The following is a 144,179-nucleotide window of genomic DNA, read 5'->3' on the forward strand; positions in this document are numbered from 1 at the left end:
CCATCTCCCATAACCATGTGATGTAAGGAATGTTCCCCAATTGTCCCTGGTTGTAAAATTAAGTTACTGACAGCTGGGCTGGGCAGAAGAGATGGAGGCAGAGCTAGGGTTCCCAAGCTTAGTGTCTAAGAAGGACCACAAGGGGAGGGAGACACTGTAGCAGGGGAGAGGATGGAGACAGAGAGGAGACACGAGGTCTCCATGGAATAACCAGGAACATGTGGTCAAGAGCAGCTTGCTCTGAGGAACCGGCCTGATGGAGCAGTAACAGCTCAAATGGAGCATGTGCAGGTACTTGGGATTTTTGATTGGAAGGAGATAAGATGGCTGAGAGGATTGATATCTGCCCAGCCCCACTGTTTTAAGGCTTATTATAAATCTAACAAGTTTCTGTGTCTTTTATTTGGAAATTAACCAGTTTAGAAATAACTGCTGCCATAATAATTTCCTATATTTAATTATTATGTACAGAATAACTGACTTCATTTTACAGATTCTTCTGTATAGCTTCCAAAAAGAACACAACTCTTCAGACCCATTTTAGACATCTGATCTCTACACCTGTCTTACTTAGGGTTTCTATTACTGTGAAGAGAGACCACAACCACGGCAACTCTTCTAAAGGGCTGGCTTATAGTTTCAGAGGTTTAGTCCATTATCATCATGGAAGGAAGCATGCAGGCATGCATGGGGCTGGAGAAGCCGAGAGGTCTACATCTTGATCAGAAGGCAGCAGGAGACCGTATGCCGTCCTAGGCATAGCTTGATCATAGGAGACAGCTCACAGTGACACACTTCCTCCAACAAGACCACACCTATGCCAACAAGGCCGTACTTCCTAATACTGACACTCCCTATGGGACAGCCATTCAAACACATGAGACTATGGGGAACATATCTACTCAAACCACCACAATAACTATAAATAATAATTTTCTGCTGTTTTAAGCTGTTGAAATTTTGACACTATGCTTCAGAGAGAAGAGAAATCAAGGCACTAGAGATGTGCAGCTGTCAGATGATCTATGATGATCTAGTGGGAATGATGGTGGTGATTCAGCTCCCTTCTGCACTGTTCTTAATCGTGGGTATGTTCTTGAGATGATGGCTCACACACAAGTGCAAGCCAATGAGACCTGCATGCATTTAGACTAAAGACACTCCGCCCCTTTAAGGTTCATATAGTCACTGTGGCCAACCATAGATCCAGGAAGTATGCAAGTAGCTTCTGTCTTTGACTTTATCTCATCTGAAAGTAAAATTATAAGGTCTCATAACAAAGGGCACAGAAATAGAAATGGACAAAAAAAAAAATGTTTTAAAGGGTGCACTCTACTTCAACCCTCTTAATCTCTCATTAATTAACCCAGCCTCATTTTGGTGAATGATAAATTGCTTCTGTTTCAAATGTTGTCTGAACATTGTATCTCTTGCCTCTTAATGGCTCTCACACATGCTCTGCCTTTCTAGTCTGGGACAGGAGCACAGAGATGAGTTTGCATTCTTCCCTGTGTGATTTTTCTGCTGGTGCCCAATAACTTTAAGTTCAGATACCCCTCTCATCACCTGGTGAAAGCCCAAGCTTTCTACATCTACTGCTAAACATCTTGTGCAGTGCACAGTCTGTCCTTAATGAATTAATTGTCTTGGTCTGGATCTTAGTGGCAAAATTTCTCCTCTAGGACAAAGCAATGACTCCTATTCAACTTCAGCCTGAATAGCCTACCTTCCAGTCCTGTGCCACTAGAGTGCTACAGACTTCAAGCTGTGCGATCCTTGATGGACTCACAAGTCCGCATTCTCAGCTTTTTTGTACACATCCTCTTCAGGAGATCCTGAATTCTCTACAAAGCACACATACTAACAAAGGATTGGGATCTCTTGCTGCTCAGCTACACTGTGCCATATGTCTATTTACCTTCTTCTGTGGTCTCTCCTTATTGGCATAGGACCCTTCTGATGTCACCATTCTGGCAGGAGTGATAACATTCTAAAGAGAGACATGGATGTTTTTTCCTTTGGGTAACCGACCACAAAGTATTGAAATTTCTCCTGAAATCTCATGCTAAGAGAAGGGAAAGGCTGAAGTCTGATGCTAGCCAGAGGAGGACCTTGTCTCCTAGAAGAAATTTCATAAAGTTCCGACAGATCATCTTTCAGGAGAGATGAATCCTATACAATAATGGATAGATGGCGGGAGGGGTCACATCTTCACCAGGGTTTGTTACTCACACATATTTCTTGCCCCCTATTTAATCTAAACCTTGAGATCCTAAAGGCAAACCTGGCGCTCACTGCACCTCTCAGTTCATTCTTCCAACCAATATGGCAACATTGACTTGATGTACTTTCTCTGCTTTTCATTAGTGTTTGCTTCTCTAGCTGCTGGTGGCTCAGCCTCATGTGGTAGAGATACTAGAGCCCAAGTTTGACTCTAAGGCTGATAACACCAATAGCATTGACATTTTTCTAGTACCTACTGGTAAGAGTAAGGAAGTTTACGTTTTTGTTTTGTCATTCCTCCAAAATGGTATAACATTTTCCTCTACTGTATTATCTTCAACATTTTGGCCTGTGGGAGCATAAACCTTGGCTCAAGTGGACTAGGCAGGAAAGAATAATTCTAAATCACAAAATGCAGAGTCTGGCATTGGTCCTGGCTGACTCAAGGGCTTGGCAATGTCAAGTAGAGCGATTCCTTTCTGTTGCTTCACTCTGAAAACCACACTGCTGGCTTCATTCCAGAGCTGGCTTCCCTCATGGTCCATAGGAGGCTGTAAATAACTCTGAGAGCTTCTTCCTCTGTCACCAAGAAAGCAGATGAAGCTCTCCCCTTGACCTTGTAGCCAAAGGCTTTCTTTCTGTCTTTGTCGAGTCAATTGAGAACAAATAAATGTGGATAGAGGAATTGTGTATGTTGATTGCTACCAGTTGCCAAATAGAAGGTTAGAGTCATCTCAACTAGTTTAGAAGGAGCCCCTCCCTTTAATTAGAAGTATGTTCAGTTTCTCTGACTATGCTGGTAAGAGTTATGCCTGGGAGATATTCATCCTACCAGTAAAAACATAGACAACTAAAGAAGCTTTCTGAACATGTTCCCTAAGCTGTGTTTCCCAGGGTTTGCTATATTTACCAAAGAGAATCATATCTAGCCCAGTCACCTTCTGTGTCTCTTCTGTGTCTCTCTCTGTCTCTGCCTCTGTCTCTGTGTCTCTGCCGCTCTCTGTCTCTCTCTGTCTCTCTGTCTCTCTGTCTCTCTCTCTCTCTCTCTCTCTCTCTCTCTCTCTCTCTCTCTCTCTCTCTCTCTCTCTCTCTCTCTCTCTCTCTCTCTCTCTCTCTCTCTCTCTCTCTCTCTCTTTCTCTTTGATAGTAGACAACTTGCTGCTCCTTTGGTTCCTGAAACGTTTCTATAAACAGATGTTAAATTATTTTTTATCTGGTTGGTGAAATCCTAGATTTAGAATGTATACATTGCTCATACTATATAAAGGAAGGCTTAAACTTTAAAAATCTAGATTTCTTAATCAATAAAAACTAGTTTTCTCAAAGAAGCCAAATCCATTCAATGGAAAAAAGATAGCATCTTCAACAAATGGGTGCTCGTCTAACTGGAGGTCTATGTGTAAAAAAATGCAACTGGACCCATATTTGTCACCTTGCACAAAACTCAAATCCAAGTGGATTAAAGACCTCAACATAAAACCAGAGACACTAAGTCACTTAGAGGAAAAAGTGGGGAAGAGCCTGGAACATATTGGCACAGGAGACAACTTCCTGAACAGAACACCAACAGCCCAGGCCTTAATGTCAACCATTAATAAATGGGACCTCATGAGGCTGAGAAGCTTCTGTAAGGCAGGAGACACTGTCAAGAGAACAAAGCGACAGCCTACAGACTGGGAAAAGATCTTCACCAACCCTACATCTGACAAAGGTCTAATATCCAAAATATATAAAGAACTCAAGAAATTAAACACCACCAAACCAAATAACCCAATTGAGAAATGGGGCTTGGAACTAAACAGAGAATTCTCACATGGCTGAGAAACACTTAAAGAAATGCTCAACCTCCTTAGTCAGCAGGGAAATGCAAATCAAAACAACTCTGAGATTCCATCTTACACCCATCAGAATGGCTAAGATCAAAAATTCAAGTGACACCACATGCTGGCAAGGATGTGGGGAGAGAGGAACACTCCTTCATTGCTGGTGGGAATGCAAACTAATACAGCCACTTTGGAAATCTATCTGGTGCTATCTCAGAAAAATGGGAATAGGGCTTCCTCAAGACCCAGCTATTCCACTCCTTGAAATATACCCAGATGATGCTCCAGCACACAACAAGAAAATTTGCTCAACCATGTTCATAGCAGCCTTATTCATAATAGCCAGAACATGGAAACAGCCTAAGTGTCCATCAGTAGAAGAATGGATAAAGAAACTGTGGTACATATACACTATGGAATATTACTCAACTATTAAAAACAAGGAATTCCCAAAATTTGTGGATAAATGGATTGAGCTAGAAATGATCATAATGAGTGAGTTATCCCAGAAGCAGAAAGAATCAAATGGTATATACTCACTTATATCTGCATACTAGCCCAAGGGGCATGTCCCATGAAAGCCTTCACTTACCAGTAAATTGGGACAGAGGGGAGGACATCCTATTGGGACTCTAAATGAGAGAAGCATGGGAGAATAGCAAAGTAGAAGGACCCAGAGGGTACTAGAAACCTATAAGTAGAACATTATGATAGGCAGATTTGGGCCCAGGGGTCCTGTTCAAACTAAGGCACCAGCCAAGGACAATACAGGCGGTAAACTTTAAGCCCCTACCCAGATCTAGCCAACGGTCAGAACATTCTCCATAGTTGAGTGGAGAGTGGGATATGACTTTCTCACGTACTCTGGTGCCTCACATTTGACCATGTCCCTGGAGGGGGAGACCTGGTGGCACTCAGAGGAAGGACAGCAGGTTGCCAAGAAGAGACTTGATACCCTATGAGCATATACAGGGGGAGGTAATCCCCCTCAGGAACAGTCATAGGGGAGGGGAATAAGGGGAAAATAGGAGGGAGGGAAGAATGGGAGGATACACGGGATGGGATAACTATTGAGATGTAACAAGAATAAATTAATAAAAAAATTAAAAAGAAAACAAAAAACCTAGTTTTCTAAGTTTTTTCTTCCTTTGACTTAAATACCCTTTTAATTCATCAATACTCATTGTCTGTAGATGGAGTTCCCAGCATCCTTGTGAAGGCATGCACACTGGGATCCAGTGAGTAGAACCGTGAGGTAATAAGACACGCAGAGGTACAGGAAATTCAGAGTATACTGGAAGATACAGAAAAAAGAAAAAAAAACCAATAAAATGAAATTCTGCCTGCTAGATATCCCCCCAAGCATGAAGAATTAGAATCAATCTTTGATAATAACAACTCTATCCATAGGCCAATCTAGAGCCCCCCTACTCATTCTCCAACTCTTCACATTGGCTTCCTTCTTAGCAATTACCATAAATTAGAGATAGGTATTTACAACTATGTCCATGCATTTGTTTGCTACTTTCTTCACTATTTTCTGCACTCGAATGTAAACCCTATGTCAGTAAATTCTTCAAATATATTATTCATTGTTTAACCCTAACCTCTAACAAAGAATCTGGAACAAACAGACCTTAAATACCTATAGTTGGATGAATGAATTAATGAATGAATTTTCTCCTTTTAAACCGTTACCTAGGTAAACAAGATCAGATCACTTCTAGTAGATGATTCTCAGAACAGTGCTACTTACTGTATGAGATGATAATGACGGTCATACTCCAGCAGAGACATGATTTGCACAAGTACACACCGGAAGTGTTAAATATGCATTTCAAGCTCAGGTCACTGGTCTCCTGTTCATTCCAATAATTAGAGATTTGATAAAGCCTTCTCTAGTAAAAGAAAAGAGAGTAAGCAATGTTGGGGGGGGGGGGGAAGGGCAACAGGGAGCACACGAGAAACAATCCAATGCTATATTCTGGAAACATTCTTCCACAATACACTTTCAAGTACCTAGCCTTCAAAACTTCTTAGAGATGTCATATTTGCCATAGTGTCAGACTTCCTCAGTCTTTGTCTGATTGCAGAAAACACTACTAGTGCCTCTAGCAACAGCCAGACATTCTCTGCATAATAAGAAAGTCTGGCTGGAGGACACAGTGCTGGAAGCACGAAGTAAGGGTGATTGTATTCAGCCTCTGCATCCCTGGAATGTTCCCAAAGACTGAGTTACATGGGAGCTAGGCCAGCAACAGAGCTTGGGCATCTCCTGCAGTAAAAGGAAAAATCCCAGGCCCTGCTGGCCTCCTCGGCTCTGTGCTCAGGGATAGAAGGGCAGGTGTAGAAGCCTGGGTGTCTGACTAAAAGCTGGAGGAAGGCTGACAGGAAGAAAAGTGATGTTGGCATTTCCTTTCCTCTGAAAAATCCAAGCCCTCTAACCCCAGAGCCCAGAGGCGGCTGTGATGCTCCCACTGCTCTATGGTTCATCCCTGCTTGAAAATATCTCCCAGTTCTCTCTCATTCCTAACTAAAGCTTTATCAGACAAGCTGGGCTCTGAATGTGTTTCCTAGGGCTTCAGGAACAAGACACTACAAACTAAGTGGCTTAAAACCATGTTGCTCTATTGTTTCAGTTCTGGAGGTTAGGGGTTTGAAATAAAGAGATAGGAAGGCTATAATTCCTTCTGCCTCTGTGTAGTAATTTTCCTTGTCAGCCCCTAACTGCCGGTGATGGCTATTGATCCTTGGCATGCATGGGACTGTGCCTACTTCAGACTAACCTCTGCCTCAGATACCACTAAACCTTTTCCTCTTGGCCAGTATTAGCATAAGAGATTTTCTCTTTCTACGAGCACAGTGACAGATTAGGTCCCCCACACTATTGATGTCACCTTAACTTGGCTATATCGTCAAGGATCCTATTTCCAAATGAGGACATATTTATAAGTACCAGGAATTAGAGTTTCCACACATTTCCAGGGAAGCATAATTCAACACATAACAAGGTAGTATGTCTATTGTTTGAAAGGAGAGTGTGAGGTTGAAAGAAACCAAAGGGGTATTGTAACATCAGCACAATGGAGTAGTTGCCATCATACACTTCCCATTACTTAATGCCTGTCCATATCTACCTTTTCGATGTGCCTTCCACTTCCTGCCAGTCTTTTCTCCGCATGTGCATATTTCATTTGCGTGCGTTGCACATTACTAACCAGAATGTGTAATGGATAACGATGCCAGCAGTCCTAGTTATCTTTTGTTGACAGTTCATTCAGAGGGCTAGCTTTGTGGTCTTATTCAGTCAGCCCTGTGCCATCCTTTAAGCAGAAGAATACCCCACTGCTAATGACTCCCACCTGTTTCTGGTTTCAAATTATAAAATTGGAAAGCATAAAGAAGAAATGCTGAACAACAACAACAAAAAGATAAGCAAGATTAAAACACAAAGAAAGAGAAAAACCAAGAGACATCAGTGGTTAGGGAGTCAATAGATGGAAAGGAACTGGGAAGTGCTATGCAGACCATCTGCTCTCATGTCTAATCCATGGACGATGATCCCAGATATTAAATTCATTTAGATAAAATGGGATTCTATCTTATCCTATAATAAATACTAAGTAAAGTAGAGCAATCCTAAAATTAATTTCTTTCTTTTAACTTTTGGTACTGTGGCAGGAGAGTTTTAAGTGCATAAATAACTTGCATTGCATGTCTGTTGAACAGTTTTAGAGGACAGCAAAGGATCAACAGATTGAATTTTCTCCCCAGACTTACTGATGATTCTGACCTTATCCATACATTTCATTAACTAGTGGCGTATTCTAAGCTCAGGATAAGAAAAGGGGTGAATCAAAGATGAGTAAATAGCACAAATAAGGCAATTACAAATAGTTCTTCTGATAGAAAGAGGAAATAACAGAATAATTGTCAAGGGACAGGGATGGTGTCCTCAGGCAAGAAAGCAGAGAAGGCCTCTAAGATGTTGACCATTGAAGTTACTTCTAGGAGAGTAAAGGTGAATTGTAATTGCAAATGTATAGATGAGAGGAATATTGTTAGATTAAATGATTATAGTTGAAGCCACAAGTCTAGGTGCTAAATCGTGCTAGGACTATGATGTACTTGGTCTGTCCCCAGAGCCTTTGTTCTGACCCTTTGTATGAAAGGCCACTTTCTCTTCATAAGAAAATTGTTGACACTTGCTACCTTCCTCCTGACGGATGTATAGGACACATCTCAGTGCATTTCTGATGCGGCATTTTCTTGTTATAAAACTAAGGGCAGGAAAATAACCACAGATGTCACACATGGTATATTGGGCAGAGGATGGGAAGCATCTTTTTCCAGTCTTCTTACCCTCTTGATTGCCTATAACCACAACAACAACAACGACAAAATTATGAAGCCTGGAGACATGGCTCAATAGATACCTCATTGCTCTCGCATAAGACCCAAGTTTTGTTCCCAGAATCCATGCTGAATAACTCATAACCTCTTGTGACTCCAGATCCTGGAAGATCTGACACCTTTGGCTTCTGTGGACACCTGAACTCACATACACATATCCACACACAGAAATATAATTAAAAATAAATAAATAAATTATTAGAAATAAAAAGAACCAGTTGAAGAGATTATAGAGAGAAACAAAATAAATAAAACTAGCAACAACAGAAAACCAGTGGGAATACTTCTTAAGAAAAGAGTTTCATAATACATCTATCTAAAATGATGGCTTAGTAGGGCCAGGCTAGCAAGTTGGAGAAATAGAAATAGCCTTGTTGGAAAAGAATGGTAATTGTGAGAGAGGAAGAGTGAAGATCTTGGGGCAAGCACATGGGGTGGGGCACAGTATCCTTGGGATAACTATAGCCTGAAAAGGAGTTGAGATACATAGACTTGGGGGAAAGCCAACATAGCACTGTCAAGCAATCATTTATGTTTTTCTAAAACTCAAGCTTTTATTTGACAAGAAATGGAAGTATACAGTTTCAACTTATTGGTATCTAGGCTGGTAGATCTATTTGTCCAGTCAACAGCCAACTTAGTAGAAATCAGCTTATTTCAAACAAACAACAACAAAACCAAAAAAGAAAGAAAAAAAGAAAAAAGAAAAGAAAATAGTCATAAGGGAACTAACAGTATCTAGCTACTAAAGCCATACATTTCCACATGTATTTAGTATTTGAATTAAATTAACTACCTTAGAAATGTGTTCAAAGACCCATTGCTTCTATTGACCTTTGACTTTTCACCCAACCCACACTGCCATGATCTTGTACCAGGGGATCCTGGCTTCTGTGCTTGGCCCCTTTGTGCCAAGGTCTTTCTCAGGCATCACTTCCAAATGCCCTGGATTCCAAGGAGGATGTAATAATCTCACACAGTCTCCATGAATGGAGTGATGAAATGTCAGTGGATTGGCAGCCATTCTCTTTAACCTACCACAAACATACACAAGTTACAGCCCATCGTAAATCTCTTCCTTTAGATTCCCACTGCTTCTCAGCACTGCTCTTGACCAACATAAAAACAGAAGTCTACCTTAAGTTTATCCTTTATAAAGTCAGTGTTTGCATGTGGTCATTAGTCAGCCTAGTTCCATGTCTCTGGATTTACAGCTTTAGCTCTGTTTCACCTACTTTTTAGGCAGGTGACCTTCAGCAAGTTCTTCAGTGTCTCTTAGTCTCAGTTTTCTCATCCGAATTAACATTTTTGTTTTTAAATATCATCACTGAGTACTTTATAATCTGGCATCTCTTTAAAAGATCAGCCACTGAGCATGCTCAGAGGCCACAAATATACAATCAGTAAGTGATCATTTGGTTGCATTTCTTATTTGGGAGCTGCTTTCATCTCAGCCTTTTATGAAGCATAGCGCTGGGCCCCCGCGGATTTCAGCTGTCTTGTCATCCTTCCTCCCACACCTCCCTAGATTATCCCAACCAACTTTAGGTGTTGATTATGCCGTAGCCAATTTCTTTACTGCTTTTCTTCTCTTGACCCAGCCAATTTGTCCTCATTCCAGTTTTCTCAACAAGCCCCTGTCAGACCTAGCCTTTCTTCTATTCCTGACTGCAACGTCTTATCTTCTTTTTAACTGTTCCAGGTTTTTTCTTCAGTTGTCCCATTCCAGCGATGCCTCCATAATGTTTATTAGCATAAATGTGTAACAAAAAAGCAGTTTATCTTGTTCAAATTTTCTTTTCTTTGGGTTGAAGTTACAATTCATGCTATGAAAGATAATGACACCCTTTTGGGACATTGATGATTCATTTAAATTGGGGAAGAGGACAAAGGTAGTGCATTCTTCAGAACCATTAAAACCTTTCAATATTCATTATGATTGATTTGGTTTAGAGAGGAGAAATATACTTCATTTATTTCCAATTCTCTTTTTCTAAATTTTGAACGTCATAATATGTAGATGAATATAATAAAATTAACTTACTAAAATACATAGTATATTTTAATAAAAGTAAACCACCATTAGTTATCAGTAGCCTAGCAACTTAAAGAATGTTTTCCTTATTTTTATTTCAACACAGCATATACATGAAAGCCAAATGAAAATAAGATTTGATGAATTTCCACAAACTAAAACTGTATATGTGACCAGCTAAAGGGTTGAGGGTTTTTTTTTAAGATTTATTTTTATTTTATTTTATTTTTAATTTATGTTCATTCGTGTTTTGCCTGCATGTATGTCTGTGTGAGGGTGTCAGAAGCCCTGGAAATGTAGTTTCATACAGGTATAAGCTGCCATGTGGCTGCTGGGAATTGAACCCAGGACCTCTGGAAGAGCAGCCAGTGTCCTTAACTGCTGAGCCATCTCTCCAGCCCTTGAGATTTTATCTTATTGTTGTTCCAGGCTGGATTCTTGAGAAATACTTGCATAAATGTATTAATTATTATTAACTTTATGTTGACATGAGATTTTTCTCTGCAACTGAATTATATATTCTACATGGCCTGACAATAGAACCATAATTAACATATTTTCTACTACAGCCTAAGCATTCTGAAATCATACTTATATTAAATTTATTCAACATTAATATACATCAATCTCTGTTCTTTCTGCTTTAAAAAATCTTTTGATATCACTGACTTTTCCCCCTAAATATTCTCTCTGGCTTCATTAGCAAAGACTCGTTTCTCAAAACTCCTTTTTTTCTTAACCTATGCCTCCCTTATTCCCAAGGGTTTAAACAACACCTGTAAATTTATATCTTTAAAATTGTAATATATTCTATTATCAATATATCCCAATCAATATATCATTACTAATGACAAGGTTAACAGCCTACTTTTATCAACTTTTATCAACTTTGCAGTTGATTTTTGCAAAAACTCTGATCCAGAAGTGGAGTTTTTCATAATTGTCTACGTCCAACAGAGGATGGGAAAGTCATGTTATGTCATCTATGAATGTAAGTCTCTGTATTCCTCCTTCCATTATGTGAATAAGGCCAAGACAGTTCTCCAAGGAATAAAACTCAACACGGACCATTATACTAGCTGACCTGCAACAAGCCCTCTTGACTTGAGGTGAGGGAGCGCTGCAAAGGTGCATGAAAATTAAATGCCATGGATAGTACTAGGCGTCTCCCATCCCTCTTGCACTGCTGCTATTGCCCCAGAGATATATCCTCGTCCAACAGAATCCTGAGGCTGGAAAGAAGGGACAGAAGAGAAAGGCCTTTTCTCACAGTAACCACTTAGCAGAAAACAAAAACTTCCCTGGAAATTTCTGGCCCATATCTAGTTAAATTTTATTGTCCAATTTTTGTCCCAAACCTATTATTACACAAAATATTGTTTTTAACATTATTATTTGTGAGGCATGCATGCATGCGCATGCGTGTGTGTGTGTGTGTCTGTGTCTGTGTCTGTGTGCGTGTGCGCATGCGCGCATTGTGAGGGCGTGAGGGCGTGTGCTTGCTTTAGTTTCCCACGTGGTTTTGATTCCATTTGGATGTCACAATGCTGGCTGAGCCTCATTTTGAGTATTTATATTGTATCATTCCCTCTTCTGTGTTCCCAAAATATGTCACATTACTACTATGTTTTATCATGAATCAATTACTTATATATTTGTGCACAACTGTAGCCTGGGAGCTCCTGGAAAGAAGAAACTTACACAGCTCATCTTGGTACTTTGAGAACTCAGTACAGTAGCTTGCACAAACTAGACCCGAAGAGGACCAGAGATTCTGAAAACAAGAAGAGATGGCCTCAACTACTAGGTCATAGTGACAGTGGGGATCTTGGCCTACTCTGGATATTTATATTGAAGAAAGTTAGTCCATAGGCAGTGCTTTGGCTTTTGGAAGTGTATGCTTAATTCTACAGAAATGCTTAGGGAAATGGTAGTTGTCACTCCATGGATTGATCCTGATGGTTTGTTGGTGAACGAGGAATAAAATGGTCAATCTTGATCTCCATCCATGATGAGAGATGGTGGTAGTGGAAGTAAGTTATGGGTTGAGTGCACGCTTGTGACTCTGAGGTTCTACTACATGAGCCCACAGGGTCCTCTGGCTATCTCAGACCACTTCCTCGAGCCAGTGAATGGATCTTATAAGGTGAGGGTACCAGGACCATCATACCAAATGTCCTAGCAGTTTTCCTTTCAGCCTAGTCAGAGTTGCTACTGTTCAGAAACTAAACAACAAATTCTGGCAGGGTGGGGTGGAAAGAACTCATCTTCAGGGCTGGTGAGAATGTGAACAGGTACCGTTTACATGGAATCACCTGGGACACAGGACTCTGAGAATGCCCTTGGAAGATTATCTTAATTACAGACTCTGGGCTGGACCCTTATCTAGGTAGGGTATCCTGACTAGATAAAATAGTGAAAGCAAATTGACCAGTAGCATATATTTCTTCATTACTCTCTTCTTCTGACTGTAGATATAGTGTGACCATCTGCTTCAAGTTCCTGCCACCTTGATTTTCTCTTCATTATGGGCTGTATTTTAAACTGTGAGATGGACACTTTCTTATTTAATTGCTTTTGTTATGGTCATTTTATCACAAAATGAAGACATGCCCCAAGGAATCTAACTCAGCATACAACAGAGATACCAACACATACCTGTTTATCAAGGTCCTATTCTCAACAGCCAAAATTATGGCAATAGACTAGGTTTCCATCAACAAATTACTATACCAAAAAAAAAAGAAAAAAAAAAAAAGATACACACACATCATGTCTCACCACACACTGGAGTGTTATTCATACATAAAGAAGAACAATGCTTTTCATTTGCAAGAAAATGGATAGATTTGGAAATTATCATACTATAGAAAATATGCTAGACTCAGAAAGATAAATAGAACCTGTATTCTTTCTTATATACAGAATCTAGATTAAGGCAGGAGAATATATGAATTGTTTGGGGGAAGGGAGGGACAGTGGATGGAGGATTACAGAAAGAAATTGAAGTATGACAAATTACATTATATACATGTATGGAAATGTGGTGTTTTATACAACCAACATACATTGATTTTAAGAACCTAGGAAATGGATTAAAAGCTGACTCTGATAACAGCACATGTAATGTGAACCACTTGCCCACTCACTAGGTGACAGGATAAGAAAGAGATCTCAAGGCATCTCACCACAGCACTGGAATCTGTTGCTTTCGGAGTTGTGTTAAGATACTGTATCATTTCATTCCCCAGACAAACAGCCTTCTTCAGAGAAAGGTGAACTGGCTGGGTTCCTACTCTTCACAGGACTAGGAAAGGCAAATTTCTATCTGGCTCTCAGTGATGCCACCTGGACTAGTTTTTATAACTGCTTTTTTTTTTTTTTTTTAATCATTGACTCTCCTCCAACGATATGGGAGGACTTTATTTCCTGGCCTCCTAAAACAGCAAGCCACATTGCTAAGTCAGAACAGGATATGAACATTTTTTTTTTCTTGATCCCTTCCCAAACATTGGCAATCATGGAATCTCAAAGTGGAGTCTGGTGAAGCTTAAGTCACTAGAGCATATGCTGAAGAAAGGCTGTCTTGATCTGCATTTGGCCCAGAAAAGGATAAACTGTCATTAGGTCCAGCTGTTATGGGCAGGAATGTGAGGATCTTAGGAACCCTGAGCGAATGTGTGAGGATTGGCAGGAGTTGTGAGTGAATGTATATTGTTCACATTTGTACAGCCATGTCAGAGGTACCGCTGCCTCAAACACACAGGACCTGGCAAACCCTTTGGATGAGGCTCAGAGGCAGTGATAAAGTCTTCCTCTGGTCTATGAATGCTTCTAATTGATCAGTATATGCAAAAACTAGCAACTGTATCTGCCTTCTCTGGGTGACTGCATCCTATTGAGACCAGCTAACTCCTTGTTCTCCTGCTGTACAAACTACACACTGAAAACATAGATCCCATATTCAGATCTGCCCAATGGACAGTGCATTCTCCGCAGTTGTGTGGAGAGTGGACCCTGACTCTGATATGAGCTCTGGTACCCCCTATTTGACCATTTCCTGTTGGTGGGGAGGCCCGGTGGTACTCAGAGGAAGGGGAAGCCAACTACCCAGATGAGATCTGATAGGCTGTGATATTGTGGGGGGAGGTTCCCTTCTGTCACAGGCCTAGGGGGTGAGAATAAGGTGAAAGAGGGAGGAAAAAAGGGGGAATGGGAAGATACAAGTGAGGGAACAGCAATCTAGATGTAATCTGAATAAATTATTTAAATAAAATTATAAAACAAAAACCAAACTACACACTGAGTTTTTTGGTTGTCGCACAGTAGGAGCTGCTCCAACAAACTATCCTCTTCCCATCCAGTGTCCCATGAGTGTCTGTGTGTCTGTCCTTCCTCCATTCCCTTGTCACCCCAGTGAGAGTTCTGGGACGAAGCCATGAAGGGTACAGTTCATGAAGAAGCTGTTACCACAGAAAACTCTAACCCAGCCAGTTCTGATCCACACATCATCTCAATCTGTGTCATCTAACGTCACATGGAAACACTGGGCTCTGCAACTATCACTTCCACAAATATGTACAGAAACAAGCAGTAAAAGTGAAGAATCAGGCTGACCAAAGGCAAGCCTAGGCAAGATTTCCTACAGATAAGACAAAACAAAACAAAACACCAGAAAAAAAAAAATTGAGTCACATTCTAGCACAAAGAGCATGCAGACTACATCTGAAGCTTCAGGCAATTCTTCACCTTCACTGAACAATAAATAAATAAAAATGCAAGTATGTCGTCTATGTATAACTAAGATGTTTTTCCTACATTATCTTAAAATTGTCATGCCTCTTTCTAGCTAAACTACTAAAAGAACTGTTTTTTTTTTTTTAAACAACAAATAAACGTCTGAGATTAACCTCAGTTTGCTGAGCCACTTGTGCCCCACTTAAATTTTAACCACAGAGAGCTCAAGGCAGCATGTTCTGTGAAGAGACAGAGAGAAGAAAGAAAAGAAACAAAATGGTGAGGGAGGGAGGGAAGGAGGGAGGGAGGGAGGTGAGAGAGAGGAGGAAAGATGGGAGAGAGAGAGAGAGAGAGAGAGAGAGAGAGAGAGAGAGAGAGAGACTCTAAGACCAAGACAGGAAGATGGATTGGTTCTAGAAACAAAAGAAACACACAACTTTAGCCAAAAAGGAAAAGCAACAATGTCTGTTGAAAAGTTGAATAAAAATACTGAAAATTTTTAGGCAAAATATTCCTCACAAAACTATAATGTGGTTAAAAATTTAGCTTGGAAGTTACTAATAGGACGGGGAAGAAAATCAGAGTGAAAGGCATACATTTATGTTTTTATGTTTTCTTTTCATCCCAGTTTCAGATGACTTGACAAAGTCACATGCCTTGTCTTAGTCATAATTTCCTCATCTACAATGTGAGGATGGTAAAGTTGACTGCATAAGTTGGTAGAGAGGATGGGGTGGGCAGGATGCTATAAAACAAGGAACGCCCCTAGGAAAGGGATTGACAAAAGCAGAGATCCCTAAATGTTTCTTCCCTTTCCATCTTTCTCATCCTGTCTCTTCTCTGGTGGTTCCCGTGTTTTCCTCCCTAAGGCATCTTAAAATGAGTTGCATGCTGGCAAGTCTGAAGTCTGATTCTGCCAGTTCTTGAAGCTCTGAGCCAAGCTTCCCCCCCCCCCCCTTATCTTAGCTAACATCCATAGGGCCTCCCTGTGGCATTAGCCCCATTTTGCAAAAGAAACTGAGGCTTAGAATGGTTTTTAAATCACACACACACACACACACACACACACACACACACACACACACACACACATCTTCCCAAATCTACTTATATAGTACCTCTGTAATGCAGGACTGCCAATCAACTTGGAACTCAATGGATCACAAGTTACATGCGGCCTGACTCAGCAACCTATGTGTAGGACAAACAGCCTGTTCTCGTGCAACATGACTTGAGCGGAGCCCACTCAAACAAGGCAAGTTACCTGTGCTTTCACAAAGCTCTTTAATTTATGACCAAAGAGCAATGAGCGAACAGTAGGAAGTGGAGTCATCTCTGCCTGCTTTATTTAGTAGAATGCTGCTTGCGAGCCAAATACCTGACCTCCCAGGGCCTGATGCCAGGAAACGTCTTCTGTCCAACGCCTTAAGCACCTGCAGTGCTAAAGTAGCAAGATGGTTTTTGTAGGAATGCTGCCTCCCACTGCCATAGTGCCTGAGAAAGATGACTGATAGCCAGCCAGGGCCTATCAAAGGCATATCGAGGCTTCAAACCCTGTACTAGTTAAAAGGGAGGGCAATAAGGATGCAGAATTCACCAGAGCAGAGGATTTCACCAGATGCTTCATCCCAGCCCCCAAATGGATGGAAACATGCCCTTGGAAGCATTGCCAACATCTCCTGGAGTTCATTTCAGAGGTGTGGACTCTTGGATTCCACCACAAATCCACTAAGTAAGAATCTGCAAAGCATTCCTTCAGCAGAAAATGCAAGCAAACCAGACCACTGGGAAAGCATCTGTAGCCAGATTTACTACACTGAATGAGTCAACACGACAGGAGGTAATTCGTCTGAGCAAAGCAATCCAGTTCTGTGTGAAGTTAAGGCCAGGAGCCAAGCTTTCTAATTATATAAGCTGATGTCTCCATTTTATGCCTAAGATATTATGGTTTTAATTTCTATAACTTACTAGCAAAATAGCCCCTGTACCCACAGCATGTCACAAGCCTGCCGACATCCCATAGACCTTGGCTCGGCTGCCAGGCGCTTTTCTTCTCTTTGTCACCTAAGATATAGTCATTTTCCAACTTCTAAATTATATGTAACAGCATGGTGACAAATCTCATAGTCACTAAATGCATGAGAGAATACCTTATCGGCTGCTGCCCAATGGGTGGGAAAACATAATTTGTTATTGACATACTGTGGCTCTAGAGGTCTGGGTTCTTTCTCAAGCTCACTCTTCAGTTTGGACTTGAATATGAGCCTGTCCCAAATCCAGAGTCCCCTGCCCCACCATAGATAGCCCTGCTGAAGAAGAATCAGCAACCTATCAGGAGCCCCAGATAACTTCTGCACATCCATTTGAAATGCTTCTGAAATGTGTACCGTGAGTAGGAAAAGCTATTGCCTGGAGTCAGAAGGCTAAACAGTAGGGTTCCTCTGCCTTGGTTCCCTTGTTTTCACAATGAGCAGACCAGACTATTCCAGAGTTTTACTTGAACAAAGGGTTTCTAGGACACCCATATTTTTAGGTCCCTAGCCCAAACAGACTATGACCCAAGCATATATAGATTAAGGGGAAGAAAATAGAAGGGTAACTCTACCAGAAATAAATTGACTGAACACTGTGGATAGGAAGAAAGAGAGTCTAACTAGGACTTTCTCTCACAAACAAAAAATAAGGAGGTGTGTGTCCATGGCAAAGAGCTAGGACTGCAGAGACAGCAAGTGAGCTCTAGGTGCAGAGAAAAACTCTGTCTTGGAAATATTAGGTAGGGACATGACTAAGGAAGAGATCTAGCATTGATCTCTAGCCTCCACAAATGTGAGAAATGTCTCCTGTCTCAAGCTTTAAGAATTTGGCAAGTGTGAGAAGTCCAGCCTTCGTCTGATCTGTTTAGAAGTACCCTCATAGCACACTATGAAGCCACCAGATCTTGAATATAACTAATTTGATAATCTATTCTTAGTAAAAGAACAACTGCAGGCCAAATCACCAACACTTTAGAAGGAAACACAGATTGTGCGGATGGAAAGTCTCAGAAGGAAGGAAGCAAGGCGACTCTTGTCCATTCACTTATCTACAGTTCACCAAGCGTATCAAAGCCATAGCTACACCTGGAAATGAGGCTTTCATGATGAGTGTTCAAGGCCCACGTCACTGCAGTAAAATTGTGATTTCTAAAAATAGTCCATCAATCATGATGTGTCATTTAATTGTGCTGACATAATTTCTAAAGCCGTTTGTGTACCAAGTCAGTGGCGTTAAATCCACCCACATTCTCATGCACCAATCAGCAGTGTCCTTTATCTTACAAAGCAATAAATCCATGCTCATTGAAAGATAACTCTCTATTTCTCCTTCTCTATCCAGGCAGCATCATCCTACTTACTGTCCTCCAGATCCTTCCACTAGGTAGATCACAAAGTATTTGCACTCGTGTCACTGGCTTGATTCACCTGCTAAGATGTCATCAAGCTTCCTCCTTGTTGTCTGCATGTAATAACATTTTTTCCTTTTTAGGACTGAAAAACACCCACTGTATTTATAGACATTTTCCTATTGGTGGACAGTGGGTTGCTTCTTTCTATGCACAAAGACACACAATAATTTCGTTCTGAATTCAATTTTGGAGGTGTGTATGTTCTCAAAAGTGGAATCATCATATCTGACATTTAATTTCTTTTATAAATCCATCTTTAAAAATCACTGTTGCTTTCCGTGATGACTATACCATTTTCCACTCTCTCTTCAGCAGTATACAGGGGTTCTGGTATCAGCCAATCCTTGCCAACATGTGGTATTTTCATTTTTGCTTTGCTTTGTTTCTATTAACCATTCCAATAGAAGTCAGTTGATAACCCATAGTTTAGTATGAGGTGCCCTTTATCCCTTCTAGACAAAAGTGCCTAATAAGAAGCTAGAAAAATGACCCTGAAATTCATGAGGATAAATGAGCCCGAGAATATAAAAATAAATGTGTATATATAAAATGATGGTTAAACTCAAGGACATGAGTAGAATTTGAAAAAAAAATCTTCAATATGAAAATGGGATATTGAATTTCTTTATGCAGCGTGGTCAGTCCAGAGCTTTGGAAGACTCATCAATATTCGGTATTATCTGATACAGGCTTTACAATAGAAAGTCTTCTGTACTAGCTCTTGCTCTGCTGGAACCAGCAGTGGAGTGTAAGATCTCTATGTAGTAACATATTTATTACTGCTATATATACCTCATGGAATTTTCATTAGAATAAAATGAAGATTATGCGCATGGCAGTGCTTTATAGCTTAAAAAGAAGTGTACAAATGAAAGCTTTGAGGGTCTTTGGTTGGTTGGTTTGATTTGGGTGGGGTTTTCTGTTGTTGTTTACTTATATGTTTTACTCTTTGGCTTGGTCTACAAAGCTTTTATGGGGGAAACTTAAAACAGGTTCCATGGACATATGGAGCTCCCAGGGGTCATGTGTGGGACTCGGGGAAATGTCCAGATTAAACTGCAGGGAACCACTATTTTGCCATTTCAATCCATCTGCTGTGGAAAAGGAGAGGCCAACAAAGGAGGAAGAAAAAAGAGGCCCTCAATAAAGAGACTTCTGAAAATTGGTGGGAGGAGTCCAGTGTTGGATGAACCCAAAGTCAGCAAGACGGAAAGCACCGTGGGGACGACCATGAGGTTGTTGGTGCAAGCTACTGTAACTGAGAGTGACGGTTGCTTAGCCAGGGCCTGTTGGCAGACAAAGCTCAGCTGCAGTACCAGTGGAATGGTATTGGCTATGCTCATATCCTGTCCAGCTGTATCCCCGAATCATTCGCTTCCACCTGTACCAATCTGATCTCCACCCGATTCCTAGCACTCAACATCACTACTGATTTAGAACGCATCTATCCCTCTCCAAAGTACTACTTCTTATTGTTCTGCTAGGCTTCTGTGTGACTTTACTAAGTATACATCAAATATTTTTTTTCTTTCATTTTTATTCAGGTAACTTACTACGAATCAATCTTAGGATCCTCTCCTTGATTATATTTTTTGTGTCAACAGTAGCAGGGATGAAGACATGGCCCCACTTGTTGGACTCAGCAGCACTGTAATTTCCTTTAGTCTTTTAGAGACCCCCTACTCGGAGACAGCCAGATCCTTGGCTTCCATACAAAGAACTTCAGGATGAACCAATATGAAGCCCAGTTAGGCTTTATTAAAATAAAAAGATTTGGGTGTGGGGAGGGGCAGGGACAAAACACACCAGAAAACATGTGCATGAGGCTCTCAGGGGAAAGTCCCAATTTATTAAAAGATATTTTTAATGTAGACTTTAAACATAGTGGTTAAGAAAGAGATTTTTAGGGAAAGAATAATACATACAAAGGTGTAGATGTGAGCTTCTCAGGGGAGATTTGAAATTGTCTTAGTAGTAGAAATATATACCACTTTGGTGGCTCTCAAGTTATAGCTCAAAGGCTGGCTAAGAAATGTTTCTGTTCCTTTTAGCTCTCTTTTTAATGAGTAAGATTTTAAGATAAACCACACAAACTCTGGAGCCCCATATTTGACCACATCCCCTGGATGGGGAGGACTGGTGGCGCTCAGAGGAAGGATAGCAGGCTACCAAGAAGAGACTTGATACCCTATGATCATATACAGGGGGAGGAGGTCCCCCTCAGTCACAGTCATAAGGAAGGGGAGTAGTGGGAAAGCAGGAGGGAGGGAGGAATGGGAGGATACTAGGGATGGGATAACAATTTAGATGTAATATGAATAAATTAATAAATAAAAAACAAGTTAAAAATATCTAGAGGTGCCTTTGATAAAATTATAATCTAGTGAAATAAAACTAGAATCCACTAGAATTGGACAAGAGGTTTAGGACATGTCTTTTACTATACATTGGGCTTTTGGTGAGCCTAGAAAACTGTAGATCTTTAGCTAGGAAAGGAGACTGCCTTAAGCAAATGCTGTTAATTGTGTTAGAATTCTTGATTCTAGAATAACAAAAGGTTTCAGCCAGATTCTGAGCAAGGGGCTCTTTGCCTGATATTCCTACAGTTTCCTCCTTTCCATCCTTCCTTGTTTTGGGCCCTTCTCCTTTGAATATTTTTCTTCTATTTACTTGACATAAACAGCCCTTCCCTTGTAAGTGCCCCAACCAAACTCGTTATTCACACAACCAAACCAGTGCCTCATAGACTTGTGCCCTCTTATACCACTAATGAGAAAAGGCATGCACAAATATACTGATGTGGAGATATCCACTGCAGGGGCAGGGAATGCGTTTGGTGGAACAGGGAGAGTACGCGCCAGTACATGGTGATTGTGAACTTGGATCCTTGAGCTCAAATTCCAGCTGCATACTTACTAGATTATATTCAATCTATCCAATTCTCAACTGTCTCCTTTATTCTAACCCAGCCTCAGTGTATCCCAATACCAAGAACAGTGACTAGAATTAGATTTTGACTAATTGAATGGACTAATATAGATGGATAAACTTAGGCCTAAAGCGAATAAGTGATACATATCTAGCTGTTACCTAATGGAGAGTCAACCTCTGTGTTAAAGCAGAACTTCATGTCATTGCCTAGAGATATGATGTCCCATCAAAATAATATATTTCTGGAACTTAACCAATAATTCACAAAACCGGACAGGATTCTGCATGCCTAATCATACTTAGAGACTAGTGCATATGCGATAACTGAGGCATAGAGAGGGCACAGACATAGTATGATTTTTTGAAAGACTTCATAAAGGTTAATTATGTCTATTTTTTTTTCTTTTAGTCTGCTTAAATTGGGTACCATTTCTCCTTTCCTCTACCCATCCTCCATTGTCACAAAGCTTTTCTTCTCTTCCTGGTCACAAGCATGTTCAGCATTGGAGATGATTTAGAATATATTCATGTATAGAGTCTGAAAATTATGGAAAAAATTAACACTGTGTTTTTCTCATTTATGGAACATTTAGTGTGTGTAGGAGAGAGAGAGAGAGAGAGAGAGAGAGAGAGAGAGAGAGAGAGAGAGAGAGAGAATATCTAGGAAGGGAATCATGAGAGGAGAGGAAGAAGTGTAAGGAAGATGGGCAGGTAATAGAGAGAAGAATGGTACACATGTAATAGGAAACAGAAAGAGAAACTGAATAGGGGAAGAAAATGAAGCAGCTATGGTGGCAGGAGAGGATCATGGGAGAACATAGTGGAAAAGGGGGATGGTTGAAATATAATTACCCTTATAAATGAATGTGATATGGCGAAACTCATATTTTGTATGGTAATTTTTTGTAAAAGTTTATATTTTTGATGCATTAAAAAAGAGGAGTGTGGAAACATCCAGGCCCCAGTTGTGGGCAATCTTCTTCCACTACACAACACTTAGTAGAAAACAAAGTATTACTGAAAATTATAGGTGTATAACATTTTTTTTCTTGACATAGTAAATCAGAAACAACTAATGTTCCTGGATCTCTCATAAGACATGCCCTTGTTTCACAGGGTTTGTGGAATAAAAGTAGCTTTGGAATTTAGACCTAGAGAATTTGCTCTTGGAAATACTGTGTGTAAGGACTAGGATAGGGGTTGGGGGACAGTTATGAGAACACACAAAGAGAACAGGGCAAACAAGTCATGTGGAAAGCAAACCAAAGAAGCACAACAGCTCATCTATTAAATGTGTGCTCTTTTGTCCAAGACTTGGGTCCTTCAAGGATCTTCATGAACTATTAGAAGGTTCCAGGTATATCCAAAGGAGGGCATTGACAAGAGCATTTTCTTTTTTTAAAGATGTATTTATTTTATGAATATGAGTGCTCTGTTTTTTGTGTATACAAGAAGAGGGAATCAGATTCCATTACAGATGGGTATGATCCACCATGTGGTTGCTAGGAATTGAACTCAGGACCTCTGGAAGAGCAGTCAGTGCTCTTAACCACTGAGCCATCTCTTCAGCCCAACACAAGCATTTTCTAGCTGGGTACTTCAAAACTACTTCAGAGCCAGCTTTGGATAATTCATACAATATTTCATAAAACTGACATAGTATTATGCTACCTTCTAAACATGTTAAGACAAACACCATTGGCAGACTTAATCAGGAAAGCCTGTTCCAGTAAATGATGGAGAATGCAGAAACTCATTACTACTATGAGAATAAGTGGAAGATGAGTGGTCAGCCCTAAACAAGACATTTATACCATTCCTTCCTCAGGGAACACTGGGGAAGTAGGGATGGAAGGACTAGACAAGCCCAAAGATGGGGAGAAAGAAGGGTTGTAAAATACCATCTACTAGGCAAGGAACGGCCATTAGAATCATGAACTAGGTCTGCAAAAGAACCAGCCTGTCAACTGTCAGGTATGGGTGGGACTCCAGAGCCCTCCCACTCTGAATGGTTGGCTACTGCCAGCAGGAGGGAATGGAGATCATTGCCTTCAGCTGTGCACTCACTGATGACCTCATCAAGCTCCACTGATCCTTTCCAATCCAGTTGCACATAGAGCCTCCAGTGAAACTACTTGGGCCACAAAACAAAACCCATAGTTGTGAACCTAGTGGTACGGAAACGGGAGAAGACGGAAGTATAAAGATGATGGGAAAAAATATAAGAGAGAATATGGAAGAGAGAATAATTAGAAATAATATATACATGCATGAAGTTGTCAAACAAAAATAATTCATAAAAAAACATTTTTATTAAATAGTAATTATCAAGCCAACTATGGGTCTTTGGAGTTTTCTGTTCTCTGTATTTTTATTTATTCATTCATTTATTCATTTATATTTTGGAATTTTTCAGCAATGTCTTACTATAAAGCCCAGCCTAGCTTCAAAGTGATTGTATAGTCCAGGCTGACCTTGAACTCACAATGAAGCCCCTGCCTGAGCCTCCCACTTGGCTATAAATCTTGAACTTTACTTAGTATTCCAAGCTTAACCATTGCAAATTGGAATACTCTGGGGCATGGTGTACCAGAGAGCTTTCAGAGATTGCATTAGCATAGCATAAATATCCATCTAGCACAGCAGCAGGATCCTTAGTACTAGTTACTCTACATACTGGCTCTTTGTAGAGGGGACTCGGAAGTAGCTAGATAATTTCGGAGCAAAATTTTCTTCACCCTGCTTCTTTGGGAGGGTCAGATCATTGTAAACTCAGAGTAACATAAATCCGATGGCCCTCAACTGTCAAGAATCACCATAGGAGTTTCTGTTAGTTTTGCTTTATTTTAATGGAACACTGGAAACACCCTTGGGGGAAATCTCGTTATGATATTCAAAGTACATTAAGGATTACTTGTCATGCACAGATAGCTTTTATGTTTCCAGGGTCTCTCAGTTTAGACCTTTGTGCTACCCAAGTGTGAAGAAACTCTCATACAACATAATTTGCTGAAGAAACATTCAGATATGAACCATGCTTGTACCTCCTTCTGCAGGACCAGTGATATTTTCTGTGAAGCCATGACTAAGGCTTACTCTTTCTTCCTCTCTGTATTTTTTTTTTTTTTTTTTTTTTTTGAAGTTGTCAGTATGAGGAATCTTCAGTTGAAAATTCAGAACACCCGGGAGTTCTCTCGGGTATCTGCCACATCACTTTTGCCTGTAGAATGAGGCTCCATCAGTGACGTACTTTTTTTTTTTAAATTTGGAAAATCCCCCACCTCCATTCTTTCACAAACTTTCTGCCTGAATGATTTCTAGTCGGAGGGCCATATATATTTTTTCTTTCTCCTTTTTGCAGGTTAGTTGGTTTATCTCTGCCAACCTTGCATGCTGCCTTTTTTCAAGTCATATCCTAACTGAAAAGGATTATATTCTTAAACCTATCCCTGTTAGCTTTATAATAAAAATAAGAGCTGGAGTGGCAACTGAGTGAGGACTGCACATATTTTTTTCTCTATCATATAGACGCATCAAATGTTGAATGAATAAGCAAGCAAATTTCAGCAGCAATATTTCAGGAATCTGAAATAAAAATAAAAATCCAACATGCCTTTAATCAAAATCCAAACGTCATCATCATAGCAAATACTAAGATTTCAAAATATCTTTTGGATCCGGGTATCTTTAAGAAAAAATGAATTGTGTTCCTCTCCTCAGAGCAATCCATTTACAAGTCTTTTTCCTCATCCCTTGGCTCCCAGGCTTCTTAACCCGCAATTGCCTACAATTAAAAGCTTTATTACCTCAGCTTGTCTTTAAGGCAAGGCAGTGCGCCCTTCTCCCCCGCCCCGCCCCCTGTGTGTGTGTGTGTGTGTGTGTGTGTGTGTGTGTGTGAGAGAGAGAGAGAGAGAGAGAGAGAGAGAGAGAGAGAGAGAGAGAGAGAGAGAGAGAGAGAGAGAGAGATGTGTTGTTGAGACGGGGTTGTTTTTCAGATCCACCTTTAAACGTTTCCCCCTAAGAGAAAAGGATTTTCCATCGCCTAAGAGGCCATCAAGTTTTAAGATTGCAAGGCACGACTTCTGATCACATCCTCCGCGGAAAAGTACAAACAGTTCCTCAGACGAGGTCCCCCACCTCCCACGCGCTCCCCAGCTCTCCCTCCCTGCTTAGAACCCCGACAGCCTCCCCAACACCTGTGAATCATCCAGAGGCTGCACCACCGAACTATTTGCATACCGCCCGCAGCCCGCCCTCCCGGGCTCCTGACGCACAGCAAGTGAAGACAGGATTATGTTGTGTGGTTATTACTTCTAATCTTTCATCTGACCAGCAGAAGGAGATATTCTTGCTCATACCAAGACCTGAGCTTCGCCCTGAGGGTCGGCCTCTTCAAGTACCGGGGCTTGCGCAAGCAAGGAATGACCTTCCAGAATTCTGTCCGGTCCTAGCCACATTCCCTCCCGATGTCTAGACAAGCATGTACCGTTCTAAGAAACCCGAACACCACCCCAGGCTCCGACTGCAAATTCAACCGGAAACAGCGTCATCTATTAGCCCTGGGCAAACAACTCCCAACTCAAAGCCCTGCAACCAAGGTGGAAGGGCTAACTAGCTTCCCCTCTCCCCTTTCCTGACTCAGGTGCTATCTCGATGATAATTGTTCTGACGTACTTTAAAAGAAAGTGTGAGCCTTTCCCCAAGTGGCCATGATTAAATGAGAACTTCAACCCTGTAATGCTGCTTTGATACAGTAATCACTCATAAAAATAGCAACTCTAGTAACCTGGTCATGTAAGGAGCTGGTGACAGGGGAACGGAATGCCTCTTCCAACCGATCCTCCTCGCTGGAGAAAAATAGATCGCAGCAGAAATTTATCCTAACCCCTTATCACTCCTCTACTCTTTTGCCTTCCTCTCGTGTCTCAAACCAAAGAAAAGGCAGCAGGGGAACGTTTAACATATAAACATTTATGTATTTGCATTATAATTGTATATACATCACACACGTATATACATACGTATATTCACATATACGTATACACATAAGCAAAGGCATAGGCCATCAGAAAAACAAGAGATGCGTGTTTTCCCAAGAAGGTGCTAAAATGGAGTCAAAAGAATCGTTCCATTTGGATGTTTATAAAAGATTGAAATAAAAAGGACTGCTGCAAAGTGCTCGGGGAGCTGAGTCAAGCGCTCCGCACCTCCTGGCTCCTCCCCTACCGCCCCCAGCCACCTTCCTCCCTCCGCCCTCCCCCAGCACACTTCCTCCCCGCCCCTTGAGGAGCGGGCTATTAAAAGCTGCTGACGTCAAAGGAACGGCCATCTTTGATGAGGGCAGAGCTCACGTTGCATTGAAGACGAAACCTCGGGGAGGTCAGGAGCTGTCTTTCCTTCCCTCCCTGCCTGACGGCTCCTCCACTCTTGCGACCTGCAGGGATCAGCGGACAGCATCCTCTGGAGAAGCCAAGGTAAAGAGCCCCCACCTCAGACCGTGGTCCAGGCCGGGGAAGGCTGCATACACAGAAGGACTGCAGCTGGCAGCCCGAGCAAGTGAGCCTGGGCAAACACAAGTGTTGGTGCACTTAGGGTGCGGTATTCCCTGTGTGCACCTCTGCCTAGACTCTCGCCTGGGGCCACATAAAAAGTATTTTCGAGGTGAGCTGTTTGGAGAAGGAGTGAATGGGGACACTGCAGATGGAGCGGTGGGAAGAAGCAGCTAGGATGTGTGCAGAATACTAACTTACTCTTTTGAAGCAGCCATGGGACCCTCTTCCATCTTGCGATGCAGCTTTGGGATATGTTTAGATTATTAGGGTTTTGTTGTTCTTGTTGTTTTTCCTGTAGACTAAAATTCAAAAGCAAAACACGATCTTGTCATTCGTTCCAACCTTATGATTATGACTGTTGTCTTTAGGGCACTGCTACTCAAGGGAGATAAGAAGGCAGGGTGTGGGCGCTGAGGAGGCGAAAGTAGAAGGAGGGAGTTCCCGCCCTGGGTAAGCTGAGCTGCAGCAGCGACAGCAGTCTCCATGCCCCGCAGACTTGATTTATTCCGACTGCCCCACGTCAGCTGCAGGCGGGCGGGTGCTGCTGAGTGGGAGAGCTCTGCAGAGGGTTGGCGCGGTGGGCTAGGCTGGGGGGCTGTGGCGGCCGAAGCTCAGCACCCTGGACAGGAGAGCCCAAAGCCCTAGTCGGCGCCCTGACCTTTCAGCACCGCGGACAGCGATCCGGCTGCAGCGTCGCAGTACCTGCTGCAGAGATGCCTGGCCAGGGCTGGCCGCCAAATTTTCTCTCTTAGATCCCAGTCTTGCAGAAACTCTTAATAGAGCTGGTATAGAAGACTAAAATAAAGATAGAAGAATAAATCCTGTCAACAGGGATTTATTTACAGACAATTGCCTGTTCTCCTCCTCACCTCCCACGTAGCTTCAAGAAATAATACACTACTTGTAGAAGCCTCTGTATTTCTCCCTGGTCCTTGGTTTAGACAGAAAATAAACACACTTTTAAAAAATAGTCACTTATCCTCCATTACAGCATGAAAACTGCAATTTTTGCTTTTAGCAAAGTGTAGATATGTCTGTTGATATTAGGTGGGCTTGAATGGGCATGTATGAAGATGCTAGCACTATCTAGTTATACAACAGTTCCCTCCCTAGTGTGTTTTTTTAATTAAAAATATGGGTTATCTGAACTAAGTAGAATTGATTTAGAAATGAACCCCTCTTCTTTCTCCATCTATCTTTAAAACCAAGTAGAAACATGCATACACAGCCTAAAAGAAATGCCAATCTCTTTGGCCATGGCTTTGGAGTTAGTGTGTTTCCTATAAACGCTGGCTATGGCAGAACGATTTCTTTAGATTTTGACATTAAGAATGGTCATCCCTGGGAGAACACAAACATGTCCTTCAGGGTTATGCAAGTGGAAGAACCTTGGTGCTAGGCTGAAGCAGGAATCTGACCCCAAGATTCACTGCAATTTCTATTATGACCCTGCAGGATTTTGCTGAGGTCATGATAATTATTTTCTTCTCTGAGGCTAGGAGACTCTGCATGAACAAAACTCGTCACAAGGATAAATATCTGTTCCATTTAGATTTTCATAATTGCCATAAAAGTATTAATACTAAAAATGCTATGCTTCTGGCAGTTAGTAAGCAAGAGTAACAGCGTCATATGTAAAGATGTATGTAATGCATTAAGGAAATGGTAGCATGAGCCCTTTTAAAGACCCTCTCCAAAGATCTTGAATTGTGTTTATTTAGCCATAACTCCAATCATCTGTCTTCTAAAATCCCCTGCCTTTGAAAAGGGGTTATTTTATCCCCAGCTACTTATTTGTGGGTTGTTTATCCTTTTTATGAAAAAAAAATGTGTTTTCGTGTATGTATATGCTGGTATATCATTGTGTGTAAATGTAAATTGCCTCCGTGGAAATGTATTCAAAATTATGTAGCAGCGTGTGAGTTTATAACTCTGAAATCTTAAGATATAATAAACAACTATGTTTCATTGATGGTAAGTGGGAGAGAAAATATGAGCAGGATTCTATTTAAATCATTTAACATCATAGTGCACATCCAGACAGCTCTGCATAGTTGCGTCAACTGAAAAGCCTAATGCTGCCTGAGTTATGTGCTTGAGTGTTAGTAATTACTGCTGGGTGTATTCAATAGTAGAAGATGAAGGAAAGGGGTATAGGACTGCAATCAATTTGGCAAAGAGTGAAGAGCTGGGAGAAAGAGGCTGAATGGCCAGCTAGATAGCTAAATATAGATTAGTTAGCTGAGAAAATGTGAGCACGACATGGATTTAACATTTATTTCATTGAAAAGCTTCAGTAGGAAAAAGAATAAGGTTTGTTTTCTTAATTTTAAGTTAGAATTTTGAAAATCGAGGACAATGTAGTAAAAGAGGTGGGAGCAGTGAGGTGTAAGGACCATCTAGGGAACAGTCATGCAGACCCCGTGATGGGACCCGCTTGTTTGTTTATTGTTGATTTCCACACTTTGCCATTCCCAGCACAAGATAATTTGCAATTTCTGTAATCGCTTCATGGTAAAATCTCCCAATAGTTGACGACTTTACTTTTATTTTATAAAAGCATTCACAGCTCCAAGGCAAACTGCCCCTTAATTTGTCAGATGATATTCCTAAACTCTCAAGTTAACCCCATAGTAAAGGTTATCAGCTGAACAATTTGATTTCTCCTCCAGGGACACCTAGCAACTGCATAGCAGCTGGCCCTTAGGAGAATGTGTTGGCTTTGACCATTGTGGAAATAAAAACAATTTAATCAAGAGATTGAAGGAGGACAGAAAAGAAAATTGTGGTTTTAAAATGATACACTATCGATAAACAGTGCTTCTTATATCATGAGGTTGCTTTACAGTGCTAGAAAAGTGGAAAATGTATGCTTTGGGCCTCAGCACTGGATACATTCTGCAATGTCATCCCCTGCCAGCAGGCACCAACCTAATAGGAAAATATTGATCCATCAGAAAGCACCAGATACATAAATGGACCCCAAAGGGAATCTAAAATTCCATAGTTATCTGTTTCTGACCTCCCAGTAAGTTTAGCATCTAGAAATCTTAATAGAAATCATAAGTAATAAAGCTCATGACATAAATCCAAAATGAAAAAACAATAAAACGGTACGAAAAAATTACGAGAGTGTAAGCCACTCTTTTCTAAGTAAATGTGACTGATAGTAACGAATAGAGTTTCAAAGACAGGCAAAAGAAAAGCAAACATAGGACTTGAGCTGGCTTGGGGAGGCTGAAAAGAAATTAGAACGGCCTGCTAAGTAAACAGCTTCAAGTTATGTAAGCCAAGCTATCTTTGTTTGGGGAACCCTGCAAATGTCTGTCCATTTAGAGGTAGTTGAAAGCCTGTGTAGAAGAATTTTCTGAAATATAATTAGACCCTCCTACAGAAGGCTTTGAGTGACAAGCTCAGGACTAGATGTTATACTCTACAGTTGATTTCTGAGCAAAAGCTGATACACCTAACAAAGCAATCAGGTTCTGGCTAATGTCCAGAAATTGACAGAGTGGCTTAATACCCAGCAGTAGAGGGAAACACATTAGTACCATCAAGGGTGATTCATTAAGAAAATTCTACATTTAAATCTCATTCCTCATCATTCTTCAGGATATGTATGCCCATGGATATGCAGTCCCTGCCCATAAGCGAGATGTAGATTGGATTTTTCCATGTTTAAATAGAACAAATTATTTGAGATGAGCACATGCCAGGGACATTAAGGGACAGGTCAGGATATGGGTGATCAGAGGTCCTAAAATGAACATTTGAATAATAAACATGGTGTAGGTCTCTCTCTCTCTCTCTCTCTCTCTCTCTCTCTCTCTCTCTCTCTCTCTCTCTCTCTCTCTCTCTCTCTCTCTCTCTCTCTCTCTCTCTGTCTGTCTCTCTCTCTCTCTCTCTCTCTCTCTCTCTCTCTCTCTCTCTCTCTCTCTCTCTCAATACACTGCATTAGCAAACAGGGGCAGGATGGGGTGAATTCTTCACAATGTGTTTTGTGCTGCGTACCAAATGGAACCAGACCTAAAGATGGGGAGCCAGGAGAGATGGTAACATTTGATAAAGCTGGGATGAGCTGCGGTGGATAACAGGACACATTTCTTTTCCAGCTAAATTGGCTGATTCTTGCTTGTTCCCTATATCTCAGAGCTAGGTTGAACTCTGAACTACACACATTTCCTTTTTAACCCTGTAGTTACTATTCTCATGATAGAACTTCCAAATTTCAAATACTGACAGAAATACCAAACCAAAACAGCCAACAGCGTCATCACTGCAGAGGAAGAAATGGTAGTTACAAGCGTAGATTTTGTTACTTCCCTTCTGACTATGAAACACAACGTGATTTCCCTCTTTTGCTATTTACCAAGACATTGGCAGGAGAAATGCTATGTGGTAGTGACCTCCCAGCTCACTGCCCAGGGAAATTGGAGTGGTGGGGATGGGGGTGGGGGCTGGGGGCTTAGGGGGAGATTGTCAAGCTGGGTCCAGAGGACCTTTCTCTGGTAAAAGGAAAGGAAGAAATGAATCATAGTGTCAAGGAAGCAGGACACAGTGAGTGGAGAAACTGTTTCAAAGAAACTAGGCTTATCATAGGAAAGAGATTTCAGAATTGCCCTAACAACAGCATCTGTGTTTCCTACATACCATCCTCACCAAGATCACTGTACTTCTCCCGGTGAAAAAGATTCAAGTGGATTCTGATTTTAAATGAAATGTGCAAGCTAAGGTCAGATTTGTCAGATATAATCCTAAGCATTTAGTAAGTCGTGAATTTGATTTAAAAGGATAAAGATACCTTAACCTAGTGACTAATCTGAAGTACTTCGGCAAGGGTGTGGCCTGAGCCACCTCTGCTGCTAGTTCCCTGAGTGTTGGTAACTATTTTGTAGCTAAGTTACTCTTCTTGTCTCAGCTTTACTGGTGCAGTGGCAGAGGTAGAACCAAGACAAGGTAAATGATGTTTCAGAAAGCAGAACAGGAATATATGTACTTGAGTTGACTACAGAGACCAGGCTGTTAGCTAAATGTACAGCACCAATTTTCCTACTGGTCAAATGAATCACAGTGAACATACATTGATAGATAGATAGATAGACAGACAGACAGACAGACAGACAGACAGCTATGGATTGAACCCAGAGAATTGAGCATTATCAGCAAGCACCCAATCCCTAAGCTACACTGCAGGCCTCAGCACATGATTTTTTTTTTTTTCAATCCTTTCCTCCTCATTTGGACAGCAAGGCATGGCGGTGAGGATGCTGGTTGGCAGCCAGGAGCCCCACTGCTCTCCTGAAGCAACTGCTTATAATTTCCTGTTTCAGGATCATTTTTTTTAATAGCATACCCCAGAGCACTGTAAAACTCGGTCTCCTCATCCGCAGACTGTGTCGGTCACTACTGCTGCCATTCTGACGCAGTTGAAATCCCCAGTAAAGCGTGTGGGTCTCAGAAGAAAGGCTCCCAGCTCCCATTATCTCAACAATGCTTTGACTACCAGCCTGCCATCACAGACCATAGGATATATGTGTCCCCGGTATCCTATCCCTTTCTTACTCCCCCCACTCCCCAGCCCAAAAAAAAAAAAAAAAAAAAAAAAAAATTAGTTGTCATTGTCTTTCTAGTCAGACAATAAATCCTGCCTTTTGCCTCAGAGCTCTGTTCTCCATCATTACTGCTTTGAGTGTCTACCCTCCTTCTTAATCAGGTTTACAGTCATCTGGTACAAACTATATCCCACGGTCTTCTCAAACATTTTAAACTCCTTTTAAAAATACATTAGTTTTAAATTTTCACTTCAAAATTCTGTGTTTCTCACCTCCCATGTCTTACTTAAAGCAGCCTCTTGGCCGTTGTTTTCTAACTCCTGCCTTTTCATTTGGCGTGTAGGAGGGAGAAGGGATACCTCTGCCACGTCTCTGAACTGCTAAGTATTTAAATATTTCTGTATGATCGGAATCACATGATACTGACAATCAGCGCAAACCTTGATCACACAGGCCTGAGAGTATAGCTCAGTGGTTGAGCGCTTGCTTACCATTTGTGAAGGCTGGATTTTGTCCCCATCACACACAGAGAAATCCACACACTTCAGAAAGGACTGCTTTTGCCTTTATCCTTGACTGCAGATTTCCAGCCTCGTTTCATCCAGGTAAAGTGTTGCATGGCAAGAAGGCATCTTAACTCTATGTTTGCTTACCTGTTTATTGCTGATTCACAAACATTAACCTTAAAAACAGTTAACCTGTTGTCATAAACAAATCTGTATCCCCAAAAGAGATGGGGCAAGTCCTGCTTAAAGATTGGTGTCTCCTCTTCAGTGAATTTTTCTATGTCTGCTCAGGGCTGATGCTAAGTGAGCTCTCTGCTAAGTTTACAGCTTGTTGTTTGATCAAAGGAAGATATATCTGATCCCTTTGCTGTTGTCATTTTGGCCAGATAAACCCAAAATGGACGGACTGTACTACCGCTGACTCACTTCCTGTCTTCCAAGGTGGTGGGTCCATTTTGGGTGATTTTCTTCCAAATTGACAAGTTCTGCAACCAGACCGGCTGGTCTCGGCTTCCTGTTTACCTCTTTTATTCCTGTGACACTTAGTTCCAGATTTCTGAACTTGAAAGATGCCTTCCCATGGCCACAAGCTTGAATCCATGGTATCTCCCCTCTACTGGGCTGCACGCAAAGAAATGAGAGCCTCTCGGGTGCCCCCCTGAGGCCAGAGTTCGTCACTGCACTCCTGCCTCACTTCAGTTTTAGAGAATGCTCTCAGATGAACAGGCAAGCTGGACTGGATTCTTTTTCCACAAATGGCTCCTTTATTTACATTTCTCTGTTTTACAGATTCAGAGAATACTGAGTGGAAAATGCAAATCAGTTAATTCTTAAATTTCCTTGCAGTTAGCAGCCATTGATCTGATGGCTAGCCATAGAGAAATCACACTGTGACTTCTTTATTGATAAGTGGAGAGTAAAGGCATGTAACTGCCAGAAAGCCTACTGGGACGAACACCAGCAAACTGTTATCATATGAAGTACACCTATTGAATGATTTTTTTATTTTAATGAGAAAGTTCATTATGATTTCTTTATGAGAAGATTTTTACTAGAAATAATATTCCTTATTTATGTTTGAGAAATGGCTGAACATAATAGGCTTTTCTAACTTAGCTGTCCATGAATTCCTCAAACATCATAAGCAATTACTATGGCTCATTCATTCATTCACTCATTCATTCAGCAAATATTTTCAGAACAAGGTGCAATTTACCCAGAAAATACTGTACTGGTTCTGAAGACATAGCAGTAAATAAAATAAGTGTGTTTCTGTTCTCAGTATGATGTGCAGAGAAAACACCATCCACAGAGTAGTACTTTAGGAAACATGTTTCTGTTAGGATCTCTCTTAACTCAACCTAGAAAAGAATACAGAAACTATACATATGGTCCAGTTAATAAATTTGTCTTTTAAGCACAAAGACCTAAACTGAACCTCCTGAACCCACATGGTGGCACATGCCTGCAGTCTTAATGCTTGGAAGATAGAGAGAGGAAGCCTGAAGTCCAGTGAGCAGCTGCTCCAGGCCAATGAGAGACCCACTCTCAAAGGAAGCAGATGATAGTCTCGAATCCCTGGCATTCCTGAGGTTGCCCTTTGGCCTCCACACATATAAGCACCCAGAAGCATTAGCACCCATGCATACCCAGGCATATGCACACACATTTAAACCTTTTTACATATGTAATTGATTGAAGGTTTCTTGTACTGGTCAGTACCTCCCTACACCAAGATTGTTATATTGTGAATATATATATTCAGAAACTTACTTGGTCACCTAGATAAACAAATAGCTAAGATATGCCTGTAAATTTACCTTAATTCACATGACAACCATTAGATGGTATATATATCCCTTAGATACAGTATTGTATTCCAGCATCTATCCTCATAGGGATATCTCCCTATCTAAACCACTTCTTACCAAGGAGAAAGAGTGAAGCATAAAGAACCATGGCACCTCCTAGGTCAGAAAACCTACTCTCCAAACTGAAATTCATGGAGCACTGAAAAACCAAAGTGACCAGGAGAGGAAACACAGCTTTTTTTTTTTTTTTTTTTTTTTGGTAATTTGCTCCCCTGAAAGCTCCCAATATATGCCATCAGTCATATATTTAGAATAAAGTAGCATATAGGTTAGTTTCCCAACCCCTACTTTTAGAATTTTACTTCTGATTATCACTAAATGATAAATGATAAACCCACCTCCCTTGAAGTTCATGGCATGGGTTCATAATTACCTAGCTATGCATTTCTCTTCCTTGGTAGAATATGGAAGCCCTAGAGATCAGAGACAAATGCTCTTAGTACCCTGCAGGCACCAGGTACATAGGGATGAATGAGTGACTGGTGATATCAGCACCTCTTACCAGAGAAATGAACTCGACCCATGTAAGTTGTTACTGACCAAATATTTCAACCAGGAAAATGCAGTCACTGTTCTGTAGCCCTGCAAGTGGATTCGCACTAAATGTTGGAATAAAATCGTGTCTGAAAGAGGTGCCTTGGCTCACTCTAACTAGCCACCACACTATAGAAAATGATTTATTACTTTACTATGCTGTTTTATCAGCTATGCGCCAGAGGTTGAAACGCTAATGAAGAATAGAGATTCTCAAGAAAAAGTAATGCTAAAAGCAAAACTATATTCAGAGATTAACAGCCGTTACCTAAGAGTGATTTCAGTCATTTTCATATATGAAGCCAAGGTGTTTAGCATGCAGAATGCATATAACGTTCTCTGTCATTCATTATGGTCAAACGTATTTTTATTCATTGCCCATACATATACTGAGGCATTGATTTGTGCCTTTGGCCAGCCCTTGTCTTCAGAACCACACACTACTTTACTGGAATCTGTATGGTGTACGTGTGCTGTCCATGTTGATTTGGCTTTCTGTAAAATGTCCTTTAACTTCCAGCAGCCAGCATCCTCTTTCTTAGAAGAGAAAAAAATAGACTTTAATTGTTATAGCGTATCAGTCTCATTTGTCTTAGGAAAACCAACACATATCACCACCTGAACAATGAATTTTGATGTCTTTCCCTCCATACTTTCTCATGAAATAAGTCTTTAAAAGCCAGTAGATAGTAGCTGTGTACTCTCCTTTTTGTAGAATATACAACAATGTCACTGAATGTCCTCAAAGAGAATAACAAAGAATTGGCGAGATCCCTGCTAGATACTAAATTCAACCACTGGCTTAGGTTATTTCACATAACCTCCTTAAAAACATTTAAACTGTTTGGAGCTCTTGTCTCTCTGATTGTAAAGTTCACAATTTTCCTTTCTACCCATCAGTTTTCCACATTTACATATAATCCACTGGAACCCTCTAACACAGTAATTCTCTACTGTCTTAATGCTATGACCATTTAATACAGTTCTTCATGCGACCGGTGATCCCCTCCCCCAGCCATAACATTATTTCATAGCTACTTCATAACTGTAGTTTTGCTACTGTCATCATTTTAATGTAAATATCAGATATGTAATCCCTGTGAAAGGCTTGTTTGACCCCCAAAAGGGTTGCAACCCACAGGTTGAGAACCACTGTTCTAACATACTGAGTGCTGCCTGTGAGTCAGCAAAATTCAAAGAGCACAGTCTTCCAGACTAAGTCAGGTGCATATGATGATGTGTGTGACCAGAAAAAACTAAAAGCTCAGATGAGTTCATTGAGCACTGTTCTCTGCCTTTCCAGCCCAACCACTTCAGCTGTGCAACCTTGAACAAGCCGCGTGAACTGAACTGAGCTTTGGTGTGCACAGATGTGAAGAGAAAATGATGGCTGCTGTGAAAGCCAGGTGGCTGTCAATACTCGAGTTCCTTGAGGCCTTGAAGGAACTAATGCTGCCAGCACAGTTACCTCCAGCCCTCTGAAAGGGGGAGGGAGATGCCTGTATTCCATTAGCTAGTGTTTGCCACAACACATTTCTAGTGTTCTTGATTGTAGGTTATTTTAAGAGGACATGCTTCTTCTTTTCTTTATTGTGTTTTCTTTTCAGAGAACTAGCAGGTCATGGTATCACATTACTTTTTAGCTTTAAAAGCATATGTGATAAATTGGGAAGATGTGTCAGGAGTTTGATTTTTTTATTTAGGGGAGGATTTTAAAATGCCTTTGATAGCATCTCTGCTTTGGGAATGGCCTTGTGATTCTTAGAGTAATGTTTAGATACCCAAAGAGGCTCAATTTTCACTTAATTAAACACTAATCCCTTCTCTTGCCTTATGCATTGGATTTTAAGGACCCTTGAGAAAAAAAAAAGGAAATATGAAATTTTGATTTACTGTGGAAAAGAAGTGTGCTGCAAGCTCTTCAATGAACTGTTTACCAAAACTACATCTGTTGCTGCTTCTTTGTCTTCAGCTTGGTGCTGAGGGGTTTTGTTGTTGCTGCTGCAGCAATAACATGGTTGTGTGTTCAGTGTGGTTGTGTTCCTTATTAGCTATCAAATGCATGTGTGCTTTTTTTTTTATGTGCACACAATATGCAAAGATGTAGACTTGGTTGCCCTGTACTCACTTTGTAGACCAGGTTGGCCTTGAACTCACAGAGATCCACCGGCTTCTGCCTCCCTGGGTGCTGGGATTAAAGGAATGTACCACCTCACCTAGCCTTTCTTTTTTTCTTTTTCTTTATTTCTTCCTTCCTTCCTTTTTTCTTTATTTCTTCTCTACTTAATTTTAGTCTCAACTTTAGTTACCTGAATGAAGACTTTTATATATCATTAAATTGAAAATTAGCTTTTCACCTCAAGATTTGAGAGTCACATGAGTAGACATTTCATGTCCTAACAATCTACTAAAAACTTGGACACAGTTAATTAGATTTGGACTGTTGGTGAAATGGATAAGGTCCCCTTTTATCACTGCTCACATACTTCATTTGGATTTGATAGGCTGTGATGCAAATGAACTCCATCCTCTATAAGATACATAAATTTCTCAGTTTACTTACCAAACAATTGTACTATGGTACTAGTTCAACCTGCATTCCTTTAATGACGATTGCTTCTTTTTGCTAGCCTGTTTTCCCACTGTAGTCTAATTTTTTTAAACTTCATATAATCTCTGATTTAAAAAAAAAAAAAAGATGATAAGACACCATAGCTACCTTGCAAGTATGAAAACTGGGGCATAAGAAACTTGACTGCCCTGAAAAAGATTACCTATGTATTCAATACCAAAAGCTATTTCAGGATGTAGGTCGACCAGATGTTTAATTCCTCTATATTATTCCATTCCAGAAGTAGAAAGAGTTGATTCATCAGCTTGATTAATATACATCTTATTTTATTTGGCCAATGATAGATTTGCAGACTTTATTCTGAGTATTCAGAAGGAGTATATTTCCTTTCTAATTAACAGTATTTGTCTTCTATATGTATCTAATATACACAGCCTTAGTATCTTCTCAGTAGATACTGACTTGAACTTATGGCCATTGCTTACCAAAATTATGAAATTCTTTGTGTTTCTATAATGTTCCCAAATCAGAAATTACTAGGATTTTGGATTTCCTTTTATACACATGTCGTGTGTGTGTGTGTGTGTGTGTGTGTGTGTGTAACTTTTATTTATGGATATTTTCATATGTTATATCACTTTTGAGAAACAAGGTTGAGCAAGTAACTTGTACCAAACAGACCACCATGTTTTTATATGAAATGAATTGCAAAGGTCTTAGCTTTTTGGTTTTTCTACTGGCAGTATGGTGTGGTCTCTGGGTCCCTTTTCAGATTTATGTGTTTTATTGTGACACATAAGGCTACATATGAAATCAATTATATTGGAGTATAATTATCAAGATACTCTTTAAGACAAATTTGTGACATAGTGATATGTTATCTCTTTAAAATTATAACACCAAATAGTTAATGGTAAGTCTAATAACTAGCATAAGTTTAAAGTACTAATGAGAGTGTAAGACAATTAAAGATTCTGCACCAATGTAAAATAATATGAAGCCATCTGAGCTTACTGGTGACAAATCATATCAAGCCCTCCATGTGCCAAGGTGGGAGGAAGCTCACACTTGGAGACCCTGACTAAGAATTTTATTGCGGAACAAACCATCCCAATACATAATGACTTGAATCTTCAGCCATGTCTAATTGAGCATGTTCATTAAGTACTTGCTTTTTTCAGGCAGCTACTTGAGTAACTGGAGCATGTGTCTACTTCCATGTGGGTGGCTGTTGCTGGCTCTTGGCTAGGGAATCATTGGTACGAGAACCATTTGTCTCCCATGCAAAAGGCTAGCCCTAGTGTTGCATATGGACATAGTGGGTGTTGCAGAGTTCTTCAAAACAGTGAGAGAGGGTGGGTGGATGGGGTAGGAAGGTACCATCAACGTATAATTTTCTTTTTTACTGTCTGTTTAGGCCACATGGGCAAAGAAGTCACATAACTAAGCAGGTTGATCAAAGCTAGTTTTTACACAGCACACATATATGTATATAATCGTATGCAGCAATCTTGAAAACTAAGTCAGAATGTTTTGGATTGGCCACAGCCTAGGCATAGAGATTTTCCTGTCTATCCTGAAGCTATACTTCTTCTATTCAGTTACATAAACCAGGAAATTTAGCTAAGGATCATTCCTATGTACCATCAAAGGCTTTCCAGTGTCTTTCCCAGTCAAAATTGGAGCACTAAGAGAAAGAATTGGATGCCTTCGAGGCAAAAAGACATCTGGAACATGAACCCTATCTTTCCAAGGAAGCTGGGCCAACACAGTCCCAAATACCATGTAAATTCAGGAGACAAAAAAAGGAAGATGTTTTTCCTCAGAACATTAAGAATGAATATGTCTCTCTAGTTTTGAACTACGAAAATAAATGCAAACAAACATCTTACTGTTTTCCTCTGTCTCTCTTTCTGATGAAATTTGACTTAGACCTGTCTTGGTAAAGGCAATTGTGTTTGAAGCTTTTTCTCTATCTCTCCATACATGTCTCATATTCAAGCAAGAAAATCCTGCTTTCTTCACTAATTATAAAAACCAGAAATGATTCAGCCCTCTTCCCAGCAAGCCCCAGCAAAGGGAACCTGAGGGAGGAGGCGCTGGAAAAAACCCTGAAGGCTTTTCAATTGTGCTACTGCGTCATGGAAAACAAACCAGGCATTTGCCTGGAAGCCCTCAGAGACCTCACCTTAGTCAGTCCACAGAGTAGCAAGGAGCAACTGACTCACACAGCTGCCCGGCCAGGCATATTCCAAGAGTGCTCTGATTTAGGACTGCATGCTTTTAAAACTCAGTTCTGACATCAGATGGTAAACTGCTAAAGATCAACCCCTGGGTAGATGACCTGACTACTTTTTTCAGGTCCTATACGAGGCCAAAGTCCAAACATAAAGTCTTCTCGATTATTTAGTTCGACTGTTGTGTTACCCTGGATCCATCCAGAAACACAGCCTTCCTGAAGATTGAATATCTGCAATTTATCTGGGCAGTGGTATTAAGAAGTTCAGGCATGTGATCAAAGGATTATATGAGAATTTGAAGGAAGCCATGAAGGAGTCATTAATGAGCAGTTGACACGTGCCGAAGCCCGTTCTAGCTGTAGGCCCTGCTGGGAGAGAACATACAATATGTGCAAAGTGAAGGGCAAGAAAGTGATGGTACCATATCACAACCATGGTTAAGGGCTGCTCCCTGGGGTGTACCCTGCCCCCCAGTTTTGTGAGACAGGCAGGCTTCTTCAGAAACTGAGAAAATGCCAAGGCTATAAGCATACACCATTTTCAAGAAGCAAAAAGCAGCACAAGCGCTCAGAATGTACAAGGATGGTGAGTGATGAGGGACATGCATGACTCTCAACGAGCTGCTACAATTTTTGCAAAGGTAATGACCAGGTACCCCAAGTATCCCAGAAGCTACCTCTGGCTTTGAGATATTGGCATCTCAGCCATTCATTTATTTATCACACAATCATTTAGGCTTCTTGTGTGTGTCGCTTATCCAGCATGTATCTATGCACTGAAATACAGGGAGGCTAAGTAAGTTACCTTATGTCCCTCAGCTTAACCAGTAGAGCCGAGATTCCTTAGAGGAGCTGCCTTCAACCCCAGCACTATCCATTGTAAGCTCTGCCCCAAGTTTGATTAGGGATTCTCATCTACAGATTTAAGCCAAAACTCAATCTCTCCTGTCCCTGTCCCCACCACTATTTCTCCAGGATTTTTCCTCTTTCCCTTCTTTATCACTCCGGTTCCTTTCTCTCTTGTTGAGTTGGCTCCAAGAAGTTAACTCTTGTCCCTTGGGTATGCCAAGCTTTCTCCAGCACTGGCTGGTCTTGTTCTCCAGACTCTCTTAACCGTGGGCCCCGCATCCATTATCTCCCACCTGAGAACATCATTGAATTTCTAAGCTCTAACAACCTCTAGCATCCCTCTTCTCCCCTCCCTCACATCTGTATTCTCACCACTGGCAGGTTTCTGACTCTGAGGCAAGAACCTCACAAAGAGGAGTTGGAAACCCATTTCTTTGTGGCAACTTTCAGCTACAAGGCTGCCCAGTTTTTTTAACCTATGGCTCCAAAGCAAAGCAAGCCAAATTGTTTTTTTAAGTGTATGTAAGTGCAAGATCAGTGTTGTTGATACTCTAAGGTAGCATGGAGCACAGAGAAGGAATAATAATAATTAATTCTAGGCTACACTGAGAGAGAGAGAGAGAGAGAGAGAGAGAGACAGAGAGAGAGAGAGACAGAGAGAGAGAGACAGAGACAGACAGAGACAGAGAGAGAGACAGAGACAGACAGAGACAGACAGAGAGAGACAGAGACAGACAGAGAGAGATTGCCTTGAGGTCCAGAGGAGGACATTGCAGCCACCAGCCAAGACTGTACTGTCTAGGTGTCAGAACCCATAAGGGGACTAGGCAGGTGTGAGGTCCCTGCTATACATCCCACGGAGCCAATCTCATGAAGAACCTTAGAGCCAGCATCAGGGAGTGGTGGCTACTGTTCTCCATCCTTTACAGGCCCCAAACTGAAAATAAAGTTAGTGCTTAAAGAAATGGAATGTGGCTCAATGGTAGTGCACTTTCGTAGCATGCACAAAGTCCTGCTTTGATCCCTGGCACAAAAAAATAAAGAAAAGGAGAAAGAAATTATAAACAAGTAGGACAGATGTCTTTGATGGAAAGTACCCTGGTATAGGCTAAGGAGTGGCAAATCTATACCATAAATCCTAGTAAACCATTTAAATGACAAAATAAATAAATGAATAAATGAATGAATGAATGAATGAATCCAGAGTGTTTTAACAGAAAGTGGATATTCGGGATCCCTTCAGACCTACTTTAACATCCCACCTTGCATTCCTCTCCAGGAGACTTTTGAACCTCTTATGATGCCATGCCTCTTCGGGGGCCTTGACAAACAACTGAGTATAATTGGCTTAATGATGGGAACAGGTGATTTCTCCACTCTGTGAATATCATAGGCGGTGCTTGCTTATTTCAATGGAGGTCATTTTCTATCTAATGGAATATAACCAAGAGATTTCACATACATGAGGTGGATTAGACACTGTCCAGGGTAGCGGGGATTATCACTGTGACATGTTGGTTGCTTTTGTATAGTTTTAGGGATCAACCCACAAGGCCTCAAGAATGGTAGGTAAGCATTCTACCACTGGGTCATCTCATGCCCCAGAATGTTGTTTTAGTAAATATTTTTCATAAATGGTAACATACTCTAAAATAATGATATAAAGTGAATAATCTGGACAAACAGCATGTTCATTTATTGCCACTACCAATTAGTATGTACTATACAGAAATATACGCACTGGCTTTTTCTATGCTTTGCTTCTATCAGTGTTGTCCCCTACACCACCAGGTGGGTGTAACATTACAGTACTCAGTCTGTTACAGATCCATCCTCTGGTGGTCACTGTTCTTCAGAGAAGTGAAACCAGTGAAACATGTAGTCTGCCACCAGCCTAAACACCATGTGTGAAATTCACAAACATATACATGACATTTCAAGTAATGGAAATGTTCCGAAGAAAATCCAAACAAGAACAGACTGAACAAGGAAGATCCTGTTCCCAGATAAAAACACAATTTCACATAAGTGTTTTGGCCTTGGAGTGTAACTGAATTCTTCCTGGGACCAGACACACGCCTTTTAATTAATTTCTTTATTTTATCGTGTATTTATTTATTTATTTATAAATTTATTTATGTATAGATGGAGTCTTGCTATATTGCCCAAGCAGTTCTCCAATCTGCAGGCTCAGGCAACCCACCTCAGCCTCCTTGCTATACAAGTAAATGCTCCCATGCTTGACATTGCCCACTGTTTGCAAGCACTCACTGGACTTAACTTGGTGGCTGCAGATACCAGTCCAAACATTAGAGAATCACTTTAAAAGGAAATGGCAAATTTCAAATGTTGCAAAAAAAAAAAAAAAAAAAAAAACGTAAGCCAGGTATACTAAGTATATACAGCCACTCCCACACTCATCGTGACCACGTGCAGTGCAAACTCCAATTTTCACTTACAGGCAGGAAAGCTGTGGTTCCAAGGAGCCAGGAGGAATTCACCAGAAATCCAATCTCCCTCACTCAGTGGTCCTCTAGAGCTGGCTCCTGGACTATGCGTGCAGTCTCAGTGCACATGCAGAGTGAAAGACCTCCCAAAGCCTTTTTAGCTGCCAGCCTCCTCAACTGTGGGATTTTGATGTTTGCCGGCCAGCTCCACCTGACCGCCAGAGTTGGGGCCTGCGGCTATTTTTCTGACTTTGATTGTTCAATCTGCAATCATAATCCCAGGGCCTGAAGAGCAGGCAGGGGGCCCTCTGGAGCAGTCTTCTTTCTGTGTTTGCTATCAGCAACCCTGGGAGTGATATGAATGGCTCCAGTGCTCAGTGGAGCCAGCAGTCTCAGCGGGGGCTGGAGGGTCCCTGGCAGTGAACTAAAGAAACACCTCCGTGAAGCACTTGCTGGAAAATAGGAATGCCCAGGTACCTTGCTGAGCCTTCCGGAGGGCCAAGCCTGAGGCCTTGCCCCTGTGCTCTCGCTCTGCTCAAGAGAGAACAAGTGTGGACTGCCAAGTGTGGATCTTCTACCCAATGCTGCTGTTTCTCTTACTTCAAGGCAGCGCAACTATGCCCTCTGATAGGGACAGATATCACTGGGATAGGCTAGCAAAGCAGGTATAATTGGAACCAAGGTCGTATCATTTATGGGCAACCTGGCAGTGTCCCCCGAGCCTTGTAAGGTTCAAAACTTTAGAGACCCCATCTTCACAGTGAGCCTTGGAACCCACAGCACTGGAATCCCCACCATCTCTCACTGTCCACACATTTATCCAGCAGCTATTGCATGCCAAGTGCTTCACCAGGCAATGGGCAAACAGGTGAACATAACAGGCAGCATCTCCTCTTACAGTAACATTTTAAAGAGAGAGACTCAAACAGACATGGGTCGGGGCATGGGAACAAGAAAACTACCAGATAGAGACAGTGATTGTGCTGGAAATTAAAATAAGATAAAGAGATAGCTCCAGCGTTGGGGAGGATCTTTCTGCAAAGAAGTTTAAGCTGATGCTAGATGCTGAAAAGGCACCAGGCACGAGATGAGTGGGAGAACATTTCACACAGTTGATTTGCAGCCACAAGCAGGGCAAAACCTGCTGTATTGGAAGAGTGTCAGTCCACCGAAGCTGTTGGAGGGGTGTGGGATGAATTGTTTGGAAAGAAACAGACAAGCCCGGGTGTGTGAGCCTGGGGAGGAGTTTCGCTTTGGATGAAAGACACCAGAAGGTCTAAGAATTTTAAGAAGGGCATTAAGTTTGTCTGATGTATTTTTTTTACAAGATTACTCTGGAGTGTAGTGGAGCAAGAATGAAAGCCAATCTACTAGGAGTCAACTGCAGTTCCAGAGCTGTGCCTATGGGTGAGGAGACAGACAGACAGACAGACAGGAGTGCAGCAGGATTTTCTGTGAGCTTCTTGCTAGACAAGACTAGCCAGTTGGGAAAGCACCATTCGGCGATGCCACTAAAGAAAACTCTATTTATCCTTTCTCTGTCACACCCAGTGAAGAATGGAAGCTGAGTTCATCTCCTAAGAATGGTCAGAGTTTATGAGCAAGTGAGTCAAGTGAAACTCACAAGAATGTGAGGGACACGGGACAGAACTGGGAAAAGTCAGGCACAGATATGGTGTCAGGTGAAGAATCCTGTTCACCTGATCTCCAGGGAGTGATAGAGTGAAGACTGCATCTAAACCAGGAGTGGTGGTACACACTTTTAATCCCAGCACTCAGAGAGGCAGAGGCAGAGGCAGAGGCAGAGGCAGGAGGATCTCTGTGAGTTCGAGGCCAGCCTAGGCTACAAACTAAGTCCAGGACAGCCAAGGCTACATAGGGAAACCCTGTCTCAAACAACAAAAACAACAACAACAAAAATAAACAAACAAAAAGATTGCATCTAGTCCTGCTTGAGACGAGGGAAGTGGCTTTTGTAGGTTTATACTACTTAGTCTTTGAAGGACTGTACAAACTCCCAGGCATCTTCAGGGGAAGATGTACCTGTCAGTCACAGGCAGGGCTTGGTAGAGGCACAAGTATAGACTCTGAGCATCAGCAATGCACCTGCAAGTAAAGATTAACAGGAACATGGTTAAGTTGCCTGCACCATTTCTTATAATGGTTATGACTTTACTGAGAGGGGACAGAGGGCATGTGTGGCCTAAAAAAATACAAGGAAACATAAGGCCCAATTTTCTAAATTAGTAAGTTAGCACAGGAGGCCTATGATAGAAGAGACCTCTTATTTTCCATAGATTCTCTTTCAACAGCCCATATAGTCAGCTGCCACTATGCACTCAATTTAATGGTGTTCCATTCACCCAACTCTTGTTCCCAAAGGTCATATCTGAATAGCCATTTATGAAGTATAAAAATCAATGAGGATTCAGCATCCGTTTCTGCAAACAAATAAATACAAGAATAACTGTAGCCTATCAGCAAAGAATGATAGGATGGGGACATAGCTCGGGGTTAGAAAGTACCTGACTGGCACTCACAGGGACTGACGATGGTGGTTATGTCCCACAACTGAGTGGCTCCTTTCGATGTAGAGCCATGGTTTTTGACATTTGAGTAGATATCAGAATACGCAGCAATCTTTTAAAATTATTTTTAAGTGTGTGTGCATGGAGTGAACATCAGTGCAGTGCCAATGGAGCCCAGAAGGAATGTCTTGTAGCTGGAGCTGCAGGCAGCTGTGAGCCACCCAACATGGATGCTGAAAGCTGAACTGGAGAGCAGTTTGTACTCTTAACCACTGAGCTATCTCTCCAGCCCCATATCCATTTAAAAAAAATTGCAGAGCCCAGGCCTGGTTTCGGGTATCTAAACCAATCAAATCACACTTTATAGAGTGGTTTTTAAACTGTAGATTTTCTTTTAGCATAATATTAGATTTACCCAATAGTTGTAAAGATGGTCTGACCCTAACCTAATTTCCCATGTTAGTACCTGCAACTCCATGATTCATTTGTTACAATCGGGAAATTGATGTTGGTTCATTTAGCTGGTAAGCAAAATTTCTAAAGGCAGATGCACTAGCATATAGGTCAACTACAGGTGGAACACATCATATATTTATTTGGATTTCTTCAGGCTTTCTAGTTATTGTCTCTTCCTATTCCAAGACTTCCAGGCTTCTGCTGTGGATTTAGCTGTCAAGTGTCCCATCTTACCTTCAAGTGTCTCAATGTTTTTTGTTATTTATGTCTGAATTAGTAACTAAGGAGACTTATGCCTGGGATTTATGGCTGAGTATTTACCACCACATCTATATTTGGAAACCCAAGAGGACATATAAATCATATGTTTCATTTTTTTTGCCATTCTTTCACCTTGTTCCCACATGAACTCATCTTTTTGTTAGGTGTGTGGCACGTGCCTATAACCTCAGCCTCAGTAAGTCAGGTGTGAAGATCATACAGTTGAGACCAACTTAGGCTGCATAATAATACTGGTTTCAAAGGGGAAAAAAATCATCTTCCTGCTTATAGAATAGGAATGGAATAAGAATATGTTAATTTGATTTCTGATTAAAATTATAAGCATGCCTCTAGCAGAGCCTGCCACTTCAAAGCTCTGTGGCCTTCAGCTCAGGTAATCAAATGTCTGATGGCTCAGGCAATATCTAGAGCAGATCATTGGAATTTGTTCTAAGCCCTGGTAAGATAAATCTGCTCACTCTGGAGGTATGTAGGTAAATTTAGATTTCTAATGATTCCACTATGCACAGCTACCTACCTCTAAGCTATTATGGAGCTGCCACATTTCGGAGGCAGAATCTCACATTGGATTTTCCTGGTTTGTAGCAATGCAGAATAGTAAGTATGGATGTTCTGCGCATGTCTGTAGGGGTTTGAACAAGAATGGCTGGCTCCTCAGGCTCATAAGTTTGAATAGTTGGTTGCCAGTTGATGGAACTATTTGGGAAGGATTAAGAGGTGTGGCCTTGCTGGAGGTGTGTCACTAGAGGCAGGCCTTGGGGTTTCAAAAGACTCACGCCATGCTTAGTGTGTTTTTCTCTGCCTCCTGCATGTGGATTAAGATGTGAGTTCTCAGGTATTCATGTCGCTTTGCCTTTGCTCCACCATTATGGACTCTATCTAACCTTTGGAGCCTTATGCCTAACTTAATTCTTTCTTTTCTAAGTTTCCTTTGTCATGATGTTTTGTCACAGCTACAGAAAGGTAACTGAGACAAAAATCTGTCCAAGTATGTGGGGGAGGAGAGTATAAGACAAGAAGCAAGAGAAAAAAGAAATAGAGAGAAAGCTGCACTTTAAATTTTTGCCTTGCCCTTGGATATAGGTTGAGTATCTGAGCCCAGCAAATTTTGACAGAGAAGAGTGAGTGGCAGGTGATAGGTGTCTCTGACAGTCTCAGGTAATGGAGGCCTTTGCTATACACCATGCATGGGGTCTTAATCAGTGTCCTTGACTGCATGTATGATGCACCCACCACCTGAGTGACTCAGCATGCCTGCAGAAGAATCTCACCTTCCAGACCAAATACTTCCTACCAAATTGCCACTATTTCATTTTGTAGCTCTTGAAATACAAAAAGACTAGATGAGCCAACCGGGGGCTTCTAAATGGTGAGAGACGAATAGTGGGGAGAGCAAATCAAGGCCTTATCACTAATATCGATTCTACAGGCATAATTACCAGCCCCTAGGGACTATACTCTGACTATGGCTCATGATAGTCAGTGGGTCCTAATATTTATCAAACGTCTACTATGTCTCAAACCCTATGCTGGCATCTGAACCCAGGTTAACATGAGGGTTGCCAGCACGTGGGAAGCTACTCAACCAGCCTTTCCTCATCTTCTTTGCGTGTGTAAATGAAGGTGACAATAAGGACCTTCCTGGTTGCTTGACATGAAGGAAACGTTGTCCTGTTCACTCTGCTGTTTCTGTACTTACAAGATAGCCTCAGGCCTCTAATTAAGACCCAGATAAGCCCAACATTAGAAAGAGATAGACAATTTCTCATGAAGAGGTAAGAATCCTACTTCACTCTCAGGTGTTGGGGAAACTGCAGGGATGCCCTTTCTGCCCAGCACCCCAGATCTCTCACTAACTGATGGCCATTGTCAGAGTGGTAAAGAAGCCAGCAACAATCCCTAGTCCCCATTGCTAGTGATATCTGGTCCAGCTCAACAGCGTCGGGGGGCAGGGGGTTCTGAAATTAAATGTGGTGAAAATTTTCAGTTTACCAGCTCCCTTCTTCCTGTCCTAGCCCCCAGCCTCCAATTGTGAGGCCCCTTCCCTCACACTCCATGACAGGTTCTTAATTGGAAATAAATGTTACCTTCAGTAGAGGTACAGGCTAAGAATAGACTCGCTGGTTGTTTCTCAGATGCCATATGAAAGTTTTAGATTAGCCAAGCTTCCTTTGTTCCCCTTGGCCTATTTTCTTTTATTAACCATCCAAAGGCAGCACCATCCATTCCTGGCATGCCTTCTGAGCCTGCTTTGTTTCTGCTCCACTTACTGCCTGCTGCTTACTCATAGTGATAGTCGTGCTGTCTGTAAAACTCCTAATGTCAGAGAATGAAAAGAAATTAGAGTGCTGAGTACGAAGGGCAGAATAAGGAGAGAAGACAATGGCACAAGAGCACGCTGAGTTATTCTGAATATGTCAGTTAGCTTTTGCTGTGTAACAAATGACCCCCCCCCAAAAAAAACCTTAGTGAGATCAAAAGAGACCCATTTTTTAGCTCATAGTTGTGCAAGTCAGCTAGTTGACTGAGCTCATCTCGACTCATGATAAAGTTAGTTAGCAAGATCATTTAGTGGCTGGTCCATCTAGAATGTCCTTTATAGTGATTTTTTTCTGTTCCCTAGAGTCTACCCCCATAATCCACTAAACCAGCTAAGGCTGTTCCCCCTTTTTCCTGCATGGATACAAAGTGGGATCAAGAACCCTTCATTCCAGTCAAGAGTCATTTCCACAGGATGTTCTTCCTAATTGTCCTCGTCTGCTTTCTATTGCTGTGATAAACATTGTGACCCAGTGCAACTTGGGGAGGAAAGAGTTTATTTTATATTGCAGTTTGCAGTCCATCATGAAGGGCAATCAGGGCAAAGCTCAAGGTAGGAGCCTGGAGAGACAGGAGCTGAGGCAGAGGCCAGGGAGCAGTCTGCTTCCTGGCTTGCTCCTCATGCCTTGCTCAGCCTGCTTCCTTATATAGCCCAGAGCCAACTGCACTGGGTTGTCACTGCTTCCAATATCAATCCTTTGTCAAGAAAACACCTCACAGGCTTACCTACAGGCCCTTATGATGGAAGCATTTCCTCAAATGGATTTCCCTCTTTCCACATGTCTCTAACTGCTATGAATTGGGGGTGGGGTGGGGGACTTGGCTAACAAGGTTAAGGCATCATTCCCTGGATGGCTCTTCAATGCACTGATGGCTAAAGTCCATGCAGGGATGGCTGCTAGGGTTGAGTTCTAAGAATTTGCATTTCTAAACTACTCCCAGGAAATGCCAATACTGCAGGCCCACACACCTCACAGTGAGGTGCTCTGTTCACAGCAGCATGAAGGGGTACATTAGTAATTCTGCTTCATAGAGGAGAAAATGAAAGCTCCAGTTCAATAAAGAGGTCGTGGGCACACAGCTGGCCCACTCTGTTATGTCCTCTTTCTACTGCAATTTAACGGAAAACTATTAGCACAGGCAATTTTCACCTCACACCAGAGTCCATGTCTTGCTTAGGGTGAGGCTGCAGTGCCCAAAGAGGTGGTTCCATCCTTCCTACAGCCTCTCTCTAAGAGCTAGGCATATCCACACTGCAAATGTGGAGAGGGCAGTCACCCTTCATTTCCTTGATGATGGGCTCTGCCTGTGAAGCCCTATGGAAGAAGATGAAATGAGCTCTGCCAGTAGCCTGCACAGACTGGTACTCAAACTAGAGCAGTAACGGTTCTCACCAAGTGAGGTCTGAACAGAAAGAAAAGCACAAACATATCACTTTTAAGGCCCCAGAAAAGAACCCTCTCCAAGGGCTTCGGTGTTCTTTTTAAACAACAAAGAGCCTTATATTGCTTGTGCTGAGTTTCTTAGGGGGAATAAAAGAAGCGTTCCCTAATGTTAACGCCTTCCTGCCACTCATGAAGTGGTATAGCTTTCCTGGTCATGCACCCTAGCCTGGAGCTTTCCAGGTGTGTGTACTTCTGTTCAGAGTGTGGTCTGTGAACCAACACCATCAGGAACAACTAATGAGAATGTTAATCACGGGCCCCACCACAGGACAGCTGGTCTGGGCCACTGTTGTTAGAACCCAGGAAAATGTATGTTACCAAGCTCCCAAGTCAGAGTTTTGCAGCTAAACTTTCAGAAGTATTGTTCATTGAAGCTGAACAGTTCTAGTCATAATGAGTCTTCATGTGCATGGTTTCAAGATTAATAAATTCAACCAGCCATAGAGAAAAATCTGCTCAATTTTTTCATTTGTACTGAGCTTGTGCAAGTATTCTTTTCTTGTCAGAATCCCGTAAACAGTACAGTATAATCAATATTTACATATGATTGCATTGTACGTCATACAAGTAAACTATTAGGCGAGAGCTCAGTGTCTTTTTTCTTTTTTAAGTGCCACAAAGAAGTGTAAATACAAAAATGCAACCAACTTATTCTAAAGACCTTCAGGGGCTTTTATTTGAGATTCTACAACTGGGTAAAACCTTGTTCTCTAACATAGAATGAGTGTGGGGCTGAACATAGTGGAAGAAATCAGCTGCTCAGGCAGTAAAGGGCTCACAAAATACGGTGTAGAGAGTAGCAAGCAGGTTTCAGTAGCCCTCTCCTTACAGGATAAAACAAAAACAACTTCACTGTGTCAGGTAAAGCTAGCTTGGCTGGGGACATTAGTATCTCTCACCCCCCCCCCCATTGCACACTTTTTTTTCCCTCAAAGTCAGATAAACAACTTAATTTGGTTGGGGATATGGAATTTTACCCAGAACAACGATTTGGCCCATGGGACTAATGCAAGAATCAGCTCCAACCAATGGCCTTTCATACATTTTGCGGGAGAAATGTGAGGTCTAGTCCCTTCCTCACCACTATGCTCCATGCTTTTCATGTGTCAGGCACCCGGACTAGCACGCTTCCCTCTGAGGACCAGTCATGGTGTGCAGGAGAACACAGAGAACCCAAAGGCAAATGTAGCGAAAGCAGCAGCCATTGGATGCTTGAGAACCACAGAAGGCCCCAGAGAAGAGCTGGGCCTAGGCCAGCAGCCTTCTCCAGGAGATGGTGTTTGCACTGACTGGAGAGCGGGGCACAGAGAGGGTAATATAATGGCACGTGGACAGACATTTGGAGGATATTTTAGAAAAGATGAGCAGACATCCATTCTCACCGAGCTTGTTTCTAAAGGAACGAGGATAATAAGCGTGGATTCTGACTCCTTGTAAATGTCAAACAAACCTGAAGGAAGATGTGTTGCCCTTGTGATTAGGGCAGCTAATCTTTCCTGCATGAGTTTTGTCTTTCCGTTGTGTTATTCATGAACTCTTCATTTTTGTTCTGTCTCCTGGGGTAGCAAAATGATCTGCAGGACCAGAAAAGCCTGTTTGCTCAAAATATGTTCCTCATCAAAAATGAACTCATGGAAATTTTAGGTATTTGTGCAGCTACAAAAAAGGGACTCGTAAATCTAGAAGCTAAAAAGGCAGAGCCTCGGGAGGCTTGACGACCACATTCTGAGTACACTGGTGCTCACTGGGTGCTCACGGGGTACTCACTCTGTGCTCACGAGGTACTCACTCTGTACTCACTGGGTGCTCACCGGGTGCTCCCTAGTTCTCACTGGTGCTCACTGGATGCTCATTGGGTGCGGACTGGTGCTGACTGATGCTCCCTGGGTGCTCATTGGTGCTCACTGGGTGCTCACTGGTGATCATTGGGGCTGATGAGACTCAGAAGCTTGCTTTCTTAGGGGTCTACTATAACTTTTTATAGCCATCTAGAACTCCACTATCTTTAAAGGAAGATTTGCAACCCTATTGTTAGGGGCATGATGGCACATACTTTTCATCCCAGCACTCAGGGAGGCAGAGGCAGGTGGATCACTGTGTGTTCAAAGCCATCCTGGTCTACAAAGTGAGTCTAGGACAGCCAAGGCTACCCAGACTCTGTTTCAAAATAAAAAAGAAAAGAAAAGAGAAAGAAAGAAAGAAAGAAAAGAAAAAGGCAAAACAAAACAAAAAAACCTGTTGTTTGTTTTGCAGAAGCTTTTTAGGCTATTTTGTATACATTGAATACACACACACACACACACACACACACACAAACATACACAATTTGGTAGTGGCAAAGAATAATTTTCCTTTTTTATAATTGGAAAAAATTATACAATATATTTTAATCATGTTTGTTCCTCCTCAGATTCTCACCACCTCCCTACCTGCCCAGTTCTATATTCTTTTTCTCTTTCTTTCAAAAACCAAAGCAAAACAAACAAGAAACAACCCCCACCTGCAAATAAAACTCAGAAAAATTAAAAACCAAAACAACCAAACTACTAATGAGGCAGAAAAAAATGCCAGAAGGAAGCAAGATGATATAAAGAGTTCACGAAAAAATTACTACTGAGTCCCTTTTATGTTCACAAATCCTGGCCAGCCATGGGGTCTGTCCTGAAGTGTGGTTGATTTATTCAGTAAGACTCCACTGGAGAAATTAAATTTCCCTTTGCCAGTGCGTGTATCAGTTAGAAATAGCTTCTTCATTATGGGCGGGACACCATCCAGTTTAAACCTGTGCATGTTTTGTGTGTGATGCCACAGTCTCTGCCACAGTGAATTCATATGTGCATCACTCTTGTTGTGTCTGCAAGTCATCATCCTCTCTGGCTCTTAGGATCTTTCTGCCTCCTCTTCCGCACAAATCCCTGAAGCTTGGGGTGAGGAATTTGATGAAAATACTCCTCTTAGAATTGAATACTCCAAACTCTCTCACTTTCTGTACATTGTCCACGGATGGGTTTTTGTGTATATTCCCATCTACTGCAAGAAGAAGCTTCGCCGATTTGGTTAAGTGAGATACTGATCAGTGAGCATAACAGCATGCAATTAGGAATCATTTATTGCTACGTTCTTTTGGCAGCATTAGCTTTTCTCCTAGGCTCATGACTTACTTAGTCTCAGATTTTTTAGGAACTTTAGTGCTATCAGGTATTCCATCTCATGAAGTAGACCTTAAATCCAAGCACAAAGTGGTTGGTTATGCACATAGCATTTGTGCCATTATTGCATCAGCACATCTTGCAGGCAGTCATTGTTGTGTCGTTTGCAGCATTTTTAGCCGGGTACTATTGATGACTACATTTCTCCTGTGGTTGTGTGCAGAGTATTTTCCAGAACACTAATAATAGAGTGAATCTTGGAGTTTAGCACCAGATTGATTATTCTGTGTTTGATGAAATAAGTATTGTCTTCAGCCATAGGGTCTTACCATCAGGTTGTGGAATATAACAAATAGACTTGGCAATAGCCTGTGATGTTTGGGGGTTTCTATGGAGTCCCTTTGTCCAATTACTCTATAAGCTGTAACCCACTCTTGTAACCTTGTAACTGGAGGTTTTATTTGGTGACATAAGCTGTCTAATTGAGGCATTGTGATTAATTTCAATTACCTTCACATATGCATATATTTTATAAAGCAGTAGGTTCCCATGTGGTTTTTCAAAAAGCCATTAGTGGTAGGTGTCTCTCTTCATATTCCCTCCCTTACCCTGCCCTCTCATCGTCTCCCTATTTAGTCCTCCTTTTCTAGATTCCTGTTTGTCTCTATTTCCCTTTCCTTGAGAGATGCTCTATCTATCCCTAATCCCTAACTTAATGCTTAACCTCTGTGGTTACTCAGATTGTAGCAAACATGTCGAAAGCTTAAAAACTAACATCCACAGGTAAGAGAAAACATGTAATATTTGTCTTTTGGGGTCTGGTTTCCTCACTCTGGATAACTTTTTTTGTAGCTCCATATATTTACCTTTATGATTTTATTCATTGTTTTATTTTTGTTAACAGCTGAATAACATTCCATTGTGTAAATGAAGCAATTTTCATTATCCAGTCATCTGTTGATAAGACATCTAGGCTGTTTCCAATCTCTCTGTAATAGGATGTGGAGTTCTTGGAGTATATGCCCAAAAGTTATATAGCTGGATCTTGGGGTGGATCAATTCTCAGCTTCCTGAGAAAACGCCACACTGATTGCCACTGTTGTTGTACCACTTTGCAACTCCCATCAGCAATGAATAAGTGTTCCCCTTTCCTTCGCATACTCTCACTAGTATGTACTATCATTTGTTTTGATTGACCTTGGCCATTCTTACAGGTGTAAGCTGAAATCTCAAAGTAGTTTTGGTTTTTATTTTTATAATGGTTAAAAATGTTGAGCATTCCTTTAAGTGTTACTTGGTCTGTTGTGTCTCATCTTTTGAGAACTCTTTGCTTAGTTCTGTACCCCATTTTTCCTGGGTTGTTTGCAAAAAAAAAATGATTTTTAAAGAATTAGATCATGATACTTGTCTAAATATGTAGCAAGTATATATTAAAATTTTGTTGTTGTTGTTTTATTTTTTGTTTGTTTGTTTTACATTTCAAGGGTATATGAAGAACAAAGATTTATAGTCAATCAGGAGAGGAAAATTGAAATAAGTTTGTTAAAGGACTTTCTTACAGATTAACGCACTAGGGTCTTTGTTGAGAATACATCTTCTACCAGAAAGAAATCATCTGCATCCATAATGGGTCAAGGTCATTTTTCAGGTCTTTTTTCTCTATGTCAGAGTTAACAAGAGTAAAAACTTTTGGGGAGTCATAGATTTTCTTGTGGCAACGGTTTCATGGAACTTTATAAGATTTTTACATTAAATATGCACATTTATTGTATATGAGTTGAGTTATACTACACGCTGTTAGAAAGCAAATAGCAAATGATGGCACATCCTGTAATCCCAGCACTTGGAAAGCTGAGATGAAGTAAGTCCCTGAGTTCTGGGGGAGCCTGAGCTACATGATGAGCTGTGACTCACAATTAAATAGAAAAGCAAAGCAAAGCATAGGCCCTTCGAAAATCAGGTAACCTTGCATAAGTCTAAAGGTGTTAAATGCTCTAATACAATAAAAGAAATTTCTGTTTTGTATAACTAATTTTTAGACAGTGTTAATTAGTTACTTAACATTAATCTAAGTAAGCAATTCAAGCTCTTTGGAGTCAGATCCCATTTCTGCCACTTACTACCTCCATGACTAAGAGCTATGTATGCATTTAAACCCTCTTAGTGTTGCTTCCTTACCTGTAGGATGAGGATAATAAAGGCATTACACTGATTCTCATTTAAACCAAAAAGGCTAATGAAAAATAATGGCCTGCCACTCTGCAGCATTTCCTACTTAAAGTCTTTAAGTGACAGAAAAGCGTAAGTACAAGCCAGTTAGGAAAAGAAAAAGATCTAGACGTTTGCTTGTTGGCATTTGCTAAGTCGGAAGACCAGGCTGGCCTTCTGATGAGTGTGATGACCCTGACCACTAGCCGTCTGGCTTTTCAAAAGCCTGGTTGTTTTCACAGACACACAGGAGAAAAGTTCTTCAAAGTTAGGTTGCTAAGAGGTCTGCATCCTGCTCACCTTGCCACACCCCCTGAGTGCATACCACTTATCAAACGCCTAATCCTCACAAGAGCAAAGCCCAAGGATCAAAACAAAGATTGAATGAGAAAGGATGGCTGTGTCAGAGTAAGTCCTTCCTGGCTTTTGGGATCACAGGGTAGGGATACTCTCACGCCTTCTCCTAAGCCCTCCACCGCCTCTGTAGGATATGACTTCTCGGAAGCCATACAGAGTTGATGGAAGCATCACAATGTGTTTTCACCTACAAGGAGCCAAATAGTGCTTCTAAGTCCTCAGTATTCACTCCTGTTCTCAACAGGGCTTTTCAAAGCTACCAATGTGATTTTTTTTTTATGCCAGCAGCCATTCCAAAGGTGTGTCTGGAAACACTAATGCAGGGTTTCTGACAGCTGCATATGCAGTATAATAACATTTACAAAAAACAGCCTGCTCTACATAGTGTGTGTTCTCTGGGCCTTGAGAGAAGGTCTTGGTACCTGCAGAAAGGTTAGTCAGGCAATTTTCAGGGTGACCTGGCCAGGTCTTCCATCCTGCTGCCTGGCAGGGATTTCTATACAGGATGTATCATTGTGTTCCTGCAGAGCCCACAGATGGCTTGAGCCTGTTTTGAAGATGGTTCCTCCCTGCAGCCTGAGCCATAACAGTCCCGGAAGAGTTTCTATTCCAAGCACTACAGGTCCCTCGTGAAACACCCTTGGATCGCCTGTCAGCCTCCTTCATAGCTTCTGTATGTTTTGCTGCTGGAGAAAACCTAAGATTTTTTTTTTCTACACAGAGGGCCACTTCATCCAGAGGTTGGAAATGCCTGGGTGTTTGTGTGCCCCCAAAAATGGCCTTAGCTAATGATTGACACACAAGTACAGAAGCTCAGCTCTCTGACCTACTGAAGGGCATGCTCTACACTCTAAGATGGAGCTTAGAGCTCAGAGCTCTGTCTGCAAGGCAAGCCAGATGCAGGGTAATTACCTTGCGTGACCTCTTCCTTTCTCTTAACTTATTTCTTCACTTGCTTTCTTGGTCTGCCCCAGGAGAACCCCTTCAAACTTGTTTGTACACAGATTCTTAGCTCAAGGCTGGCTTCTGGGAGAGGCTTAGCATCTCTCTCTTAAACTCCCAGAAGAGAAGTGCCTCTCTGCAAAGAGCTTGCTATGTCCTGAGGAGAGGATCACAATTTTATGTTCCAGACAGGACCTGGGCTTAATCAGTTTACCCATCCCATGGCGAGGCATTTGTTCATGAAAACTTTGGGAACTAAGAGGTCAAACAGCTTTGGGGCATGGAGTACATTAAAAAGGTAATTATTCTGAATTCCCCCACGAAAATATCCACTACCCCAAGGCAAAAGGCTAGAGAGCCAGATCTGCCTCGCCAGGTCTCAAGGTAGCTTTTTAGTGCCCTGGGAACTGCCATAGCTTCCGGAACTTCTTCAACATGGGGGCAGCATTGTCTGTGCATCAGAGACCCCAGGAGAAGCTTCCTAGCTTCCATCTGGAGCTCAGCCAGCACAGAGGCTTACAGCTTCAGATAGCTCCTCTATTTAAAGTATAAGGACCAATCAGACTTAATGGCCTGCTAAACATAAGCATCTGCTACTTACTGCCCTAGAAAACATAGAGGGTTTCCTCCTGAAGGTACCAAGGTAGCTCAGAGATTAGCTTTAGGGAAATGGGGCTACCTAAAAGATTGCCTGTTGGTATTCACTAAATCATAAGGCCAAGGGGGCCCTTGGTGAGTTAATGATGATAAGAATCTAAGGCATGTGCCACCATACCCGGCTCACCTTATTTTAAACACTGATGTAGTGAATCTACTTTTTTTTGCACTGCATCACAGGGCTCCTATAGAAGGGCACGCTTGAGTTCTGCACTCATTCAATTTTTGTTTCTGTTCTCTTGAACAAAATTAAAAAGGCTCTCGTGTGTGTGTGTGTGTGTGTGTGTGTGTGAGAGAGAGAGAGAGAGAGAGAGAGAGAGAGAGAGAGAGAGAGAGAGAGAGAGAGAAAAGCTCAGAATAGGATGGGTGAGATGAGTAAAGTTTCTCATTGATTCTTAGGAGTAAATATTGACCTGAGTTCGGCTCTGGAATGCAGATGGTAAAAGAAGTGAACTGACTCCTGCACGTTGTCCTTTGACACACATGCTCTCTCACACAGATGCAGGCACACCAAATAAATGATTTAAAGCTTTCAGTCACAGTATAATGATATATTTTTTTTAATTTTAGAAAATTTAAATAGCTATGTGACAACAATATATAAAAATAGCCCCAACCAAACCCAGAGCTAGTAATAATTGCTTTGGGGTTTCCTTTCTACATAGTGAATGCTAAGATGTAAACAATGCTGTGCAGGCGATACTTAAAGTGGAGCAAATGGATTGAGGCAGGCTGTTATGGTCAAAGCCACAAGCTGCTTGTGGGCAGATTAAAGGCATCTCAGGGAGGATGAACTCTGGGTTGTTTTTCAACACACAAGCACTCTATAAATGAGTCTGAGTTAGGACTAGAAGAAGGTGTTTCTAAGAAACAATAAATCATTAACATCTAGATAAGAATATATCCTGATAGTTTTCGTTAAAGCTTTGCTGTGCAAATCTCAGTCTATTCAAAGCATGGAAGTCCAGGTTTTAAACTAATGTGCTCTATTTTAAACCTGGAGCTCCAGGCACTCTTGAAAAGAGAAGGTCTTATTGACAAGGAGCTGTTGAGAAAAATAGCAAGTCAAACTTTGGCCTTTTTCCATTTATACAAAAGATACATTTACCAGGATTAGAAAAGTTGGACTAAATAGTGCCACTGGGGTGGGGGAAATAACAGAAAAATAGGTTTTTAATTATTCTTGTGATATGAAATATTTTAAAAATAAAATGTTTAATGTCAAAAGTTTAAAAGGGTGAGTTGACAAGGCTCCATAGAAAGAGTGATGTTGGCAATAGTTTTGGATGTTTTTAATCACTTGTTTTTGTTAGCCTGGGAGTCTACCCTCATGGATAAACGGATAGTACACCATGTGCTGCAGTTTCTGTGTAAATATTCTTGAGGCAGTCTAGTTTATCATTACAACATGAAAGAAAATGGGGAAGGGAGACAGACAGGTGGACAAAACACCAAACACCCAATAATAAAAGATAAACTAAATAAATAGGAAAATTTTATGATGGGACAGAGTTCAGTCTTTAAAGTGACATTTCATCAATGTTTAATGAAAAATTTCTTAGTAAGATTGATAAGTAAAGGAAAACTGTGTAATACTAAATAAAATAAGCTTATGTCCCTCCCCTACACACACAGGGGGGGGGGAGAGAGAGAAAGAGAGAGAAAGAGAGAGAGAGAGAGAGAGAGAGAGAGAGAGAGAGAGAGAGAGAGAGAGAGAGAGAGAGAGCTGCATGTTGAAGCTTCCCGGTGAAATTTCAAAGAAGCTGCTTTGCTTGCTGGGATCCATTCTCAGAAGGTCTTCTTAAATTGGCCTGGTGTATGACCTGACAGTGGCTGTTCATTAAAGCGCCTCAGGAGATTTTCATTTTTCTTCCATAAGTATAGTATGAAATAAAAAACAAACAAACAAACAAAACCTCACCTCACTTAGTACATTCTGAGACACCATGGGCAGCCATTAAGTTTTTCAAGACAAATAAGTTACTCGGTAGCCAGTGTCAGGTTCAGCTACATAGTGCTCCAGGTGAGCCTGGCTTTCTTGTGTCTTTAAGAAAGAATATGTACAATCTCAGAACTAAAACCAAGCAAAGGAAGCACGGACGCATATCTTTCCATTTGTCATACTGGTCTACCATCAAATGGGCTCTCTTACTGATTAACTTGTTCCCCTTCTTTAATTTACTGTAAAGCTAAAGAATACATTTCACTCATTTCTATACTATGAAATTCATGTTTGTTAATGTGGAATTTGTGTGCAATGAAAGTGTTTGTGGTTTTTGTCTAGCAAACCAAAGAAATACAGAGCTGTCAACTCACTGCTCTACAAGATATCGGCCAAGTCTCTATCTTTGTTAGGAATCTTATCCCAGCATTATATACAGGTCATCTTTAAACCAGCTTTGCCATCTTGTTGGTTTTCCTCACTAGAGAGTTAGATTAATCTTTGACACGAGCGTTCTATATGCTCTTGAGAGTTATGTGTTAAACTTCTGAACATAATACCTTTAAAACTACCCAAGGTCAAACGTGGATTTGGAGATAGAAGATAAACAGCTCTTCTTGACTGGAGAGTCCATCAAAATCATCTCACACAGAAAGCTTCCTGTCTTTAAAGGAAATACTCTCCCTGTGACTTACAGAAATGCTCCAGCCTTTGCCCACAAGGTCTAATCTAAAGTGCCTTTTAAACCCTCTCCATGCTAAGGACGGTGAATGACAAACTGCATAACCAGAGAAGCCAAATTTGCACACTGAAGCAGTTACAATCACACCAGTGGCTTATCTTAAGTGAACGGAGATTGGGGTAAATCTAATTTGATAAATTGGTCTTCTGACCCCCGTTGACTCACACAATCACTTCAGGGGCACTTTATCATCATTTGGAGCCCTTCTGCCATTAGCAGAGACTCCAGACTCTTTGGCTGGGACTCCTTTTATGTTTCCAGTCTTTGTGTCAAATGCTTAATGGCCTGAAAAATGCTAGAATGTAAGCGAGGCATGTTGCTTTTTAAAAAGCAGCTCTGTGGTAAATTCACTTCCAGAGTCAATAACTTTCCAGTGAAATGGAAATTCCCAGGTTAGAGGGGGTGCAGCTGCAGCATCATATCCCATGCCATAATCAAATCATGTCCACTGAAATTGGTCAGTCTTTTCTTGAATACTCTCAGGAATAAGAGACTCACTTCTTTCAAATTCTCCAACCCACAATTCAGACATGTCTCTTAGGAAGTTCTTCATCTGGCCAAACTCCATCCCCTCTTCCTAGTACTGGTGATTTTTCTTCTTGTACTCTATTGCACGTTGTCTTCTGCCGGTTGGGTAATATTCCGCAATTATTCTAGTAGACATAGCTAAAGTAGGCAAAGTTTATGGTCTTCTCTTTCATGACTTTGAAATTACATATGATTGAATAAAGACAAGAAATCTCTGCAGGGACTCTCCTTTTTATTCAAATATTTATTAGATAGCAGATACAATCCTAGTATAACACTCAATAAAATTCTACCACATTAGTTAGATTTCTGTTACTATAACACCAGTGACAACCAACTTATAAAAAGAGAAGGTTTATTTTGGCCTATGGATTTAAGAGTTCTATTCTGTGATGTCTCAGCCCCATCACTTCTGGGCCAGTAGCAGACAGCACATCATGGCAAAATCAGTGCAGCAGCAGGGAAGGCTCTGAGCACGATAGCTTCAGTGATACTTTTCTGTCACATTCTGAAGATATCATCAGTGAAAGCAGACAGGTCCCTTTTTATGAATTTCCTTGCATTTCTGTCAACAATGCCTTGATGTTGGGACCTAGCTTGAGCATTGAAAGATTCATGCTCTGGCTGTCCCTGTAACTTCCACCAAATTATTTTATCCCTCTGAGCTTCCTTACTTCCTATGGGGAATTACTGGCCTCTAACCATCATGTGCTGGCCATTCTGTGATAGTCTAGACGTGGAATCTTCAACCCAAAGAAGTAACCCAGGCCAGATTTACCACAATTCTTACCATGGCTAGAGTAAAATTTTTTCTTTCACATTTTTCCTGATGCAATGATTTATCGATATCTTTACGTGCCTGGAATATGTAAAATACAGCTCATAAATAAATGGAAGTTGTCCTAGACTGGGTTCAACAGAAGCGTTCTCCTAGACAAAGATTAATGTGCATGTTATATATTAAGGATGTGTTCTGGGAATAGAGTTGGAGAAAGGCACAGGTTATCGACAGCAGCTAAGCAAAGGGGTCATTGTTGCAGCTGGGAGTTCCAGTCTAGGTGCAGTGCTCTGAATCTCTGGAATGCATGTTGCACCTTGCAGGTTTAGGGCTGGCCTTTTGTGTTGTATACCCTTCCACAGTTGGAAGTCTGTCCTGAAAAGATTGACTTGGAGGTTTCAGTGAATGAAATGAAACCACCAGCCCTGGGTAGGTTTTATTGTTTTTAAAATAGAGGTGAAGGGTCACAAGGTGGGGTGCTAACAGGGTCGGCAGCCACAAAGACCCAGTAGGGGAGCTGAACACTGCACCAGCAACTTCCATAGCTGAAGTCAAAAGCTGTCAGTGAACCTGAAAACACGGAGCTTCTTGCTAACTGTTGACTCTGTCATATGACATCAGAAATGATTTCGTTTGAAAGATAATATGGGGTTCTTTTCTGTTCAACCTTGGGTACAGTTTATGACTCTTGAATGGAATCAGTTTATTTAACATGGAGCAAGACTTCTATTTTTAATTTTTGTTTGTGTGTTTGTTTGTGTTTCTTGAGACAGGGTTTCTCTGTGTTAGGCTCGGCTGTCCTGGACTCACTTTTGTAGACCAGGCTAGCCTCGAACTCACAGTGATCCACCTGCCTCTGCCTCCTGAGTGCTGGGATTAAAGGCATGCCCGGGTTTTTAGGTTGTTTTTTTTTTTTTTTTTTAAGCAATGCTCTAGCCCTTATCCCAAGAACCCACCTAATATTTTAAAAAGGAGTATTTTCACTGGGCCTTTACAGGCAAGGTGGTAGACAGAGACCTGAACAAAAATGCCTCATGCTAGAGCCCTCAGAGCCACTTCTAAGAGGCAGTGATTTGCCTATAGCTAGCTACATGCTGTATGTGACTGCACTGATGTAATGCTCAGTGAGCAAACAGTGGCTCAGAGAATGAACTGCGCCTTGCTTAAGCTATGAACAAGATAAACGAGACAGGGTTCAATTCTGTCTGCTGCACTCTCTTAATTAGTCTGCCATGCTTTGACTCCCAAGTAAACAACCAGGAGTCATTGCAGAATACAAACTATAGCACTAAATGCTCACTTAGCAACATTTGCAAAATAGACAAAAGAAACATTGGCACTTTTGAATAGGAGACATTTAGTCATAATCAGAACTAGTTGTGGCTGAATGCCCCATTGCAATAAGGACTGCCAACGCTGGTTGTATTTAGATGCAAGGCCACCCATCCCAACACCCTTACAGAATATACCCAAGCCCAATCTACCCATCACTTACGCCCAAGAGAGAGCTCATGAGAAAGGCAGACTTCCCTTCTTAGAACTAAGGAGATCACAGCTGTGTTTAGATCAGGTATACAGGGAGAATTCAATCAGAAATGGTGTGTGGTAGGATGGTCTGGGAAATAAATGAGCCAGCCTTGAAAAGGAAGTAGGTTTCTGAAGATACCCAGTGCCTAAGAGATTCTGAGAGAGGGAGGACATTTTGTGAGTGGGTTGAAGTATTTGTTAAATGAGATGATTCTCCAGCCAGGTTTTTCTATACTTGACTCCTCATGATACTGCAATGTGAACACCCAGCATCATATTGAAAAAACTGTTGAAAAATAAGAATTCCACCACCTCAAATCACTGTGTAGCAACATCCTGGAGAAATGCTGTTAATCTAAAATACAAGAGGAGAAAGACCACCAATACAAATCATCATGGCCAAATTAATTAAAACAAGCAATCAATTAAAGCAAGCTTTTAAAAAAAATTGTACATGCTATGTCTCCCCTAAGGTAGGATTTGAGAGGTCAACCTTGAACATGAGGAAGACAAGATTTTTATAGATCAGGAGTAGGGGCTTTCCAATGAGTGATTTAGCAATAAATAGGGTGGGGGTATTTACAGGAGCAGCACATAAGCATAACACGTTAGTCATGACAACCTCTTGAAACAGACATGATTGAAAGGTGGTCATAACAACTGATAGTCATAACAAGGTTTCAATAACAACTCTTTTGAAACAAACGTAGGGTTGCAAGATTTGGTTAGTACATTTTTTAAACAAATACATGAGTATCATTTCTGGAACTGGCAGTACAGAATCATTTGTAGTTAAGGTTGCAGGTGGGGCATAAGCCAATCCTTGAGAAACAAAGGTTTAATCATAAACAGGAGTAAACCTAGTTTGTCTTTGCTATAAGATGGCTTTTAAGCCTAAGATGGAGGCTGGGTGCTTCTTTACTGCATACTTCCTAGATAATTTTATCTCATCGCTACCAGAGTGTCTCAGTGGATGATTGATGCTGACAGATGCTGACATTGGCAGGTGTGGGGCGGGGGGTGGGATAAGAAGAACGTATTACTGTTGTTGCTGAAAATGAAGATTCTAGCCACACCTCCACAGATCTCTTTCCCTAATTGGTATATATCAAAATGTGCAATTAACAGGCTACAGAAAAGGTTTTGAGGCCAGGCACCCTCAGACCATGCTACTAAATGTCCTGTCGTGAGCAGTTGTGACCTATCCATTAACAAGATTATTCACATAAAATGATGCACAGTGGTTAATAATTCACTAGTGAGCCATGTGTTCATCATGTCTAAAACACAGTCTTTTGATTTAAACTAAGAAATGGATTGACACCAGCAGGACCCACCAGGAAAAAGAAAGTTGAATTTCATCCACAAGAATGTCCAAAATCTATTCAAGAGACACAAATCAAATACACACTAAAAATTACAATCTTGGGTGCAACAGATTTAAGAAATGCCCATTTTATTTTACATTTACTTATTTATGAGACAAGACCTCACTATATATCCTTAAATTGCTTGGAACTCACTATGTAGACCAAGCTGGCCTGGAACTCATGAAGATCCAACTGCCTTTGCTTCCTGAGTTTTGAGGTTAAAGGCATGCACCACCCATACCAAACCAAAATGGACATTAAACATTCAATTGTCTTGGCTTTTTTCTGTAAGGGTGCTGGGTAAAGGTGACCTTACACTTAAATGTCACCCACACTGACATGTAAACAGACTTACCATATGCTATTTGTCAAAAGTACCCTTTTCTCTGATTTTTGCTTTGAATTAAAGCATAAACATTATTTAACCATCTTCATATGAACAAAAAGACAGTCCTCAGGCCACTGTAGTCATCAACATTAGAACTCACAGTGCATCTGTCTTCTATCTTTGGCAATAGATCTGTGCTGGCATAGGATGCTATTTGGGGAGATGGACAATACTAGGTGTGTTTCTAATAACCATCTTGCTTTAGCTTTCTGAAATAATATTTTTCTTATTAAAATTGGGTAGTTTTTCCCTCTGAGAGAGTAGGACACAATGGGGACACTAGGAATCCTTTCACACAGACTTTTCAGTCCACTTGAATCAAATGGTGCTGAAAGGCTGGAGGCTGTGAAAATGGAGCAGCACATTAGAAAGATGACCTGGTTGAGTCACTACTTATTCCCCAATATGTCAGTAAAACTAAAAGCAAAATATGTTGTGGGTTTTAATTAAAAGGAAAACATCTATACAAGTTTCTCTGAGATTAAGCATGCTTTCAAGATGTTCTTATTGAAAATGACCCATACTTTTGACCTACATCTCAGCTGAGGGACAGTCTTTCCCTCTAAGCCACAGTGTACTGGTCATACATGCATCATCATAAAGCTTGGGTGGTATTTAAATAGAGCATAAGTGAAAGAGTAAGCCTCTATGAGTGTTAGTCAACATGATTTAATTAAAGCTCCTATTCTTTCTTCTGCCTTCTATTCATAATTTTATAAACATACCTTCCTGAAAAACAAAAGATGCTTCTTTCAAATGGCTAGCAATGGAGACATCAAATGTATGTTTTAGCTTTCTTCTAGATTCAGATAGTAAGCATTGATTTATATAAATCTGTTGTTTTGTCTTAACTTAAAAGAAGAAACATAGAACGAAACCAATTGTTAGCTCCTTGCCCCATCTGCACGATGCTCTTGCCCCATGGCACGATGTTCATAGTGCGACCGTGCAAATGAAGGCACAGACTCCGATATCCACACTCACTTCTTCCTCCCCAGCCCAGGGTCTCTGAGAATAGACTCAGAAGTGGAAAGCAGTTTTGTGCTCCCACATTTAAATAAGTCCTTTGACAGATGAAAAATCTCTCCACCACGATTTGTTTACCTCTTGTGTTAGTGTACTACCACTATGATAAAACTCCTGAAGCAATCAACTTAGAGAAAAGAAAGATTTACTTTGATCTTCAGTTTTGTAGATTTCAGCCCACATTTGACTGGCCCCATTGTTTGGGGAAATGGTGAAGCAACACCTTATGGTGAAAGCTCACAGCAGAGGAATCTGCTTACCTCATGGGAGCTAGGAATCAAGAGGAGGGAGCATGAGAGAGAGCGAGAGCAAGGTCTAGAGTGAGGTTGAGGGTCAGGGTGGGACTGAGGTTGAGATCAATGAACCAATGAGTATTTGGTTCAGGTGCACAATCCCAATGATTTGATTTCCTTCCTTTAGGCCCTACCTATTAAAAGTCCCACCACATTTACAATTATGCCAAGCTGAAGGCCAAAGCTCTTACACACAGGCCCTTGAGGGGCATTCCAGATGCAGACTGTAGCACCCTAGCACTTTCTAATGTGTTCTAGATATGCTTGCGTGTGGTAGCAAGTAGAACATTTGCCAAGAATAACTACAGCAGCTTACTAGCTTTGCTCCATGTACCAAAACAGTGGTAGGCCCTCAGGTATCTGTTACTGAGAGAAAGATCTGAGGGGCCTTCTTTTGCAGCTGACTGTGGAAATTAGAGTCTTTATGAGACTATGAGGACAGCTGGTCACCTCACAATTCATTGCAATGCTTAAATCTGATTTGCAATCCTAAAGCTCTGAGGGCATAGCCAATCAAAGGCAAATTCACACTCATATTTTGTAGTTTTACTCCATGCCTTGTTTCTTGTTTTAGAGTATGTTCCAAGAAACACAAAGGGAAGCTCCATAGAGTGGATTTTGCAGACAGAATTGAACAGAAAAAAAAGTACCCTATGCAGTGTTCATCTGCAGTAAACATGCAATGCTCTGGAGATATTAGAGGCCAATAATGAATTGTAAATATTTGTTTGCTTGTTTGTTTGTACCCATAGATTTATTTCTTGCAGAGCCAGCTAGCAAATATTTGGCTTTGTGATTCCTTATGACATGGAAGAAGCCACTGACCATGGATTCATGAATAGAGAAGCATATGCTCAAATAAAAGTTGATTATAGACTCTAGAGTTTTCATTTCACAGTCTCTTCATCTCAACACATTTCGGCCATTTAAAGAGGCACTTAGCCTAAATTCCATGCAAAAAAACAAACAGTAAGCAGGGTTTGGTCCACAGGGCAGTGAAGGAATGAGAATTCTTGAACGGACGCGATCTACACAGCTGAGAAACTGATTAAACTTCAAGGACTATGAAGAGGTTGGAATGTTCCGGGTCCAGGGCCTAATGAAATTGCTCTCGGCTATCTTTATCCCTCTATAGAGCCATTTCTTGTTCACCTCTCTGTTAGACCTAAATAGATGAAACTTTCAGGATATACTAACTTCAGGAAACCCTATTCCCTACCAATCAGAGTTAAGGATATTATCAGATGACATCTGAGGCCTTTGGTTGAGATTTCCCCAAATGAATGTAACTTCCAACAAAGTTATCTCTGATGTTTCCTTCAATGGATCTTAGAAATGCCTTGATTTATAACGTTCTGTGTTCCATTACCATGAAAATCTTCATGAAACTACCTCCACATTGGAACTATGGATCTTGCAGTAACTCAGGCCCATGTTTCCAGGCCATAGTCCCTTATTCTCTTTGAGGTGAGAGCCGTGCTACTGCAGAACCCTTGGTTGGCTTATTCAGATTCATTTGACTCATTTGTCCCATTTGTGTAACTACAAAGCCATTTCTTGACCCCACCTAGTGACACTTACTGACACTCTAGCCATCAGTAGGCCAAATGTGGTTTGCAGAGCAGCAGTGTCCATGCCTCCTGGGTGTGTGTAGAGACATATTGCCTGGGACAAGGGTCTCAAACACAGCAAGTAGGAATCTCTGCAGTTGTAATGACTCAACCATCAATGAGAAGCTTTCTGGTGATGCAGGAGTTGCAGAATCATTGTCTTAAACTTTAAGTTGAAAAGCTCTGATTTGGGCACATTAAAGGGACTACCAGAGGAACACATTCATTCATCCCAAAGTTCATCAATTAACAGGAAGTAAACACCTAGTAACGTCCAGACCCTGCCTTAGTGATACAAGATGCTAAGCAAGGGTCTTTAACTACTAAGAGAGCCTCTTCTATCAGAACCCCAGGGAATCTCTTTTTGAGAGGATGTTTCCTTGCATATCCTCCCTGACTATGTGAGCTTGGCTCCTCTGGGGCAAACCACCTGCTGAGGCAATGGGAGTTTAGGGGTAACACTTGTTCCATGTCACCTGAGTTCCTTATTAACATCTTCTCAGCTACTGAAATGACTGCTCATTACCATTTTGCCTGTCTCCTAGGATGCAATCATTCATAGGTTTGGGGCTTTTAGAGGCAATTTATCAAATAGTAGCAGCAAACATCCCAGCAAGGGGCTGCTGTCTGGCTGTCCTCATGGTTCTCATCAGGAGGGCTGTCATTGCTCTCTACGCTTTGAATTGCTGTGTGTGTGAGATCTGTCACTCACCATCCATCCATCCAAGACAAAGATAACTATATGTTTGAGAGTGAGACAAAGGTGTGGGAACTCCTAGGGTGGGGAGTGGGTGGGGTAGGGTGGGGGAGCATGGAAATCAGGAATACAAGAGCATCTACCACATGGCTTCCCTGCCAGCCTGCCACCTGCCCATCAAGCAGCCCTTGGCAGGTTGCTGGCAGCCTGGAGCCAGGAGCATACAGCTGTTCTTCTCCTGCCGAGAATAGCAACTTTGAGAGATCACCAAGGAAACACTGTAGACAGGAGAGAGAGAGAGAGAGAGAGAGAGAGAGAGAGAGAGAGAGAGAGAGAGAGAGAGAGAGAGAGAAGGGCAAGGAGGGAGCTCATCCACTAGTAAGCCCAGAGAGTGGAAAATGGCAGTTCACTATAGGTATGAAAGGACATAGACCTTGCTTTCTAATAAACTACCCTCTAAAAGCAAAGGCCAGTAGCTGGCTGAAGGAGGAGATGACCCAAGAAAACACAAACAGCACTACACAAAGACATGCCACGGTCGGGCATACCCTTAATTGTTCCCTAGTGGCAATCCTCCTGAGAGAGTTGCTGCTTGGAGACCAGCAAGCTGGTTTCCCTGGTTTCTGCCTCCGATTGGTACTCAGCTCCTCAGCAGCATGCCTGATGTCAGCCATTACTAAAGGAAGAACAGGGTAACAGAGCCTAGATTGTTCCACTCGTAACAAAGGGCATGAGGATGTTTTACAGAAGCAGGCTCCCTGAAATATTAAGGCCCAGCATCCTTAGCAAACAAAGCTGACTGGAATTTTCTGTACTTGACAGGGAGGGTGATGATCTTGTCCACAGGCACCCAGGCTCCAGTTCCAGTTAGTACTCTTCCTGCTTAAGGTCCCTCAATTAGAAGACTTTCTTCATCAATGCATGAAGTTAATAATATGTGCCACTTCCACACCCCAGAGGAACTCCATTTTAGCAGCCAAGGAAGTAGTATGACAGTGTCATATGCATTCACTCACGTAGCTCATAGGTGTGTGTTCTTTTTTTTTTTTTTTAAGGGTCAGTAAATTCTTTTTTTTTATTTTATTAATTTATTCATATTACATTTCAACTGTTAGCCCATCCCTTATATCTTCCCATTCCTCCCTCCCTCCCGCTTCCCCTCTACTCCCCTCCGCTATGTCTGTGACTGAGGGGGACCTCCTCCCCCTATATATGCTCTTAGGTATCGAGTCTCTTCTTGGTAGCCTGCTATCCTTCCTCTGAGTGCCACCAGGCATCCCCATCCAGGGGACGTGGTCAGAAATGGGGCACCAGAGTTCGTGTGAAAGTCAGATCTCACTTAACTGTGGAATTGTGGGTGTATCTAGTCAGCAGCCAGCTTTCCTCTCTGAGGATTCAGAGAACCCAAGTTACTGTTATCCTGTGGCTCAGCCATCTTCCACTGTCCAGCTTTTGTTGCCAGGAGAAAGATGGGAGTTACTATCACCTTCTGAGTGCCCTTGGTCTGATAGCAACACACATTGTGTCCATTTAAGGATCATCTCTAGCCACACAGCCATGCCATGCGAAGACTAGGAATGCAATTCCTAGATAAGCACCCATTCTCCAAAGACTAGGTTCCAATCTGCAAGAGATTAAACAGAGTCACTGTATGCTTGACTGTCTCAAGCATGGGACACAGCTTGAGCCTTCATCAGGTGTACTGCCCAAAGATGTGGCTATAACATCAAATACTTACACCAGGCTCTTTTTCAGGTCCCTTCTGGGGACATGACTCCCTTAGAGAGGCTGACATTGTCTCCGCAGGCAACTCCGCCTGACTCCTATTGTTCAGAATTCCTATTCTATCTTCTTCCCAATTAGACCGTATGTCTATGGAGGTGGTTAACTCACCTTTTTCTCGTTCATCACTGTATCCCTGGCGTGAATTCTAAGTATTTGAGGATGGTGAAGGATGGGAAGAAGGAAAGAAGGATGTTCTGGAAGAATCAGGGTCCTCTTACCAGTATTTGTTACATGTGAAATTTCAAGAGTAGCCATAAAGTAGGCTGGTCACATTTCAAGGCCTTGGACCCATTCATTCCTCTTTGGAATAAGAGTTGTTTAGCTGTACCCAATCCTGACAACCTCTAGTAACAATTCTAGATGCTTCTAAAGACAATGTGCTGCTGAGCACAAACAAATAATGAACCAGCAATTGTGCTACCATTGTCCTACTCTTAACAAAGGGCATAAGGATGTTCAACATAACTGTTGGCTGTCTGAAAAGACCCAGCATCCTTAGCAAACAAAGCTGGTTGGAATTTTCTATACTTAACACACCTGAGACACAAAATCTCTGAAATGATCTTCATGAAATAAAGCTACCATGTGAGTGAGTCTGGAGACAATTTTACCAAGTGGAAAAGCCAGGCAAACCAAAGTGCATGCTAAATCATTTCATTTATTCATAATCCTAAGAAATGCCAACTACGTTGACAAAAAGGTTATCATCAGTTTCCCGGACATGGGAAGGTATGGAGAATACCAGGCAGATACAGAAAGTTTGGGCATCAGTGGACTGGTTCTTTTTCTTTCTCAGAGTAGTGGGTTCCTGAGTATATTATGTGTGCCCAAATTTCTCAAACTACACAATTTAAATATGTGGAGTTGATAGTATATCAACCATATCTCAATAAAACCACTGTTAAAATGCAAATAAATAAATAAATAAATAAATAAATAAATATGGCATTAAAAAAATATGCCAGCAATGGCCTGTATCCTCCACCTCACCATTTCCAAGCCATGAGTGGCTTGTGTCTTTAAAAATACTTCAGACAGATCTGGCTTTCTTGTAAGCCTGTAATCCAGGAATACTTAGGAGGCTGGAACTGAAAGATGGTGAGCCCAAGACCAACCTGGATTACAATGCAAGACTATCAGAAAAAAAAAAAAAAAAACCATACATAATCAATGACGGGGTTGAAAAATATCCATTCCCTGTACTTTTTAGAGAAATGACACGATTCTGTTGATTCTTGTCTGAATTTGGCTTCCAGTGTAAAAGTTAGCTGAACCATAGGTACTGGGATGCAAAGGATCCAGAAAGTCTTGCTTTGCAGCAGGTCACAGGAGAGAGGTTTTATTAAGGCTCTGGGTGAAGTAAGCAGAGAGAGAGAGAGTAGGGGTAGAATGGATGGACACGTTCTCTTAGAAGATGAGCCAGCACATGTGCAGGGTGAGCACATGTGGTTTACAGGGACAGTGTCTCATCTTGGAGGCTGGTGATGACGTGTCCTGCTGCCGCCGAAATCTGCGGCTGGCTATGGGAACCTCTGTCCTCAAATCCCCTGTGGGCAGGCTGTAGAGGTGCGCGATTACTGACAATGGGGACAAGTGTAGCATTTATACCTTCCAGCACACGCTCACGTAAGCTCTTATATTTTCCAATCTGCTCCTTCCTAGGTTCCTTACCCAATTACTTTACAATCTGCTTCTTCCCAGGTTCCTTAGCCAAGCCTATCACTGACTTGCTGGCCCGGGTGCCCAGCAACCTCCAACCGCTACGATGGCCGAAGACGCAGACATGCGCAATGAGCTGGAAGAGATGCAGAGGAGGGCTGACCAGTTGGCTGATGAGGTAAGGGATAGAGACCCAGGAGGTGAACTAAAAAATGCAAGGTTGGTGGTTTGAATTCAAATTCCGAAAGAAGACTTCTAATGTCTCAAAAAAAAAAAAAAAAAAAAAAAAAAAAAGTGAAAGAAAAATGTACTATTTCTCTGTCTAGGGTGTCTACACACTAGAAAGGGTTAATATCAAACACGGCTATAAAATAAAGTCTTGGTCCTGACACTTGACGCTTAGACATTTAAGAATGCAGGGTCCGGGCTGGAGAGATTCACAGTGGTTAAGAGCACTGACTGCTCTTCCAGAGGTCATGAGTTCAATTCCCAGCAACCACATGGTGGCTCGCAACCATCTATAATGTGATCTGATCATACTGTATACATAATAAATAAATCTTTAAAAAAAAAAAAAAAGAATGCAGGGTCCTTTAGGAAAAGCTTTATCTTTGTGTGTCTTGCAGTGTGCTGTAGTTAACTCAAGTCTTAAGGTTAACACTTTCCTTCCAGGAGCATTCCCAGTTGGTTGCTAAGTGTGGCTATTATTAAAGTACATAATTGAAGTACATAATCTGAAAATTAGATAGAATATATATATATATATATTTAAAGCTATGGTACTATGTGCTGAAAAGTCATTGCTTCCATGTTAGCTTGGCACATTTTTTTCTTCTATCTGTGCCCTTGAGTCATTTACATTCCCCGCATGTACGGAATGGAAACCCCAGAGAACAGTGTTGCTGCAGGTCTAAACCAAAGAGTCACTGCCCTGCACTGCACTCAGAGGCAAATAAAATAGAAAGCAATTATTTTCATCCAGAATTATTTAGAACCCAGAATGGGCAAATGCTCCCAGTCATGGCTTGCTTTATTGTTTTGTTAATTACCTAGAGTTAACACAAAAGGGAAAATATTAATAATCTAGATAAAACATTCAAAGTATGTATGTCTGTAGCTATTATATCAAGAAATAATACACAAAGTTGGGGGTAGGAGGTGGGGGTGGCTCTCAGAGGAGTTAGGGGGCAGAATGGAGTAGGTAAACATAATCAAAATACATTTTATGAAACTCTTAAATCATAAAAGTACTTTTTTAGGTATAAAAAATTTGAGGAAGTCCTCCATTATTTGGAAATTGGTGGGTTTTTTTCTCTCAGCATAAACATCTCCGTCTTTACTGAGTCCAATCCCAAGTTTAAGTCTTCATTGCTTCATTTTCTTCTTATTTATGAACGTAAGTGAAGTTATCCAGTTCCAGTGACCATGTCGGCATCGCACTACTTCATCGTATGATGAGCCATAGGCAGATGACACCAAAAATCTACACCTGTGAGAATCTGTGAGAATCGACCTGCTACACAGGACCCATAGCTAAGCTCCTTGTATTTTTACCCAGAGAGTCAGCTGGGAAACATGTGCCACTGTATCACTGTTAAGAGCCATTTCATTGCCACCCACCCCCAAAAGAGACCACTTAAGCAAAAATCGCATCCTTCCATTTCCTTCAGGGTCATGTCCAACATAAGTTTACTACTTAAAAGCATGGTTTTGGGAAACCACACTGCTTGTGGGATTGTAGCTACGTTAAAGGAACTGAGAACAAAGTGGTGATACTGTGCCTGAGGGACCAGTTGCCAAGCTTGGAATTTTCTTCACGTGTTTTCTTATCTAAGAATGGAGATAATTATAGCTAGTTATATCAAACGTTCTTGATTCTTTTTCACCCTGAGGTAACAGGCTAACTTGTATTGATAACAACTTCCAGTTGTATTTCTAGAAGCTTTAAATGAAATTTGTTACGATCTCAGGAAAAATGTTTGTGTTTAAAATTCAGTATCTCTAGTCCGGTGGGGTGGGGTGGGGTAGGGTGGGGTGGCGGGCAATGGGGTCCTCAGAGTATATGAGATAGTTTTCTATGCATCTGGAGCATACAAAATGATTTTTACAGATGACTTTGTCTTTGATATCAGGATAAGCCTCATATGAGTCTGGTGTTATGACAATAAGCTTGTACACGATTGCTTTGGGAAATCTGATCACATAGAAAGCCTGAGAAGAAAGAGATTGAAACTGGAAAGACATTTTGTGTTTCAGTTGCAGGGCTGAAGTCATATGTGATAGGGACCTTTGCATTTCTCACGCGAAGAAGGTATTTCTGATGTTCCTAGCATTCTATTCCTGCCCTTATCAGTGTTTGTGTTTTTCCATCTTAGTCCCTGGAAAGCACCCGCCGCATGCTGCAGCTGGTTGAAGAGGTAAGAAGTGATTTCTATGAACATAAACCAGTTCCCTATGTTGACATGTTCATTCCTAGCTCCTATTGCCGAAGCCATGCCCCTAGTGCTCCCAATGCTAACCTAGCCTATCAGAAAGCCAGAAAATACTGGAAGCAGTGTCATAAATTGCCAGAGAGTTATCAAGGTGAATTTCCTGCTCTCCATCTCAGGCTACCTCTAGGATCTGGAGTGTAGAGGAACCTACCATTTCCAAGCTGCTGTTCCCAATAGTCACACAAGGGGATCCCAGAAAGCAGATAGGACAGTGCTTAACCGGGGAAGGAATTGCTTACATAAAATCTTCATTTGTAATGACTTCGTTGCAACAACTAATGGAAATTCTGTTCTGACTCTAACCACATTTATAACTTTGAAAAAAATATGTATCATCTTTTGAATTGTATTTAATGTCAGACACTAAAATTTATGGGAAAAAAAGCAAAAAATCTTTAACAAAGAAAAAAATCAAGTCCAATTAAGTACATATAAAAGCTCTTTTATATTACTGACTCTGGATTATACATCCATTTGTAAAGCATTTGTAATTCATGGTTTAATGAATCTCAAACTATTTTTAAATGGGTAAAATAGAGCAGATAGCAAAAATGGAATCAAAAGAGCATTTGAAATAAAACCTACTCATTCCAGTTTGATAGAACAGCAGTCAACCAGGAAGAATAAATGGATTAATTGAACTTGCCCATTGGGAGAGATGGAGTGGAAAAAGAATGGGTTGGACTATATTTATCTTAACCTAATAAAACAAGCCTAATGGTTTTTATTCAGCAAGATGCTGCTTTAGCCACGATTTGAATGTGACTGCTTATCAATGTATAAATTCATGTGTGATTATCTTTTCTCGAGATCTTGGGCTTTCTCTGGCAGAATGATTAAATGAGCCCACTCACCCACCGGGTGCTCCTGTAAATTGCTTATGCAATGACATGAAAGGGGAGGGGGGTGGAAAAAGACAAATTTTACAAAGGCTTAGAAGAAAGGCAGCTGCCTCTTACACCACGAGAGCAAATATTGTCTTCCTTTCTCTCTGAAGCTGCAGCTCCTCACCTAAGGGTGAAGGATGTCACAGAGAGACTGGAGAGAAGTAATGGTGTGTTCTCGGGAAGGCGGGGGGGTGGGGGGAGGGTGGCCTTATCTCAAAAGATAACAAACTGGCCTTGCAATACAGCACAAGTTGGCCCCCACAGCGAGGTGCCTCTACAGGGCCTCAGCAGCATAGAAGAGCAGCCTTCTACTCTAAATGAATGGAAACATCTCTTTTGCTGTGGCTGAGGAACATTGCCCATGCAGAAATGCCCAAATGCCAAGAAAGAGAGAAATAGCCTCAATCCAGGAGTGTTAGCCATTTGGCGTTAATGTGCCATTTCCCGATTTGTTGCCAACAAAACAACAAGAGGGACAAAAGTTTGGAAAATTCTTCCAAGAGCTCTGAGATTAACCTTAAGGCAGCTCATTATTTAACTGCTGTAAATATTTTATTGTATGCTACAATAGTCTTATCGTAATATACTTCATGAGCTACAAGCAGTATCCACAGCCACTTTTCACTTGTGTACATGCATGCATGTATGAAGGGCATTTCTCAAGCTGCCTCCACTTTGCTCAGCTGTGCAATGTTGAAACATTGCCCAGACTGTGGAAAGTAGTGAATACATGCATCATCATGCACACCGTTAAGCTGGCCCTTTGTCCTTCAGAATCTTGGGAAAATTAACCTTGTATGTCTTCTCAAAATGAAAGTCATGTCAGCCTGTCTTGCAGAAAAATCTGTCTGCCCTAATTTAGTCTAAGAATAAAAGGTCCATTGATTGAAGTAGTATTCTCAAATTATATGTTTTTGTTTCTTCTAAATTGTTTCTCAATCAAGCATGAAGCTGCATCTCAGAGCAAGACGTGAAAGAGATAGGTTCAATCTCTCACATCTAATAAATAAGAGAAAGCTGGTAGATATTTTATCCTTAGGAAATTGTGAGCACAGCATTATTAGAGCAAACTGGTTTGTTCTTTCTTCCTCCTGGGTCATTGTATATTTATAGTGAAATATTTCTCATGTCTAGGGCATCGGCTATTCAGATGATGTTCTGATTTTCAATCAAAAAGGAAATTCTCTTTAAAGAGAATCAGTATTAAATATTCATCAAGGGAAGAAATCATTTGGCAAATATGAGCTTTGAAATACCAGGATCTTACTCACAACCCCAAAATCCATTGGTGCTACATAATTTGAATTGGACTGAATTTTTATTGAATTCAGTTTCAAAGACAGGAAAGGTTACTAGAATTGGGAAGTCTCCCTAAGGCATAAATCCACTTTTCATGGAAGTACAGCTTTGCTATCCCTAATAAACTCTAGAGTGTAAGAGCAGGGAAGGCTGGGACCCTGCGTTTTAATAGAAGTCACCATCAACATTTCAAGGACAATCTAAAGTTACTCAGAGGTCAGTGGAGAAGTTTCAGAGAAGCTGAGTGCCATGGATGTGTATAAAGGTTAGAGACTTGGTGGCATTTGGTTCACAGCTTGGAGTTGGGATCTTAATCTTGGTGGATATATTTCAACAAATATCTGAACAATACCAAATGCTGAAGACAGGAGAGAAGAGACAAATTGATTTATTGCCAGTAAAACATGTGAATAGGTGTTCAAATTCAGTGTCATAGCTACCTTGGGAGCATAAAAATGAGAAGACTTAAATCTAGAAGGTGAATCATTAAGGTGTCCTCTAGGAGGAAATATTTGAGAACAGAAAGGTTAACTCTGATGATGCTAAATGCAGAAACGAAGCCTGCATATCAATGCCTTGGGCTGTGAAAGCTTAAGCCAGAAAAGGCCATGCTGCTTTAGCCAGGCATATTTGCAAACATTGCACAGCCTTCCTGAAATAGTTACTGAAACACTTATATTTCATGAGCATCTTAGCATCATTTCTTTCTCAGTGCCAGCTCATGCTTCAAAACGTTTTGGCAATAAAAAGGAAACAATCATTCAAAAGCCACAATTGTAGAAAGTGAAATTTTCTTTTTATTTAAACAAATGTGAGGTCCTTCAGAGTTCAAGAGAGTGTGGGAGTGTCCAGGCTTTAAGCAAGACTCCTTGGAGTTTGGGGAAAGCATCCCAAAAAGACAGCAATAAAATACAATACAAACACTGGCTTAGTTCATTGGTAAAACATAAATAAATTCATCAATACATCTTAAAAATAATAATAGAAAAATAAATTTTAAAAAAGAAAGAAGAAACATTTCCAACACCTTTCCCAGCAAGCTCAAACACAAAGGAAGAATTGAGCTCAGGTAAAGCTAAAGCTGCTTCCTCTCACTGTCACTCTAGTTGTGAAAGCACACAACTCTTGGAGGAACTGGAGAGAGTCATAGTCTGCTCTCTCTGCAGTATTTTTCCCATTCCTGTCCATTTGTCTTCTAGATCTCATAAGAACCCAGTTATTTTGATGAAGAAGACATCAGCAAAATAAGGAACCAAACTTAAGTTCAATTTTTTTTATTGAGAACCAACTACGTGCCAGCTATTGAGCTTAGAGCCATCGTTATCACCTTCATAACCAAATATATGTTAGCATATTTAAGACCTAGAGCCACATTTTACCGGTGCTTTGAGTCCCTCCTTTAATCCAGGTGACTTTGGGACCAGCTGTCTCTTGAGACACATAGCAACAGATGGTAGACATGGCACTCATGAGCACGAAGTGCTATTACATGGGCTGGGGGTCCCACATATGACCCTTTGGTTTCATTCTGGCATAATTGTATAACTGTATTTTCCTTTGAGAGTTCCATGTCAAGCAAAATGATCCGAGGGAGCAGAGTAGCTCATTCTAAACAGGCCGAGATCCCCTTCAAATCAAATCCAGCATCTGAATGTGTTGTCAAAACCAACAATTCGTTCTTGTACCCCACACAGCCACAGCCACCCATGAACTGAACTTTGAGATAGCTGTACTTTCTCACATTGAAAATTACCACTGAGAGACAACCCATCCATTTATCTGTCCCTTACACTTAAGGTCAGGGACAGAATAGATATCCAGTACACATTTATTGAATAAGTGAATGAAAAACCACATAAATGAAATAAAAATAAACAAAATCTGCCAACACCCTTACTTCCTGTCTCTACCCTCACTGTGGAAAGTGGTAAGCCTATGGAACAGTCTCCTGACCTTCCAGGCTAACTCAACCTTTCTGATGCCTAGGCCAACACTTTCTGCTTATGGTCTCCCAACTGGGACAGGGTCAAACACACCTGCTCCTTCCAGGTAGTTCAGTGAGGCATTCTAGTGTTAAAGCATGCAGCACCTTATTGGGGAAAAATGTAAAATTATACTCGAAAGACATCATACAAATAACGGACACACATTATAGATCATAGACTGCCACGGTGTATGAAGAAGCGAGAACTGGGCTGACAAATGCCACCAGCTTTTCTCCATCTTCCGTCCCCAGCAGAACTACAGGATTTTGAGGAGAAAATGTCCTCTAACGTGCTTATGCACTGTCACATCCATATACCTGAACGAACCACCTGCCTTTCATTGTACTCTCTCTTAATCAATGGCTAGCAAGTGCAGAAAAGGGCAAAGGAGTCATTAAACTGCGCACGAGGATAGATGGAAGTCCACTCATAATACACTTACAGAAAGACTTCACGATGCCTTTTGGGGGTCTATAAATCTCTCTGGCTTGGTCAGTGTGTGTCCCTCGGTAGCATGCAAGAGAGCAGGTTAGATTCTTAGACATGGAAGGTTTTCAAACCAAACTGGATAGTGTCGTCACTTCCTCTTCTGCCAATCACTCTCATTCCCCTCCTCCTACTAGCCCAGGCTGTCTCGGGTTATGTGAGTAAAATGCAGTGCGATGAAGAGCATGTCTAAAGCTTGCTGTACAAAAGCTCTACAGTGACCCAGTAGAGGAGTGGTGTCCTCACCGTGAACCATTGTACAGAAGTGTGTAGATCAGAGACAAATATTTTATGATCTCACTCTATCCTCCAAATCTTGGAGAGCTTCTCTCCACAGAGGAAAAAAAAAAAAAAAAAACCAGAAAACCAGTTTCCTTTTGAGCTGTGCTTCTCAGAATCTACTCTTTTGTAATAACCCTAAGAACCAGAGCTCCATCATCCTTAGGTATCTCCTGTGAGGCATCCTTCCCCTGGCCATTAATGGGAACTTTTTGTTGTTGTTGTTGTTGAACTTGGAAGGTTAAAAAAAAAAACTCTCAATCTAGAAGATTGTGAAAATGTTGCTTTCTGTGTTGTGAAAACTATAGGAATTTTTAAAATATATTTTATTAATTTATTCATATTACATCTCAATTGTTATCCCATCCCTTACCAAGAAGAAACTATAGGACTTTTTACATCTCCATACAATGATTGCATGGTATTAAGTGCATGCATCTTAATGCACACTCATGGTATTGAAGGACCCAGGCTCACCCTATGGGATGTGCGCTTCATGTCTCCACATGGCCCTGAGAGTCACTGATAAAGTCACCTCTACTCACTTCTCCTGCTGGTCTCTACCCAGTCCCTTAATGCTCTTGTCACGTGTCTTCCCTTTGGTCCATCTTCATTCTTTATTTATAGGGATAATTGTCTACTTACTGATTTCTCTTTCTCTTTTCTCTCTCTAACTCCTTTTCACCTTTGCTACCATTATTGGGATGTAGAGTAAAGATGCTGGTATCAGGACTTTGGTTATGTTGGATGAACAAGGAGGTAAGTTCAGATTTCTTCAATAAGAACAATTCTTCATCTGAATAAAGTTGTGGTTTTTAATTTCTCGGGCACCCTCAGGTGGCCATTGTACATGTGTTACATGTGTAAGTGTAAGAGTTCTAGAAATCTCATCTCACTAATTTTTCTCTCTCTGTTGAAAATATTGAATGTGGAAATGCAAAGGCCTACTTCATGAATTAGTTAATGACACTGCTGTCTCTGCAATGTACACTGAAATAACAAGAGTTTTAGAAGGAAAACTCTTGGTGTGTTCCTTAGAAGGCAACATTTTACACAGCATTGATAATTTTTCTATCCTTCTCACCACCCAAGTTTCCCACTAAGTTTGGCTTCTTTCCAATAATATCGAGGTTATGGGGTATAGTGCGTGAAGTTATGCATTTCACCTCACCATCCAGATTTAGCATCTGGAAGTTTTGGTTTTTAAATCACCACAGAGAATCCCCAAACAACTAAACCGTTGTTTTTTCATGGGATGTATGGAAGGTAGACATTTTAACCAATCATAGTATTTGCATTATTTTAAAAGCGTTTTCTGAAGGATTAGGAACAAAAACACTCAGATAGCCATAATATTAACATATCACCTCTACACACTCAGGTGGAAGCTATAAGGGCAGTCTCATATTTTTCTTTGACACAAAATATCTAACAATATAGTGATAATGTGCATAATTCTAGCCAAAAATTCTTTACCTATTTTTACTTTGAATTCTTATAATAAGTAGCTACTTGAACATTTTCATACTTTATAAGAACAGTAGAAAAAATAGGATTGTGATTTTTTTTTCCAGTAGCAAATATAAGTATAAAACTCATTCCAGCAAGGACATGATAAACTCCAAGCACACACTGCAAACTGAGAGGAAAATTGCCATGCTGATAACCTGGCATAAAACACTGTTGCTAAATATAGAGAGCCTGTGCATATTATCAAAGGGAAACAACTAAGAGAAAAATGAGCACAAGATATAAAGCTTCAGCTTGCACGCAGACATGTAAAATATTGTCTTAACCATCAGTTATAATGGCATGCCAGTTTTAAACAAGTTAATACAAAAATTTTAAATTGATAATAATCAATGCTTTAGTGTATTGGGAAAAGAGAGACTCTTAATTTTCACATGGGTGCTGTGGGCTCCACAGAGAGGTTATAAGGAACAATTTGATAAATATTTCCAATTTTGAAGTGTTCCCATCTTTAGTCAAAAGAATCAGTTCCTAGAATTTTGTACTGCAGTTGTGCATTTACAATTATGTGAAAAAAATGTATATGCCTTACGTGTAGCTGTATAAGACCAATAATGGGCTAAATATTTGTTAGTGGAGAGGTCAACCAAGTCAGCTATGAAATAGCCATAAAGAGATGTTCTGCCATCAACACAGTGCCTAATCTAACTGTTTAATGACTTCTGGTGAGTTAGGGTCGGAATAAGGAGAGAAGAGAGAAAGCCATAGCATTTGAGGAGTCCTGAGAAGAAATTAGAGCATTAGAGACTTATTAGGAAATGCCTGTGTTGCATTTATGTAACAGTAAAAGCCTATGATTGCCAGGTATGAGAGGAAGAGCCTTCGGTCTGGGATATGGGTTTAACGCTTAGAAAAGGAGCCAGAAAGGAAAGGGACATAGAATGTAAGGAGCCCAGACTTCAGAACTGTTCTGAGAAGGTCTCAGCTAGGTTAACGGAGGAGAACCCAGGAGCTAAGATTACCAATCCAGGTAGAGAAGAGAAGCTCGTGTTGGGCAGAAATGCCACAGGTCTGGCAAACCCACTATGCCCAGCATCTTTTGACTCACAGAATCTTTTTTACTTTTATTAAATGTTTTTACATATACATTTATATTATTACACATATATACAATGAATTACCTACAGAAGAAAGCACAACCTAAGTGTGAATATCATGCAACTCACTCCACTTCCCTGATGGGACCTTCTTAATGCTATCATAAAGAGACATTTGTTTCTATAGTATTTATTTGTGATAAACTATTTTCGAAGTATACACCAAATAACTGTAAAAATAAAGAAACAAAAACAATTGTACACCAACCCCATCACTTTTCTTCCAATGCTCAAATTAGTTTGTTGAAATCTCTCACATTAAGTGTATAGTTGAGTTATAGTCTAAAGGCCTCACAACAGGGTCAGTCTTGAGAACCTTACCCCATAGATCTATCATAATTGCACGGTGGCTTGATCTGTGTAGTAAAAATCTCACCTCTGAAGTAGGGGTGCAGTGAGTCATTTCTTTAATGCTGTGCAACAGAGGGTACCCATATAGAAGAGCGATGGTTTCCAAAGCAAAATTAAAACAAAGGCTCTCAAGGGATTAGCAGTTCTGTCTTACCAACACTTTCAGTTTGTAGTCATCAGTGTGGAGAAAGTGACTTTACCACAGAAGAGGGATAACTTCCTTCCCTGCTCTACAAAGTACTGACATAAAGACACGGCGTGGGAAACAGTAGAGACACAGAGACATAGAGAGAACAGCTAGGGATGGAGCTTCTTTGTAGAGTCGCTATTTAACAAGATCGAGGCCCTTGATTCAGTCCCTAGCATCACAGATGAAAAGAGAGAAAGAGAGGTAGAAAATAAACAGCCTGCTTGCCAGAGCTGCAAAGATCCTTGTACTTTGATGAAGAAAATATGTAGGAGCTTGGCAGTAGTACCGCACACTTTTAATCCCAGCACCTGGGGGGACAGAGGTAGGCAGATCTCTGTGAGTTTGAGGATAGTCAGGACTACACACAGAGAAACCCTGTCTCAAAAAACTTTAAAAGAAAGAAAAGAGAGAAGGAAGGAAGGAAGGAAGGAAGGAAATATACAGGAACAATGTGATGAAATCCCCATACATATGCAAACATTCATAAACACCATGATTCCCATAAGCACCTAGATATTATTATCTAAGAAACAAAGAGAAACACACACACACACACACACACACACACACACACACACACACACACACAGTGAATGTTTTCAGCTGAAACCTTCTGGATCTTTCTCATAAGCGTATTTCTCATGAGTTTGTGTTATAGATGATATGTAATGAATAGCTCATACAAACAAAAAAAGTCTGCAATTGTAAATCTCCAAAAGTGAGTGATCTGAGGTTTGTCTTAAGAGGTATACATTCTATTTTTACTAAGCTGAGAGCTTAGGGTCTTTGCAAGTGACAAATGAGTGTGCCAACCACTATCTTCCCTGTTTGTGCAACGTTTACTTGTTTACATTAGTAACTGCTTTTTTGTTTCTCTTAAGCTTATGCTGTATTAATTATGTCTATGCCTGACATCCAAAGTATTGACTATTTCTACCTCACAGCTGCTCAAGGAACCACAGGCAACAACCGACCTCCTAGAGAGCCATTGCATCTACTGTGGAGGCAAGCCAGACCTCTGCAGGTTGTCCAATGAACACTTGCACTGGCAAGTTCCTTATAGGATTCTTGTTTTATACCCAGGTACCAGGAAGGCACCAAGGAGCGCCAGGCATGGCAGAGAACTCTGGGGACATACAGAGCTTGGGATTTTTGTCTCCCCTAAAAATGATGTCTCCCAGAAAATCCCCTAAAGGGTTTTTAGACTGATAATCTAACCTTCCAATTCTGTTTCTCTTGCTTCTTTTGTTAGTCTTTTCTGGGTTGTTTTGATGACTCAGCCCAGACCCTCTGAGAGCATACTTGACATGAGCTCTGAATTAAACAGGAAAATCTCTGGCCTGAGCTGGCAAAACAAAAACAAAAACAAACCACAAAATTAAGGCCAATCTAGAAAGCCAACCAGCTATCTTCAAGTTCATGGCACTACAAAGCAGTGTTTCAGAACATAATCTGCCCTCTGCCTAATGTCCACTCACCAACCTCAGTAAGCAATGGCACAGTCTGTCCAATGCGTTAGCCACTGTAGATTTTTGGCTATTTCAATTTGTTGTAATTAATCTCATTCTGTTCAAAAAGAAAAAGAAAAAAATTTTCATTCAGTTTCCCATTGCTAAGGAAAGTAGAAATCATATAGACTATGACTTTTCACTGAATATTAGTATGAAGGCTTGCATACTACGTAAAACACAGTAAGCTAAGTATTCTAACAGCTATAATATAAGACCCTTTTCTTCGATGATTTTGGCAGAAAAGATGTCTAAACAAACCCTAAGTAATCTACTGTAATCTACAGTAATAGTACTGGTGAGTCTATCACAAATAATTGATCGTTCAAATATCCTGGCAAGAAAAAAGTTCAATTTCTGTTAGCAATATGTACTGCTGTCTACTAGAAGACCAGAAAACTCCCCTGAACCCCCCAAAAAGTTATCTTCTCAACTTCCAAGAGCAAAGGCACAAGCTTAGGGAGAGAAGACATAGTCAACCCTATGCAACATGCCGTGAGACCCTCACCGAGGCAGCTGTACAAGGAAGGAAAGGAAGGGATCAGATGTTCTCGTGAACTTCCTGGGAAGTGCTTCACAGCAATTAGTCCAAGGCTACGAAGTCCCCCTGTGTCTAATACGCCCATATGCACAACTAGCATGGTAAAATTAATATCATTGCTAGAATCTAGAATACCTGGGCAAAATAGTTCTATGCTGGTTTTACTTTTTTAAATCAAGTTCAGCATCAGATTATTTTTCTCTTTCAGTGAAATGTTTGCCTCCAAAGCTGGAAATCCATGGCAGAATGCAGCTTTGAGAAGTGTGACTATGGCTGTGTTTGTTTTTATCTTTCAAGTACCTAACTCATAGGGCCAACACACTTAGGAGTCAGTTCACATATACACATTACCTCCTATTCTCTGGAGGCACCAGAGATATGACTTCTGAAGTCTTTGTCAGAGAGCCATTGTTTTTTGCAAAAACAAGAAAGCATTGTTTTCTAACTTAAGAGCAATGTATCAGGAGGTGCAAACATCTGAAGATGCATCCCTTACCAATAATGTGTGAGCATTGCAGCCATTGTTTGTGCCCTCAAGTAAATTTGAGCCTAGGTACTTCTTTAAATCCATTCAAACATAGCACTGTTCAAGCTATCAGCAATTATTTAATTTAAACAGGAATCCTCATTTCGATCTGTATGCATGATGGCTCCGAATTTGATGGCAAATTAATAAAGGTTTGAACTGTGCCAACCAAGACATATAGGAGGCCAAGAAAGGTTTAAAAGGTTCAGAGAAGCGCTGTGCTCTTTCCCTTACACCCTAGTCCTCTCACTCGAGTGTTAAATTTGATTCACCAACTAATTTTACCATGTTCCTAAAGGGAAACCAGACCTAAGTCTTTAGTTAAAAACAAGCAGACAACAAACAAACAAAAACAGTTTATCTTGCCGTGGTTGTGCTTACAACACAGTGCTTAGGATGCTGGGCTACAGAGGAAGAGCTTATGTCCAAAAAGCAAGCAAACAAACCAGGAAGGGAAGAGACAAGGAGACAGGAATGTTCCCTCAAATGTGAGGAAGCAGGAAGGGAGAGAGCGCGCTCTTTGCATATAAAGATTTCAGGACATCCCTGTCTCTGTGCACTTAACAGAAGCACAGCACTGCCGTGTCCTCCAAGCTGGAGAAACACCGGGATGTTTTCATCAGCTTCTGAAAAACATAGCAGAGGCAGCAGAGACAGTTTCTTCTTTAGACTGTAAAGAGAGAAAAATAATCTCTTATCATCCAAATGGAGGCTGCCCCTACTTTTTGTCACTAGTGAGCCTGGTTTTGGTTTTACAGTAACAATTTCCAGTGTACATTTGTGAGCCATGGTATTCAGGTGACTGTTTATTCCCATAGGCTAAAAATGTGCTTATCGGTTTTATTCTGGCCATCCCTTTACTCTAGAGGCACAATTGTCAAAGCATACATAAAAATATAGACCAAAAGCAGAGGAAGGTTGTAACTGGGCGTTATCATCTGACAGCAAAGACACCATGTTGCAATTCTCCTTTAATGGTCTGAAAAGCTACTTGACAAATCTCTTTCATTAACCTTGCAGTTACCTCAATTCAGTGACACTTTTGAGAAATTAATCAATTTGATTTATGTAACCCTGGCAACCTAGAACTGATTTCCATTTTATGAGTATCGAGCTGTGTTTCAGAATCACTGAGGTCAGCTTGCCTTGTAGCAATGGCACAGTGCCATTCTATGTGCCAAACAATTGCTCCTCTTCCAAGTAGAGATACATTCTCCCTGTTCTCTGACCAGGCTGGTAGTTAGAAGGTCCCCATCATAGACACTGGGGAAGCAGGGCCGAAGAATATTCTGTTCCCCAGCTTTTGAAACAAGACACTCATAGGGTAAGAAATGGATAGAAATGTTTTGGTACTTACGGTATTGCTGCGCTGATGTTACTTTCTTTTCCAGCTTCTATGAATTATATACAGAAAACCAAGAACAGACCATGGGCTACCTTTGCTTGTACAGCCACTGCTGAGGGAAGAGCAGAAGCTCACAGCTGTGTCTGTCCCTGCTTACTGTTCTGCTGTTGGCCTCGGAGAAGACACTGCATTCTATTCTCTCCTTTTATCTGGCTGGGGATACTTAAAAACCAAAAGCTACAGATCTTCTTAAATTGAACAGATCTTTCTAGAAGCATTGAATGTGAACCCTTTAAACATAAATTAACACACAATCTTTATTTTTTTTTCTTTCTTTCTCTTGGGTTTCACTGGTGTCTGAGTCAATACACTGATGTTTCCCTTGATATGCAAAATCAAACAGGCCTTCTGATCCCATCCCATTATGCCTGAACTGCAAACTATTTTGAGCATCTTTCTTGTTCATTTCCTTCCACCCATGTCTGCATAGGGCGGCGGCGGCGGCAGTCTACAGCAATGCATCCTCTTGGACAATGCATTGTAATCTCAATCTCTCTCTCTCTCTCTCTCTCTCTCTCTCTCTCTCTCTCTCTCTCTCTCTCACTCACTCTCACTCTCTCATCTCCTTTCTTCTCCCTCTTTCTTTCTCTCTAACTCTGATTCACATAGTCATTTCTCATGTTCTGTTGGAAACCCAAAAAAAATTCATTCCACACTATCATCCCTTTGTCCTAACCAGAACAACTGGATCGTGTCGAAGAAGGCATGAACCATATCAACCAAGACATGAAGGAGGCCGAGAAAAATTTAAAAGATTTAGGGAAATGCTGTGGCCTTTTCATATGTCCTTGTAACAAGTAGGTACTGGGTACCAGCTCTAATCTGTGGCGTCCAGTTTTCTTTCTTTTCTTTTCTTTTCTTTCTTTCTTTCTTTCTTTTTCTTTCTTTTTTTTTTTTCGTTTTTTTTTTTTCTTTTTTAATGTCAAAGTGAATGTCTGAAGTTTTGTCTTTTTTTTTTCTTTGTCCTTTTCCATCTGCTTCATTCTGTGGGGATAAAATACTTGCGTTTAATCAGAGCAACTGGAACGCATTGAGGAAGGGATGGACCAAATCAATAAGGACATGAAAGAAGCAGAAAAGAATTTGACGGACCTAGGAAAGTTCTGCGGGCTTTGTGTGTGTCCCTGTAACAAGTAGGTGCTGCCTGCCTGCCTGAAGCGTTGGTTTCCCCAAGGCTCATCTCCAAGCCTTGACTAGCTCATTCCTGCAGGCTCATAGGCAGGATGAGCATGTGGCATGCAGAACAGATCAATACCGTCTCCAATGCATTCATCTCATAGCATAGATAATATTAGTGAGAGTTACTGTTGATGCATTAAAAATCAGGCATACTACAGTGAAAGCCTCACTGTCGGCAATTCTTATTGATGAACGTTTCAACATTTTCCAGAAAGTGTACTTTGAGACAGAGGCACTCAGGGCATGTTATTTTCCTTAATCCCAAGAACTTAAAATTGTAGATTTAGAAAAGACTTTGCATAAGTGTGGCATATTAGCAGTTCATGTGTCAAGGTTTGATTTTTTTTCCCAGAAGTAAAAGAGACAGGCTAATTTGGCCCAAGTACGCCTCTGCAAGTCAGAGAGTGTGGCAGATTCTCACTTAACTGCCCTCCAGCTCCGGCACTTGGTCAGGAGATGCTATAGCCTCGCCCAGTGCTGCAAGGCATCCTCTTCAGTAGGAGGCATCAGTGCCTGCCCCCAATTGGCCCCAACTCCTGTAACTCTCTTTTTTTTTAAGATCTGCCCGTACACTGGCTGAAATGTTGAAATGTGTAGATTTTGCATGCACGACATCACCAAACATTTAACTGTTCTCAAGGTTCCGCAATGCTTTTTTTGGAATGTAGCAGAAATGTGACATGTGGTTATAAAGGTTTGCAATTGAAAGAAACCAAAACTCAAGGGTTCTAGAAAATAGTCTCATTTGGCTAGCTGTTGGGGGGAAATGCATGAGTGGATTGCCCAACATGCATTTGAAAAAATAAACTCGTTAACTGATCTCCCTTCCCCTTTCCCCTTTCCCTCTCAAAAAGAAACCTTTTACCCAAAAGCTCTCCTGATCCTAGCTTTTAGAATAGAAATTGATGTCATTTTGAGCAGATTATATGACCATTTGCACCCTTTAAACTTTGAGGCTGATTTAAAATATCCCACTTCCTGTTTAGGAGGGGGAGGGGCTCATTTTACCAATAAATAAAAGGCATGTTTTTAAAAAGATACTCTGCAGTAAAGCCTGGCTAACTGGAATTCAGCTAACTGGGATGCTCATTGCCTTCTTTCTGTTTTTAGCCAAAGGGGAGGCAGGGGTAGTAGGGGGCAGTCAGCTCAGATTTGAAATACTTTGTTTTTCAGGACATTTGTAGTGTCTCATGTAGTCTCAATTCTGAAATCTCTACATATGAAGAAATAAATAAGTGATATTGCAGTTGATTTTAAAAGGTCATCAGACACACCATTATTATCAGCCATATCTATGGAAAGATTTGCTTGTACACACACACAAAGACTCCTTGGCTGAAAGCTCAAGATTTTGAGAAGGATATTTACCAATTACCCTTAAAACAAAAATTTCCTGCAGAGCCTACTACTATTCACCAGAAAAGCCATAGAATCCTCCAAAATAACTTATTTTCAAGCATTCCAGTTAGTCAAGGTTTGACTGTATACCATTTGGAGCCAACTTACCCCACATTGGAAGTGAATTCTAACAGATACACCCATTCAATCCTTCATCAATTGTGTGTGAAGAAAAGGTGGAGGTAGGGCTCTTTAAGATAGATCCTCAGATTCTGAGGAAACATGACCCCTACTAAATCCATATGTCAGTGGTCCCTAATTCCTTAATTCAAAAGAGACCCTAATTGAGCTTCAAAGCTTGAGTGAAGTGTCTCCTAAGTGTGTAAATAACGCTTTAAAAACCATGTGTCACAACGCAGTGGCTGGTGGTGCCCTGGACCCTCTGGGGGCTTTGCCCTGCCTCGGCATGTTTCAAAGGACTATGGTAGATGTACGGCCGTGATGTGAGTCTGTGCAGCGTTGTGGGTGCAGTGGTTTGCCTTCTCTTTGGAAACGCATATTTCCTTTTCTTTGACTTTGCCAAAGATGGTATACCAGACATTTTACATAGCAGAAAACATCACAAAGTCCAAACAGCTTCTTGTAACCAAAAAAAAAGAGAGAGAGAATCAGGGAGGTGGGGTGGAGAGACAAACTATCTTAACTATGAAAACTTGTTTGGTGACTTTGTACAATTCATTGAGTGGGCCCATGGCTCTTTGGTGAAGTAAGTTGTGGCTTCTCAAAGGGCTAATGGTAAATTGTGGGAGCTACTGAAATCCCATTGCTGTGTTTCCTAGTTTGTCACCATAGTTTTTTGGTCCTCAATCTGCAAGGGCTAAAGCAAGTTTAAGAGATGGCTTTGACCCTATAGTGAGAGAAAGAAGTGGGAATTCAACCATGGTGTCTTAGAATAAGAACTGTGAAGTAGGACCAACGGATGTATGTTGTTCTTGGACTCAATAGTATGTGGTTTCTACTATGCAAAGAACCTAGAAACATCTTTGATTGCCTTAAATTACAACACACCCACCAAAATATGCTCTATATGTTTCTATTGGGCACAAAAGGTATGCCTGGATTTTAAGTTTTGTTCCAAGGCAGGTCAGTGAACTGTAGCCCATGGAGACCACACTAGTTCCAAACCACCCTTCCTTGTCATAACCCAGGATAGTTTAAAGTAGGAATCTGTATGCACACTACCCTGCCCTTTGGCCCAACCAAGAAGCTACTGAACTGCGTTTCAAATCCTCACGAAGGCTATTACTGTCCTGCTAGTGCCTATTTCGAGAATGGTCAACTTCTGGAGTAGTTTGGCTTAAATGAGAATGCTTCACTTTCTCCTCATGCCTGTAGCTGGTGCATGAAGAAGACACAGGGGGCAGTGGGGGTGGGGTTCCTCTTGGGTGCTAGATGGCTTGTTCTCTCTTCTATTTTCCTGCGTTCATTTCACTATGCTTCTTTTACTTTTTGTCTCTGTGGACAAAGGTTTGTACATCAACCCTGGATGTATGGTGACTGGAAGTACCGATATATTATCAATTTCAAACTACTGGAGAGGCAACCCAAAGACCATCACCCTTGGCCATCCACCAACCCTGTCTTTCTCCCAGGAAACACTGCAAATAGAGTTCACATGCATTGGGGGAAATAGATTAAGCAGAGATCATTGCATGATGGTGTGTTTAAAAGCTTGGTCAAGTATGTTTTTCTTCATGACTCTGTGTTACTGTGGTGTGATGTACACCCTCTACTCGGCAGTCTTGTTTTGTGTCTGTCTGCCAGTATGTTTTGCTGTGTTCTGTGTCTCAAAATATAACCATGTCAGTGAAATAGAACTAAATGTTCTCCAGCTACACTAAGCCTTATCTTAAACCCAATTAAACCACAAAACAATTCAAAGAGTAGTCTTGACCACCGCAATTGGCTTGATTGAAAATAAAATGCTGAGGCGTGGTGGTGGCCAACTGTCTGGGTCCGGATTATGATATATCGGTATTCTCCAATGCCTCAACTTTAAAACTCATTCGCTTGGTTCGGTTCTTTGCTTAAAGACTTGATAATTTCTGTGAGCTTGCTGCTCCACCCTGTGCTTTGTCACTCACCCAAATTTTTGCATAGGCTTAAATCCAGTGATGCTTACAAAAAAGCCTGGGGCAATAATCAGGATGGAGTAGTGGCCAGCCAGCCTGCCCGTGTGGTGGATGAACGAGAGCAGATGGCCATCAGTGGTGGCTTCATCCGCAGGTGAGTTTCTTGCAGTTCCCTGTGGATGGATAACCAGTGCTGAGCTATTTTATTTTCTTCCATAAGGAATTTTTGGGATCCCTCATTGGGGTAGGACTGTATTCACTACTTACTTCTCTGGACTTTGGCTGGGCTACCAATAGAGGCCCTTCCGTCCACTGTCATGACGTCTTGCAGCAAAAAGCTCAGGTTTCTTCACAGTGATAGAGTACGTCAAGAGGGCAAGATCCAATGTCCTCCCAAACTATAGCCTGTGTACTGTTTGCCAGGGTGTCTCTAAACAAAGCAATTTCCACGACCATACCCAGAATCAGAGAGGCTGTGAAAAGGCACTGCATGATGCGGGTTTTTCAGTCAAGTTTACTAAAGTGACAAAGGCATGTTAGACAGTGTATGTGATATACCATTTACACTCAGGTAGTAGCAGGGAGCGTTACCACTCAGCTCTCTGGAAATGGGAGTGAAAACCATTACCAAAACCCAACAGTTATGACCACAGAAGGGTATTGTGATAGGGAAAGGCAGCCATGGCCAGAGTTGTATAGAGTGAGAAAGGTAAGCAAACACCTTAAGCCCTTGCTTCTCCTGTTATCCAGTCTCCCTTGGGCCACTCTCCAATGCCCATTGGAAGTCAGAGCCAACAAGGAGCCAGTAGTATAATAATAAAGGTCAGCATCTCGGGGCCCTGACACGGAAGGCCAAAGAACCGACTTGAGTGGGAAAAAGAGAAAAAAAAAATGGAATGTACATTTACCCTGTCTTTTGAGATCTAGAAACAAAAACCAATTTACAGATCTCTTTAAGAGCTCAACTTATATAAGTCAGCTAATATATCAGCTCTCATGAGTGCACTGAGCAGAAAAACAGCCAAATATTTTCTATGAAAAAAGAAGAAGCTGGGCACAGTGGTGTAAACCTTTAATCCCAGCCCTCGGGAGGCAGAGGCAGGTGGATCACTGTGAGTTCGAGACCAGCCTGGTCTACAAAGTGAGTCCAGGACAGCCAAGGCTACAAAGAAACCATGTCTCAGAAAAACAAAAAAGAGGGAGAAAAGGGAGATTATATTCATTATATTTTTGGACACCCCTCCTCAAATTCATTCCACACTATCACCTCTTTGTCTTAACCAAAACAGCTTAATTTTGTCAAAGAAAGCATAAGCCATCTCAGTTAAGACTATTTAAACTACTGTATGTAAACCAGCGGTTCTCAACCTGTGGGTTGCAACCCCCTCAGCAAACTTCTGTCTCCAAAAATATTTCCATTGCAATTCATAACAGTAGCAAAATTACAGTTGTGAAGTGGCAATGAAAGTGATTTTATATTTTGGGGTCACCACAACATGAGAAACTGTATTACAGGGTTGCAGCATGAGGAAGGTTGAGAACCACCGATATGGACTGTTATCCCGGGCTCAGTACATGTGAAACTATCCGTCTTCATGACGGTGTCTACCCCTAAGTCATTGTGGTTGTTGAATAACCAATACTGCAGGGATTCAAATGTGATTCATCAGTCATAGGGTCTAGACCTGCACCTGCAGCCTTACAAATGACAGTTCTAATTCTGCCTTCATCTGCTTCCCAAGGAAACTAGGCTTTTTTTTTTTTAATACCAGGAGTTGCATTAGCATCAACCAAGGGGTACAAAAGAAGAAAGTGGGGAAAGCAGGGACAAAGGGAAGGAGTAAAGATGGAGGGACCAGTGCCTACACTCAGTCCATAGCAAGTGAATGAGAATCTCTTGGCACTAGACACAACATCTTTGATTTTAAAGCACAGGAGATCCCACTGTGCAGTAGGGAGGGAAATGGTTCTGTTGTTGATGATAATTCAAATGAAATGTAAATACTAGGAGGTTGTTATTTTTAAAATTTGTTCTGGCTAGGGCTTATATATAAGTGGAGCCAGGCAGAGTGGCATAGGACTCTAATCCCAGCATTCAGGAGGCCCCAAGGGCTCAAAGCCAGCTTGGCATATATATGGAGACAAGGTTTCAAATAAACCAAAATGAACAAAAGAAGAAAGTTATGATAGGCCAGTATACTTTGGGAGTTGCCATGGGAAAAGAAGTTTAACCCTTCAGTATTCAGCTCATTACTGTAACTAGTAGGAAAATTTCTGTAATCAGTGCTTTCTATTTGCAGTAAGATGCCTGCTGTTTGCAATAGCGTGCCTTCTATTAACCTTCAAGTTGGCCTTTGGAAATGTGGTAAAGTGCTTTGTGAGCCAGCTCCTGCCCTCCCATCCTGCCCGTTCAACTCGATCCACCACGTACACATTTTTCTGCTCTGAAAGCACCTATGGCATCAACATGTACATGTATAGGAATAACCCTGGGGGGAAAAAAACAGTTCCTTTAAACCCCTTAGGAGGTCTCAGACTCAAGGGCAGACAGTTCATCACTGCTGCCCACACTGATGCAGATCTCAAAGCGGGAAAGTGATGAATGCTGAGATTCTCTACCTGATTTTCCCTTTTCACCCACAAGTTGAGTCTTGGAAATTTATGTTTCAGGAACAAAAAAAATACAAATTCTCTATATAACTGTGCCTCCATCCTCTGACCTAGAGTCCCTTGGAGTACATGATTTATATTTTCATAAAAATAAAATTAGGGTATTGGTGGCCCAGAAATGTCTCAGTGGATGAATGCTTGCCACTCAGGTGAGTTCAGATGCCTGGAAGCCACGTGAATGCCAGATGTGGCAGTGCACACCTGTCATTCTAATGTGTCTGTGGTGACATGGAAAGAGGGCAGGGGAAACCCTGAAAGTTCATACATGATATGCACGCTGATGGGTAAGACACCCTGATAGACATGGTAGACTTACAGTGGAGGCTCTCCTCTGACTTTCACGTGGGTACCATGGCACTTTAGGACTCACACATGAACACACACACACACACACCCCACAGATACACATTAAACAAATAAAATAATAAATAAAATAACACGTAAGGAGGGAATGATGTAGTTTTGGAAATCATAAAAGTGAATTCATTGATGCACTTAATATGACTTTTCTTGGAACTATACAGTCATAGCAGGTGTAGAGGTGCATAGCTGTGATGCAAATACTAGATAGGACGAGAAGGGTGATTCCAGACCTCAGCCAGCCTCGGCTTCATAGTTGAACCTTTTCAGAGAAAAAGAAGGAAAGAGAATTCAAAGGTCTCCAATACAGTTTTTGTATCAGTACACAGTACTCTACTATTAAGCTACACCCTGAGCTCAAAACACCAATTTCAAAACTGCGTTTAGAACAGATGTTAAGATGTGTTGGTATATTGTATAAGAATAAGGCATATATCCCTAGGTGTCTGAAGACTTTCCTCACTCTCTACCACTTCCGTCTCACTCTCTCTCTCATTCAAAATTGCTCTCTGGCTCCCAGGGTAACCAACGATGCCCGGGAAAATGAAATGGATGAGAACCTGGAGCAGGTGAGCGGCATCATTGGGAACCTCCGCCACATGGCCCTAGACATGGGCAATGAGATCGACACCCAGAATCGCCAGATTGACAGGATCATGGAGAAGGTGAGCCACAGCTCTCGGGAGAGGGGGAGGATGGGGGCCAGGGGTGGGGACTGATTGCCACTAGCAAAGGGATACTGTACCCAGGAACACTAGTTGCTGGAGATTTTGCCCTTAATACTTCAAGACAAAAACATGGGATTCAGCAACAGAACTGGACCAAAGATTAGAATGTGTTTGAGTTTTGATTTATTGTGAGGGTTAGGAATTGAACACTGGTCCTTAGGAATGCTAGAAAAGCATTTCACCAAGGAGCTACACCCTTAGCCCCAGGCCATACCATCAAATGCAGTCGATATTTCTCTAAATCTCCCCCATGCTAACTATATGCTATGCACTTAGAAACATGAAACTGAGACAAATCATATTCCCACTGCCAAGAAATTCATATTAGGACACTAAAACCATGAAATCATTCACCATACAAATCAGATGCTAATTCTTTCCTTATATTGGCCCCATCCCCAGTAATGTTGAATATTAATTATAATCTTTCTAACTGTCCAAATACCAAGATGGAGAGATGGGTGCATTAAGGGTTTAACAATGACTTTATGTGTGTAATTTCTGTCTAGCTACTTTTCTCCTGTGTGTTTATTCTCTGTGAGACATCAATGTTCTTAATCTGAGCTCTTGAATTTCTTAAAAAATATCTTTTCCATTGCCAAGAACAGAGTGGGATAATTTTTAGATCCTTTAAATCACAAACTAAGTAGTGGCCTCTTGGTCCTCAAGCATCCCAATGTGCCATGAAGGAGTGAATAGGAGAAACATGTCATATGTACTCCAGATAAACAATATATGACATTTTGCCCAATCAGTGGTGAACTGCACAAGTGTCAGAGCTGGCTGACAAAATGCTCCTGTTTTGCTTACGTTTGCAAGTTACAACACGCTTATCATGGCTAAGCAGCTTTTGCTCTGATAAATCTTTTAATACAGTGAGAGCTAGTGGATTTTAGAATCATATTGAAAGGTTCAAAAAGTGCTGGATCCAACTCAGCCTGGTCTAAGCCATTACTGCCACAAAGGAAAAAGGAACAAAGAAATCATTGCTGAGCTGTCTTTCAGAAGGAAAACAACCTGAGAAAACATAAAGTGTTTGTTTTCTGTCCATGGACCAAATTGACTCAGAAGCAAGCAGATCATTCAACTAAGCCAAGAGGGCTTCCAGAGAAGAGAGTTTTACTAACATAAGGTGGTGAAAACTTTGAGTTGCCGAAACTTGGAAAGAGAAATATTTATTGCTTCTGAAAAGGTAGCAGAGTCCACATTCAGACACTGCTGTGGGTATAGTTTTCTAGTATGGCGAGAACCTTCTGGATAAAGCACTACCAATAAAGGTGTACACAGGGAAAAGCCAAGCAAGGTGATGGATAACAGCTGTTCTGGCTTGCATCAACCACAGACTGCTGAGTCACTGTGGTGGAGGGAAGGCATATATTTGCCTTTCAATAATTAGTATAGCCTGGTCAACCTTTGAAATAGAAAGTCTTCCTCCCACCAAAATCACAATCTGGACACAGTATAAACATAGCCCATTTGAGTCCAGCCAATCATGTATTTGAGCTACCCTGTTGTTAGCAGGCTCCCTTCTTCTCAGGGAAGCTGAGGTCTTGGATAACAGTATTCAGAAATCTCTGCATGTGTAGGATTGAGTTCAAGCCACACAGTAGCCAAGGCAGGGAGAATGTGTTTCTCTCTTGGCTCCATCAATGATCTTCACCCCACTTCCCCCATCAGGCTCCATTATCATCTCCATTTGGGTTGATAATAAATTCTGGGAAGCTCAAAACAAGAAGACCTTTGATGTATTTGTGTGGATTTTAAAGAAATTGCTTTGTGTTGTTGTTTATGGGTATTTGTATGTACAGTCTTTGAAAGTTACAAGCACATAGTTCCTCTAGAAAACTGGAAATTAGAACTTTTCATCCCAAGCATCATGCAAACTGGTGCTAACAAAACAAGGGAACTAGTCAAACTTAATGGTAAAGCTGGTGGAATTAGATGTGTTGAGATCCAGTCAGGTGGTCCTCGAGGTCGTCCATCAGTAGGGGACACAGAGCCTGAGAACTAAGGCCGTGGCTTCTAAACGGGGATACTGTTCACCAGCTCTGTGATGTAGAAACTGGGAGAAGAGTTCCAGCCTGGAATCTGAATATACCGATATATGGCATAGTATGCACACAATTCTAGACTTCTGATCTGGGCCAGTACACACCCTGCCATGAAGTTGGGGGCTCAAAAAAGATGGACTTAGAACCTCCTTCCAACAATGCCTAGGCTCCCTGGTGGACACTGTGGGTTTTCACAAAGGGAACTCATGTAATACATGTTGGAAATGTCAGTGAGCTTAGGTTTCTATAAAATCAAACAGGAATACTGGGATGAGGTAATCTCCATTTTAAAAAAATCATCAAGGATGAACAAGGAAAACAAGATGAACAGAGACAGGCATTTTCCAAGGGACATACCTAAAGGAAGAATCTGTCATGTTTTGTTTTGTTGTTTTCTAAAAGGTGCTATTTCTTTTATATAACACAAATAGTATGTGGTACCTTTGTGCCATGTACTGTGGGTCTGGAATTTGAATGTGCTTCAGCAAACTTGAGAGAAAGTCACAGACACCCATCAAACAAAGGTGTTCCAACTCCACTGTGTCCTTTGAGACTATTCCAAGAATAGCCTCTGCTCTACTTAAATACCCCCACGCTGCTAGGAAGGCCGGGCAGTGCATTCATAAGCCAAGCCATCTACATTTACATTCAGAAATGACATTTATTTTAAAATAGATTATTTTCTCATTTCAGCCTCTTGGAGCTCAGTCTAGAAATGGCACAATTCAGTCTATAGGACTATTTCAAATTGGTCTGAGCTAGTAATTTTCCTTTGTACCAAAGAACTATCATTCCTGATACCACTTGTAGGTACAGAAGAAAGACTTGGGAACCAAATAAAATTGGGAGGCATTATCCATTTTCCAAATGAGGAGCCTGGGGGTCAAAAATATGTGTCTACAGTTCAGAATAATGGGGGCAAATCGGTGTTCTCTCTTGTGATGTAAACATTCGTTTTAAAGCCAGTTCTTGATTAATCAAACAGATGGTGCAGAGCCATGGCCAGATAATTCAGTTGTGCATAATCTAGAAATATGGCCACCTTTCCAAATATCTGTTTGACTATGGATGACTCCAGCATGCTAGGAATTCACAAACTCAAACTGAACGTAGAAGCCTGGGAATTGGGGAAGTAGGTGCAAAGCCTACGATCAATGAGTAATAGATCATTCAAAACCTAACTCTGCTTCCTTTGACCACCTGGTGGCTTTCTCCTCTGCCCAGGCTGTAGAGTTAGAAACATTGTCACTCATGACAGGAAAGAGCAACAGTCTCTACTGCTGCCATACGTTTCCCTGTGGTCATGGTCATGGAAGAAGTTAATTTCCTGGGCCTTAAAGGTCTAGCCTTTAAGCAGCTTTCCAACATAGAAAAATATATACTATAACTCTGTCCTCAAAAATAGATGCTAACCAGTGAGGGAAACTGTTGAAAACCCAGGTCAAGTTTCTGTGACCTTGTCCACTTAAAGCCATAACAATGATCCTAGGGAGAAAAAAAAAGTAAGAGTGATAATTCTGAATGGAGAAGTTTTCAAGGTAGTTTCACAAAAGAAGAACCTGAGTAGGCTCAGAGGTGAATGGCACTTTAAGGAGCAGTCTAAGACCTCTCTTCTCTCTTCTTTTTCAGGCTGATTCCAACAAAACCAGAATCGATGAAGCCAACCAACGTGCAACAAAGATGCTGGGAAGTGGTTAAATTTGCCCTCTTACTGCGCTCTCCTCCAAAAGTTGTTGGACAAGAGAGCTCCTTCATGCTTTTCTCATGGTATTACCTAGTAGGTCTTGCACACACACACACACACACACACACACACAGTCAGTCACCCCCACTGTAAATGTCCTGTGTGGTCTGTCTGCTTCTCAATGATACCATGTGTCTCTTGTTTTCTCTGGCTCTCTTTCTTTCCAAAGGTTGTACATAGTGGTCATCTGGTGGCTCTAATTCCCAACCTAAGATGGCTTAGGTCTCATTTTTTTTTTCTCAGTGGCGTTTGCTGAATGACAACAATTTAGGAATGCTTAATGTGCTGTTGATTCTCTCAATACACAGTATTGTTCTTGTAAAACTGTGACATTCCGCAGAGCTACTGCCATGGTCCTTCCTTCAGGTGTCAGGCTCTGAATCTCTCCAAATGTGTTGTCTTTGGTTCCTCATGGCTATTATCTGTCTCTATGATTTCATGATTAGACAATGTGAAATTACATAACAGGCATTGCACTAAAAGTGATGTGATTTATGCATTTATGCATGAGAACTAAATAGATTTTTAGATTCCTACTTAAACAAAAACTTTCCATGACAGTAGCATACTGACAAGGAAACAACACACACAACAGCAACAATAACAAAGCAACAACTACGCATGCTCAGTATTGGGACACTGTCAAGATTAAGTCATACCAGCAAAACCTGCAGCTGTGTCACCTTATTTCTGTCAACGTTCAGACCTACTGATCATAATCATCCCTTTTTTCTTTTTCACACACACACACACACACACACACACACACACACATACGGATTTGAAACATCATTAATCATTTCTAGCAAAATATATGTTTGGCTGAAACTATGTGAAATGGATGTAATATAGGGTTTGTGGGCTGCTTTTGGAAGCTATGTTTTCGAGACAATGCTCTTGCTGTGGAAGGTATGAAGATACAGCTCTTCTAAGTCTGACTCTCGTTGATCGCCATTTCCTTGTGGTTTGTCATCAGTACAATTCTTCGTTGCTTAATCTAGAGCTATGCACACCAAATTGCTGAGATGTCTAGTCGCTGATAAAGAAACCTTTAAAAAATTATATAAATGAATGAAATATAGATAAACTGTGAGATAAATATCATTACAGCATGTATATTAAATCCCTCTGTCTCCTCTGTTGGTTTGTGAAGTGATTGACATTTTGTAGCTAGTTTAAAATTATTAAAAACTGTAGACCCTACCTTCCGGCTGCCGTCTGATGTTGCATTCACACCAGAGTGCAAAGTCTGCACAGTCTGTTCAGTAGCTCCTACCAAGCTGGTTATAGACACTTGGTGGAAAACCAACAATGTTCTGTCTCAGCACAGTCCGAATGACACCAGACACCTTGATTTGGTTCTTCTAACCTGTTCTAGAAATATTTATGTGTAACTTCAGTGTTAGCTATGAGGACCACAGTTTTCCAGCAGGCATAGAAAGAAATCCACTGGGGCGGGGCGGGGAGAAGCCTAAGGTCCTCTAGTCTTGGCTCTGTGTAAACTTAGGTATCCCAAGTGTTGGTAACTCTTATCTCCTTCCCCTTTGCAAGCATTGCCGTCATCCAATGCTCAGCCCTCATCACCATAACACCACAACCCACACTTTTCTTAACTCACTCATTTACCTAAAAGTGTATTGTAATGGTAGAACACTCACATAGCAAGCACAAAGCTAAGGGTTTTGTTATGGCTTCCACGGAAGGTACTTAATTACCCAACGTAATCAATTTTGTACATTCATGATGATGTATAATCTAGTCTTAGACCATCTGTGTCACTCCCCCGTAGCCCACATTTATTAGCAGTTACTTCTTCCAACTTGACATAACTACTAGTTTAGTCATTTGCCAGCTGTTTCTATGGATATGTCTGCTCTGAACATTTCATATAAGGAGTGGTACAGTGGGTCCTTGTGATTGACTGCTTTCACTTGGCATGAAGTTTTCATGGTTCATCAGTATTGTAGCATGTCTCAGTAGTCTAGTCCTTTGTATGATCAGATAATATTTTATTATTGCATTTGTTTAGCTGTTCCTCAGTTAGTGAGCACGTAGGTTATATCTACATCTCCTTTGGCCTGTTATGCCTAATCCTGCTTTGAACATCTGTAAACACGTTCTCACGAGAGAACCTGTCTTTAATTCTCTCCTAACCACACATTTGCCACTCCTGTGGCTTTGTACATCACTACCACCACAGCAGCACCACCTCCCCTAACACTACTTTTTCACAATCTTAACTGGCATATCTGTCCTCTCCACCTTCACCATTGTCTTTATACATTGTGTGTGTGTGTGTGTGTGTGTGTGTGTGTGTGTGTTATACGCATTACCACTGACCCTGTCACCACAATGGCCACCACCACCTGCCCACTGTACCATATCCTCCACCATCACTACTTCCCTCCACAAACTATAGTAGTAATGCGAGTACATTTCTCCTGGTCCGTGGTGGTGGTTGGATACTGTTACTCATGAGTCTCTCGGAAGATTTGATGGTGGCAGTGAAGGAGCAAGAAGAGAAATGATAAACGTGTCCTTGTCAGAAAGCACTCACAGCATTTTACCTTCTTCCAAAGGAGCAATAGCAAGAGCTCATCTATTTCTTAAAATCACGGTAGCAGAGGGGGTGCTAAAAGACAGAAAGGGTGATTATGTACTGCATATGTCAGAACTGACAGGGGGGTCAATGTGCAGGCTGTGCAGAATGTTCCAAGCTCCATCTGTTCTCAGACAAAGTGAGTGGGTTTTCACAGGAAAGATAAGTGCAGGCAGTTTGCTTTAAGATTGCCACGTAATGCTCTGGGCAGCATATTTGCTTTGACAACCGCATTTGTCCAAGCTTGGCTTTCACGTAGTCGGCTACTTCTTGCTAACATAGAACGAATGGCCCAGGGAGGAATCTTCTCCATATAATATAGAAACCAAGAAACGCATTGGGAATGTAACAGTAGGATACTGCAAAGACTAAATATTCTCCTTCCTCCATTCCGGTACTGGCAAAGGACCCTCCTACACAAAGTCCGAGGTTGCCCCTGGATCCTCTTAGCAGGAGGATTTCTTCTTGATCTCCTGCTCATTTTCATTTGTCATCCTCCTTTAAAAGTATTTATTTTATGTGAATGTGTGGCTTGTCTGCAGCAATGTCTATACATCAGGCGTATGTCTGGTACCCACGTAGGGCAGATGATAGCATTGGAGCCCCTGAGAATAGAGTTACAGGTGGTTGTGAGCCCCAGTGGGGAAATGGGGAGCTGAACCCAAAATCTCTGTAAGAACAGCCAATGCTCTTAACCGCTGAGTCATCTCTTCATTCTCCCTGTCCTCTTCATCTTGTTTAGATCCTATAAAATGCACATTCTGTGAGCATTCAACGCTTTGCCTCCCAGAGTGCCCCAGCAGCACCCAGCTCCAGTTGCTCCTGTGGTAGCTCGCCTGATGCCAGTCAATCACTGTCTCAGCAGCTGCTTCACTTCTCTTTCTAAACGCTGCTTTAACTAGATTTCCACAGTTTTGTATCATTGATTCATTAGCAAGTTGGTGCTTGTGCTCATAGTAGAGCGAGAGTGGAGAATGCACATTCTGTGACCATTGGGCGCAGGGCAGGCTCTGTGTTTAGTGCTTCGTCTATGCTGACTCATTGAGCTCTATGAAAATTGCACACTTGGTATTGTTAGTCACCTTTGCTTAATGAAAATGTTAACTTTATCTGAGCAAGATGTCGCAGGTAGTAAATGATAAGGAATGATTCAAACAAGATGTACGTGACTTGAGAAGCATTTGGAAATATGGTCCAGGGTTGTTCCTTTGTCATTCCAGCAAGGCAGGAAATTCCAAGACACACTGGGCTCCTTAAGGAGCAAGAAAGACAGAATGATGGTCTCAAAAGGCCCTAGAAATCCTACCTTTCATTCACTTGCTGAAAAAGAAAACAAACCCACTAAGTTTTATTTTATTTTATTTTATTTTGGTTGTTCAGGACAGGATTTCTCTGTATAGCCTTGGCTGTCCTGGACTCACTTTGTAGACCAGGCTGGCCTCACATTTCACAGACTCGCTTGCCCCTGCCTCCACAAGTGTTAGGATTACAGGCGTCGGCCATTGTGCCCAGCTATAAGCTTTATTTGCTTGTTTTACATCCCAAACACTGTTTCTCTTCCTCCCCTGGTCCTAGTCTTTCCCCTCTTCCTCAACTCCCAATCCACTCTTCCTCTGATTCTCTTCAGAAAAAGGCAGGCCTCCCACAGATATCAACCAGCCATGGCATATCAAATTGCAGTAAGATGTAAGACAAGGTGCATCCTCCCCTGTTAAGGCTAGACAAGCCAACTCAGTAATATGAAAGGGTCCTAAAAGCAGGCAACACAGTCATAGACAGCTCCTACTCCTACTGTTAAGAGTCCCAAAAGAAGACTAAGCTACACAATTGTAAAATATGTGCGGAGCCCCTAGGTCAGGCCATGCCAGCCAGCTCCCTGGTTGGAAGGTCAACATCCTTGAGCCCCTATGAGCCCAGTTTAGTGGATTCTGCGGGGAAAACGCTAAGCTTTATGATGACCCAGGTCCTGTTACAGATATTATGACTGTAACAGTTAGGGAAACAAAAACTTAGGGAAATTATTTATATTCGTTGAGATAGTTTCACACCCTCAGATGGAGACTGCAGGAAACAATGGCTGGGGATGGATGACGAGAGCTCCACTTCCCTGTGAGGGCTTCAATGTTGCCCCCGAGAATTCCGCAGCTCTATCAGTCTCTGGTTGTTCATGTGGTAGCTTACATCATATTTATCCCTTTCTTTATTGGCTGCCTTTCTTTGCCTCTTTCTCACATCTCTACTCAGCTAAACTCTGTGTGGGCCTTAAACTTCTGTGTGGGCATTCTGGTCTAGGGGAGTCCCAGCTAAGACAATTCCTTCCTGAGATTTGTGCCCTCTCCCATGCATCTCCCCTGAACACTGCCTTGGAGAAACCTGCTGCCTTCCACCTAGTTCCTGTTCTCTGAGCCCATCCTTCTTCAGTGAGATGTGCCCTTAGCACTTGAAGCCTGGTTTTCCTCAGTGGAGAACAAGGTACCACATGTCAAGTTGTAAGAGTGCTGAAGGGCATTGTGTTCTCGAGGGAATTCCAGGCTTACCTGCCTCCACCAGCATGCATCACCCTATCTTCCCACAAGCAGGGAGGGGGGGAAGGACAAGGGGGGGGGGGAACAAAACAAAACAAAACAAAACAAAACCCCAAATGTCTATAGACAGCATTATTATGTTCCCTACTATCCAGTCGTACTTTGTGAATGAAATCCTAAGCCACTCCAGGCTTCTCAGATCCCCGGTCTCATGTGTTTAAGCAATATAGTTACAACAATCTCATGCCTTCTGTTGCACAGGGTGGGAGGAAGATCAAAAGGCATAATATTCACTAAAATGCCTTGTAGCGCTGTGTGCCACCAAATGGATGCAGTGAGAAGAAACACAGTTGGCAGCATTAGGGTGTAGGAACACGTCTTCCTAGTCGCTTCTAATCAGGGAACCTACTCCTCATATGATGGTCACACAAGACTTCATTTAGATGTAGATAAATTAGTTTCCGATCTAAGGCTCTCCATGCTCTAATCGGATCTATTGGAACAGCCCATGGAGCTCCATTTTCCTTACTGGGAGTCAATGTGCTACATTCTCACCAGTAAAGCACAAGCATTCTCAGACTTTCACCCAAATGTTACTGTAGTCTACTACTGCCCTGAAAAGTAGGAGCTATCTCTTATGCTACTGTGAGAAACAAATGGTACTACCCCATAACACTTGTCCCCAAACACAGCCTAGCTAATTCTTTTAATGCTGCTGTAAACTAGGCAACATGATCTGAGGAATATACAGTGGAGGTTATGAATTCTTACCGATTGCTATATGACAAATTGGACCTTAAAATACCGTCGTGTACTTAGCCATCAGTTCTTTGTCATTTAAACTAAGCCTGGCAGAAAGTTCTAAGCTTGCCTCATCTGCAGTTGTGTTCAACTGTGGACCCACTTGGAAACAATCGGCTGTCTACTGCTAAGCCTTCCTCTGGCTCCATATGGCCTCTCCTTCTACAGCAAGCTATTTAGAATTTATTGCTGTCCCTTTGAGACCTAGGCTCCTCACTTCCTCCTACATCATTTTTGGCCAAAGTAACTCTCAGACCAATCCATAGTCAAGAGTTGAGGAAAGAGATTCAAACTCTCGGGAAAGCTTCCAGGACAATTAACCTGTCAATGTGTACTACAGTGCTGAATAGGAAAGCTACCTTCATAATCCTTAGAGATATATAGAGTTCTTCCACTTCTCTGTGTCCTCAGAGTCTAGTAAAAAGAAAGCTCAAGGGTGAGTCGTTCCTGAGGTAGAACAGAGCCTCTGGGGATTCTCCACAGCAGCACAGGGAGGATTTGAAGATCAGAAGTAGGGTGCTAGTAGACAGGGAGGTGGAGTGGACACTGACAGAATGCAGCAGCCTGTTGATGAAACTGACCTTAATCCTCAAATGTCAAAACTAATCCCACTTCTCCAAAGCAGGAGGATTGCAGCCACTACCCTTAACCCCCAAATACCCAGAGTTTGGGAGAAACCATTTTAAATACAAAATGGGATTCGATCCCAGGCTTGATAAATACCCCTTATCTGAAACTTCTGTGCCTTCCTTCCCCATCTTTTATTTGTTGCTATTTTGTGCAGACTTACACTAGATTTTATTTTTTTGTGGGAGTCTTTGTTTTGGTTTTCTTACCAATCTTTTCTGTTCAAAAATATACTGTTCTCTTTGCTAACGGGGCAAACAAGACTGATTAGTCAAGGATGAAAACGAAATTATGTGTGTCAGAGACAGCTTAAGTATACACAAGATGTTTCCTGGGTGTCTGGAGGCGTGGGGTGTAGGAGGTGACTGCTGTCTTCTATGGCAAGGGCTTGCTTCTTAAAGGAACCGTGACAATTGCCAATTTAGAAAGGATGAAGCAAGTGCCAATGATGTGTGTTTTTAAGCTGTCAGAGGCTATGGAGCTAGAAAGCACTTAGAGACCTAAATCTATGCACTCATTTGTTATTAAAGGCAAAACACCAAACTAGGCCAAATACATTCTCCGAGAAGCTTCAGATTTTATACCCCCTGACCGAAAATCTCCTTGTTTTCCATGATCATGGCCTACTTGAATTTCTACTCTCTGAACTTTTATTAAAGCACCTTAAGAATATGTAATCTGGCTGCTCCTCCCTTTGACTAACTAGCAACTCTTCAGTGGATATACTTCAGCCCACTGTCCTAGGCTCATTTTATTCCAGAGCAATGATTGAAAAGCAAGAAGAAACTTTGGCATGCCTTAGTTAGAGGATAGTGTAGGCTCGTCCCTCTGAATATAAAGCCTCAATAGAGAAATGCAATCTGGGAGTGTGAATTCAGATGGGCAGGAAAGAGGGATGGGAGAGAGCAAAGACTCCTTGGGAAGTGATGCCAAGGAAGCATTATGAAGTGAGCTAATGCCATTAGGTACCTGGGTGTTTGAGTCTGAGAGACTGCAGGGAGTCAGGTGGATTGTGTATCATTTTCCTAACGTGCATAGAGGAGCACCTCGTTTGGCCATGGATTTTCATGGGATGGCACTTGACACCTTCTTTCTGGCTTGTGCACTTGAAAGCCCAAAGGGGTTCTGTCCCAACAGGACCAACATGACAGGTGAAGTTGAGGTGTGAAGGGTCAACTCTTCCTTCTGTAAGGCTGCCGGGGTCTGTTTGGAACTTATTCAAGCATTGTGGCTGGTATCACAATCAGAGCAAGGGAATCTGAAGATGCATATAAGGAAAGTTGGCTCTGAGAGAAACATGAAGGAGCAATCCAGCCAGCAAGGTCCCCATCACAGCATAACATCCAGCTATTAAGGTTGCTTATGGCTCAACTGTAGAAGGACCATTCACACTCCAAGTATAGTTCTACAATTACCTGTTCCCCCTATAGAGTTTTAACTGAGATTTTATTGGAAAGAGCTTCTGTTCTTAAACCCTCAAATGCAAAAAGAAGGGAAGAGGAAAGGAAGACATTTTGTTATTATTTGGGGAGTGTTTGTTTTTAAACAGAATCTTTATCTGTTGCCCTGGGTACATAGGAACTCACTGTATAATCCAGGCTGGCCTCATACTTGTAACAGTACTCCTGCCTCCTGCCAAGGCTGGGACCACATCCCCCACTCTAGAACAATCTGGAGAACAGAGGTTATTATCGTTCCCCAGCCATATTGTAAGATATGGATAACCATCCAAAAAGAAATCAGTAGGAAAAGCACTTGGTGGCGTTTGCTTGAATTTTGAAAGCCTAAGAAACTAGAGAATGTATGTAAGGTGGAAGACAAGGAAGGGATACCAAAGAGAAGGGTGAAGGAATCATGGTAGAAGATAGGACAGGGTGACTGGACATAGTGAGTGCACATGGAGGAAGATGCAAAGCCAAAGCAAGCGTGGTCAAGGGACAAAAGAGTGATGTAAGATTCACTACTGCCGAGGGTAGACAAAGCACGCGGTTGTTTACAAAGCACACATGTGGGGCTCTTATTTGCTTAACAGGCAACTACATTCTGAACATGCAATATTAAGGAGTTCTTTCCTGGGCATGCTCAGTTTATGTTGATAATTCATAAAGAAAAAACATAGCAGGCACATTTGGGAATCTGCTTAGGTAAAAGTCACGGGGAATATGTTTGAAAGGTTCAAAGAGTTGACCTGATTGGCTTGAGTCATGAAGTTTTGGCTGAAAAAGAAAAATCAAAAGGAAAAGATATTTGGAAGGTGTATTCAGCATACAACATTGGTAAAACTGACCTATTGAGAAAGCACAAGTGTGAAGGCTGGGGGTGAAAGCCAGTGGTTGAGAGCTTGCCTAAGCATGCCTATGGTCCTAAGCTCACCCTCAACACTATCAGAATGTTTTTAAAGTGGGCGCAGGGTTAGACAAGAGAGACTTTTGTAAGGGGACTTTTCAGTAACCGTAGAAAGGACTGAAGACAAGGACTGCTTTTCAGCTCAGCTCATCATTACAACAACTAGGTTATTTCTAGTCTGTCTTCCCGAAATAAACTGTTCCTTTGTCCATTCTCATTATTCCTTCTTTTTTTCATCTGCAATCATCACCAAGGTAACCTTGACTATAGTCTTGTACCACACTGCTCTCATCTTGAGTGCCTATTGTTGTAACATTTCTCCCAAATACATAGCTCTCAAATGACATATGCATCATCCCCACCAAAACACCTCACCTTCCACTCTTTCCCATTCTTACAACTCTACACACGCCCTTCAAATGTACATAATAGTCTAATATCTCCTACTGCATTTGTTCTTAGTAAGTCCATTTGCCCAACCCAACAAGAACCCCAGAAAAAGACACTAGCCCCTTTTATAAAAACCTTCCATTTTCTGTCCTCTGTCCTGGAATGAAAAACCTTAACTCTAATCAATAGATCTCTGTCTGGTCCCTTTTGTTCCAGGGTCCTGGATAACGCCAGGAAAATCATGGACTACTGACTTTAAAAAAAACAAAACAAAACAAAATATATATATATATATATATATATATATATATATATATATATATATGGACTCCCCTCGGGTATGGTAGTTTATAGCTGTGATCGTAGTACTCCAGAGATGGGAGAGGAAAATGTAAATTTCAAGAGTAGATTGGATTATACCTTTTACAAAAGAGAGGGGCATATTGAAACTCTGGTGTCCAGCAGAAGCACTAGAAGTTGGCACAATCACTTTAATAAACTAGCAAGATCTAACAAAGCTAAACTATGATTCAGCAATGTCATTTGTAGGTATCCACCTACTAGAAATATATAGTTTTATTCACCCAGAGGTATGTATTAGAATAATCATAGGAAATATGTTCATGGCAGAGCCTGGGGAGATGGCTGTGCCTGAATTTTCTAAACAAACACAAAGAACTTAGTTCAAATCCCCATAAAAAGGCACCCATATAAAAGCCAGGCAAGACCTCTCCTGCCTGCAATCCCAGCATTGAGCGTTGTATATAGGCAGATCCTGGGATCTTGCTGGCTAGCCACCTAACTAAAATATAGCTTCAGCTTTGGTGAGAGACCCCCATCTCAAGGGAATAAGTCAGAGAGCAATAGAACAGGACACCTGACATCCTCCAGCCTCACCCAAGGACTCACATGCCTGTGCACACATGCATCATACACACAAAGAAACAGTGTTCATAATAGCCAAACTGTAATCCCAGTGCTCATCAGCCATAGGATGGAGAAACAGATTACAATTGTTTAAACATTGGAGACAAACAGCACTGAGAGTGAGTAAACTGTTGCTGCATGCTGAAGCAACATGCGTAATTCCCATTAATATGGTGTAGAATGGAAAAAGACAGATAGAGGATAACATATTGTTCGGTTCGTATATATAAATTTCAAAAATAGAATAAACAAATCCATGGTATTAGAATATAAATCTGAAAGAACAAAAAGTAGTGTCCAAGATGCTTCCTCCCCATAAGGCATCTTTCTCTGTCCAGCCTTTGACCACACAGACTACTGAGGCTCCTGTCTCTAGGAAAGCATAACGTGAAAGCATCCTCAGGCAAAGAGGAATTGCAATTAGAGTCTTAGGCTGAGAAAAGGCTCTGATCTTTCCTGTGCTTATTATGGGCTACGTGGTAGCACCACTCCTGATTTATCATCTCATTGTTCTCGCTCCTTCGCAACGCTTGTTGCAGGGAACCCACCGTTTTCATATCAGCTACTTGGGTTCTGCTCTCAGTCTCAAAGCATTTGCTAGCCAAATTTCCTAAGAAAAAAAAATCTCATTAGCTTCATCATATATCCACAGCAAACTACAACATAGGTTGCTGGGCAGCCTGTGTTTACGCCACCTGAGCTCTGTCATGTATTCACCTTTGGCCCAATGAACTATTGCCTAAGAGCTAGGTTATACAACACATGATATGGCCACCTGAGAAACAGTATATGTGTTTGGCAAAGTAGGAACATGTAACTGATGCATATGCAATCGCCTTAGGTATAAGGTCACTTAAGTATTCTCATTTTAGTTTGGAATTTCTCAAAGCAAAGCCTGAAGTTTTTGATATGGAGTTGGATAGCTTTCTTGAAAGGTAATTCCAGGAGTGAAAAGGTTAAGTAAAGGGATTAAACCAATAAAATGCAAGATAAATGTTGCTGCCAAGTCCTAGACAATGGAGCTCAGATCTTTGTGCCTGATGGGACATTTGCAGATTTTGCAGATTATCCTCAGCATTGTTTACCTGGGCAACAACATTTATTCATTAGCTCCCATTTCCCTGCATAAAAGGTTGTCCAAGAATATTAGTTCCTCCACACTGTCAAGCTTGTGCACTCAAAGCTAACCAAGTACCTTTCCATGTCCCTGGCGTTGGAGAAGCCCCAAGGCAGAAGAAGCCCAAGGCACACAACACCAGCAAGGTTCTGGTAGCTTGAAGTGAGGTAACAACTTCTGAGAACTGTGAGAACCTACTCACAGCTCAAGACAGATCAAAGGACCAAGACAGCCTGGAAAGTTCTGCTGCTGAGCTTTACCTGCCAACTAAATCCAGGCACTCCCCTTTAAAGGTGGAACCTGGGCCGGCTGGCTGGGTAGCTCAATAGGTTAACACGTGTCCATTATACATAGGGCTTTGGGTTTGATTTTTGGGGTTACAAAAAAAAAAGTAATTAAACAGGATGTAAAGCCCAATTGTCTTTCCTCTAAGTGTGGCCTTCATGTCAAACTTCTAATTATTGTCTCTTTTGGCTGATCCTTCTTTTTTTCTTTTTTTTTTTTCTTCCCCCCACCCCCCTCAGTGCACTGTCTCTCATTCCTCCTGATATTTGATGAAATCCTTGGAACTTATCTTGTTTTTGAGTATAAAATGAGCAAACAAAACCAGCTACTTTCAATTCTCTGGGATATTTGATATCATTAACCTCAACTCCAAACTTCAACTTCCGGTCTCGTGTAAAAATGTCTTTGTTCTGGCTGCTCCTTCTGATATTTGGCTTCTATTTGTTTACTCATCGTTTAGTTGTTGGTGTGTCCCTAAATGACTAATTTCAGGCAGCTTCTCAAATGCTTTGGGGTATTTCAGCTACTGCTTCATGTGGACAAACCCTAAAACTAGGCATGTATGGCAGGCTTCTCTTCTGAGGGCAAACTCCATCTCTGCCTGCCCACTACACATCCTTCCAGATCACCTACAGGCAGTTGAAGGTCATCAAGACCCACACTGAAGTGTTTATCACCGCCCCCTTGTAAACTTTTCAGCCTTGGGACTGAAGCCAGGTACCACCCGCTCATCATTTCATGATCCAAGTTTTGTCCACAGTACCTCTGAATATCTCTCCTCTGATTCCTCCTTTATCCTTCAACCTACCTGGAAGAACATGGACTCAGGACAAGGTTCCTCAGTTCCTCCCTGATCCAGTCCAGCTCTCCTCACCACTCCCAGGATAAGCTTAAAACATAGCCTGCTCATGAAATGTTTCTTCAATCCTTCACAGGTTTTCTTCAAGATAAAGTACAAACTCCAATGTAAGCAGTCATAATACAATGGCTGTGGGTGACCAGACCAGGACCTGAATTGTGTGTGTGAGGGGGGGGGGTTGGTTTGTTTCCCCCTCAATACTGTGGGTAAATACCTGACAAAACCAATGGAAGAAAGAAAGGAAGGAAAGAGGGAGGGAGGGAGGAGAGGGAAAGACGAGAGATGGAGGGAGGGAGGGTTTCTTTGGGCCCATAGTTTGAGGTCACATTCCACAGATCAGGTCACAAGTGAGGTGAATTCTGATGTTCCATTCCACTGCTTTCTCCTTTGAGTTAACTCTTTGAGAATTTCAGGCAATGTATTTTGGTCATATTCATCCCCTTCCCCCAACTTTTTTCAGTTCCACCTCACCTCCCTAGTTAGAATATGGAATACCACCCAAATTCAGAATGAGTCTGGGTCTTCCAACATCAATGATACCTCTCTGCAATCACTCTCACAGGGAATCCAGAGGCCTGTCTTTAGGTGACTGTAAATCCTAGCAAGTCATCATCAACATTAGCCATCACAGATCCATCAACTTGACACTCAAATATATTATTTGTAAATCATAAAATTCCACCTCTGCTCCCAAATGCCTCATGTTTACCTCACAACACAAAAATGTATTTCTTTACTCTATCTCTAAAGATGCCGAAGTCATAACAGTCCCAACACAAGAGTCTCACGTCTCTTGTGAAATTCAAGGTAACTATTAATGATAAGACCATATAAATGTAAGCCTTCAGGTTTCCCATTTCTTGTGCAGAGTGGTACAAAGTTCACACTCCTATTCCAAAAGAGATGAACAAGGGCATAACAACAAATGTTCAAACCAAAGTCAAGCAAATTGGGGAAGGCAAATGTCAAATCGTTCAGCTCCATGTCTTAAATGAAAATCCCAAATGTTCTATTTTAATAATAAAGACTCAGGAGCCAGATGCTGGGGAAATCTGCTAGCTTAGAGAGGCAAAGAAAGAACCCAGGTGACTTTCCCATTCAGCTCACTTCCAGATGGAAATGGTCCCAAAGGCTCTCTAGCTCAGCTCACAGGCCAAGAGGAAAAGGAAAACAAAACAAAACCCCAAAGCCAAAGGCTCAAAAAGCCCAAAAAGCCATAGGCCAAGGAGCTGAAGAGCTTAATAGCTAAAAAGCTTAAACCTTCTTCTTCTTCTACTTCTATATGATGTCTTAAATACCCTCAAGTTCCCTCCTACTTTTTAATCCCTGTCAGCTGCTTTCTTGATCTGCCTCTTGACCTCAGGTTAACTTCATTAAATCCTATGTACAGAAAGCTCTTGGGTTAAATGTATGTGTTAGGGCTCAACTGCATCAAACAAAAGACAGGTTTTAAGTTCACAATCTCAAGGATCAGAATGAAATCAAAGATCCTGCAACAGCTATTATCTGGAGCAGATGATAAGATCAGTTAACTTAATAATGTTGGGCAGCTCTACCCTTCTAATTTTGCCACCTATGGAACATATGACCTCTCTTGGCCTAGCTCCATCCTATGACTGCAGCTTTTCTTGGAGGATGTTTTATAGTCCTGGTATCTCCAGTATCTTCAAGTTGCCATTACAAGGTTTTGCCTTCCCTGATTCACATAATGGCCTCTCAGAGCGACCTTGCAGAAAATCCAGACCTGTCACATATTTCCTGATCTCAGTGGTTTCTGGAATCTCAATGCAAGCCTACATTACCCCAGGATGCTTGTATTTCACACACCTATAAGCCCACACCATGTGCATAGAACTACCAATTTTAGCTTCTAGCTTGAGATGTGACCTGGCCTCCTTGGGCCACAGTTGCAGCAATAACTGTGTATCTTCAAAGCTGACCCTAGGGAAACATTTCTCTAGGCAGCCATTTTGTAGTGGGAAAACACTGTGGTAGCATTCTATATTTAGGCTTTATCCTTTGAAATGAATTTGCATTTTTACAGGTTAAAGGAAAATCTCTCACCTCATGCTTGCCTCATAGAGATGGAGAAAGGGAGAGAGCGGGGTCCCATATTGCCTTCAAAAACATTCCACAAACACCTTCCTGCTAGGACTTTCTCTTAAGTTTCTACTACCTCTCAATAGGACCATCCCAAGTCCTTTAAACACACAGGTTTTGAGAGGACATTTAAGATCCAAACTATGGCAATAATTAATTCTTGTCATTTTGTGAACAAATTACTTAATTATCCTCTCAAACTCAGATTTCATAACTACGATATTACAGTTGCTTCAATGCAGCATACAGATAGAGTATAATATATCACTTTAATCTCATCTTTGAATCCCTGTACTTGGAGCTTAAAAGAAGAAGAAAAAACAATTACCATATTTACCAGGAAAAAGCAACCCCCAACTTTAACTTTAACTTTTCTAAGTTTGGAATATACTTGCCATATAAGACTACCCCTCTTCCACTACACAACCTGTGCAACAGACTCAGGCTGCAAACTCTATATTTTAACTTAAAAAGTTAAAGTTGGAGGACGTGTTATATGCCAGAAAATATGGTATCTACCTTCTTTAAGGCTAAAAAGAAACTGTCAAGTTTTATGGAATAAAGTAATATTTGACTATACATTGGTTCAGAAATTATGCTTTGGTATGCTTATTTATAGGGGAAGAACTGTCAAAGACACTTTAAAATCATCCCTTTTGCTGGACCCCAATTCCTCACTGTCAAATGCTATGCTCAGCTGCCACCTCCTCAGTGAGAGTGGATGACTAGAACACTAGCATGACCTCAATATATTGAAGTGTCACTTGGTTTACACTCCAAAGTTTGGCCCCAAGGAAATAACAGTCTGTGGGCCACGGATGGCCTTGGCTAGAGGCAATAATGAGAAAAATCATGTGACGCCTAAAAATAATGAAAAAGGAGAGCAGTGCTTTAGGGTGTGAGTCACTGTTGTTTGGGAGGCAGGAAAAGGAGAGCTGAGAAAGAAGAATATAAAAAGAACCAGCGTGGAAAAGAACACTGGATCTGTGGATGAGAAGCCAAAGGGATTACCTCAAGCCTCCAGAAGCTGCAGAGCTGGAGTGAAAGGGCGATGGGCAGGGGAAAGCCTGCCCTCACCTGACTCACCCACAGGAACCTGGAACCAGTGGTATGAAGCCTTGTGTCCATATTAGCCACCAGTCTGCAGTATCAGCATCCCCTTCGGGGCAAGAAACATTCTCTCAGGCATGGTGGCAAATCCTGGACATTGAAAAAGTAATTAGACCCCTAGGGACTTGAGTTTTCAAAAGGAGATTGACTGATCTAGAATTGGTCACATACAAAAGAATGCATGATCAACACACCTATGACAATAATGAAGAACTTTGTTCAAGGACTTAAGGAAGACAAAGGTCAGCTCTCTGCTCAAACTGGACCATAAAGGTGTTAGGAGGAGGAGTCTGAAAAGCTCCCTATAAGAGGGGACATGTAAGCTGCAGACATAGGAGTCTTCTTGATGGAGTCGCGGGGATGGGGCAAGTGTGCCAGCTAGCACCTGAACTGTGTGAGTTTCCTACTACTGTGTGATGCATTACTAATGAGGAGCCTTAAAGCCACAGAAAAGCATTCTTTCAGTAGTCTAGAGCCTGGCAGTCTGAAATCTGGGTGCTGGCAAAAGCACACTTTTGAAGGTGGCTCTCCTCTAAGCTTTTCCAACTTCTGACAGCTGTTAGGATCCTGTGGCTTGTGGCCTCATCACCCTAAGTCTATTTACTTCTTTACATCATCTTCTCTGTGTGCCTGAGTCTCCTCTGCCTCTAGATTATGAAGACATTTCTGATCCCATAATGTGCACATTCAGAGCCCACATAAATTATCCCAGATAATCTCTTCATCTCAAGAATGATGGTAACCACGTCTTCAAAATCCTTTTTCCTCTAACAGTAATAGCTTCCAGTGATTCGATTTGGTGTCTGCAGCAGCCCTTCTCTGCCTAATATAAGGACCTGAGACCTATGCCTGCCCTAGGGAGTGGGCGTTTCAGCATTCCCCAAGCTTACGAAGATGTGAGAAGTGAGGTGAGCAGACATCGGTGCCTGACAGATCTTACAGACCAGGACAACAATTTAGACTTGCCCAGGAAAGCATCCATGAAGGGTTTAAGTGACAGTGCAGTGGTCAGATTTTCTTTCCTGAGAATTTCCCCATGTTTAAATAAAGTAGGGCAGGAGATGGTCAAACTGAGGCAAACCACTAGATCTTATAGCAATTGTCTTTATATAGTCAAAGATAAAGTACAGATACCTAGTTCTAGAGGGAAAGAAATTTATGGCTCTCTAAGAATCCACAAGGTCAGGATTGGTCACCAAATGAGAATGCTGTGGGGTTTTGAAAAGAGAGGTTGAGACCCTGAAGGGCCTAACTGTTTATATACTATAAATAGCACCTAGAAATTACATAAGACAGTCTTTGGGAGAAGGGAGGAAAAGGAGAGAGGAAGAGGATGGTTTTTCCTAGACTAAGAAATTAAGTGAAAAGCGGGGGAGGTGACAGAGTAGAGGGGTGCTGTAGATGACAATGTTCTCATGGTAGCCTCTGCTACCAAAGTCACCTCACTCTGGCGACGATGCCCTGCCCTTCCTCAAGGCACTGGGCCATTGGTGACTGACTGATATCAGGATAAGAAGGAAGAGTTTTCTTGGTTCCATTCTTGCTCTATAGCTCCCCCGTGCAGTCAGGCAGAGCTATGGCTGAGACCTTATGTGCTTGTTCTGTCACTGACCTAACCTTCATCACCATTAAGATGGCTGAGAATGCTCCCTACAGAAATTGCTTGCACTGAATCCTCCTTTAGATCTTGATTCTACTGCAGGGAACATGACATAAGACAGATTCCACTTCTGGTCATGGAGTGCTTAGAGCAGTCTTAGCCAAGAGATAGGGCAGCAAGCTTAGGTTTGAACACAGAATGCAGGAGTTCTAACAGAAAGTTAATTCTATGCATAATAGTGGAAGAGGGGAGAACATTTTTACAATAAAATAGATATTCAGTGCGTAGACAAGAAACATCTCATATCTCCACTAAGCACAGCATTTATATTCCCATATCCCACATGGTGCTACTTTTTTCTTTCCAAAATGCATTTCACTCTAGCTAGCATTCAGTAGAATCTCAACACAGCTGACAGCTCAAATGCTTCTGAGTTTATGTGGGCTCTAGAGTTTATAAAACACTGTACATACTCCAATCATGTTTCCCAGACTGGTGGCATCTTGTCATCTGAGAACTTAATTAAAAATGCTGAATTCCAGGTGCACTCCAGATCTGCTAATTAAGAGTATCTGGGGGTAGCATTAGCAACCCATGTTTTAGCAAAATCTTAGGGCTATTCAATGGGCATGATTACTTGAGAAACACTGGTACATATCCTCTCCTTCAGCCTAATGAAAGGTGGATTGATTGGAGACAGTGGCCAACTTAAAATTATAGGCAAAATATCCAATGCAACAGGGACCAAACCCTCATATACTTATGGACACATACACACACACACACACACACACACACACACACACACACACACACACACACCTCTGACCTGTTCGCATGCTATAAGAGTACAAGTTAGGTCTCAGCTGAGACTCTAACAGGTAGTCCAACAAACCCTTTATCTCCTTTGGCCTCTGTTTCCTCATCAATAAAATGGAAATAGCCCATTACTAGTTCACACTAACTTTATAAATGATAAATCCACTCAGTGGAAGGTTATGTAATCTCATAGATAAGTAAGTTTATACCTATAGACCTTCTATTAAACACCCTTTAGTTTAAACAGCCTGTCCCTTACTGCTATTTATTTAGAAGTTATGGAGATGCTATTTCCTTTCTTTCTCAAATAATGTTAAAAAACTATTGTGTCAAGGATTCACCTGGAAATATAGGGAGAAGTAGAAAAACTAATGCTTATCTGAGCGAGCACATCAGATTTAATCATGGATTCCAACACTAAGTGTTGGCCTGGGAGCATGCTAGCTGTTGTTTGAGTTAGCCTGTCTTCTCCTGGATACTTGGGATGACTCAGCTGTATTGCGTGTGTCTCCTGTTTGCAGTCAGGAAAGCCTGGACTTCTTCATAATAACAGCAGGCATACACATCACAGAGACAATGAATGAGCTCTTTTACTAGTCTCCAGCTGCATTGTGTCTACTGATGTCACATGGCAAACCACACAAGAAGGACCAAAGGATAAAAAGATGGGCTTTCCCAGAGGCTGAAAGCTCCTCAGGAACAGCCAAGAACGGGACCAGGATACAGTAGAGATTCAGATAGCTATGAATATGGAAAATAAATGGCTATCACTGTCAGCTAAGGAAGGCAAGAACTGAAATGAGTAAATGCTAGACAGTACAATGGCTGAGGGCCTAGAGGTATACAAAATGAGAAATCCTCCGCCCTCTGGCTAGTTCTGTTTTATCATGATGAAATTAGTTTTAGGACAGTATGAGATAGACAATAAGTGAGTTTATTCTCTGTTAGCTTCTCTAAAATGAAATTATAGGTTCTTATAAGTAACTAATTACATGGTTCCCCAGGTGCACTCCCTTTAGAACTCTATCAGATTCTTAAAGAATGGCTATTAATATCCTGTATAAACCATGCAGCCACCATAGCAGATTTGGGGGTAACATTTCCAGTCTGATGTTTTAGATTTCTTTTTTGTATTATGATATAAATTTTGGATCTTTGGATTATATTTGGATCAATATAATTTTTAATCTCATTTGTTACAAAGGATACGCATTTTCATAATTTCTAAAAGGATAAATAGGAAAGCCGGGTGCTTAAACAAGTAGAGCCTTTTGCAGAAGGTCTGCAGATGTGGCCTGGTTCTCTTGATCACTGGAGTCTGTAGCCTGTCTCTAGGGTGATGCTTACTCAACAACAGCAAGTGAAAAAGATAGTCAGGCAATCCTATCTGCTTCCTTCAAGAGAGAAATCTTACAAAGTAGTGATGCCCAAGCAATTGAAGGTCTCTACCTTAACTCAAACAGTATGTCCTCCTCCTCCGTGTAAGCTTGGAGCTGTTGTGGGGGTGGTGCAGACAGCTGGACGCCCTGCCCTGCCTATGCTGGCACATTGTGGAGATGGAGAAGTACCATCTGTGCCTCTCCTGCTGCCGGTAGAAAGTGGCAATGCAGAGCTGTGAGTTTCCCAATGTTCCATCTGGGTTGAGTTGAATTTCCTCCTTAAAATAAAAAAGGAAAAACATGTTTGACATATACCCGTCAGTGTGATCATCTCCATAATCATTTCTTTATTTGTACACTATTCATTTAATGAGGAATATAGCATGAACTACCAAAAGCTAGGGGCAAAGGTGAGGGACAGGTAGTGTTTTTATTGATACAGCTGACTTATTCTTAATTTTCTTATGAATTGAAAAAATGTATGTAAAAACAGTTTCCATATACAAAATTCCGTCCCACTCAGCTGAGAAACATATTCTTAACAGACCACTAAGTAGACAGGCAGAAGGAGAAGATCTTACATTCAGATAGTCAGAAAACACGAATTTGCTAGAATACTCTGATGCTTGTATTTCTAAGTTAGAAAGACCTAGGATTAGTTTTCTTTCCTACAAACTATTTTGGTTCTGCAGAACATGTAAGTGTAATAATAAGGGCAGTTAGAGGCATGACTTGAGTTCAGAGTGACTTGCTTCTGAGGCACTAAGAGTAAGAGGGAGTAAGAATATGCACAGAGGATGCTAACATGCCTCCCTGAGAGTACAGTTATAGATTTGAGATCTCTTGTTATCCTACCATGGCAACCGTATTCCTTAATTTGTCAAGTGTTGAACCTTGCCATTCTGTTCCTTGAGGGGAGCCTTTCAACTGCTCTCCCTAGATTCAGCTCACATCCTTGTCTTCAGTACATTCTTCAAAGTATGTGTCACAAGTTCCCATTGCCAGACCAAGAATTACAGCAAAAGCTTAGAACTGGCCACACCCTCAGCAACTTACTTAGATATACTATATCTAATTAATGGAAACCAAGAATCCAAAGGGTCAGTGCCAAGTTAAAAAGCAACATTTTGGTCCCCTGCACTATTCAATTTTCATAATAGTGCTAAGTATATACTCTGCCAGGGACTTGAAGGCATGCAAAGACTAAAGAAAACTTCTTCATTTTGTTTAATGTTGAGACGCTCACAATGGAGAGAGAATGAAACCCAAGTTATGGTAACATAGCTCCAACTGTGTTCACCAGACCAACAGCACCAGCGTGGCCTGAGGTCTTATGCATCAGAATCAGCAGCAGCTCTGGCAGGGGCCCTAATTCTGTGTTTGTTTGTTGTCGGTTGGTAGGTACATCTTCCAGGTGATTTTTTTTTTTTTTTTTTTTTTTGGTAAGATTTATTTATTTACTATATATAGTGTTTTACCTGCATTGCATGTACACCTATCCTCCAGAAGAGGGCACAAAATCTCATCATTGTAGATGGCTGTGAGCCACCATGTGATTGCTGGTAATTGAACTCAGGACGTTTGGGAGAGCAGCTAGTGCCCTTAACCTCTCGGCCATCTCTCCAGTCCCTTCCAGGTGATTTTGATGTTCCCTAAAGTTTAAGAGCCAGCATTAAAAGTGATGTAACACACAAGAGTAAAAGGAGAAAGCAACTGAGGGGAAAATAACAACTGTTTTTAGGTAAGAGCTCATGAGCTCTTGCCCATTTCATCTCATGTGGAATGTCGACTTAAAAGAGGCTTCCTGCATTGCCAATATGTACACGAATTTTGAGAGCTAGCTAAGGTGCTGAGAGGCAGGGAATGGGTGGAAGATAAGCATGTCCCAAGTGAGTGCAAAGTGAGTCAAATCATAGATGTTTAAATATATATATCTTTTATGAACTCTTGGAGACTTTCATACATACATACCTCCTAATTCCTCCCCTAACTCTTCCTAGATCTACCCCCACACCTCCTAACTTTGTGTCCTGTGTTTTTTTGTTTTTTGTTGTTGTTGTTGTTGTTTGTTTGGTTGGTTTTTTTTTTTTTTTTTTTTTTTTTTTTTGGAAGGGACAGTGTTTGTTTTATATAACCCACTGAGCACAATCTATGCTGCCCAAATAGTCCTGAGTGTGAGATCTTCCAGTGGAATATCGTTGATATTCATGGATGTGGCTGAAGATCCAGCTACCAGACAGCTGGACATATGTCAACTGGTGATGTCTCAGAGAAGAAATAGAAAAGAAAAGAATGGAAAAGAAAGAAAAAGAGAAAGAAAGAAAGAGTCAGGAAAACAATCTTACCAATGACGCAATGGGTCTAAAAGACGCACAAAAAAGTGAGAGAATGCATGAGGACACGCACATGGGGGTAGGGTGGGGAGAGAGAGAGAGAGAGAGAGAGAGAGAGAGAGAGAGAGAGAGAGAGAGAGAGAGAGAGAGAGAGAATATGAGGAGAAACTTCCAGGCTCATACCTGCAAAAGGCAAGAAAACACAAAGTTTCAAAATGGCATGCTTTGTATTTTAGCCAGGCAGTCATGGCGCATGCCTTTAATGCCAGCACTTGGGAGGCAGAGGCAGGTGGATAGAGGCAGGTGGATCACTGTGAGTTTGAGACCAGCCTGGTCTACAAAGTGAGTCCAGGACAGCAAAGGTTACACAGAGAAATCCTGTCTCAAAAAAATAAAATGGCATGGTTAAACAAGGCATGTCTAATTGCACAATCCGTTGGAACTCAAAAGTATTTATTGGGCTAGGGCATATCAAGACCTTGGTGACCTTCCAAAGAAGGCATCATTTAAGTGTTCTATGACAAGATCTTATGGTTAAGGGCATGGGAGATGGAGACATGGTGGAGCAATCATTTCTCCTCTGTGAACTTTGGCAGAGTAGGGGAAGAAGGAAATGGCAGTAGTGTCTGAGTTCAGAACGTTCACATATTGTTTTCATAGATAATGTTTTCAGAGAGGAGAAAACCTGAGCACAGTTTCCTCTTATGACATCGGGTCTCGCCTAGAGGCTGGATTACAATCACTTGAATGCATGCGATAGATAACAAAGAACTTCTATAAGTCACCAGCCCCAGCCTTGTTCCTCTAGGGAAGGCAAAGCAAGCACTGACTGATCATCCATAGGCCTGACACAACAATTTTAAAGGTGTCTGATAAGCTAAATTCATTTCTGGCTTTCCTTCCAAAAGTTGGATGGCTGGTCATCTATCTAATCCTGGCTTGGGATCTTGAAGAAAAATCACATTGTAGAAGTAAAAGTTGCACTCACCTTCAGCACGCCCCCAAGGACAAGAGGCACCCTGGGTGCTTTGTAAGCCTCCAGAATTGAACAGGACAGAGTAGCAGCTTCATTTCAGCAAAAATCAATCTCGTATTACAGCACATTGTTTTTGCCGCTGAAAGAGGCTTTGTTGTAGTGCAAATGAAAAGAGGTTTCTGGCAATGCAAAGAACAGTGTCTGCATCTTCCCTCTATGACGCCATTTTCTCCCCTCAAGCTAGGGAGTCCCCAAGGAATTTTTACTCCCCCAAAATGCCTAGTGCTTTCTGCTGGACTCAGCATGTGTGACTTGATTTTAAGGCTATTAAAAATAAAGATAAATTGTTGAGCCAGTTCTCTCGGTACCGTTTATTGTTTGCTCCCTACTTTTCTACTCCCACGATGCCTATATATTTCAAAATTATGGGAAAAAAATAAATGAAACCACAGCATGTCTTTGCATTTTTAATTTTTAACCTGATTCTAGTGAGCTATAGCAACCTAGAAGCTTAAATCTGTCTGAGCTATTCCAAATCTTCTGACTTTAAAATAGCAGCACATCTTTTAGCAGTTTAGCTATTCCGAGGTAGATTTTCATGCACATGCATGCTCACTGAAATAGAGTGCATTTTTTTCCTTCTGGGGCATAGAAAGCCTGAGGGATATGTCTCTACACTCTAAGAAATAAATGTGACTGTGCAAGGAAAGTACTGAGTTACCTATTTTCTTTCTGCCTTGATTGCTGATTAGGACTGACCCCACTTTGAAAAGTAGGGATATTTGGATAACAGAGCTGTCCCACTTGAGCCTGCCTGTTTCTAGCATACAGAGCTGAGTATATATACATATATTTTAAATTGTGCATGCGTGTGTGTGTGTGTGTGTGTGTGTGTGTGTGTGTGTGTAAGTTACAGAACAATCCATAGGCTCTACCTCTCTCCCTCTACCAAGTTGCTCTTAGAGATCTAAATTGAAGTCATCAGGTTTGGTGGCTGATGCCACCTGCTGAGCCTCTCCTTGACCCAGGTTGATGCTTATCTGAAGTGCTTGGGATCAGAAGTGTCTCAGATTCCATGTATTTGATGCAATACACAGGCTAAAGGAGATTTTGCAGTGCAAGATTCTCTGAAGGCACCTGGATTGATTGTGATTTGTCCCAGGAGATCATGTATGAAAGCACTTATGGAATCATGTTGCTGCTCAAACGGTTTACCATTTTTAACTTTTCATATCAGTAATGTTTAGAGTTCGGATGCTCAGCATGCACCTGTGCTGTAATTTCTGTCTTCATTTGGGTTCCCCCAGAAGCAATCCCTAAACTGAGCTTTTGAACTGATTTAGTGTATTTGGGTGGTGATTCCATAAGACATTAACATTAGCCACATAATACAGGATAACCACACTACAATACACATAAGCTAACAAACAAGGAGGAACCCTAGGGAGGATGCTTAATCCTCATTCAGAAAGGCAAATCGAATAGATACCAGAAGCAGTTGAAGAGAAGGAGCAGGACAGCAGCCTAACATAGAGGTCCTCTGAAAGACTTCACCTAGCAGGGGATGGAAGCAGATGCTGAGACTCATAGCCAAATTTTGGGGTGGAGCACAGGGAGTCTTATGGAAGAGGTGGAGGACAGAAGGACCTGAAGGGGACAGGAGATCCACAAGGAAACCAATGGAGCCAACAAATCTGGGCCTGAGGGTGGGAGGGGGGGGGCTGCAGAGACTAATGCCCCAACCAAGGACCATACACGGTGAGGACCTAGACCCCCTACTCAGATGTAGTAGACAGGCAGCACAGTCTCCTTGCGAGTCCCACAATAAGGGGAGTAGGAGCTGCCCCTGACGTGGACTCTGGTACCCACTTGCTGATCACTTCCCTTTGGCAGGATAGCCTTGCCAGGCCACAGAGGAAGAGACTACAGACAGTCCGGATGAAACTTGATTTTCTGGGGTCAGATGATAAAGGAGGAGGGCTTCCCCTCTTTGAGGACTAGGGGAGGGGGAAGGAGGATGGGACTGGGAGGAGATGTGGGGGGGCTATAATTGGGATATAAAGTGAATAAATGTTTTAAATTATGACATTAAGAGAATAGAGAAGGGGCTGGATAGATGGCTCAGCAATTAAGAGCACCAACTGCTCTTCCAGAGGTCCTGAGTTCAATTCCCAGCAACTACATGGTGGCTCACAAGCATCTATAATGGGATCTGATGCCCTCTTCTGTCATGCAGGCATACATGCAAATAAAGCACTCATCTACACAAATAAATAAACCTTTTTAAGAAGAGAGAGAACAAGAAAATAGAGAAATGAGCCAGGTAGAGAAGAGAGCTAAGAAAGTTTTTCTTAGGACAGCACTCAGGTCTTCCTACTGGAGACTTCTGAGAGAGATGATGCAGAGATGTCTCACCTGAGGGCTGCACAAGCTCAGGCAATTGTCAGTCAATTCAGTCCCTGGTTGACCGGTCTGACAGCTATCACATCTCTTCAGTGTTATCTTAGATGCAATGCTACGGTGATGAAAATCCCAGTGGTTCTCTTGGAGATACCAGTGAGCCAGATTTGAACTGAAAAGAGAAAAGACGTATAACACCTAAAAGAATACTGAAAAGGGAACTGGGTCTGAGGATTTAAACTATCTAAATTCAATACTTAATAAAAGCCAAGAAAAATAGGGTATGTGGGGAGAAACAGACACATAAATCAGTGAAAAAATAGAGTCCATGAATAGACTGACTAACATACATATTATCAACTTTGTCCAAAAGGTAAAAGGCTGCTTAATGGGGAAGGGCTGGGTTTTCAAGCAAATGGTGCTAGGATGTCTTTACAGATCTTACACCATTCACAAAAACTGACTGAAAATAAGAGAATGAGCTTAAATGCTTAAAGTATGAGTGTGTAGAAAATCTGTAGAAAGATGTAAGACAATATATGAACTTGGGTTGTTAAACCTTGGACTATACCAAAAGCACAATCCATAAACAAAAGCCCAACCCAGTTACACTCCACTGGTGCTGGGCACAACTGATCAACAAAGCTATTGCTAAGACAATGAAGGGCAGAATGGGAGGAAACACTTGCAGAACACTTACCTAGAGAAGGATTTGTTTCTATCCAAACTTGCCAAAATTGTTAAAATTTGAGGATGAGAAAAATCCAAATAAAAAAATTAAAACTGTCTGGGTCAATAAAAACAGCAGGTAAATTATAATCTTCAAGATACATTTTAACTGTTTGAAAACATCACATATCATATACATTGTAAATTTTCTTTTCTTTCTTTCTTTTTTTTTTTTTTTTTTTTTTCCATTTTTTGAGGCAGGGTTTCTCTGTGTAGCCTTGGCTGTCCTAGACTTGCCTTGTAGACCAGGCTGGTCTCGAGCTCACAAAGATCCACCTGCCTTTGCCTCCTGAGTGCTGGGGTTAAAGGCGTATGCCACCACCACCCTGCTCATTGTAGATTTTCTTAAATCAAATCTAGTATTACTCCCTCCCATTCACTTCCCTCTTTATTCCCTTTTACCATTTCCCCTTGCTAATTTCATGTGCTTTGTTGTTTAAAGCTCACAAATGCCTATATATGCATTCACTGGGGTAGGGGGAATTGCTTGGGGGCCACAATCCTGAAGAAAACTGATTTTTCTACCCCAATCAGTCAATTGCGAGTAGCTCTCACTTGCCAATACCCCCTCAGCTATAAGTGGGGCTTTAAGAACCCCTCGTCATCCTTGCTGGAATTTGATTGACTTGGTCTTAGGCAAATAGTCACAGCTGCTGTAAGTTCATGTGTATAACCACACTATGTCCAAAAAATACAGTTTTGATACAGACGTCAACTACCTCTGGCTCTTACAATCTTTCCTCTCCCATAATGATCCCTAAGTCCAGCGATCAGGGGTGTGATATGAAAGTCTCATTTAGGGCTGAGAACTCCATGGTCTATCTCTTGAATGTTAACCCATTGTGGGTCGCTATATTAACTGGGTCTTGATTTTGAAAGTAATAGTCAGAATAAACAAATAGAAAATACGTTCTCAAGAGCCAAGTCCTTTATTCTCACTTTGTCCCAAACTGTTCTCATTTCCTCTCTGAGCTCTTGATGGTTTTAAACTTGAGCTAAAGAAATTATCCTGTAAGAGGTAATTATATAAGTGAGAGAATGGCAGGCAGAAGAAGCGGTGAGATACTGCTCCCCAGACCAGAAGAGAGTGCGTGGAAGGCTGGAAGAGCAGTCCCATGTCTCATAGCACCCTAGGGTGATGACAGAATCTCAGAGGAGAGCTTAAACCAAGCACCAAGCCTACCAGTAGTTTCAAACTTTCTATACTATACTGGACTTGGAAGCACAGAGTCCTTGCCTTCTTGAGCTACTGGACATTGACGTGGAAATGATGACTGAAGGGCCAGGTTGAACAACAAAGATCTTTCCTGACTTTTCTCCTAGTGGAAAACTTTAACATTCTTGTTTTTTTGCTTGTTACGTTATTGTTAATATGGATGGGTTCTGTGTGTGTGTGTGTGTGTGTGTGTGTGTGTGTGTGTGTGTGAGTGAGTGTTATACATATGTTCAAGTGTATTAAATGGAATTAAGGGAGAAATGACCACAGGGTAAGATCCCATCTAGATAAGCTTCCTACTTGGAAAAAGGAACTAAAGAAAAATTTAGGTCCAGGCATGGTGGTACACAACTTTAATCCCAGCACTCTGGAGACAGAGGCATGCAGATCTCTGAGTTCAACATCAGTCTACAGAGCAAGGTTCAGGACAGCCAAGCTTAATCAGTGAAGAGAATCACCCAAAACAGAAAGATGATAAAGACGTAATTGAACAAGGGGCCATGTTCTAGCCCAGCAGGCAGCAGAACTTGGCAGCGTTGCCCACGTGGTTCTGACTTTAAAGGCAAGGATAAAAGAAAGGAGTTAGAGAATCTCCCTCTGTGACTAAAAAAAATGCTTTTGAGGCCAGGCATGTGGAAGGGGTGTCCCTGCCTGGAGGCCCAGAGAGGCCATTGTGTGAAGCTGTGAAATGTCATGTGTAAAGCCAACATGGTGAGAAGCATGGATGGCATTGATGCCAAGAGTTTATGCTGTAACCTACTTAACATGCTTAAACTCTACAGCCCCTCTGCTGAGACCTACATTAGTTCCTAGCATAACTGTAGCGGCTATGTTAACATGTGCTCTAGCCTTTAGCATATCAGAAGTCATTTTGTCTTTTAAGTCTCCAGTTTGGTCATAAGGTGAAATTAAGTTCAAGTTCTCAGGCCCTGCATGCCTGAAACCAGGATAGTTCAATACTTGCTGTTTAGAATAAAACAATAGATGGATGATAAATGCATGTTCTTCTTGAATTAAAGATAAATGTATGTTCTATTAGAGTTAAGACTGTAACATTCTGCTGTGTCCCCTTCTCCTAAAATGGTGGGGAGATGGAAAGAAGCCCCTAAGCCTATATCCTAGCCAATTAGCTTAATATGCTTTGTCTAGCTATCTGGTTGCATTGTGCTCAGAATAAAATTGATTCGTCCTGTGTTTAGCTAATCAAAATGTTGTAATGCTGCCCTACTTCTTGCTTCCCTCCTGGTTAGTTGATAGTTACCTGGTTACGGTTTTTCCTATAAAAAGCCTGCCTTAGAAACAGAGCAAGATCATGGTAAGGCTCCTGAGCCCAGATTGTGGCCTTGACTTGCCAGTTTATGTTCAGTTTTTGCTCATTTTTGGTTCATTGTTCAATAAACTTTCATCAATCTGAGTCTGATGTTTGAGTGGTCAGTGTGTGGCTATTCCTAAACCCTTAATAGTTAGAGATGCCAGAGGCATGTGACACTGCCAAGGAAAGCTAGGAAGTGGAACCAGCCCAAGAAAAAGAAAGTGTGTTGTACTCAACAAAGCTGAAAGGAGTTGGAGATCTGCTGAGCAGTTTAACATCTGACATGGAGATGCAGAGTTTGGACTTTGCCCAGCTGATTTTCAGTCTTGCTTTATATTGAAAACAAACAAACAAGCAAACAAAATTAGATAAATAAATAAATTAAACAAGCAAATTAATAAAATACTTTTCTACACAGTAATATATAAATACTTAATGTTTTCTATGCATAGAGATGTGTGTGTTGGTGTCTATATGTAGGGCGTGTGTTTTTTCTTTGGCTCTTTTTTAAAATTCTGTTTGCTTTGTCTTACTCTGATTTGTTTGTTTTTATTTTACCTTATTTTATTTTTTAAGATACCTTCTCTTATGCTAATGAGAGAAATGTATTTAGGTGGGTAAGGAAGTGAGGAGGATATAGAAGGAGTTAGGGGAGGGGAAACTGTACTCGGAATATACTGTGTGAAAAAAATATTTTCAATTTAAAAAAGAAAACAACTATAGGGGTATCTGTCAAAAAGACTTATAGGTAGATAACTTTGAGTAATGGAATTATAGATTATTTACGTTTTTCTTTGTATGTGCCTTTAAATTCTAAGATGTTTGCTTACCTAAAAAGTGGGTTCAGAGAGACTGAGCCTCATCCTATGAAGTAAATGGGTTGTAGACAAGGCAATCCTAGCTGTGAATAATGAGTTTTTATTTACCAACTATGTGGATTTAAGAAGACTATTTAGACTTCTGAGCCTCATAACCTCAGCAACGAATGCTAATGATATCTGCTTAGCAGTATTATCACAGAGATGGCAATGGATATATTCATAGAGTAAAACAATACTTTTCTGTGCTGGGCAGTGGTGGCTCATGCCTTTAATCCCAGCACTCATGAAGCAGAGGCAGGCAGATTTCTGAGTTCAAGGCCAACCTTGTCTATAGAGCAAGTTGCAGGACAGCCAGGGCTACATAAAGAAACCACGTTTTGAAAATAAGCAAACAAATAAACTTAGATAAATAAATCAAATATTTTTCTACACAGTTGTATATAAGTACTTGAGGTTACTGTATACATTCTATGTGTGTGCAGTAGGGATTGGATACAGAGTCCTATGCATATTAGGTAAGTGCTGTACCAATGAGCTACACTCCAAGCTCCTGATTCCTAGGCACTGTGAACTTGTTAATTTTGTGATCTATGTCATATTTCAATGAAGTAGTAAAGAAAGTACACAAATGTGCTATCAGACATCTTAGCAAAGGGCATGTCTAGAAGGCCCAGGTCATCAGTGTGATCCCCAGCAATGTTTTTCAAGAAAGAAAGCAGACAAAAAAACAAAAGCCCCACAAAACATAGACATATGTATGCCTGTGGTAGTTTTATATGAATATTTAGATAAACTATAGTTATCTAGGTACACAGGAAACTATAATCAAGTAAACACATGTCCAGACTTTATCCTTAAAGGCAAAAATAAAACCATTGTATTCTTTGGTATTATTCTAATTTTTTTTTTTTCCTAACCATGAAACAGGAGGTCTTCCCTAGAACAACTTTTTCTTTTCTAAAATTTGTTACTAGGCAAGGTATCAATTAGTGGAGCTAGCTGTTTTCCTGGGTAGACAGTTGAGAGGTTCTTTAATCGCTGGGGGCTGTTTACCCTTATTGTAAAGTGAAGAGGACATTGTTCGTTAAGTGGCAACGTGAGGCCTCCAAAGTTCATAAACGGAAGTCTCAGCTCCCAAGACCTGAGCATGTGAGTTTATTTATATACTGGGTGTGTGAGGAGATAGTCATTGTCTTAGTTAGGGTCACCATTGTGGTGAACACCAGTGACCAAAGCAACCTGGAGACTAAAGGGTTTATTTGGCTTACACATCCATATCACTGCTCTTCATCAAAGGAAGTGAGGACAACAACTTAAACAGGGCAGGAGCCTGGAGGGAGGAGCTGATGCAGAGGCTATGGGGGGGGGGGGCTGTTTAGTAGCTCACTTAGCTTGCTTTTTATAGAACTCAGAACCAATAGCCCAAGGATAGCAGCATCCCCAGTGGGCTTCCACATCAATCACTAATTAAGTAAATGCTTTACAGCCAGATCTTATAGAGACATTTTCTCAACTGAGGGTCCTTCCTTTCAGATAACTGTAGTTTGTGTCAAGTTGACAGAAAACTAGCCAGCATAATCATATTAAAATGTTTGCTCAGGGAGCTCTGATACAATATGAATTATATGTAGAAAGTGTTAGGACTCAGACCCACATAGGGAGAAGTCTGCTACTTACAAGCCAAGAAAGGGGGGCCTGAAAGGAAAACAGTTTTGTCAATTGTTTCATTCACACTTCTAGCCTTGATGTAGAAGTATTGAAAGAGACCCTGCTGATACTGAGTGGAAAACATAGGCTTCCTTCCTTAAAATCATCTAAGAAAAGAAACCATTCAACTATGGGGCATGGTTACCAAGTTAAAGGTATAGCAACTCCTCCTCTCTCCTCTTCTCCCTCCTCCTCCCTCTCCTGTCCCTGCTTCTCCTCCTCCCCCCCCCATCCTCCCCCTGCTTCTCCTCCTCCCCTCCCCCTCCTCTCCCTGCTTCTCCTCCTCCCCTCCCCCTCCTCTCCCTGCTTCTCCTCCTCCTCCCCCTCCTCTCCCTGCTTCTCCTCCTCCCCTCCCCCTCTTCTCCCTGCTTCTCCTCCCTCCCCCCCTCCTCTCCCTGCTTCTCCTCCTCCCCTCCCCCTCCTCTCCCTGCTTCTCCTCCTCCCCTCCTCTCCCTGCTTCTCCCCCTCCCTCCCCCCCTCCTCTCCCTGCTTCTCCTCCTCCCTCTCCCCCCTACTCCTACTCCTCTACCTCCTCCTCCCCCTCCTCTACCTCCTTCTCATCCTCCTCCTTCCTTCTTTCTTCTAAAACGCAGTTTGGGCAGGGCCTGACTATGTAGCCTAGACTGATATGGAACTCACAATCCTCCTGCCCCAGCATCTTGAGTGCTGGGATTACAGGCCCATGTCACCATGTTCAGCCATGTGGTTACTTCTATTTCAAGGTATATAGCAAGGACATTCAATTATTTGTTTTAAGATAAAATGAAGCAGGAAGAAAGGTACCAGATTACAAGCTTTCGTCAGATCTTTCTATGACCATGTAAGGCTGAGATTCCTAGAGAAGAGAAGGAAGCCTTGAAGAAACTGAGAAGGTGCAATTGATAGTTATAAAAATAAAGAGAAAAGATGGGGTGAGAGGAAGATGAGCTAGCCCTGTTGCAAATATTGAGAGAATTAAGAACAAGAAAAGATCCTGGAACCACTATTAGGACTAGACCCTCAAGAGATCAGCTAATACAGGTGAGATTACAGAAAGCATGTTGGGTGGAACAGAATGTGGTATCTGCTCATACTTTCATGAAATCCTGTCCTGTGATCTTTATACGAGCCTCCATGGCTTTTGGATTTTTGCTGACATTCTGAAATGTTTAAAAAAAAAAAAAAGGTTGTAAAAATTTAAAAAGGAGCATACAACAGTTCAGTCCATTTAGTAATTTTCTCTCAACATCTTCCACAATGTGAAATACAAAGTAATAAGCTTTACGGACAGTGACTAAGCAACGGGTCTTTTAAAATGAGCTCTTCCTTCCATTTAATTTCCCTGGCTTTAGAGTGTCTGTGGTGCAGCCCATCTGTTGTTCTATTTTGATTGTTTTGGCAAACAGATGCAGGAGGAGAACACTGTCGCCTTTTCTGTTTTATGTAACCCTAGAGATACAACCAGAATGTTAGTCAGGTTTTGTTTCTTCTGTAGAAAAAAAAATGCAAAGGATTTAAAAACCTAGAAAAGTACTGGCTCTTTTCAATGTAAAAACTATACATTGTCTGGTACAACCTTCCAGGATATGTGAATTTATGGGCTATCAACCTTTTAGTCTATTTCAGCCCTTTACAATTCTGCAAGCTATAAACAATTGAAAATATGAAAATCATTCAAAATTATGCAACCATCACTATTAAATCTAGAATGTTTTGGACTTTTCAGGTGAAACTTTGTTTCCTCAACAGTCAGTAATCTTTCTACTTTCATTCATGCCCTTGTCAACCTCTGATCTACTTTCTGGCCCAATGGTCTGCCTACTGTGGACAACTTACATAAGGGAATACCTGACCTTCTGTGTCTTGCTCCTTTGGTGGAAAAGAATATTTTCAAAGTTCATCCATAGTATAGTGAGAATGGAGGCACATCTCATTCAAGGTAGGATGATGGCCTATTTTGGATGTGCTGCATTTTGTTTGCCCATTTGTCAGTTGGTGAACGTTTGGGTAGCTTCTATGTTTTGAGTATTATAAATATTTATTCTGTGTTTAAAAAAAGAAGCAGGAATAATTTTTGTCTACAAATATATAAATGAACCTGAAGGTTCAAATGGATTCTTTTCACCTCTGTAGCTTCAATTCAGCACTCCTAGTAGCCTGTTTGTGTGGGTTTTTTTTTTTTTAGAATAATTAATGAGGTTAATAAAATCCTTGACATGTATCTACTTTTATATTTGTGCAAGCATCAAGAGCTTATCTTTTCCTTAGTAATACAGTTACTACTTTCGTAAAGTAGTTCTCTTTAATCTTGTGTGAGGCTGCCTGAATATTAGTCCTACTAGAGTTTCTACTAAATGTGAAAAATGTAAATTACTCTTGGAATTGGGAATAGCAGGAGATGTTTGAGGGATGGCAGATCTGCACTGACCTCTTCATACCTCATATAAAAGTATCAGCTGTGTACATGTCCACCAAAACCAAAGCAACCTGACTATGACCTACATCGCATTTTTATTTCTGAAAATCAGTTGGACTTTCAAGTATCACACAGAAGATGAAAACAACAAGAGTAATATCTTTCAGCTTGGCACTATAGCAGCAACTAGTCTAAAGGGAAAGGAAATCCAGCTCCGTTTGCTGCTGCCTGCTGTTTGGCATGAACTCAACAGTTGTTCAAAGGTTCAGCCTCAGCTGGTTGCAGCAGAACATTCCTGTGATCTCACCAGTCATGGGTGGAGGCAAGAGGACCTCAGCTCAAGGCTACATAGCCATATGCGTCTTCAAAAAGGAACAACCTGCAAGCAAGCACACACACACACACACATACACACACACACACTCATACATACACTCACACACACTCACACATACACACACACAAATCTTGAACCTTTTTCTTTTCTTGTTTATAAAATTCAAGAACAGATATATGATCCAAATTGGTATCTTTTGCTTTGTTTTCTGTGTATGTGATTGCTTGTATGTGTCTGTGTGTGTGTGTGTTGCTTATGTGTATATGCATAGTTTTTCAAGTATGTTGGTATATGTATGTGTTACTGCATACGGAGGGCGAGTCTCTCAATCAAACCTAGAGGTAGCCTTGCTAGCTAGTGTGTCTGGGGATCTCTTCTTTCTACCTTTAGAGGCTGAAATTACAAAAAGAGCCCATACACCAACCCAGTGTTTATATGGGTTTCTAGTAATCAGAACTGGTCTCATGCTTGTATGACAAGCGTTTTGACAGTTGAGCCATTTTCTTTTGTGTTTTTGTTTGTTTGTTTGTTTTCTTTTGTTTTGTTTTCTGAGCCATTTTCTTAGCACCTAGGAAAGTATCAATAGATAATACTTAAAGCATAATTTTCAAAATATTTAAATGCAATAACTTTCAAACAAATTCTAAATGATTGGAAAAAATTATTTCAATCCTTAACAAGTAAATATTCTTTTGGAGCCAACAAAGTAGATTATACAGTAAAGTCAAGATAAGAAGGTATTATCTGTCTATAAAGTTAGGAAACTGAGGACCCGAAGACTTACCAGAAATACAGGTGTAGTGGTACACATTTGTAATCCTACCACTGGGAGACAAAGACAGGAGAATCATGAGTTTGAGGCCAGTTTGGGCCACATATCAAGTTCAAGGCCAGCCTCAACTTCTTGGAAAGATTCTTAAAGAAGGAAGAAGAGGAGGAGGAGGAGGGGTGGAAGGAGAAAGAAAAGGAAGAATAGTTGGATAAGAAAGAAGGAGAGGGGGGCTGGAGAGATGGCTCAAGATCCTGACTTCAAATTCCTGGTAACCACATGGTGGCTCTCAACCATCTACAATGAGATCTGGTGCCCTCTTCTGGCATGCAGGCAAAACACTGTATAATTAATAAATAAATAATTAAAAAGAAAATACTTTTAGCCAGACATGGTGGTGCGTGCCTTTAATCCCAGCACTTGAGAGGCAGAGGCAGGTGGATCCCTGTGAGTTAGAGGCCAGCCAAGGCGACACAGAGAAACCCTGTCTTGAAAAACTAAAAAAAAAAAAAAAAAAGAATGGAGAGGGGACAGGAAAGAAAGAATAAAGAACCTCTATGGATTGTTTTTAAAACATTACAATATTCATTTTTTGTAATTTTTGTATATGGATGCACTGTACTTGGACCATGTTCAGCCAATTCATCCCCATCCAACCCATCCCAGATGCCTTCCCTCCACAACCTCCATGTCCCTCCCAACTTTATGAACTCCTTTAAATGACTCATTGAGTACAGCTAGTGCTGACAGTATGTATGTCAGGGCCATCTACTGAAGCATGGTCAACCTGTCATGGACCACAACCTTAAGAAAACTGACTGTCAGGCCAGGCCTGGTGAGCCATGCCTTTAATCCCAGCACTTGGGAAGCAGAAGCAGGGGAATCTCTGTGAACTTAAGGCCAGCATGGTCTACAAAGCAAGTTCTAGGACAGCTAGTGTTGTTACACAGAAAAACCCTGCTCAAACCCTTCCCCCACCCCTCAAAAAAAAAAAAAAAAAAAAAAAAAAAAAAAAACGACTCTCCCTCTCCAACCAGTCACCACTGTCAATAGCTCCACTCATGTAACCGTCCCTGTTTCTATGCTGTCTGACTTGACTTGTTTTGAAATTCACTGACTAACTGGTGAGTTTCCGTAAGATATTTTCATGAGGCCTGAATTTGGCTAACCCATCCACTACTCCCTCCTTTCCCCAATCCCTTCACCTCTTCCCTGATTGATCCTTCAAGCCCAGGTACTTACCTCTCTTTTTTCATATCACATGTATTTTACATCCCTCTCTATGCCACTCCCCATGGCCAAGCATTGAAACACGTGAATCTATGGAGGCAAAACCTATTCAAACCACCACAGGTTGTAAGATAATAAGGTTCCATATGGTCTTCCGTGTATACCTTTCTCTTGAATTAACACCCTTTTCCCCAGATTCTTCCACACTCTTTCATTTCCCCATTGCTTAAGCATTTCTACCCTCAGTATTGCACCCCTCTACTTCCATTTTACCTGTGAACTAGTATCCCTGACCCTTACCATGTCACCCAAAGGCACTTTTCTTGGCTCCTGGATTCCACTTGTGTTCCAAATAGAGTACCAAAAGCAGGAGATTTGAAGTGGAGATGTACACATAAGAGACAATATGTGGAATTTATCTTTCTAGGCCTGTTTACCCCACTCTGTATACTTGTTTCCAGTTTCATCCATTTATGTGCAAATTTTCTGAGTTCATTTTTCAGTACAGCTGAGTAATATTTTGTGTGTGTGTGTGTGTGTGTGTGTGTGTGTGTGTGTGTGTGTGTGTGTGCCACATTTTTGTTATCCATTCGTCTGTAGAATGACATCCAGGCTGCTTTTATGTCCTATCTGCTGTGAACAGAGCATCTGTGAACAGGAACGTGCAGGTGTATCTACTGTAGTAGGATTTTAAGACTTTTGAGTCTATGCCCAGGAGGGTCATGTCTTCATCACATGGCAGTTCTATTTCAGGTTTGTTTGTTTTGAGAAACCTTCAGTGTAGTTTCAAAAGTGGCGGTACCAGTTTATATTCCCAACAACAGTATATAAGACTTCCCCTTTCACCTTTGGCATTTGTTTTTATTTGTCTTTTACATGATGACAATTTGACTGGGGTAAGATGGACTGTTACAGTGGATCCCATCTCTTTTCATTATGACTAAAGAAATTGAGCATTTTTCATGTTTACTAGGCACTTCTTCATTTGTGTGTACATGTGAGTGTATGTGTACACACACACACACACACACACACGCACACGCACACACTCATGGCACGTGTGCACACATGCACAAACACAGCAAATACATAGAATGCAAAAAATTTTAGGAAGGCTCTCACTATGTAATCCTGACTGGCTTGGAACTCATTGCATCAACCAGACCTGAAGGTCTCTGCCTTCTAAGTGCTCATGTGCTACCACACCTGACCCAGTGTAAACAAACAAACAAAATAATTAAAGAATAAACAATGGGAAAAGCTTCCTTGATCTCTGTCCCAAAAACTGGAATCCTTCTCTGTTTTGCAGAATGCTTGGGGCTGCTCACAGATCACTGTTTGTCTATAACCAAGGACATGAGTCCTGTCTTTCCCAAGAGTTCAATACTAGCCTGAATGTCATAAAATGCCAAATGCCTTCTTCCTCCTATGATCCTCATCAAAAAAAAATGCCCCAAAACAAAAAACAAACAAACAAAAAACCAAACCCACCTCCTCATAGCTATCTGGAGCATATGTTCTCTGGAGAACACCATCACTCCCTAACTATTGCCATTTAGGTGAGGTTTCTACCACGAGAGCTATGTTCAACAGTTGATTCCAATACAGAGCAAAACCAAACACACCTTGATTAAAGCATAAAAGAATTGTAAATAAATAACTCATCAAACCAGACTATTATTAGAATAGAAACTACAAATGGATATTTCCCTTGAATGGTGTCTGTTGTGCAGTAGAAACTCAGTATTTGTTAGCTGCTTTTATCACTGTTCTGCTTCATAAAAGGATTTAGGGTTCATAGGTCAATACAGGGTGATTTCATCTTGAGATTATCCACTCATCTACATCTGTTAAAAAAAAATACAAAACTGTTTCCAAATCAAATAATATTCATGGGTACCCTGAGCGAAAACTTGGAACATATATGTTTGGTCGCTGCAATTTTATCCATCAAAACCACTTTTCATCAGTTTTAGCAGTTTAGCCACTCAGCACACATATGTAGCTAGGCCTCACATATTGAGGTGACAAGCAGTGTGATATGGCTGGACACTGGCCTTCCAGAGCATATAATAACTTATCATACTTTTTATTCTAAATTTCTATCATAAATTACAAAATATACATTAAACTCAGAAGAGGCTATCTTATCCACTCTGAAACCTCTCTATGTTAATTTTTTGATAAATTCTAATAAACAATGTTGCCACTGATGTTAATTTTGCAATTGTTCCACCAGTCGAGGTATCTCAAGTACTTACTTCAAGATCATTCTCTTTTAAAAGTTTCATGATGTGAAACAATTTTAATAGTTTCAGTAGATGTTCTTTTACTAGAAATCACAATTGTACAGGAACATACAGCTTAGTGAGAACCAATTTGTTTCAGTGATACCAACATCCCTCTGTCTAAATGCTAACAGTTCTTTGTTTTATCCTGGGTTCCCTGGAGAGCATTGCCTGAGAAAATGCAGGCAATATATTTGAAAAATAACCTCAGAGAGTAGAGAAGGGCAGCAGGGCAAAAGGGAAAGCAGTACAGAAATATGCTGCTGACTGAGCCAGTAAGATCAGCAACTGACAGTCTCATTAAACACATCTCAGCAACAAAGAAGGGAAGCATGCACTCTCACACTCCCATCTCTCAATAGTTAAGGGGTCCATGCACTCATCTGCAATGCACATGCATAGAAGCTGAACAATTCCCAATGGTGTTTCTGCGAACTGGAGGTGGCTGGTCTAAGTGAGGTGGATCTCCTCAGAATGGGTCACTGTAATGGCAGAAAGAACACGGAGTAGGACAAAAGTGATTGACAGATGAGCACAAGAGCTCTTTGATATACTTTCCCATCTCCAGAGTCTCTGAGATTTCTCCCTGCTCAGTTAGCTAAAGAGACTTTACAGACTTGAGAACACTGTGACAGCGTAAGTCAGATAATTGGACTTCGACCTCAAGAAAGCCTTTTACCTCAGAGAAGCCCTAAGCTACATACCAGTAAAATAGCAGATTTATCTCTCATAAATGAATGTGAGGATGAAATGAGAAAACTAGGTGTCTTAGTTAGGGTTTCTATTGCTGTAATGAAACACCATGACCAAAAATCAAATTGAACAGGAAAGAGTTTATTTGGCTTATACATCCACATTGTGGACCATTATTGAAGGAGACCAGGACAGGAAATCAAAAAGGGCAGGAACCCAGAGGCAGGAGTTGATGCAGATCATGGAAGGGTGCTGCTTATTGGCTTGCTCCCAATGGCCTGCTCAGCCACCTTCCTTATAGAGCCCAAGACCACCTACCCAGGGAAGGCCCCGTCCTCAATGGTCTTCACCCTCCCCATCAATCACTAATTAAGAAAATGTCCTATAAACCTTTCTTAGCCCAATCTCACTGAGACATTTTCTCAAGTGAGTCTCCCTCCTCTCTGGTGACTCTAGCATGTGTCAAGTTGACATGAAACAAGCTACCACACTAGGGAATGTAACCTTAAAAATCATCCTTCTTGGACCAGGTGGGTGTCCAAAAACTCAATCTGGCAAGGTGTGGTGGTGCACGCCTTTCATCCCGGCACTTGGGAGGCAGAGGCAGGTGGATCTCTGTGAGTTCAAGGCCAGCCTGGTCTACAAAGCAAATCCAGACAGTCAAGGCTGTTACACAGAGAGACCCTGTCTTAAAAAACAAAACAAAGCAAACCAACAACAACAACAACAACTCAATCTGATTCTGACTCTGGCTACTTCAAGTTAGCACAGACCCCACAGCTTAAGAGCCTCTCCCTCAAGAGTGTCCATCACTCTGGACACTAGCTCTAAGTCTTCTATGATCTCCAATCCACCAGCACTTTTGTTTAGTAGCCTAAACATTTGGGGCTTCCCATAGGCCCCAAGTTCACTAATTAGTTAGAATGACTCATACAAATCAGGCAAATACAATTACCAAACAACAACAACAAAAAGCAACACAGAAGACATGCAAGTGGAAGGGGACTTAGTGGAAGAAGTTCTCCAAGAGTGAGAGCCAAGTAAGGGAAGGTTACGGGAGGGGAAAATAATCAAAATATATTATATACATGCATAAGATTTGCAGAAGTCTCTGTAACCTCCAAGGCCAATCTGAGGGAGACAAGTGATGGTCTGAAACATCACAACAAAAAGGCATTTCAGTTCAAAATGACTAAAGAAGCAATGGTTCAAACGTCGGGAGTCTGACCCTGCATGGTTTATTTTAGGCATATTGAAGTACAGCATAATTTGGTGAAAACTTCTGGTGTTAGCTCAGCCTCATATGCACAACAAAGCCTATATAAATCTCTTTGAGGAGCAAAGTAAGCTAAATAAAGATCTGATATGACCACATTGCAACTCTTTGTAAAGTATGTATTATAACTCTGCTAATCCTACCAGTCAAGAATAACCACTACCACAATTTAAGGCCCAATTTGAAACAAGCTTTAATTAAACACTGACCAGGAGAATGGACTCTGGACATGTCCATACCCAGGCTCCTAAGAAATAATCACAAGTCCTGATTTTTGGGGTCTTAAAAAGGCAAAACCCACAATTCACCTCATTTCCCATCAGGTCCAACAAAGGGCAAGGACATGTTATGACTATTTCCTGCTCACTGATCTCCCATCCACATGTGATCAAGCACATACAAGGCAGATGGAGCAAACCTACACAGTACAAACAGGAACTTTTTCTTAACTCTCTTAACTACAAACAGAACCATTAACCTACAAAGTATATTTTTCCTGTTTTGCTCTCCTATTAACTTGGAAGGCGTGTTGCTTTTGTTCCTGTTTGGGTCTTACGCCTTCCACAAAGATAGGGTCTATATGTTGTAAAGAACAAGCTTATGATAAGGGTCTGTGGGAGAGTCTGATGTCTCCAACCACACAGATAGGGAAAGGCCATCAAGCTGCAGTGTACTTTGTCCCCTCCCGGCCTTTTAAAAAGATAACACAACATATATTCTTTCCTTTGAAGAAACAATCCTACTGTGCTAACCTTCCATGTTCATCTAGTGCCTATCTGCACAAAGACCTCATGCTTTCTAGAGAAGTAGTTAAGTATTTTTTTTTAACATTTTAAAAGAGAAAGGTTTTTTTTAAAACTATACGTTTACTATAAGCAACAAGTTCCACCAGTGGGGACCTTCCAAAGGTTTCTAAAACTCTGTGCAGGAACTAGAGACAAAAACCAAATACATTTTAAAAAAATTATTCAACATTGTGATACCTAGAGGTGCTCACTTACTGCTACAACTATTGTTTTCAACTTAGGAGAAGCTCTTCCACATATTTCCACCTCTCCTACCCCCACATAATGTTCTTTTCATTGTTTTATTTAAAAGGTTAATATGGAGTTAGACATCACAGTACACTCAGAAATCCCAGCACTGGGGAGCTGGAGGAAGGAAGATTGAGAGTTTGAGGTCAGCTGAGGATACATGATTAGATCCTGCCTCAGTATTTTTTTTAAACTGGAAAAACATTTAGTATCACAGTAATGGATGAAAGTAAAGAAGCAACGGTTCAATTTAATTTTCCTTCACAAAATGTACAATGTGTTTCTGTTTTACTATATTTAAAATATAAAATATGAGCAGTCGTACCAAGACCGTCCTAAGTTGAATCACTGGACTAAATAGGGTGAGATTAGCTAGATAGTCCATCAACAGTTCTTGCTTTCAAGCAGTAAAATGCTAGGCAGAGTCATGACATTAGTGAGACACTCACCAGAGGAAAGAAAAATAATTGGTCAAAGGAGCAAGTCAAGTGATACTGTGGAGAAATTCCTGAGTAAGTTAATTAATGAACTTAGTAAATAATAAATGCCAGTGAATAATAACTTCTAGTTTTGGAGATTAAGGAAGTGTTTATCAGCAAGTTTCAGTATTGTGGTTAATAGGATTTATACCTTTCTTGGGAGGGTAAGACATTGAAAGCAATAGACAGTCAGAAACCCAGGGCTGGAGGAGGAGAGTTAAAGTGTGGTCCAAAACCAATTCATCTCTGCTCTAGGATTGAACCACAGCACACACACAGCAGCACAGGCAAGTTTATAGAGGGTCTTGTGTTAGACTGTGTTCTTCTCAGTACAAATAAACTCTGGAGATCGGTTGAAGAGAGTGCTGCATTTAAGGAAAGATCCCAAAGTCAGCATACAAAGGTGGCACGTGAAGTCAATAAGTGCAGAAGAATGGATTTGCGTCATCAAAACCTTGTGTAGAAATAGGTAAAATATAGGGGAAAAGTGAAAATTATGCACATTCTTGAAATCACAAAAGGGAATAGGACCAAGTATATGAACCAAGTGGGTTCTAAGCCAAACGCTGACTACACACATCCTCACTTGGGTTTTTGGGAAGAACATGCTGTGACATTCTGCTAATAAGTAAAAATCAGAGCCAAGTGAGGTAAAGAGTTGTCAGAGGTGGAGCTCCTGGTCTTTGCAGCAGCTCTGCCATGAGGATGAAAGCACCACTAAATTCTTAATACAAATGGTTAAGTCTAACTTTCCATTTGATGGTTTCTGGGCATAAGTAGTATTTCTTTCTCTGATTTTAGCTAATTGTCTTTAATAAATTGGCTGGTGGCTTGTCCATGTGGGCCAGGGCCATTTGTCTCCGATGGACATTGCTACTTAAAAGAGGCCATGAGCCAGGAAAGAAGAGGCCTCTCCTCTGAGAAAGCTGAGGGATCCAGAAGGCTGGCCAGGGTCTCAGCACTGATAGCAGCTTGTGTCCCACACCTTGACTCAAGAGGCTTCGGTCTGACTGGGCAGAGTGTGAGAACAGCACAAAACCAACATTCAGTTTGCACCATTTCAATTGACCTTTACACCTCAAGAGATTTGTTGTTGTTGTGTTGTTGTTTTTGTGTTGTTGTTGTTCTACATTTGAGAAAACAGAGCAAGACTGGACTTTTTTTTTTTCTTTAACTCGTATAGAGTCTTGGTTTCTTGGTTGTCTTCAAACTTGCAATCCTCCGGCCTCCTTCCCAGGCTATGATTACAACCTTGTACCATACATGAGGTTTAAGATTAAATAATTTTAGTACTGTTAACTCTTGCAAGTGCTCTGGGTGGGAGAAGCAATGCTTTGAGTCTTTCTGAACTAATGTTTTCCTGTCCAGACCATTACTTGTTTGTTCATGTGGTACACTTGAGGAGTCTATTTTCTGTATTTAATATGTTTAGTGTTTGAACAAAAAGGACAATCATTTTTGCCAGAAATAGAATCATATATTTCAGGCCCTTAAGTAATATTTCATTTTGTTTTGATTGATCAATGGTTCACTTTTTCTTTCTAAGTGAATAAAACATAACTTCTCTGGGACAATAGAAAGTCTCCATAAATGATAACAGATTTTATTGAGAGAGATTCCTTAGAGGGATCCAAAGTAATGAAATTGCTGTAGGAAAGATCAGCTTTCAGAACATTCTGGAAAACTGGTCAAAAGGTTTACATAATTTATATAACTACCAATAAAGATAGAGAAAATTTGAGAACCAAAGTTATTTAGATTTTAATTACTATGCCTAAGAGATCCATGAAACAAAAGTGCCTCTGACCTCTAAGCCCCTTGCACAAGAACAGATACTTCCTGAAATGCTGAAGGCTGTTGTTTATAGGAGATAACAAGCCACATGGTCTCCCTCCCCTAAAAAAGTTTGGTTGACCCATCTGCACCAATGTGCTTGATCACATGTGGGCAGGGGTACATTTGCCACTTATTGAATGTATGTGGGAGGTACATAGGCAGGAAATATGTCATGATGTATGCTTGTCCCCAATTGGACCTGAGGGAACTGCAGTGAGTTGTGGGGTTTTCCTTTTGAAGCCCCTGGAGACTGTTACTTAGAACGATTTTTTTGAAAATTCAAAGATGGACCTAGCCAGAGCCCATCAATCTGGCCAGTATTTAATAGATGTTTGCTTCAATTTTGGCTTTAAATTGTGGAAGTAGTCTTATTTTCAACCAGTGGGATTAACAGAAACATAAGCTATATCTCCGTGATGCCAATGATAGTGAGGTGTAACTGGAATCTTCTCTGCACGGCCGCTTCCAGCAGCCTGGAATTTTGATTTATTTTGTTTTGTGTTTCTGAGACTCCCTACTCAGATCCAGCTAGGTTTCCTGACTGTGTGCAGACAAAGAATGTCAGCACAAACCAACATGAAGCAAACTTTGGAGTTTATCAGGAAGGGATTTTAACACAGATTTGGGCTTGGTGGTCTCTAGAGAGGTACCCAGGGAAAAGATAGAAAACAACTCTTCAGATTTAGAATTTCCCTTGATGGATGTTTCCAGTTCTACAGGCGGGTCTGGGCCCTGGGGTCCTCCTCAAACTATGGCACCAACCAAGGAAAATATAGGCAGTAAACTTCGAACCCCTACCCAGACTAGCCGGTGGACAGGACATTCTCCACCATTAAGTGGAGAAGGAGATCTGACTTTCTCACAAACTCTGGTGCCCCATATTTGACCATGTCCCTTGGATGGGGATGCCTGGTGGCACTCAGAGGAAGGATAATAGGTCACCAAGAAGAGACTCGATACCCTATTAGCATATACAGGGTGAAGAGGTCCCCCTCAGTCACAGACATAGGGGAGGGGAATAGGGGGGAAAGTGGGAGGGAGGGAGGAATGGGAGGACACAAGGGATGGGCTAACAACTGAGATGTAATATGAATAAATTAATAATAAAAAAAGGGAAAAAAAGAAAACAACTCAAGCATAAATATGGGATTTTCAAGAGAACTGATTTAAGGGTCTTCGTGATAGTTGAACGTGGGATTTTTGAGTTTTTTGAAATTGTGTTGATTTGAGGGTTTCTAAGGAATGTCCCCTCCCCAAGACAAATGCTTGTGTCTTAAGTGTAGTTTGTTGCTATTTTAACATCCTTAGTTGAAATATCTACATAAAAGAAATACTATCTCTATTTAGATGTTCTTCTCACAAAATTTTGTTAATTGTACTGAAATTTTCAACTCTCAACAGACTTTAACTAGATTCTGGGGTGAAGGGCTCTTTTCACTTTTCCTGTCTACTTTTTCTATCCTACTTCAGTATAGATAACAGTTTATATAAAGAAGTAGATTCCCTGCACAACATTAAAGAGTCATTGGCCCCACAAATTGTGAGTGGATGGCTGGAAGGCACATTTGTAAACCATGGCACTGCTGAGAAAGGATGCACTCTGGATAATCCCGACCCCAAAACGTACTGTTAATCCCATGAGAACCAGATTATTGCCACAGTTTCTGAG

At 41.2% G+C, this 144,179-nt stretch overlaps 1 protein-coding gene across 2 annotated transcripts; it reads left to right on the forward strand.

Moving 5' to 3' along the window:
• The first annotated feature begins 26,913 nt into the window (after positions 1 to 26,913).
• Positions 26,914 to 100,396, forward strand: Snap25 (synaptosome associated protein 25). Of its 2 annotated transcripts, none has more exons than XM_051144720.1 (8): positions 26,914 to 27,081; positions 72,460 to 72,595; positions 74,793 to 74,834; positions 80,556 to 80,604; positions 87,673 to 87,790; positions 91,671 to 91,796; positions 95,193 to 95,337; positions 99,081 to 100,396. In XM_051144720.1, the coding sequence occupies exons 2-8, from the start codon at positions 72,524 to 72,526 to the stop codon at positions 99,147 to 99,149; spliced, it is 621 nt and encodes a 206-aa protein (XP_051000677.1). In that variant the 5' UTR covers positions 26,914 to 27,081; positions 72,460 to 72,523; the 3' UTR covers positions 99,150 to 100,396. The 2 variants fall into 2 exon arrangements, with proteins under 2 accessions (XP_051000677.1, XP_051000676.1); XM_051144719.1 differs by lacking the exon at positions 87,673 to 87,790 and adding an exon at positions 88,009 to 88,126.
• The last annotated feature ends 43,783 nt before the right edge of the window (positions 100,397 to 144,179 follow it).

This window comes from Acomys russatus, chromosome 4 (genome assembly GCF_903995435.1).
Source record: "Acomys russatus chromosome 4, mAcoRus1.1, whole genome shotgun sequence".
In the NCBI taxonomy this organism is placed as follows: Eukaryota; Metazoa; Chordata; class Mammalia; order Rodentia; family Muridae; genus Acomys; species Acomys russatus.

Excerpts from the sequence above, each read along its gene's own strand:
- Snap25 (XM_051144720.1), top strand. The coding sequence starts at position 72,524 with ATGGCCGAAGACGCAGACATGCGCAATGAGCTGGAAGAGATGCAGAGG. Across the intron at positions 80,605-87,672 it reads TATGTTGGATGAACAAGGAG|AACAACTGGATCGTGTCGAA; the intron begins GTAAGTTCAGAT and ends TGTCCTAACCAG. Across the intron at positions 95,338-99,080 it reads TTGACAGGATCATGGAGAAG|GCTGATTCCAACAAAACCAG; the intron begins GTGAGCCACAGC and ends CTTCTTTTTCAG.